At 45.3% G+C, this 144179-nt stretch overlaps 3 protein-coding genes and 1 non-coding gene across 9 annotated transcripts; 3 read left to right on the top strand and 1 right to left on the bottom strand.

Moving 5' to 3' along the window:
* The first annotated feature begins 65135 nt into the window (after window positions 1-65135).
* LOC125544446 (uncharacterized) lies at window positions 65136-68184 on the top strand. 4 transcript variants are annotated; one of them, XR_007299489.2, is made up of 4 exons: window positions 65136-65698; window positions 65808-65936; window positions 67135-67231; window positions 67828-68184. It is a non-coding gene; the product is annotated as an uncharacterized LOC125544446 (transcript). The 4 variants fall into 4 exon arrangements; XR_007299490.2 differs by having other exon boundaries at window positions 67124-67231; XR_007299492.2 differs by having other exon boundaries at window positions 67124-67266.
* Window positions 68185-71449: 3265 nt separating this feature from the next.
* On the bottom strand, window positions 71450-76957 carry PTAC7 (plastid transcriptionally active7). 3 transcript variants are annotated; one of them, XM_048708140.2, is made up of 4 exons: window positions 76741-76957; window positions 76552-76641; window positions 75260-75612; window positions 71450-71840 (listed from the first exon to the last, which is right to left on the bottom strand). In XM_048708140.2, exons 1-3 carry the CDS (start codon window positions 76870-76872, stop codon window positions 75280-75282), a joined length of 555 nt encoding a protein of 184 aa, XP_048564097.1. In that variant the 5' UTR covers window positions 76873-76957; the 3' UTR covers window positions 71450-71840; window positions 75260-75279. The 3 variants fall into 3 exon arrangements, with proteins under 3 accessions (XP_048564097.1, XP_048564098.1, XP_048564099.1); XM_048708141.2 differs by having other exon boundaries at window positions 76552-76632; XM_048708142.1 differs by lacking the exon at window positions 76552-76641.
* On the top strand, window positions 71847-75071 carry LOC147980122 (uncharacterized). Its single transcript, XM_087547384.1, has 3 exons — window positions 71847-74116; window positions 74197-74249; window positions 74667-75071. The coding sequence occupies exons 1-3, from the start codon at window positions 74053-74055 to the stop codon at window positions 74763-74765; spliced, it is 216 nt and encodes a 71-aa protein (XP_087403510.1). The 5' UTR covers window positions 71847-74052; the 3' UTR covers window positions 74766-75071.
* Window positions 76958-112702: 35745 nt separating the features above from the next.
* On the top strand, window positions 112703-114554 carry LOC147980121 (uncharacterized). The gene is made up of 6 exons (XM_087515487.1): window positions 112703-112825; window positions 112909-113097; window positions 113255-113472; window positions 113572-113878; window positions 113961-114059; window positions 114129-114554. Exons 1-6 carry the CDS (start codon window positions 112703-112705, stop codon window positions 114552-114554), a joined length of 1362 nt encoding a protein of 453 aa, XP_087371613.1.
* Window positions 114555-144179: the final 29625 nt, after the last annotated feature.

Here is a 144179-nt window from a genome sequence, read left to right as displayed (position 1 = left end):
GCTTCTTACACATTGAGCATCAAAATCTATAGAGATAGATCAAGACGCTTGATAAGATTTTTCAATAAGTATATACCTTGACAAGATTTTGAAGTAGTTCAAAATGGAACAGTCAAAGGCGTTCTTGCCTGTGTTGCAAGGTGTGAAGTTGAGTAAGACTCAAAACCCGACCACAGCAGAAAATACAAAGAGAATGAAAGTCATTCCCTATGCCTCAGTCATAGGTTTTATAAAGTATGCTATGATGTGTACCAGACCTATTGTGTACCTCACCATGAGTTTGGCAAGAGGGTACAATAGTGATCCAGGAGTGGATCACTGGACAATGGTCAAAATTATCCTTAGTGGAATAAGGATATGTTTCTCGATTATGGAGGTGACAAAGAGTTTGTCGTAAAGGGTTACGTCGATGCAAGCTTTGACACTGATCCGGATGACTCTAAATCTCAATCTGGATACATATTGAAAGTGGGCGCAATTAGCTAGAGTAGCTCCATGCATAGCATTGTAGACATAGAAAATTTGCAAAATACATACGGCTCTGAATATGGAAGACCCGTTGATTAAACTTTTCTCACAAGCAAAACATGATCACACCTTAATACTCTTTGGGTGTTAATCACATAGCGATGTGAACTAGACTATTGACTCTAGTAAACCCTTTTGGGTGTTAGTCACATGGAGATGTAAACTAATCACATAAAGATGTGAACTATTGGTGTTAAATCACACGACGATGTGAACTAGATTATTGACTCTAGTGCAAGTGGGAGACTGAAGGAAATATGCCCTAGGGGCAATAATAAAGTTGTTATTTTATATTTCCTTATATTATGATAAATGTTTATTATCCATGCTAGAATTGTATTAACCGGAAACTTAGTACATGTGTGAATACATAGACAAACAGAGTGTCCCTAGTATGCCTCTACTTGACTAGCTTGTTAATCAAAGATGGTTAAGTTTCCTGACCATAGACATGTGTTGTCATTTTGATGAACGGGATCACATCATTAGAGAATGATGTGATGGACAAGACCCATCCGTTAGCTTAGCATAATGATCGTTTAGTTCTATTGCTATTGCTTTCTTCATGACTTATACATGTTCCTCTCACTATGAGATTATGCAACTCCCGAATACCGGAGGAACACCTTGTGTGCTATCAAATGCCACAACATAACTGGGTGATTATAAAGATGCTCTATAGGTGTCTCGGATGGTGTTTGTTGAGTTGGCATACATCAAGATTAGGATTTGTCACTCCGTGTATCGAAGAGGTATCTCTGGGCCCTCTCGATAATGCACATCACTATGAGCCTTGCAAGCAATGTGTCTAATGAGTTAGTCACGAGATGATGCATTACAGAACGAGTAAAGAGACTTGCCGGTAACGAGATTGAACTAGGTATGATGATACCGATGACCGAATCTCGGGCAAGTAACATACCGATGACAAAGGGAACAACGTATGTTGTTTTGCGGTTTGACCGATAAAGATCTTCGTAGAATATGTAGGAGCCAATATGAGCATCCAGGTTCCGCTATTGGTTATTGACCGGAGATGTGTCTCGGTCATGTCTGCATAGTTCTCGAACCCGTAGGGTCCGCACGCTTAACGTTCGATGACGATTTGTATTATGTGTGATTTGATGAACCGAAGTTTGTTCGGAGTCCCGGATGAGATCACAAACATGACAAGGAGTCTCAAAATGGTCGAGACATAAATATTGATATATTGGAATGTTATGTTTGGACACCAGAATGGTTTCAGAAAGCTTCGGGCATTTTTCAGAGTACCGGGGGTTACTGGAACACCCCCCCCCCCCCCGGAGTTAATGGGCCTTCATGGGCCCTAGTGGAGAGAAGAGGCGGCGGCCAGGTGGTGGATCAAGCCCCCCAAGCCCAAACTGAATTGGACTAGGGTTGGGGGGCCGCCCCCCTTTCCTTCTCTCTTCTTCCTCCTTCCCTCCTTCTCCTAGTGGGAATAGGAAAGGGGGCGTATCCTACTTGGACCAGGAGTCCAAGTAGGACTCCCCCCATGGCGCGCCCCCTTGGGCCGGCCACCTCTCCTCCCCCTTTATATACATGGGAGGGGGCACCCCAAAGGCACACCAAGTCTTCTCTTAGCCGTGTGCGGTGCCCCCTCCACAATTACACACCTCGGTCATATCGTCGTAGTGCTTAGGCGAAGCCCTGCGCCAGTAACTTCATCATCACCGTTGCCACGCCGTCATGCTGACAGAACTCTCCATCATCCTCAACTGGATCAAGAGATCGAGGGACGTCATCAAGTTGAACGTGTGCTGAATGCGGAGGTGTCGTACGTTCGGTGCTTGGATCGGTTGGATCACGAAGATGTTCGACTACATCAACCACGTTACTAAACACTTCCGCTTTTGGTCTACGAGGTTACATGGACTCACTCTCCCCTCTTGTTGCTATGAATCTCCTAGATAGATCTTGCGTGATCGTAGGAAATTTTTTGAAATACTGCGTTCCCCAACAGCGGCCAACCTTGCCGCGAAGGACAAGGACGACGAGTGGCGGCGCATCCGCGAGAAGTAGAGGCAGAAGTTCATCGACCTCGTCAGCTTCGACAAGGAGGACTGAGCTCCTCCATTGCATCGTCCTCGGCCGATAGCTCGTCCATTTTGGTACATCGACCTCGGCCTCGCTGCCGCGAGATCCCCCACCCCCTAGTAGTAGTGGTACAATGTAGTATATGATGAACTAGTGTATGATCATGTAGTATGTGATAAACTAGTTTGCTTGCAATTTGTCCCGCAAAAGTTTTTTTTTCAAATTATACAGTTTCATATACGGGGTCTACTCTGTCATCCATGATTTCGACCCGCAAAACAGTTCGACGTCGAACTGTAAACGCCATATGCGGGTCGGCTTTTTACGGGGTCTGCTAGAGATGCTCTTAGTTGGTAGAAATCTTGTAGGAATTCATAGTATAGTATTTTTAAAGAAAAAAATTACGGATCACTTTGGTTCGAAGGAATAGATTTTTATTTCTATGTAGGATAGGAACTAATTCACATTTTAAAGAAGCCTACACTCAATTAAAATATTCATATCCTACGTATCAAATGACATGTCTTTCTTTATAGGAATTGAGATGAATGTAATTTTACTTTCTATGATTTTTCTATTCCTATGATATTTCTATACTATGAACCAAGGAGGCCTTAATGGTAATGAATATCCAATTATGTGTCCCGCTCATCTACACCGGTGAACAGTAAATCCAAAAAAATACTAGAAAAATTCAGAAAAAATAGAATTTTTTGCATGTAAGAGGATTGAGGGCGTGAGGTGCCTGCCAAATTTCAAATCATTTGTTCATCTCAGTAGTTCTTAGCAAAAAAAGGGGTCCGAACAGTGCATAAACATTAAACTTTTTCACAAACCTTAAATTTCTCTTTTTTGCTAAGAGCTGCTCAAACATCCAAATACTCTAAAATTTGGCACGGTCATCACGCACTCAATCAGCTTTCACCACAAAAAAATTCAAACTTTTTTGAATTTATTTAATATTTTTAACTTGTTTTGTTCACGCCCGAGCTCATCTGAGCATGGGAGCCAAAACGCCGCTCTCCAAAGGTAATAGCTAACCGCCTGAAGGTAGTGTTACCTGATATTATTTTTGAGGAACAATCAGCTTTCGTCCTAGGCAGATTGATCACGAATAATATAATAACTATGTATGAATGTTTGCACTTCATGAAGAGGAACAAGGCTAAGAAACATCAATCGTGTGCTTTAAAAATTGACATGATGAAGGCCTATGACAGAGTAGAGTGATTATATCTTCAGGCAATCATGATCAAGCTGGGCTTCTCTGAGAGGTGGGTGAATATTGTCATGAGATGGGCTTCTCTGAAACGGTATGTGTGCGTCCGAGGTGAACCTAGTCTTGGATCTTTATTGTCAAGCCACTGGGCAACGAATCAACCATGCAAAATCTTCCATTTATTTCAGTAAATGAGTTCCAGAGAGCATAAGGCAAGAGATCAATGGCTTATTTCATGTTCCTAATGAAACTCTCACTGAGAAATACTTGGAAATGCCATCAAATATTGAGGGTTAAAAAAATGGTGCTTTTAAATACCTAAAGGACCGCCTATGGAGTAAGATCCAGGGGTGGATTGCAGATGCCATGTCACCGGCTAGGAAAGAGGTGTTGTTAAAGCGGATGCTCAGGCAGTTCCAATTTACTCAATGTCTTGTTTCAAGCTACCTAGAGGTCTGCGTGAACCCTCAATATGCTCATAAGGAAATTTTGGTGGGGAAGTAAGAAGGTGTTGGGGAACGTAGTAATTTCAAAAAATTCCTATGCACACGCAAGATCTATCTAGGTGATGCATAGCAACGAGAGGGGAGAGTGTTGTCCACGTACCCTCGTAGACCATAAGCGGAAGCGTTATGACAACACGTTTGATGTAGTCGTATGTCTTCACGATCCGACCGATCCTAGCACCGAAGGTACGGCACCTCCGTGATCTGCACACGTTCAGCTCGGCGACGTCCCACGAACTCTAGATCTAGCTGAGTGTCAGGGAGAGCTTCTTCAGCACGATGGCGTGATGATGGTGATGATGAAGTTACCGACGCAGGGCTTCAGCTAAGCACTACAATGATATGACCGAGGTGGAAATCTGTGGAGGGGGGCACCGCACACGGCTAAGAGATCAACTTGTGTGTCTATGGGGTGCCCCCCTCCCCCGTATATAAAGGATTGGAGGAGGGGAGGGCCGGCCCTCTCTATGGCGCGCCCTAGGGGGAGTCCTACTCCCACCGGGAGTAGGATTCCCCCCCCCTTCCCTAGTAGGAGCAGGAGAGAAGGAAGGGGGACCGGCCCCCACCCGATTTGGATTGGGCTAGGGGGGGGCGCCCTCCACCTTGGCCTTCCTCTCCTCTATTCCACTAAGGCCCATATACTCCCCGGGGGGTTCCGGTAACCTCCCGGTACTCCAGTAAATGCCCGAACTTATTCGGAACCATTCCGATGTCCACACATAGGCTTCCAATATATCGATCTTTATGTCTCGACCATTCCGAGACTCCTTGTCATGTCCGTGATCATATTCGGGACTCCGAACTACCTTCGGTACATCAAAACACATAAACTCATAATACCGATCGTCACCGAACATTAAGCGTGCGGACCCTACGGGTTCGAGAACTATGTAGACATGACCGAGAATCATCTCCAGTCAATAACCAATAGCGGAACCTGGATGCTCATATTGGTTCCTACATATTCTACGAAGATCTTTATCGATCAAACCGCATAACAACATACGTTGTTCCCTTTGTCATCGGTATGTTACTTGCCCGAGATTCGATCGTCGGTATCTCAATACCTAGTTCAATCTCGTTACCGGAAAGTCTCTTTACTCGTTCCGTAATGCAACATCCCGTAAATAACCTATTAGTCACATTGCTTGCAAGGCTTATAGTGATGTGCATTACCGAGAGGGCCCAGAGATACCTCTCCGATACACGGAGTAACAAATCCTAATCTTGATCTATGCAAACTCAACAAACACCATCAGAGACACCTATAGAGGATCTTTATAGTCACCCAGTTACGTTTTGACGTTTGATACCACACTAAGTGTTCCTCCGGTATTCGGGTGTTGCATAATCTCATAGTGACAGGAACATGAATAAGTTATGGAGAAAGCAATAGCAGTAAACTAAACGATCAAAGTGCTAAGCTAACGGATGGGTCAAGTCAATCACATCATTCTCTAATGATGTGATCCCATTCATCAAATGACAACTCTTTGTCCATGGCTAGGAAACTTAACCATCTTTCATTAACGAGCTAGTCAAGCAGAGGCATACTAGTGACAGTCTGTTTCTCTATGTATTCACACATGTACTAAGTTTCCGGTTAATACAATTGTAGCATGAATAATAAACATTTATCATGATATAAGTAAATATAAATAACAACTTTATTATTGCCTCTAGGGCATATTTCCTTCAGTCTCCCACTTGCACTAGAGTCAATAATCTAGTTCACATCGTCATGTGATTTCACACCAATAGTTCACATCTTTATGTGATTAGTTCACATCTCCATGTGACTAATACCCAAAGGGTTTACTAGAGTCAATAATCTAGTTCACATCGCTATGTGATTAACACCCAAAGAGTGATCATGTTTTGCTTGTGAGAGAAGTTTAGTCAACGGGTCTGCCACATTCAGAGCCATATGTATTTTGCAAATTTTCTATGTCTACAGTACTCTGCACGGAGCTACTCTAGGTAATTGCCCCACTTTCAATATGTATCTAGATCGAGACTTAGAGTCATCTAGATCAATGCCAAAAGCTTGCATCGACATAACTCTTTACGACGAACTCTTTTATCACCTCCATAACCGAGAAATATTTCCTTAGTCCTCTAAGGATAACTTTGACCGCTGTCCAGTGATCTACTCCTAGATCACTATTGTACTCCCTTTCCAAAATCATGCTAAGGTATATAATAGGTCTAGTACAGAGCATAGCATACTTTATAGAACCTATGACTAAGGCATAGGGAATGACTTTAAAATTCTCTTTCTATTTTCTGTCATGGTCGGGTTTTGAGTCTTTACTCAACTTCACACCTTGCAACACAGGCAAGAACACCTTCTTTGACTGTTCCATTTTGAACTACTTCGGAAACTTGTCAAGGTATGTACTTATTGAAAAATTTATCAAGCGTCTTGATCTATCTCTATAGATCTTGATGCCCAATATGTAAGCAGCTTCACCGAGGTCTTTCATTGAAAAATTCTTATTCAAGTATCATTTTATGCTATCCATAAATTCAGTATCATTTCTGATCAACAATATGTCATCCACATATAATATCAGAAATGCTACAGAGCTCCCACTCACTTTCTTGTAAATACAGGCTTCTCCAAAAGTCTGCATAAAACTATATGCTTTGATCAACTCATCAAAGCGTATATTCCAACTCCGAGATGCTTGCAGCAGTCCATAGATGGATCGCTGGAGCTTCCACACTTTGTTAGAACCTTTAGGATTGACAAAACCTTCTGGTTGCATCATATACAACTCGTCTTTAATAAATCCATTAAGGAATGTAGTTTTGATATCCATTTGGCAGATTTCATAAAATGCCGCAACTGCTAACATGATTCGGACAGACTTTCAAGCATCGATACGAGTGAGAAAATCTCATCCTAGTCAACACCTTGAACTTGTCGAAAACCATTTTGCAACAATTCGAGCTTTGCAGATAATAACACTACTATCAGCGTCCGTCTTCCTCTTGAAGATCCATTTATTCTGAATGGCTCACCGATCATCGGGCAAGTCAATCAAAGTCCATACTTTGTTCTTATACATGGATCCCATCTTAGATTTCATGGCTTTAAGCCATTTCGCGGAATCTGGGCTCATCATCACTTCCTCATAGTTTGTAGGTTCATCATGGTCTAGTAACATGACTTCCAGAACAGGATTACCGTACTACTCCGGTGCGGAACATACTCCGGTTGACCTACGAGGTTCGGTAGTAACTTAATCTAAAGTTTCATGATCATCATTATGAACTTCCTCACTAATTGGTGTAGGCATCACTGGAAGAGATTCTGTGATGAACTACTTTCCAATAAGGGAGTAGGTACAATTACCTCGTCAAGTTCTACTTTCCTCCCACTCACTTCTTTCGAGAGAAACTCCTTCTCTAGAAAGGATCCATTCTTAGCAACGCATATCTTGCCTTCGGATCTATGATAGAAGGTGTACCCAACAGTCTCCTTTGGGTATCCTATGAAGACGCATTTCTCCAATTTGGGTTCAAGCTTATCAGGTTGAAATTTTTTTCACATAAGCATCATAGCCCCAAACTTTAAGAAACGACAACTTGGGTTTCTTGCCAAACCACAGTTCATAAGGCGTTGTCTCAACGGATTTTGATGGTGCCCTATTTAACGTGAATGTAGCCATCTCTAAAGCATAACCCCAAAACGATAGCGGTAAATCGGTAAGAGACTTCATAGATCACACCATATCTAATAAATGGCGGTTACGACATTAGGACACACCATTACGCTGTGGTGTTCCAGGTGGCGTGAGTTGCGAAACTATTCCGCATTGTTTCAAATGAAGACCAAACTCACAACTCAAATATTTCGTATCCACGATCAGATCATAGAAACTTTATGTTCTTTTTAAATGTTTCGGACTTGTGTTTCATTAAGTAGATATACTCATATCTGCTCAAATCATCTGTGAAGGTCAGAAAATAACGATACCCGACGCGAGCCTCAACACTCATTGGATCGCATACATCAGTATGTATTATTTCTAATAAGTCTGTTGCTCGCTCCATTGTTCTGGAGAACAGAGTCTTAGTCATCTTGCCCACGAGGCATGGTTCGCAAGCATCAAGTGATTCATAATCAAGTAATTCCAAAAGCCCATTAGCATGGAGTTTCTTCATGCGCTTTACACCAATATGACCTAAACGGTAGAGCCATAAATAAGTTGCACTATCATTATTAAACTTATATCTTTTGGCTTCAATACTATGAACATGTGTATCACTACTATCAAGATTTAGTAAAAACAGACCACTCATCAAGGGTGCATGACCATAAAAGATATTATTCATATAAATAGAACAACCATTATTCTCTGATTTAAATGAATAACCGTCTGTCATCAAACTAGATCCAGATATAATGTTCATGCTCAACACTGGCACCAAATAACAATTATTTAGGTCTAAAACTAATCCTGAAGGTAGATGTAGAGGTAGCGTGCCGGCGGCGATCACATGGAATTTGGAACCATTTCCCACGCGCATCATCACCTCATCCTTAGGCAATCTTCGCTTAATCCGTAGCCCCTATTTCGAGTTGCAAATATTAGCAACAGAACCAGTATCAAATACCCAGGCGCTACTGTGAGCATTAGTAAGGTACACATCAATAACATGTATATCAAATATACCTTTCACTTTACCATCCTTCTTCTCCGCCAAATATTTGGGGCAGTTCCGCTTCTAGTGACCATTTCCTTTCCAGTAGAAGCACTCAGTTTCAGGCTTGGGTCTAGCTTTGGGCTTCTTCATGGAAGTGGCAACTTGCTTCTCATTCTTCTTGAAGTTCCCTTTATTTCCCTTGCCCTCTTACTTGAAACTAGTGGTCTTGTTAACCATCAACATTTGATGCTTTTCTTGATTTCTACCTTCATTGATTTCAGCATCACAAAGAGCTCGGGAATCGTTTTCATCATCCCTTGCATATTATAGTTCATCGCGAAGTTCCAATAACTTGGCGATAGTGGCTAGAGAACTCTGTCAATCACTATCTTATCTGGAAGATTAACTCCCACTTGATTCAAGCGATTGTAGTACTCAGACATTCTGAGCACATGTTCACTGACAGAACTATTCTCCTACATTTTGCAGTTGTAGAACTTATTGGAGACTTGATAACCCACAAGTATAGGGGATCGCCACAGTTTTCGAGGGTAGAGTATTCAACCCAAATTTATTTATTCGATACAAGGGGAGCCAAAGAATATTCTCAAGTATTAGCAGCTGAGTTGTCAATTCAACCACACCTGAAAACTTAATATCTGCAGCAAAGTGTTTAGTAGCAAAGTAATATGATAGTGGTGATAACGATAGCAAAAGGTAACAGTAGTAAAAGCAATGTTTTTGGTATTTTGTAGTGATGATAGCAATAGCAACGGAAAAGTAAATAAGCGAAGCACAATATATGGAAAGCTCGTAGGCAATGGATCGGTGATGGAGAATTATGCCGGATGCGGTTCATCATGTAACAGTCATAACCTAGGGTGACACAGAACTAACTCCAGTTCATTGATATAATGTAGGCATGTATTCCGAACATAGTCATACGTGCTTATGGAAAAGAACTTGCATGACATCTTTTGTCCTACCCTCCCGTGGCAGCGGGGTCCTTACGGAAACTAAGGGATATTAAGGCCTCCTTTTAATAGAGAACCGAAACAAAGCATTAACACATAGTGAATACATGAACTCCTCAAACTACGGTCATCATCGGTAAGTATCCCGATTATTGTCACTTCGGGGTTAACGGATCATAACACATAATAGGTGACTATAGACTTGCAAGATAGGATCAAGAACACTCATATATTGATGAAAACATAATAGGTTCAGATCTGAAATCATGGCACTCGGGCCCTAGTGACAAGCATTAAGCATAGCAAAGTCATAGCAACATCAATATCAGAACATAGTGGACACTAGGGATCAAACCCTAACAAAACTAACTCGATTACATGATAGATCCCATCCAACCCATCACCGTCCAGCAAGCCTACGATGGAATTACTCACGCACGGCGGTGAGCATCATGAAATTGGTGATGGAGGATGGTTGATGATGATGATGGCGACGGATTCCCCTCTCCGGAGACCCGAACGGACTCCAGATCAGCCCTCCCGAGAGGTTTTAGGGCTTGGCGGCGGCTCCGTATCATAAAACGCAATGATTTCTTCTCTCTGATTTTTTTCTCATCGAAACTCAATATATGGAGGTGGAGTTGGAGTCGGAGAGGCAACAGGGGGCCCACGAGGTAGGGGGCGCGCCCCCCACCCTCGCGGCAAGGTGGTGGGCCCCCTGGCCTTCATCTTTGGCAGGTATTTTTCTTATTTTCTGAAAAGTGTCTCCGTGAAGTTTCAGGTCATTCCGAGAACGTTTGCTCCTGCACATAAATAACACCATGGTAGTTCTGCTGAAAACAACGTCAGTCCGGGTTAGTTCCATTCAAATCATGCAAGTTAGAGTCCAAAACAAGGGCAAAAGTGTTTGGAAAAGTAGATACGTTGGAGACGTATCAAGACTTCATACCTCTCAATCCGGGCATTTGCTTGAAATATTAACTTCTACTCCTGGAACATCTCATATGCTCCATGACGTTCAAAACGTCGTTGAAGTCCTGGTTCTAAGCCGTAAAGCATGTCACACTAAACTATCAAGTAGTCATCAAACCGAGCTTGCCAAACGTTCATAACGTCTGCATCTGCTCCTGCAATAGGTTCGTCACCTAGCGGTGCATCAAGGACATAATTCTTCTATGCAGCAATGAGGATAATCCTCATATCACGGAGCTAGTCCGCATCATTGCTACTGACATCTTTCAACATAATTTTCTCTAGGAACATATCATAAATAAAACGGAGAAGCTATACGCGAGCAATTGATTTACAACATAGATATGCAAATACTATCAGGACTAAGTTCATGATAAATTTAAGTTCAATTAATCATATTACTTAAGAACTCCCACTTAGATAGACATCCCTCTAATCATCTAAGTGATCACGTGATCCATATCGACTAAACCATGTCCAATCATCACATGAGATGGAGTAGTTTTCAATGGCGAACATCACTATGTTGATCATAACTACTATATGATTCACGCTTGACCTTTCGGTCTCAGTGTTCCGAGGCCATATCTGCATATGCTAGGCTCGTCAAGTTTAACCCGAATATTCTGCATATGCAAAACTGGCTTGCACCCGTTGTATGTGAATGTAGAGCTTATCACACCCGATCATCACGTGGTGTCTCAGCACGAAGAACTGTCGCAACGGTGCATACTCAGGGAGAACACTTATACCTTGAAATTTTAGTAAGGGATCATCTCATAATGCTACCATCGTACTAAGCAAAATAAGATGCATAAAAGATAAACATCACATGCAATCAAAATATGTGACATGATATGGCCATCATCATCTTGTGCCTTTGATCTCCCTCTCCAAAGTACCGTCATGATCTCCATCGTCACCGGCATGACACCATGATCTCCATCATATTGATCTTTATCAACGTGTCATCACATGGTCATCTCGTCAACTATTGCTTTTGCAACTATTGCTATCGCATAGCGATAAAGTAAAGGAATTATATGGTGCTTGCATCTTATGCAATAAAGAGACAACCATAAGGCTCATGCCAGTTGCTGATAACTTTAACAAAACATGATCATCTCATACAACAATTTATATCTCATCACGTCTTGACCATATCACATCACAACATACCCTGCAAAAACAAGTTAGACGTCCTCTACTCTGTTGTTGCAAGTTTTACGTGGCTGCTACGGGCTTAGCAAGAACGGTTCTTACCTACGGCATGAAAACCACAACGTGGTATAGTGATTGCTTTTTGATCTTCAGAAAGAACCATGTTCATTGAATCCGATTCAACTAAAGTTGGAGAAACTGACACCCACTAGCCACATGTGTGCGAAGCACGTCGGTAGAATGAGTCTCATGAATGCGGTCATGTAATGTCGGTTCGTGCTGCTTCATCCAACAATACCGCTGAATCAAGAAACAACTAGTGACGGCAACCAATATGTATATACCCACGCCCACAACTTCTTTGTGTTCTACTCGTGCATATAACATCTACGCATAGACCTGGCTCGGATGCCACTGTTGGGGAACGCAGTAATTTCAAAAATTTCCTACGCACACGCAAGATCTATCTAGGTGATGCATAGCAACGAGAGGGGAGAGTTGTCCACGTACCCTCGTAGACCGTAAGCAGAAACGTTATGACAACGCGGTTGATGTAGTCGTACGTCTTCACGATCCGACTGATCCTAGCACTGAAGGTACGGCACCTCCGCGATCTGCACACATTTAGCTCGATGACGTCCCACGAACTCTAGATCCAGCTGAGTGTCGAGGGAGAGCTTTGTCAGCACGACGGTGTGATGACCGTGATGATGAAGTTACCGACGCAGGGCTTCGCCTAAGCACTACAACGATATGACAGAGGTGGAAATCTGTGGAGGGGGGCACCGCACACGGCTAAGAGATCAACTTGTGTGTCTATGGGGTGCCCCCTCCCCGTATATAAAGTATTGGAGGAGGGGAGGGCCGGTCCTCTCTGTGACGCGCCCTAGGAGGAGTCCTACTCCCACCGGGAGTAGGATTCCCCCCTTTCCCTAGTAGGAGTAGGAGAGAAGGAAGGGGGAGAGAGAAGGAAGGGGGGCCGGCCCCCCACCCAATTCAGATTGGGCTAGGGGGGCATGCCCTCCACCTTGGCCTTCCTCTCCTCTATTCCACTAAGGCCCATATACTCCCCGGGGGGTTCCGGTAACCTCCCGGTACTCCGGTAAATGCCCGAACTTATCCGGAACCATTCCGATGTCCAAACATAGGCTTCCAATATATCGATCTTTATGTCTCGACCATTCCGATACTCCTCGTCATGTCTGTGATCATATCTGGGACTCCGAACTACCTTCGGTACATCAAAACACATAAACTCATAATACCGATCGTCACCGAACGTTAAGCGTGGGGACCCTACGGGTTCGAGAACTATGCATGTAGACATGACCGAGACTCATCTCCGGTCAATAACCAATAGCGGAACCTGGATGCTCACATTAGTTCCTACATATTGTATGAAGATCTTTATCGGTTAAACCGCACAACAACATACATTGTTCCCTTTGTCATCGGTATGTTACTTGCCCGAGATTCGATCGTAGGTATCTCAATTCCTAGTTCAATCTCGTTACCGGCAAGTCTCTTTACTCGTTTCGTAATGAAACATCCCGTAAATAACTCATTAGTCACATTGCTTGCAAGGCTTATAGTGATGTGCATTACCGAGAGGGCCCAAAGATACCTCTCTGATACACGGAGTGACAAATCCTAATCTCGATCTATGCCAACTCAACAAACACCATTGGAGACACCTTAGAGCATCTTTGTAGTCACCCAGTTACATTGTGACGTTTGATAGCACACTAAGTGTTCCTCCGGTATTAGGGAGTTGCATAATCTCATAGTCATAGGAACATGTATAAGTTATGGAGAAAGCAATAGCAGTATACTAAACGATCAAAGTGCTAAGCTAATGGATGGGTCAAGTCAATCACATCATTCTCTAATTATGTGATTCCGTTCATCAAATGACAACTTTTTGTCCATGGCTAGGAAACTTAACCATCTTTCATTAACGAGCTAGTCAAGTAGAGGCATACTAGTGACACTTTGTGTGTCTATGTATTCACACATGTACTAAGTTTTTGGTTAATACAATTCTAGCATGAATAATAAGCATTTATCATGATATAAGGAAATATAAATAACAACTTTTTTATTGCCTCTAGGGCATATTTCCTTCAGAAGGGACACCACAAACCACATTGGGTCTCTTGGAAATCAATGACTTAACCAAAGAGCATGGGCAGCCTAGGCTTCAAAGACTTCAAGCTATTTAACTTGGCCGTGTTAGTGTGGTAAGCATGATGTTGCTTCAAAATCTAGAGTCGCTAAGTGCCCGAATGCAAAAATCTTGACTGCAGCCTTGGGCGGTCACCCAAGTCAAGTTTGGAGGGTTGTGATCGAAGGCAGAGACACTAAAGTTAGGCTTGATTAAAAGAATATGCAATGGCCGGTCTACTAGTATCTAGGATGACAACTAGCTACCCAGGGGGAGATGCTAAGACCATATGGGTGTGTGGCACCTAACCCACCACACCTAGTTTGGAAGCTCATAGATGTAACGACAGCAATATAGAACAAGCAGCTTGTTAACGAGGTATTCATGCTAATGGACATCAAGGTAATCATGGGGGTACCTTTATGCACCAAAAACATACCGGATTTCTGGAGCTGGTTTTTTTTTGTAAAAATGGAACATTCACAGTGCAATCAGCATATAACATGCTTGTAGCAACACATCAAAGGAGGAAGGCGTGGCTAGAAGGAAACACCGACTCCTCTAGCACCGCCCGGGAAGAGCAAGCATGGAAAACCCTTTGAAGAATGCAAGTAACAAGTAAGGTCCACATGTTCCTATGGCGCCTATCGAAACATTCAATTCCAACCAGCTACGTAAGGGCTCACATTCACATGAGCAGCTCCGATGCATGTGGATTATGCTGGTCACCAGACTCATGGAGGCATTCGTTAATTGTCTGCACCATGTCAAGGTGCACCTGGGCACTAGTTGATGAGAAGATGGCGCAAACCTTAGTTTCAGCTATAGAACCAAACGCCAAGCAGTGGTGAAAGATCGTGGATGTCGCCTAGAGGGGGGGTGAATAGGCGTTTTAAAATAATTACGGTTTAGGCTTGAACAAATGCGGAATAAACCTAGCGGTTAATTTGCCAAGCACAAAGCCTAAAAAAACTAGGCTCACCTATGTGCACCAACAACTTATGCTAAGAAAGATAAGCAACTATGTGATAGCAAGATATATATGACAAGAAACAATATGGCTATCACAAAGTAAAGTGCATAAGTAAAGGGCTCGGGTAAGAGATAACCGAGGCACGAGGAGACGACGATGTATCCCGAAGTTCACACCCTTGCGGATGCTAATCTCCGTTTGGAGCGGTGTGGAGGCACAATGCTCCCCAAGAAGCCACTAGGGCCACCGTAATCTCCTCACGCTCTCACACAATGCAAGATGCCGTGATTCCACTAAGGGACCCTTGAGGGCGGTCACCGAACCCGTACAAATGGCAACCCTTGGGGGCGGTCACCGAACCCGTACACTTTGGCAACCCTTGGGGGCGGTCACCGGTACCCGTCAAATTGCTCGGGGCGATCTCCACAACCTAATTGGAGACCCCGACGCTTGCCCGGAGCTTTGCACCACAATGATTGAGCTCCGAACACCAACAACCGTCTAGGGAGCCCAAGCACCCAAGAGGAACAAGCTCAAGGGTACCAAGCACCCAAGAGTAATAAGCTTCTCAACTTGTAACTTCCACGAATCACGTGGAGAACTCAAACCGATGCACCAAATGCAATGGCAAGGGCACACAGAGTGCCCAAGTCCTTCTCTCTCAAATCCCACCGAAGCAACTAATGCTAGGGAGGAAAATGAGAGGAAGAACAAGAAAGAGAACACCAAGAACTCCAAGATCTAGATCCAAGGGGTTCCCCTCACATAGAGGAGAAAGTGATTGGTGGAAATGTGGATCTAGATCTCCTCTCTCTTTTCCCTCAAAAACTAGCAAGAATCCATGGAGGGATTGAGAGTTTAGCAAGCTCGAAGAAGGTCAACAATGGGGGAAGAACACGAGCCCAAAGGATAAGGTTCAAAGGGGAAGAAGACCCCCTTTTATAGGAGGGGGAAAATCCAACCGTTATCCCCCACTCAGCCCCGCAGAGAGCGGTACTACCGCGGAGGCAGGGCGGTACTACCGCTCATAAGCGGTACTACCGCTCCCCTTCAGCGGTACTGCCGCGCCAGAAGAAAAGGGGCTGGGCCTGGGACCCAGAGCGATACTACCATGGAGGCAGGGCGGTACTACCACTAATAAGCGGTACTACCGCCACTACTACCGCAGCAAGTGCCGCAAAACCCGACATGAGAAAAAGCACACTCGAGTCGAGGCGGTAGGAGCATGGAGCCGCAACGGTACTACTGCTGAGACCATCAAGCGGTACTACCGCTCCGAGGAGCGGTACTACCGCTTAGTGAGCTTAAGCGGTACTACCGCTGTGGCCCGTGGTACTACCGCTGCGGAGCGGTACTGCCGCTTGTGACTCCTCAGCGGTACTACCGCTGGGTACCACGGTACTACCGCTGGGACCCTGACAAAAACCACACTCAAGAAAATCAGAACTGCCATAACTTCTGCATATGAGCTCCGAATTGAGCAAACTCAAGCTTGTTGAAAACAAGACGACGAGTAGCATCAAAACAGCGACTGGTTATAGTAAGAAGAGGCAGGGGAGGAATGCCAACAAATAGAGGAGTGAAACCTCCAACCAAGAAGAACTGGCAAAACCTCCAACATCGAAAACATCATAGAAGAAGCATGCGAACTCTGTTTTCGATGAACTCAAGCTTGTCATCAAGATGACCATAAGCTCTAAGACTCACAAAGAGAACCAAACAAGAACCAAGAAAGATGATGCAAGGATGCAATGGTTTGAGCTCTCTACGAACGATACGATCAAGCTACTCATCGAGAGCCCCCCTTGATAGTACGGCAATCGATCCTATAACCCGGTCTCCCAACTACCATCATGAGACCGGTAAAATAGAAAACCTATCAAGGGCAAACCTTTGCCTTGCACATGGTCCACTTGAGCTAGATGATGACGATCTTGACTTCCTCAAGTTGGACCACCTTTCTTGATTGTGTTGGCACGATGAAGACTAGATGATTGCTCCCCCATAGACCACTATGGGTGAGCCACTCTTCGGCACATCTTCACAAGTCCATTGTCACCACAATGGCCGGCAAGCTTCAAGCACTTGATCTCTTCACGATGATCCACTTGAACTTGCACACGGCAATCTTGATGACGATCACCACTTGATGTCATCCTCTCCATGGGTTGAGAGATATCTTCCTCTTGACACAAGCCCATGAACATGTACCTAACCCCACGTAGAACTCTCACATAGACCATGGGTTAGTACACAAAGCACAATGGACAATGCTTACCAAACCATGGGATCACTTGATCCCTCTCGGTACATCTTCTATGCTTTGTGAGTTGATCAACTTGATTCACTCTTGACTTAGTCTTGATCAACCTTGAATCTTTCCAACTCTCTTCGTTTGGATGATGTCTTGAAGGTAAACATGAATGATCACACAATCTTCTTCTTCAAGACATGCTTGCAATAAGCTCAACTCTCAAATGACCAATCTTTGGATAATTCCTTGAATAGCACCTTGGTCGACACAAACTTTTCTTGACACCAACACATGTACTCCAAGAAAAGCCTATGGACAAAACCTTCAAATATAACTCAAGGCAACCATTAGTCCATAGAGATTGTCATCAATTTCCAAAACCAAACATGGGGGCACCGCATGTTCTTTCAAGTGGCTATTCACACACATGGAATCATTATCACATGAGCTCTTCATGAAGTTATCAGTGACACTATGGGCGACCTGGGTAGAAAGAAGGAAGGCTATCCATGAAGTAATATTTCAAAGCCCCTAGTTGATACACCATTTTGTCAAACAATTCATTAAAGAACTTGATATGATCAAAGAAGTCAAGCCGGTGTCAGTTGGGGCTATGGCCGCACCACCAGGGAATCCCCACACGCAAAGGCTCCACCTGCAGGATAAAGCAAAATACATGTTGATGTTGGCGTCCACTCAGGCGGGAGGGGATCGACTGTAGCTATGTGTAGGGATAGGCGGGGCAATGTCGGCATATGTAAACCTGGGGTGTTACTAGCCCAGTAAGAAGAGCCTTGACCACGAAGGCAAAGATATCTCCTTCATCTGGAAGATGTACCAGGAGACCCTGATGGACCCGCTGGGCTATAACGAGGGTTATCAGGAGACGCCACAAGGGTCAGGCACAGGTCGCCACGGGGAGGCTCCTCGTTGAGCCTCCCCGGGAAGGTACTTTGACAAGCCTTCAACCCGCTGGAAGGGATGGTTCGTGACTCAAAGACTACACATGGACTTGTACTCGAAAAACATTACTGCAAGCATAAGGAAGCCTACTGGGGTAGAATGACAAGTCCTCGTGTGTCAGGTCTCCGCAAGGACCCTTGCGGCTCAATCCATCCAGGATGACTACAGTAAGATTCACCTACAACCTACAACCTCTACAGTGGCAGTACTTCGCCACCGCCCAACAAATGCTGAAGCGGGCAGGTAAGTGTCCAGGGGGTAACTCGCCGCCCCAGAAGGACGTCATCATCATTCGTGCAAGCATGCCATGGGAGACCATGCCTTTGCTGTACAGGCTACACAAGTCTACTCTAAATGTATATTTGGCCAATCGGTGCCTCCGGCAAGGCCTCCCTGGACACTATAAATAGGCGAGGTCAAAACCTCACAAGGAGTCGATCTTTTGGACAGCAGAAGCAGTAGAGACCTACCTCTTTCACCTTGTAAGAGATACATTGTATCTCAATACCATTGCAATACAAAAGAAAGCAAGAGTAGGGTATTACACCAAGAAGGTGGCCCGAACCTGGGTAGTTCTCTGTGTTCATTTGTGGTTCACCCACCATATTTGCTCACGACTTAGGTTTGTTGGACGTGTTCAGTCCCTGGCCTAACTCTCAAAGAGTTGTTGCTCACAACTCATATGTAGGTTCTCAAAAATAGATATTTGTCGTGCCAGATAGGGGACTGAGACATTTCCAGTAGCCTAGGTCCACTTTCTCTCTAAGCGTGTGGATCTTCAAACATTTCATCGAAGATGGTGTGAGGCAGGATCCCTCGTCGATGGCATGCGCCCAGGTGCATCAACCTGGTCAGGGTCTCTTCCCACTATGTCGCGGTAGCGTGCAGTCATAGAGGCGTTGTGGGGGGAGTCCTGCGCATGAGGAACCAAGGGCCCTCGAGGCCCACGCAAACGTCTCTCTTGCACATCCGGCAGAAGGTCAGAGAACAACTAAGGAGCTATGTCACCCACTTCTGTTGACTCCACGTGCAGACCCATGGCATTCCTGAGGCTGTCATCGTTGCGGCTTTCTTTGAGAATGTCCCCGGCCTGGGAGTGCGTGCAGAGCTTGCGGCGCAGGCAGTGACGGCTGTGGCGAGCCTCTATCGTGTCGCACACTAGTGTGTTCGGTCCCTTGAGGTCGGCATCCTTCCTGGGTCCCACCGCTTTCGCCGCATCGAGCCAGTTCTCCTGAGAGCAGTTGTTCCTGTGAACGGGATCGAGCAGGCCCAGTCGGCTTCAGGGGAGGGACCCGCTACCTCGAGCACTTCTGCTCAGGTCGCCCTAGTGGCCACGCCAGCCTCCTAGGCAGGACCAACCATGGCGACCCTCGCCTACGAGGTCACCTTCGATGATGGGGACGCCTCCCGCAGCATCTCTGTCGGTGTCAAAACCGGCGGATCTCGGGTAGGGGGTCCCGAACTGTGCGTCTAAGGCGTATGGTAACAGGCGGCAAGGGACAAGATGTTTACCCAGGTTCAGGCCCTCTTGATGGAGGTAATACCCTACGTCCTGCTTGATTGTTCTTGATGATATGAGTATTACAAGAGTTGATCTACCACGAGATCGTAGAGGCTAACCCTAGAAGCTAGCCTATGGTATGATTGTATGTTGTCCTATGGACTAAACCCTCCGGTTTATATAGACACCGGAGGGGGCTAGGGTTACACAAGGGAGGTTACAAGGGAGGATATTTACATATCCGTATTGCCTAGCTTGCCTTCCACGCCAAGGAGAGTCCCATCCGGACACGGGACGAAGTCTTCAATCTTGTATCTTCATAGTCCAATAGTCCGGCTGTCCGGAGACCCCCTAATCCAGGACTCCCTCAGTAGCCCCCGAACCAGGCTTCAATGACGATGAGTCCGGCACGCAGTATTGTCTTCGGCATTGCAAGGCGGGTTCTTCTCCAAATCCTGAATATCTGCTAAGTAGTGTCTGGCTCCCATAAATGTTGGACTTCTTGGCTTCTGCACCCAATAAGGGCCATCTTCCACGCGTCGAGCGAATGCGAGGAGCTAGGGCGTTTTTACATTCACCCCCCTAACCAGGTAAATAAATCGCCTATTAAAGGGATGGGGATTCTTAGATCCAATCCACACCATCCTCCACAGCGAGAATCCATCAGAGCGCGCTCGGAAAAATCCATTCCATCATGGCCGGCCACTGCGGCTCCTCCTCTCGCTCCCGTAGCCCTAAGCCCGGCGATTGGGAGAAGTGTTCCGTCCCGCACGGCCGATTAGTAGAGTTGCAGACCCAGGGATTTCTCCCTCCAGCATATATGGTCCCCGTCCGAGCCGGGCTCGCCACTTATAATGGCGGGGAGCAAGCGGAGAGCTTTCCCAATCCCTCCAAGGGGGAGCGGGTATCCCTTGTCCCTTACTTACTAAGGGGACTCAGATTTCCAATTCATCCGTTCCTTCGCGGGCTCCCGGAGTTTTACGGTCTCCAGTTGCATAATTTCACCCCCGCTTCCATATTACACATCGCCGGTTATGTTGCCATTTGTGAGATGTTTTTGGGCTGCGAGGCTCATTTCGAGTTGTGGAAAAGGCTATTCTGCCTTGTGCCCCGCACACAGAAGGGGTCACTTTATCAATTGGGCGGAGCCGAAATATGGCGCATCGCTGAGACCGAATACCCGTCCGGTACTCCGAGGAAGACGTCCGAAGACTGGCCTTCAGAGTGGTTTTACATGGAGGACGTCCCCCTTCCAGACCCTGTTCGGCGGGGTCTTCCCAAGTTCAACAACGCTCCTCTGAAGAAACGTCGAAGTTGGCGCCCACGGAGCCCCCAGGAGGAAGATAACGGACAAGTCCTTTATCTGATGAACCGGATTAAAGCGCTGGCTCAATCAGGAATGACAATAATCAAGGTTATGTCAATATGCATAATGCGGGGGGTGCAACCACTTCAATATCGAGGGAACCCCCTGTGGTGTTTTAACGGGGAAGACGATGCCACCCGTTGCGGGCGCAAGGGACCTGACTCATTTGCTGCTTTAGCGAAAGTTCTGTCTGAGTTGTTCAAGGGAGAGGAAGAGGAGTTCATCCATATTAAACCAAGGGACGGATTCTCCATGTACAACCCTCCAAGCTGGGTGAGTTGTACCTTTTTACTCTCAACCTTCCCGCATTCTTCGTCGAGGGTACTCACCTTGCCATTTGACGGCAGGAACTGCGAAAGGCGGTAAGGGAGGTCAACAGCCCACCTCCACAACCGGAGGACCCTGGCCGGGCCCTCGATCCCGGACTTGAAGAGGATCCGGACATATTCGTGGAGCTGATAGACAGGCAATTCTATCAATTGAGCTGCGATGACGCTATGGTGGCCATAACGGCCGACTATCCTAGACTACTCCCTGCGTCGCACGTAAGAAAAACCAAAGTCCCAACTCCCAAAAAAGGATCCCCTTTTATGCACTTCACCTACCGTACACGTATGGTGTCTTACAGGGAAGGCCTTCAGGACGCCATGCCGAACCTGCAGCAACTCGCCAACAAGAGGCACCGAAGCCGGGTAGGCAAAAAAGGAAGGCGGTCAGGACGGAGACGCCAGCACTGAGGTATGACACAAAACCTCACTCTGTGGTTGTCGTCTTGCTTAAAATATAATGACATCCGTGTTTCCTAGAAAAAACGCCCGCTAGACTATATTCGGAGAGGCTGCCGATCACGCCTCGCCAGCTGGGCTCCAGGGGCGGACATAGAGGCGGAAGCTAACGTGAGGCAGATGCCGAATGTTCCTCCTACAAAGGATGCGGACAGACTATCCGCTACAAATTTCAAAGTGGAGAGCGCCATGAATCACAAGCGTCGCCGGGCCGTACTCTGTGACGCTTGTTTCTCACCCGAGGCATTTGATGCCTTCAATTCCGGAGATGCGTACACCCGTGCTGCTCAAAATGGTCTAGCCAGAGCCACGGACCAGTATGTATGGGATATACGGGTAAGTAAATCTGACGATTATATGTATTAGTAGCCCCTGAGACTTGAAACAGTTGACACAACTGATTTAAGGATCATTATTTGAGCAGGTTCTTACAGAGAAGAATTCCCAATTGTCTCAAGAGCTGGAAGAGTGCAAGGCCCAGCTAGGGGCCGCTGTTGCCGCGTTGAGGGAGTCCGAGAAGGGTCCCTCTGGTAACACATGTTTCCCTTGCAAAGAATACAGGTACCAGGTAGTATGTGGCATATATGCAAATCTAACAATAGATGTTGCAGGTGACCCCGGAGTGAATCCGGACGCCATAGCGGTGAATGCGACACGTGCTGATCGGCAGCTAAATGCTAGTGAGCACGTGTTTACGCGAGTCAGGCAGGAGAAAAATAATCTCCAAGACGCCAATACCCGGCTGGGCGAGGAACTGAAAGATGTCCGGGCCCAGCTTGCAGACTCCGTAAAGGAGAATAAGCGGCTTCGGCGCGGCATTTTTAGTAAGTGTTTAAACGAACTTTTAAAGGAGTTCGGCGAAGAAGCCGACTAACAGAGTTGTGTCTGCAGGTATGCTGACGGGTCGTCTCGCAGAAGAGATGCCCGGGTCTTCGGGTGATCTTCTACCAGAGCTCTCACAACTGCACGAGCAAGTTGGGCAGGTGATGTAGGGTATTGTCCAAGCCTTGTGGCCATCCGCGTACCCGCCAGGAGGCATGGGAGAGCTTGTAGAGAAGCTCAAGGGGGCACGGCGGCGCTTCCGATTATGGAAGATATCAGCTTGCCGACAAGGTGCAAGGGAATCCTGGGCTATGGTGAAGACGTGATATACCAAAGCGGACCCAAACCACATGGCCGAGGTCGGACCTGTGGGGCCTGATGGGAAGGAGATCCCCGTCAATTTAGTGTATGATCAAGTAGAATTAGCCGCAAAGTATTCACAACAGGATTGTAGGCTAGACAGCCTGTTGGATGGTATAGAAGAAGAATTTAATCAGTCTTAGTGACTGTGTACTTCAAGTGACATATGTAATGTCCCTAGCCGGATTGTAAATCATTTGTCATGGTGGACCTTTTCGCTTCGACCTCTGGACCCGATAGTCCGGAGTGTATCCGAATACCCGCTCGATTATGTAAAACCGGGGTATGCATGGAAACCAGGCGTAGGGGTCATAAGTGCTTGAACAGACAAGTACCCAACTAGCTATGTTATATTACATGGGTAGTAAGAAACATCTTCCAGGGAGAATAGTTCCGTTAAGGGTTCCTTTCCCTGGGTACGCATGCCCTAATGTGCATGTCCGAACTGCGAAAAGGAACGCAGGCTATAAACATCTGGGGGCATTTTTCAAATTAAATAAAATTCATCTTTTGTTCGTCGACCGAATATTCCCTTAAGAACGCTAGCTTTCGGCTTCACCCAGTCTAAGGTACACATCCGGCTGACCCGGCAGTAACAATCGCAGAGGTGCTCCCCTTATGCCCTAGCCGAATTAACGGGAACGTAGGGCATAAATACAAGAGCCAGGCAACCCAGCTTGGCCAAAACTTAAGTCATATCGATGCATATAATGGCGAAAAAGGTACATGAGGAAGAATAACACATGTGTGGGACATAAAGCCCAGAAAAATAGTCATATTAAGCTTCTGTGTAAGAAGCCCCCAGGTATAATGAGCACGGTTAGCGCGGCACGATTGTGTAACCAAGACACAAGTTTAGCCTTTTAGGGCCTGGATGAGAAATAAAAAGAGAGGAAGAGAGAAAAGACAGATATGCAAAAATTGATGGAGGTGAGGAGACGAACATATAGTCCGGCACTAGGCGTAGAATCTTCGGAGTCTGGCTGCGTTCCATGGGTTTGGCTCGAGTTGATTATTCGATGCATCCCGCAGACGGTACGCTCCACCGGTCAGAACCTGGTCAATAATGGAGGGACATTCCCATTTGGGCTTGAGCTTGTTCTTTTTCTTCTCCGGCAGGCGTAGAACTAGTTCGCCAACGTTGTAGGTTTTCGCCCGTACTTCTCTGCTTTGATACCTTCGAGCCTGTTGCTGATAAAATGCGGAACGGGCCTTTGCCACGTCGCGCTCCTCCTCCAGGGCGTCCAAACTATCCTACCGATCAAGCTCGGCCTCTTTTTCCTCGTACATGCGCACTCGAGGTGAGTCATGAATTATGTTGCAAGGCAGAACTGCCTCTGCGCCGTACACCATAAAGAATGGTGTGTATCCGGTAGTGCGATTCGGCGTGGTCCGCAGCCCCCATAGTACGGAGTCGAGCTCCTCTACCCAGTGCGTGTTTGATTCCTTTAAGGACCGCACTAGTCTGGTTTTAATTCCGCTCATGATAAGACCATTTGCTCGCTCAACTTGACCGTTAGTTTGCAGGTGATAGACAGAAGCATTGTCGAGCTTGATGTCCATATTGCTACACCAGAGTTTCACCTCTTCGGCTGTGAAATTCATGTCATTGTCCGTGATGATGCTGTGGGGGATGCCATAACGGTGTACAACCCCAGATATGAAGTCTATCACCGGTCCGGATTCAGCCGTTTTGACGGGTTTGGCTTCTATCCATTTGGTGAATTTATCCACCATGACCAGTAAGTATTTTTTCTTATGGGTTCCCCCTTTAAGGGGTCCGACCATGTCAAGCCCCTAGACCGTGGAGGGCCAAGTAATGGGTATTGTTTGGAGGGAGCACTACAAAAAAATACACTTCCATGATGATACGTGTTTGTCACGGTAGGTCGCTTTTTTGTCATGCATGTACATCCATGACAAATTTATGACAGAATCAAGATAGTCATACCTGTGCTGTCGTAGAAGTGTTCCATGACATTACCAAAATTATCATCACAGAAGTGTCCACTTCCATGACGATAAATCGCGCGTCACAGAAGTGCTTTCGTCAAGGGTGACCGACATGTGGCATCCACCGTAACGGAACGTCGTTAAGCTATCGGGTCGGGTTTTGGATCCGATAACCCGTTAACAGCCCCGACCAATGGGGATTTTCCACGTGTAAAATCATCATTGGCTAGAAGAAACACGTGTCGGCTCATCGTTGGGACAGATGCCATCCACTCACTGGACAGAAGGCGCCTATGATATGTCGACACGTGGCACGGCCCAACAAGTTTAAATGGGCCGGCCCAACTAAAGGCCCACAAGATTTTGCTGACCATAATGGGCCGGCCCAGCTAAAGGCCCACGAGATTTTGCAGACCATAATGGGCTGGCCCAGCTAAAGGCCCACAAGATTTCACGGGCCATAATGGGCCGGCCCAGGTACAGGCCCACAAGATTTTTGTGTGCCATAATAGGCCGGCCCAGGTAAAGGCCCACAAATTCTTGCGGATCATAATGGGCCGGCCCAGTTAAAGGCCCACGAGATTTCGCCGACATTAATGGGCCGGCCCAGCTATAGGCCCACAAGATTTTGAGGACCCTAGTAGGCCGGCCCGTTAACTGGCTACCATGTTTTGGGCCAAATGCCGGCCCATATTTGATACGGTCTATTAATGGCCGGCCACGCTCCGGGCCTAATAGTGGCCCATATGAGATTCGGCCCGTTAAAAGCCTACCACGTTCTGGGCCAAATTACGGCCCAGATCAGGTCCGGCCCTTTAAGAGCTTCTGGGCCTAATTATGGCCTATATTAGATTCGGCCCGTCAACTGGACACTATGCTTTTGGGCCCACTTGCTAAAGGCCCACTTAGTAATTCGGCCTGATATTAGTTTTGGCATGTTAAGGGCCTGTTTAACATTTCGGCCCTATATTAATTTCAGCCTATTAAAAGCCCGTCATATAGTTGGGCCTAACTACGGCCCGGTTTGCATCCGGCCTGCTTGTAGCCGATATCTAATTGGGCCAAACAAGGACCGAGACAATTTTTCGGCCTGTCAAAAGCCCGTGATTTGATTCGCACAATCATGGGCCGGGGTTCATTTCGGGCTGCTGTCGGCCCGTGAGCTGATCGGCACGTTTCAGGCCCAACCTACATCGTGATTGCATGACGGCCCGATTATGTACCGTAATTTTACGGTTTGGCCGGTTTACTGCGAAGACAGGATATATATACAGTAAAGTAACTGCAGCATCGTGAATAAGAAAAAACCTATACTATACAATAAAGAAATTATGGCATATTACATCCACTGGGCATCAAAGTTCGCCAGTATGATAATAAAGCACAAGCAGACAACAGATTACATACACTGGGCATCAAAGATCGCCACCAGTGCAAATAAACACGCCGACAAAATAATATACAAAACCGACAGCACTTCAATAGAGTTCAAGAAAGGTTAGCCCTGCTGGGGAGCTGCAGTGCAAGCAGCTGAGCAAGATGATGAGACTGCGCTTGTTCAACACTTATATCTTCCTCACTCTGAAAGATAAACAAGCAGACAGATGATAGGTTCTGCACATAAAAGTATCAGTGCTGACAATTCATCACATTTCCTACTGACGAATAAAGTGACACAGTTTAAATTTTCATTAACACAATATGGTATTGTTCAGGTCAAGACATGGCAGGAAATGACATTGTGAAGGAGTTGGCAGCTTCACGACACCACTGGATTATAGATCAAGAACTCATAAGTATCAATGGTTAGTGTGTTGTCAATTTATACCATTTCAGATTGGCAAATAAAGAGACGGTTTAAATAATAGTAGAATGATATGACATTTTTCATAGTTAAGACATTGCAGAATATGACATTGTGCTGTAGTGGGTAGATTCACCACACCACTGGATTACAGATGAAGAACAGAAGCATACATGCAGTGCAAAAGAAGATCACTTGCTCTGTATAGTTTAATTTACATGGTATGAAGAAGGAACTTGGTTGTACAACTGAAAACTTAAATTGAGAAAGGACGAACTTTTGTTTATGAACTACATATAATAAACTTTAAACAAGCAATTTGATGCAAACACCAAAAATAAACAGCTGTTGCAGTCATGCCTAACCAAATATATACAACAAAGTTTGAAGGCTTGAGATGGACAAACTTACATTATTGGTGAAGACAGGCTCTATAAAGGCCTTGTCCATGCTGATGGGGGGGATTCAAGAAGTTTACCACAGAATCTTCTTCAAAAGCATTGCCTTTATTCTACATTTTGTTAAGAGTAAACATAGATGTGATAATATACGAAAAAATGGAGAATATTTAAGATAAGATGAAGAGTGGTGCTACATAACCAAGTAGCTATAAATGTAAGTGCAGCGATACAGGCAAAAGGTACAGCCAAGAGCAATGCACAGCTAAACTTCTTCAGTACCAACCTTATGGTAAGAGTAAATATAGATCTGATGTGTAGAAAATGGAGGGTAAAGGAAAATAAGCTGTAGAGTGATGGTACATGAACAACTACCTGTCATTATAAGTACACTGATAAAGGATAGCATGTACTTACAAGAACAATGCAGAGCTAAAAAAACATTGGCATTGGATATATTCTACACTAATGTAACCATTCATACAGATCAGATAATTTGGAGCGAACAATTGATAAGCAAGCTATCATGCATACTGCTGTCACATAATGAACCAGGTATGTATGCAAGTACAGTGATACAGGACAACAGGTACTAACAAGAGCAAAGCAGCGGGCAACATATTTAAGATATCCTGTCGTTCTTGTCAAACCAGAATTCTTCTTCGAGCAGATTTCCTGCAAAAAAGATCCGTAAGGCACATGCGGAAAAGTAGAAGTTCAAATTGTCATGTGATTTCATAGACAGTACCTCATCCTGGGAACGAGACCAGTGCATAACAAGGTTTTTCCATTCAATGTCTTCTAAATTTAGCACAGGAGACTTCACCAGAAATTCGTTTATAGACTTGCCATCAAAGTGTGATTTGCTCAGGTAACACCGATACTGCTGCAATGCTTCCTTGAAAAGCACAAGCAAGCTTTGCTCGTCATGACTATCCAGATTGACCCTCGCCTAGTTACAACAATGTAATGTAAATCATTGATGTGTTTAATCAGCAAAAAATAGGAAAATAATAGCCATGAATAATAGCACTTACACGTAAGTTGGACAGAAGATGTGAAAATGGTGTTTGTCTTCACAATAATCTTCCCATGGTGGGAATATATGCACGTAGTCCCTAACAATATTGAAAGCATTGTCTTTTAAACTAGGAATAAATGGAATGGGGTTCCAATCTGCAGGAATTGGCCGTCTCTGCAGTTGGGATAGGTCTTCGATCGATGGACTTGCTGTACTTTTTGCTAGAGTGGGATTTTTCTGTGGTACAACTGGTGCTATGGCAAATGAAATCGGTATACCTTTTGCTGGAGTGCAGGTCCTGTGTGGTGGGGCTAGTGGTGTGGCCAGTGAAGTATGGGTACAGTCTGCTGGAGTCGGTCCTACGTTTTGTGTCACTGGTTGTACAACCAATATAAGTGGGGTGTTGTCTGATTTCTTTGGCACCACCACATTTTTCAAGGACTTTGCTGGTGCTCCTTCAGGTTTGGCAATCACCCTCTTCCTTTTTGATGTCTGATGCACAAGAACAGCATTTGAGTGGAAAAACATGGTATGATGACAGATGGAATATGTATTGATAATGGATGGGCATGGCATCTCGACATATATGATGAGTAAACTAAGCAGATGGCGGTGCAACAAAGTAGAAGAAATGCAAGACAACATATGCAAGATACCCGCAATCAATAAAACATTGCCAAATTAGAACAAGCACCTTGATGGGTGAACAGGACAGGCCATCTGCCTTTGACTCCTCGAGGTTAGAATAGTCATTAGGATCATATTCTGAACAAGAATCAACAGGTGGGGAGCATATGAGTTTCATTGCATCCAGAATGGCACTCAATGCCTTGGTGCCAATTTTGTAAGTCATTACAGTGTTTAACTTCAAGAGTGGACTGCTGCTAGTGCGACACAAAGCAGCTACACAGATCATAGTGTAGATATAATGGGAAAACCTTAAGCATCAGAGTAAAATTAGCAAAGTGGAACTTGCTGGAATATACGTGCTAGTATTGCCGGTACGGCTAGAAAGGCTTCGGATACCAGCTCTCTTCAAGTGAAGGTGCGGTACTATTAATATCAATGTAACTCTCAAAGGCAACACAGCTCCCCGCATTTCCTTGCTATTCTTATAGGATTTAAGTGGGCAGGCCACTACAAATCCTATTCCTATGTTTACAAGATCCTACGAATCAAAGAGGCTCAAAGTGTCCATCACAACCAACCGTATAGACCTCTACGCTGCAAATGTCCCTGCTCATCTTCAGTACAAGGAACATACTGTACTACTATCATACTCCCTCCGTTCCAAAATATAAGTCTTGGTAGAGATTTCCACTATGGATCACATACAGATGTATCCAGGTACATTTTAGAGTGTAGATTCACTTATTTTGCTCCATATGTAGTCCATGGTGGAATCTATACAAAGACTTGTATTTAGGAACGGAGAGAGTACATATTAAAGAAGAACGGAAGAGGAACATGGTAAAGAAGAGCAAGCAGATTTTGGATAATAAAATGTTGGTTGCGCAGTGCCCACACATGATGAACCAGAGCGCATTAAGAATGCAACTCCTAGCTGTCTCTCGACCATTTCAGGCGGTTGGATGAAGATCCTATGTCTCCTAACCCTTCTTCTTCCTTGTCTCTGATTCTTCCCATACAGAACACCGCACGGGCCGCCGGCCGAACCACCGGCCCCCACCGCCTGTGTTCCTCCGCCACCCCCACCCCCACCCCCACCCCAACCCCCACTCGCATCGAGTTTTCTTCGTTCGGCGAGGCCCCACAACCACCCGAGCCCCTTCGATCGCACCGACGAACTCCGACGAGCTCTGAAAAATCGACTGACCCAATTTTGAAATTTAGTCTACTGTGATTTAACTAGTGTGGAATATAAAAGGGGAAAACCATAAGCATTGCGAGTATGGTGTTGAGCGTGCCATGGCGGATCTGAAGGTGCAAACTGGACAAAGGAAACTTCGCAACCAAGACAAGAAATCAGAGTAAAGCAGTGGCGATCTATTTTCTTGCTGCGATAAATAAGTTGAGCAGATACGAAAGAGTACCACCTCTAGTGCGGCGCCGTGTACGCATCTGCTGAGAATTTGACGGTGTTGCGATAGTGATGGCTGTCAGCGGCGTGGAAGCAGATCTAGGAGGGTAGATGGTGGCGGCGGGGCACGGTGGACGAGACGGTCGTAGGAGCGGCGCCGGCAAGGTGGACGACGGCGGGGATGAAGCGAGAGGACGGGATGCAAGGATCTTGGTCCGAAGTCGTGGATGAAAGAGGTCGATCTCTTGTAATGGACGGCGGCGGGGGGTATCAGCTCCGGCATGGTGGAGGAGGACGGCGGTGGATGGGGTGGCGGACAGCGGCGAACGGAGGAGGGTGGGGTGGAGAGGGTGTTTTGGCGCCCACGGAGTATGAATGGGGAAAAGGAAGGTAGAGAGGAAGGGGGAACCATGTATTTAGGGCGCGCTTGTCTCAAATGCGAGGAAATTTACAAACTTAGCCCCCGTTTCAAATTTCTACTACATCACAGCAACACTAGTCGGTTGGGGATAGGACGGTAATCTCGCATACATCGAATATTTGCCGACGAGAGTTTGTTTTTGGCGCCCACCGTGTATGAATATGAATCGGGGAGGGAGTCGATTTCGGCCGAGGACACACTGTGTTTTGGCACCCACCGTGTATGAATCCGGGTGAGAGGCGGTTACGTCACGTCTGGGTGAAATTACAAACCTACCCCTATCGAAACCTGTAGAAATCCAGCATATAGGCTTTGCGTGGCAGGGATAGGCAGTAGTGATTTCCATCTCGAGATTTTGGTTTCGGGGGGTTACTGCGACTTTCCCCGCTTCGTTCAAACTTTGCAGAGTGCACGTTTACCGTGCCAACTCAATTCGAATCCCGTTTGTATTCTATTTTTTTCGGGCGGGATCCATTTTCAATTGGAATTACATTCTATATACATCATTTTTTATATATATACTTTCAAAAGCACAACAAAGAATTCTGCTCCTTTATATGTATAATATGATTTACAAATACAACGATCTCGAAATCTTAAGGTTGAATTCGAAAAAATTTAACCAAATTATGTTCTACTAAAATGTATGGATCAGTAATATCTACATATTAAATAACATACATGTGTGTGAATTCATATGAGTATGCATGTTTGATAGATCAATTTTGGTTCGAGTATGGATTACATGTATCATCATCTCGAATTCAAATATTTGAATCCCTTTTTTGTTCACTCCTTTCACGCCCATCTCTCTCGCATGCATGCTCCTTCAGGTAGCTATCACTCTCTTTTCTCCAGCTCACCCGCACGCTCACTTCATGTTGCTCCTATCCTCGCAAACATGGTCTCTCGACGTCTCCATTGAGAAGTGTCACACTCTCCCTATCATTATAAATTACATGGTTTTCATTATCTCTCACGTCTCTACTGTTCTCAGGTATCACTCGGTACCTAAGCTTTCTTTTTCACCGCCAAACACACAGTCTTCACTCGTCTTTCACTTTGTCTTTCTCTCTATGGGATTCTCTCACACACCCTATATGTCTCTACATATGACTCATACCACTAAAATTACTCTCTCTATCTGTCCTGTAGACACAACATTTGTTGCGGTCTCCTTTTCGTCTCCATCCCAGACTGACATTATTCATTTGTTTACCGATCAGACAACCCTGACTATCGTCTCCTCTCTCTCTCACAGACACACACGCACAACTCCTACCACTAAAATGTGAATGGAAAACGAGATTTTGTTATACCCAAACAAAAAAGGACTGGAGGGAGTGATTGCTCTGACACGGACGCGACCTCTCATAGCGCAGGCATTGAACCGGCGCGTCGGCCAAGAGGGTCGCACTCGCTGCAGGCCCGGCTGAGCACGCCTCCTCGCCGCGTGCAACTAGCTTAAGACTGCCCCGCCTGCCTTCATTGAATCCTCGCGTGTGCCGGCAACACGTCCTTCCGCGAGCCGGCAGGCATTTTAGAACACAAAAAATGACTACAGTATAATTAATTTACGCATGGTCTTGACTTGTTGTGCTCGCACTGGTAGCAGGAACTAGTAGAGGATTTTCTTTATTAATAACTCTCCTCACATTTTTTTGGCTTTGAAGTGAATCATGGTTGTGGACATTATGTATGAATGTGCAGATATCTGTGAACATGAGTTTGATGTGGAAGTTGAACTTGGAATGTCAGGCTTGCGCGTGAACTATACCATGTCCAATGCTTCGTCTGTTATTGTTTGGAAAGTAATTGCTGTTATTACATGACCCCAAAAAAACATTTTGTGCCACATTAGTAAATGCACGGACATCACAACAGGCATGCTGACTGGATAAACATTTGAACCTAGCTATTATGAAGGAAATTTTGTATTGACAACAGTTTTAGATAGCAGGAGACGCCTAGCCTGCTCTGCCTCTGCTAGCTTATTTCTGGCTTCTTCCATCTCTTCTTTAGCTTGGGTGAAGAGAGCATCTGATTGCTCTTTTCGCATCTTCAAGAACTCAGCTACATTCTCAAGGGCTGCTGCATGCTTTCTTTCAGCCTTTACTAATGCCACGAGGACACGAACAGCTGACGACTCCACCTGGCTTGTGTGTAATCCAGCATCATCTGGGAATTTGCACCTTGTGTCTAATCCAGCATCATTAGGGAACTGGCACCTTGTGTGTAATCTAGCCTCATTTTGGAAACATGATCTCGAGGTTGACCATACTTCCCTCCTCGTAGGAACTGCATCCTGACATGAAGTTACTTCTTTTTTAGATCAATACTTAGAGCAACCTAGATCCATTTAGTAGAAGCCAGATAAACAGAACTCGGAGAAGTGAATTCAAAAGGAATAAATAAATAAAAACAGACTACAAGGTGAGAACACCCACTTCCTACATCAAGCTAAAAACGAAAGCATTAGGACGATTAAGACTCTTCTTATTACACATCGAAGAACACCACGCTTAAGAGAAACAGAAACTACAACATATACACATCGAAGAACACGAGGCTACACAAAAGTAATTGAAAGGGTGTTACTTACCAAAGCTCTTTTTACAGGTTCGGTGCAGCTCCTCTTTAACTTGCCACGCTCCTTGAAGATGTCCCGAATATCCCGTGTTTGATCTTCATTGCTCCTCTGCATGTTCGCACTCGTGGTTTTAAAATCTCAACATGGCAAGAAAAATATACTACTAGTAATACTCGCGGATCTTGTGGGTAACATTAAAGCACTCGTCTGCCATGTTAGAGCATGTCCAACAAGATAAACTACTCATACAAATGCATCTTGATGTGTGCAACGCAAGGGCATTTTGCTAGTTCTAAAAACCTTTCCATCATTTGCCACACTACTGGTTGCAGATGAAAAACCTACCCAAGCATAGCGCGATACAGGAGCGACGCACAATTACAAGCTAATATTATGTTCGACAATGGAGGCTATAACCAATTACTTTTACGGGAACAATAGCACCCAGGAAATTTGAAGGGTAGGTATGAACAAAATTGGAACTGCACATGTACTGCTAAGTGATTCAATACACACATTACCAACCGAGGAGGAGAACGATGGTCGCGGCGGCCTTTGTGAGTCATGGTCGGCAACGGGAGTCAGTTCATTGTCCACGACGGTGGTACTTCTGCGCTTGGTGTCGGCTTCCGAGAAGCAGATACAAGACCGTGGAAGACGATGCCGGGGAAGAGGCTCCGTGTACGACGACGGCGGTGGACCGGCTCTAGTGCGGCATACGAGGTCGTCGATTAGGCAGATGCGCTGCGGTGGACGAGTGCGCCGATGTAAAGGGGAGGAGCACGAAGGCTGCGGTGCCGTGGAGAAGTCTATTTTGCGGTGGGGATAGAAATTGGGGAGTATTCAGGTGTACTACTCTGGGTGCCGGGGTGAGGTTGGCTGGGTAGGGTGAACCTGAAGGTATGAAAACAGCCCCCTACCAAGCGTCATCCGTAGGCCTGCTCCGAAGGCTATGATGGTAACTTCCCACTGCTCGAATCAGGGTCGCGGGAGATTTTCCCGCCGACCTCAAAATTTTGTGACACTGGACTCCCCGTGTGGCGTGTTGAGTGATTCGGCTAAGCAACTAGCGAGTAGTAGTAGTAAACTCTGCATATTAGGTTTGATCGAAGTCAAACTTCCTAAAGTTTGACCAAGTTTATAGAAAAATATAAACATTTACCATAACAAATATGTATGATGTGAAAGTACATTCAATAATGAATCTAATGGTATTTATTTGTTATTGTATATGTTAATATTTTTTGTTATAAGCTTTCCGAGAGTTTACAAAACTTGACTTTGACCAATGCTAATACGCGGACTTAAATAAAAACGGAGGGAGTGCACATTTGTTTTCTTAGTTTGTAGTGAACTAATCATTTGTTGAAATTGTGAAATAAATATATTAGGCTATTGACTTCGAATGTAATGGTCTATACAATTCAATAGTTACAATCATTGTCGAATCCCAAGATGCATACAAGGTCTATAGTACTTCACAACATGCTCAAACTCACATAATCCCAGTCAAATGAGAATCTAAATGCATTTCATAGTTATTACTTTGTAGGATGCAACAAGAACAACCATAACTCTACATCAGCCATTATAGAAGCAACATTTTGACATATCCCAATGTGTGAATGAAACATGTAGAGAGAGCTTTTGAAGATGGAGCAGATAGGGCGGGAAATATTGTATGTATGTGGACGAGAGAGTAGGAGACAAACCTAACGAGACAGAGAGAGAGAGAGAGAGAGAGAGAGAGAGAGAGGAAGAAGTTAGGTCTGTGAGAAAGATGCATACATGTAATATACATGAGATGCGTGTGCATCTGGATTCTGTATACATGGAAGGAGAAGAGACAACATGTTTGATGAGAGAGCAGGAAAAACATGGACGAGAGGGGAAGGATCTCGTGGGTTGAGGGATTGACAATTTTGTGCGGGGGAGAGAGGGATTGGTAATTTTGTGCAAGAGAGAGAGGGTGGGGGAGGAGTCAGTCAGCCGTCGTCACATCACCCTGCTTCCAAATGACCCCGCATTCTCTAGCGCGGTGTGGTCGCCGTCTTCGATCTGCTCGTTGACCTCTTTGAAGATTGAGGTGTTGTGCATGTTGGGGTGCAAAGAAGCACAAGCGACAGTGGTCGCCGTATAACCTTGGATGGGGATGAATTGTGTGCTCAGGGAGTGTGTGTGTGTGTGTGTGTGTGTGTTGTGTTGCGTGTGTCTCTGTGTGTGTGTGTGCGCGCGCGCGCGCGCGCGTGTGTGTGTGTGTGTGTCAGATATTGAGAGAAAACAAACCTAAGGAGAGAAATGGGTATTCACGAAGAGATTGTGCGGGCCTTGAGGTGGGCACGGGCCGGGTGAGGGTGTCAAAATGTGCGCGTTGATGCATGTGTTGCATGCGACCGTGCGAGGGATGGACGAATCGAGAGAGATGGTTGTTGTGTTATGGATGCTCCTCTCTCTCTCTCCCTCTCTCTCTCTCACACACACAAGTAAACTAGAAGACCGTTCTCTCATGTATACACAACATATCGACATCTGTCTATGTCTCACTCATGCACGATCATTTGCACATTCACACCTCTCTATGTCTGTATCACACGCACACCGTCTCCACATTGCCCTTCCGCCACAACACACATATGGACACATACACACGTTCTCTCTCAGTCACACACACAAAATCAGTATTAAAAAACCAAGGCGCACCTAAAACGTCCAAATCCAAATAAACACGAACTGGAGCTAAATGCAAATATATGGAAATATTGCAGCGTCAAGAACTTTCACAGGAAAAAAAGTTGAGTAATATTCAAGGATTGTTTTCACACACACAAAAAGGTTCGGTGGATGTCCTTCGAGAGCGACACGGTGACGCACCGTTCGATCGACCGCGCGGCCGCGGTTCACGCGCTTGCACAGGATTCCGTATCATGGCCGTGGTACTAAGGCTGGTCACAATGGGCAAGAACATAAGCTAGTAACTAATAAAAGCGCTGCCTAAGTCTAATGTTTACGTGTACTATTACGGTTTTCTTTTAAGTTTGACCAACCTTATATATAAAACTAAAGTAAGCTCCCACACGCGCACTCATCAATATGCCGCCTCCGCTGTTGCGCATGCCGGCGCCCGCCTGCTCCGGCCAACAATTTCTCGCCCATCACAGCCGTGTCGCCGCCATCCCTGTGCCATGAAGCCGAAGGCTCGCCCACTCACGTTGTCTGCAGTCCCTCCTCGCGATGCCGCCGCGCTGCCAAGCACGCGAGCAGCTGGTGGAGCCGTGTCTATGCACGCAGCGTACGAAGAGGAGGACGAGCGCGTGCTCCAGCACGCCGGTGAGGAGGAACTAGCGTGTCATTGTCGTCTCCGCCCGCGCGGAGGAGGCGCGCATGGTGGCTGTCGCGGCGGAAGCCGGTAGCGCGTGCGTCGTGCCCGCAAACCGGGTGCGGACGTGGAATCTACCTTTGAGACCTTGCATGCCACGTGGATCCTGCAATCTGAAGGAGCAATTTGGGTCAGTCGACTCATGTGAGCCGTTTGATGCAACATGGATGGCTAGAAGGGCTTCTTCCACCTCTTCTGTCGTCTTCTTCCTTCGCTCCGTCGAACTTCTTTCACAAATCGACTGACCCAAATTATACTACCAGTACGAACGTATTAAGTATAGTAGGAACACGAAGATACGAGCAGTAGTACCAACTGCAAGAAGAACAGTAGTAAGACATAGTACTAGTACTACTGTACGTACTAAAGAGTTCAAATAACGAGAAAGAACATAAACATAGGGGCTGTTTGGTTCCTGGCCACACATTGCCACACTTTGCCACACCTAACCTTAGGCAAGTTTGACCAAGTTAGGTAGGTGTTTGGTTCTAGCCACATTTGAGACAAGGAAATTTTTTATGAGAAGTGAACCCCACATGTCATAGACACAAAAAGTGTGGCAAGATTCCCTTAGGCAAGCCAAAGTATGGCTAACAATTTGAGCAACTCAAGTAAAGCAAGTGTGACAAATGTGGCAAAAATCATGTGGCAACATATGGAAAAGATAGTCACAATCCAAACAGCCCCATAGTTCTGCTGGGGCCTCAGCACAACACACCCTTGAAAATAAACTAATAAGCAACTAGTCCGCTTGACACTGCAGTAGAACCAGCATGAGCGACGGCACTGCCACCTACTTGGAGTCCGAGTCCACGTCCTCGACTTCGTCCTCGTCCCTCTTCCTCTTCGCCGACGCTTCTTTGCTTGAACCGGACACTGGGCTCTGCTTCTTCATCCAACCCTTGTAGATATTTAAACAAAGGTAGGCATCCATTGCTGCGTACAGGATGTGATCTTCATCTAATGTCTTCGACTCCTATGCATGATAAAACTCGTGATGAGGTTTCTTCAGTTTAGCGCACGAAGGATCAATCATGGCTGCTGCCAGGGTCAGCATTGAAGGTTGAGAGGAGGACACCAGGCTTGCCTTCTGGAGATCGAAGGGCTGGCCTACAACAAGACCTATCCGACGCAGGACGTCACTGTCGTTCTTAAAGCCTACAGTAACGAATTTCACTCTTTTGTCCTTGAGGAAGTTCTTAAAATCCTGGCACTCAACGTCGGCATGGCATATGTGGTAGACCAAGCAAACATTATGTACGCAAACCTGGATCATGGCGTGCTTCTTCCTCTCTTCGTCCTTTAGATCCTTCTCTCGTCCCAGGACTGTGGTGTACTCAACATCTAGCCCAGAGATCCACTCATCCATTGAACTGTTGAACATGCGTAGGAAGCGAGCAAGCCATGCTTTCACCGTCTCGGATCCACGTGTGTAGATGACGATGAACTGATCACCGGTGATGGCTCTAACCTGGTACTCAGCGGCGACCATGGATATTTGGGAGGCCATGGATTTTGGAGGAGGGTTAGGAGAAGTTGAACTGCTGTACCCCGTAAAAAAACTGGGAGCGAACTAATGTGAAAGGACGGGGCGACTGGGAGCGAACTGTTGTAAGGTAGAAGACGGGGACGAGTAGGGCGTGCGAACGGTGTGGGGTTGCTAGCTTGCCCGGTGGATAAACGGCTGCAAGCCCCCAAAGAGTTCTCGAGAACTATGTGGGACCCACTAGATGTCATGTCTACTAGACCCATATCGTAGGCCTGATGATATAGCTTCTGCCTGTTCGCACGCCATGCCGGCGTGTGGATGTAACTTCACTTAATTCCGTCAAACGTCGCGCCTCCCACGACCTTCGCCTCCCTCGCGCGGTCGCGCCCTTTGAGACTTCGACCGGCTATAAATGAGCAATTTTTTGCCTTTTTTTAGACAAGCAATTTTTTTGCCTACTCCGCATGCATGATACTCCCTCTGGTCCTTTTTACTCCCATCAACCGTTTGCAAAGTGTTTGACCAAATTTATACTTTTTTGAACACCACCTTATATTAATTAACCAGCTACACCAGTACACTCATTCGATACAATATTCACCACACAGGGTATGTTATTTACAAGAATACCATCTAATCTATTGTCAAAGCTATACTTAGCGATTAAGTGTGCCACCTTATTGGCCGAATGGCTAATCTTTGACAATTGAAGATTGTTGATCAACTTCGAGATGCTCAACACTTTCATCTTCAGGTCACGCATAGCAGACCTGTCAACGCTTTGACAGGCATCAATGAAATCCCATGACCAAATTTATACTAAAAATATCAATATCTACAATACTCCCAAAACACTTAGGCGCGGTGCATTAACTTCTACCTCATTTCTTATTTCTTGACATATCAACCAATAGGAGATGTGGGTGTGCATGCTTTTAATGACTTGAGACTACCAAACACGACATGCAGTGGTTAGTTCATTGCATGCAATGCTATTAATTAGCAAATAAACATTAAGATCTCTCGTTTTCCCCTCCTCCTTGGTCACAGTGCACAATCTAAGATGACTTGCTCACCTAGACGGAGGGAGTACTAATTATAATGAGTACTCCCTCCTTCCATCTATATAGGGCCTAATGCGTTTTTCAAGACCGCCTTTGACTATTGATAAAATTAATACTACATGACATGCATAATGTGAAAATTATATCATTGAAAGCTCCTTTCACATACGAATTTGATGATGTGCTTTGTGTAAGTTGCATGTCATATATTATTGCTCTAACATTTGGTCAAAGTTAGCCTCGAAAAATGCATTAGGCCCTATATAGATGGAAGGAGGGAGTATAAGAACTACGTTTTATAATGAGTGTAAAAATATTGATTTGACATTGTGAATGTTGACACATTGTGGAATAGTTTTTGAAGTATGCAAAAGTACTCAACTAGTGTTGTCGTTCTCCACAAAAAAATGTGTTTACCAATGCATGCATGAACTCTAGTTACTCTAACCCCCCTCTCTTCTTTAATTCTTTGCCACATCAGCATGTTTGCTATTATCGTGTGCATGATACCAGCTAAGATACCACCATTATGGCCGGCCTTAATCATCGCATGCAATAATTTAGTGCACCTTGAAATATGAACATGTGTGGGGCATGTTTGTTTTTAATGACTTGAGACTATACCTAGCCCGGCATGCAAGATGACTTATTATGCACCGTTCCCCATACCTGCAGGAAGCCTGTTCGTCTCCAAATTTTTTCCTCTCCATGTGTGGAAACAATATGCCTGCCAAACTATCCTTCTCCCTCTGGCGATCCCACCACTCCACCCCGTGTGAAAAAATCTGCATGCATGACTCTCCTCCCCCCACGCTCGTCCAATCCGTTGTGACCAGCAATATTTCCACCCCTTCGCTCCCCCGTAATTTACTCCAACAAATATGCCCACATAGCTATTACTTAACTGCAGGTGCATTCGATCACTGACATATGGGTCCAACAGGGGTCTGGCCCACATGTTAGTGACGCAACTGGACCGGCAGTTAAGTCAGTGCAGCTCAGTCCATATCTCACGTAGGTGTGCCATTGCTCGCTATAAATACTACGCCTCCCACGACATCGCTATCTCCTCCCCCTCACGTTCACGTTCATCGCTATCTCCTCCCCCTCCCTCTCACGTCGACCACCATGGCATCGCCCCTCCCAAGCCCTAGGAGCCCCTCGCTGCACCGCGCGGACGGTCACGCGTCGCCATTCCGTTCCTCGCCGCCACTAGTCGAGGAGGACGCGTCGGTGTTCCGCTCCTCGCCGCTACGCGACGCGTCACCGTTCCATTCCTCACCGCCACTAATCGAGGAGGACGCGTCAGCGTTCCGCTCCTCGCCGGAACGCGTCGAGGTGGACGCGTTGGCGTTCCCAATCTCGCCAGCACGCGTGCCGGAGGACGCGTCGGCTCCCTGCTACGAGGAGAACGCCGCGCCGCCCGCCGATCCCCCCAGCCTTGAGGAGCTTTGGAAAGAAATGGATGTCGCCTTGTGGGAGGCTTTGCCTCCAGCAGAGCGCGCCAAAATAGAGGCGGAGAAGAAGGCCGAGGAAGAGAAGCGCACCGCGGAACAAGCTGCCTGGGAGGCCTATGTCGCGTCCGAGAGAGTCAGGCAATTGGCTCTTTGGCAGAAGGCTCGTGCGGGAGCCGTGAGGGTGGCGGAGGACGCCCGTGCCGACGCCCTGAGTGCAGTCGGGCCCAAGCGCGTCATCTACGCTTGGCGATACGTGGACCGGGTGCACGCTTCCAGCGAGGAGGAGTACCTGTTGGCGCCGGATCACCACACCGGTGAGATCGCGCTCGCCCGCCGGCAAGCCGCCAATCAGCACCTCACGAGTTGCGAGGCTGAGGAAGAGGCGTTGTGTCGGCGCGCTGGGAAACGGCCGCGCACCAGGGCACTCGTGGCGCGCCGCAAGCGCTTCTGCGAGCGTCGTGGCTTTTAGGAGGAGTATAATTTTTGTTTCGTAAGGCGATCTCATTAGTTTTGGGACGCAAATGATAAATCCCAAACGTTCAGGAATTTTTAGCGTCCTTAATTAAGTATGTAAAAGGGAAAGTTTGGAAACCTTGTGTATTCGTACGCATTTTGCAAATACGTGCATATAGCACAAACTTTACTATATACTATCGCAGGAAAAGAATTCTATGAGACCAGGTCTCACGCGAGACCCATCCTGATGGATGACACGTGGCATTCACAAATCACAAAGCATCCCCCACCCCCCACTTAAAAGCCACGTGTCATCCATCAGGACGGGTCTCGCCTGCTAACCGTGAGACCTGGTCTCATATACGAGTAATTTTTTCCACTATCGCACTACACGTCTCTCTCGATATATGCTTGCAGACTGTGCTACTCCCTCCGTCCAGGTCAATAAGTCATCTTTGGTTGTGCACCGTGACCAAGAAGGATGGAAGACTTATACACCTAGACGGAGGGAGTACTACTATTACTTATGTATGTGCAAATGCACGTTTTAACATTACGATGCGGTTTTTGTAAAAGTAGAAAAACATCACTAGTCAAGCTTGTGAAACGATTCAATGCAAAACAAATGCAAAAATGCTCATTTGATTGTTTACTTTTAGCTTCCTTCTCTGTGGTTATTTCTCTGTCGTACTTTGTACGGAGTATCTCACTGGTTGGAAAGGCATGCAAATTCCCAAACCGCTTCCTACACCCTGTATCTCACTGGTTGCCGGCGTTGACGTTGTCGCCCATGTCGTCGAGGATGAGGTTGCCGAGGTCGGGGAAGAATTCGCCGTTCGCAACTAATCATGTGGACTAGCATAGTAGTAGGATACAGAGTAGAAACATGAATTTAACCATGATTTCGAACATGAAGGACAGAAACACATACAGTGCAACGGGAGCTGCACCGTTGGCGTTGAGGTTGTCGCCCATGTCCAAACACCATGTAGACACGGTCTTTGAGCATGGTTCGTAGTCGTTCCATGCTCGGGCATTGAAGTTTGTAACTATTTTAGATTAGAATATACTACTCCTCCGGTGCTAGTAGTAGAGCAGAGTCCTACTCTACTACTCTACTCAAGCAAGTTAGGGCATAACATTGTAGGGAGTACCAGTACTGTGATCACTCAAGCAAGTTGTCTGGCATCGACATGACCCTACGCTGCTGGTATGTGTCTCGTAAGTCAAGCGGCATGCTATAGTCATCATCACATGTCCACTTCCCGCAGCACATATTCGCTTCTCCATCTTTGTCCGCACATAATCTCGTCCAATCTTCCATCCCCGCTAAGGCGCCTCCCCCCCTCGTCCGAAACCCAAGCACTAACAATGGCAGAACCGAGCAGCGTCCACCGAAAGAGTGGCTGGAATTCGCTCCCCACAGAGGTAATCAAGCTCATTTTTTCGCGTGTGGACAATCTCAGTACCATGCCGCTCGCCGCGTGCTCGTCGGGGCTGTACCGTTTACTCAAAGCCCTCAGGCCGGAGCTTTTTAAGCCAGCTCCTTACTTGCTGATGCCGCCTGATCTTCAGAAACGGCGTGTCACGCAGCATAACGATCATAGGGTGGCGAGCATCAACCCCCTTGACTGCGACCCGATCCCCGTCAGCCTCAACTACATTAACGGTATGTACTGGGTCGGCATGAACACGTCTTGGATGGTGCTCGTCGACGGTCGCGGCAGCTGGATGCTCGTGGAGGTCTACACCCGGCGATTGATCCCCCTTCCTTCGATTAACACTGCACTGCTTTGGCATCGCGGCCCAGAATACTCGGAATCTTACAGTAGCCAACATGATACCAAGTTAGATTTGCTCAAGGTTGTAATCTGCCAAGTTCCCACAAGATTTGCGAATTATAAAGACTTCAGGCTAATTGCGTTCTTCAACCGCAGTCTCACCTATCTGACAGGTCACTGCGGTAAGTGGATAAATCTGCACGTCCATCACAGGATCATACATCCTCCATGGTTCTCTGATGCCATTGAACACAAGGGCTTCATTTACGCTGTCGACTCCTTCTATGGCTGGACGTATTGCTGGCCTACTCCAGTCATCGCTACAAACGGCTGTTACAATAGTATGTTACTTTCCTATGATATCATGATGCCTTGCTTATATTACTGTCAAAATTTGCTGAAAAAATATTCATGCTCATAACATGTTGTTCTTAAGATTGACTAAACCAAGAGCCCTTTTTATTTGACTCCAACTTGATATGATGTTGTAGGCCGCCTGGTGTCCCTACCCTTCCTAATCCCAGAACCTTTTAAAGAAAAGCGGCATGGCAGTTGCAGGTGGTTCCTGGCTCGATCAAACGACGGCGAAAGATTGATGATCGTTCGCACGTACCGGACATGTTGTTTCGCGGAATACAATCACAGTCACTGCAAGGTCTTTGAGCAGGATCCCAGCTTCTCTGGGCCTTCAGGAATTTTTGACTGGAGGCTGGTAAGTAGCCTTGGTACACGCTCTCTGTTTGTTGGACTGAATTATCCGATTAACCAGGAGATAACCGACGGCAAGGATCATGATGGCAGCGCGGTTTCGTTCATCAGGCAAAACTGTGTGTACACAGCGTACCATGCGTCTCTGCATGCACCATACCCTGATATGTGCCGCCACGCTCTGCAGTCCAAAGTAGGAGAGAGGGTCGCAAGTATCAGACTTCGACCTGCTGGCTGGAGTTTCCCCTGTCAGACACCCATCTGGTTCAAGCCGTCAGCCAATCTCCACAGCTTAATAAATAGTAACGTCTAACTGAGCCAGTTAGTTAGATGCGTACACTTGGTGTAGTAGGATCTTTATTTAGTTTGATGTATACACTTGTTCTTTTTTGGTAGCCCTTTTGTAATGATGGCTGATGTTTGGTTTGGAAGAGAGAGCTGTGTCTTCACTCTTCTGGCCTGCTTACTGCTTCTGTTGCACCCCCAGCCCTGGTTGCTGCTGCTGCTGTTTTCAATGTACAATCAGTAGTATATTTCGTCTGTTGGTTGAATAAATATGTTGTTAGAACGACAAACACAATGTTTTGGACGTCGTTGCATGGTTTGATCCTTTAGTGCCCCGTACAGTACGTAGCGCATACTATTTATCGTACGGAACACATTTTTTTTAAACTCAAAACACATTTTCCACTTGTTGATAACATGCAGCCCACTGATGAAGGCCCAATAGAGAAGCCCATAATTAACTGGAAGGGAGGCTCTCACATGAATCCGGCCCAGGTACATGCTCATGGTCCCCTAAACATAAATAAGTAAATAAATAAAGCTAAATGCTCATGCACCAGTTCTTTGGGAAAATAGGTAGCCAGTATTTCTTTTTGAAGAATACCCAAGCTAGGCCTATTTGTTTTCTCCGAATTACTGGGCTGCAAATCTTTCAAGACGAGGAGGGATGCATTCCGGCCTGGCTTAAGAGTATGGTCAATGTCTATTAAAAGTAATATCAAAAGGGGTTGAAAATTCAAAAAAAATTATAGCAAATGGGATATAAGTTTCTTTTTTGTTTTTGTTCTTCACTGATATCTTATACGTATTTCATTGGATTTAACATGACATAGTACTAATTTATTTTTAAATTTGTTTTAGTATGGCTATTAATTTTTGGATTAAGAATATTTCGTTCCCCAGCAAAAATTTGTGAATTTTCAAAATTTTCCACATATTTAGTTAATTTTTTGACCCTGGTACTGACCAGAAAATGGCCAACAATTCTAAAAATGGAAAACGGGCTGCAATAAATTCCATATGAATTAGAAAATGAGTAAAAATTATAAAAATAATAGCAAATGGGTTGTACACGCCACAGATTTTGAGGCTGACTTGTTTACGCAAGGCTTTGTCAGTGAACACACGATTCTAGCAGCAGTTAGTGTTAGATGTCCATCCAACGGCCGACGTGCTTCTTCAATATCTGATCTTCCTGCTCCAGCTGCCTAAACTAGCGCCGGCGGGACTGCCTGCTCCCTCCTCTTGTGGCCCGTTGTGATGCCGCACAGGCTTCCCCGGCCCACCCTACTCCCTCCGTTGGCCTGGCCGCACGCAATCAACTGCATCCTTATTACGCGAAAAAAATGATTCCTCCCACTGACATCTGGGGCGCACCGGTTGGGAGGCTGACCTGTGGACCTACTAAGTTGACGCGTACGCAGGGCTTGTCAACTTAGTCAACAAACGATTCTAGCAGCAGTAACCGTTGGATTTGAATCGAACGGTCATGCTGCTTCTTCAATCGCTGCTCTTCTTGCATGAGCCGCCCAAACCAGCGTCGGGGAGACCGCCTGCTCCTGCCTCTAGTGGCCGGCTGTGCTGCCGATGAGGCCTCATCACCCCCTACTACTCTCACCGCTAGCCAGGCCCTGCGGCTACGGCAGCCTCACACCGTAGCCGAACCAGTGAACCCTCATACTCCTCTCCGTGTGGGCATCCACTGCCATGTCTTCCCCGGCTCCGCGTCGTCCCCTTCCTAGGCCTCGTCGTCGTCCACTGCCTTAGTGCTCTCGGCGCGGCGTGGTCAACGTGGTCAACAAAATTCCATCGGAAGAGTACTGTACGTGGAGAGGCTGACAGCTGGGTCCACGGCCACAACCCAGTTTTTTGTGATTTGCCAAGTAAGTCGCTTTGTCAGGCCTGTTGGGCTGCAAATCTTTCAAGACGAGGAGAGCTTTCATTCGGCTGGCCGAGAAAATGGCCCATCAGTAATGAGAAATGGGTTGTACATTTTTAAAACACATCAAACCGGCAATTAGTTTCAAATATCTTTTCTTCATTTCGATATTTGAAATTACATTAATTTTTATGCATGGAGAATTTGTTGGATTTTATATTGATATACATTTATTTTTAAAATCAGTTTGAATGTGAGTCGAAATTTCGGGATTAAAAACAGTTCAGACCGCACCGAAATATGCAAAATTTCGTATAATTTTTTAACCGTGGCCACAATATGGGCTGTAATGCTAACAAAAATAATATGGGCTCCAAAAAAACCTTAATAATTAGCAAATGGGCTGTAAATTATTAGAAATAATGGCAGATGGGCTGTATGCTGTTTTCCACAGATTTGAGGCTTTCCTAAAAAAGGTTGACTCACAAGCAGTGACTGTTGGATGGCCATCCAACGGCCGTCGTGCTTCTTCAATCTCTGCTCTTCCTGCTCCAGCCGCTCAAACAGGCGCCGGCGGGACTGCCTGCTCCCTCCTCCCCGCGGCCGGCTCTGCTGTCGCGCAGGCCTCACCGCCCCACCGTACTCCCATCGCTGGCCTAGCCATCCCACTACTCACCCACACCTGATGTTATTCTGCGGCGACGGCAGCCTCACACCGCAGTGAACCAATGAACCCTCGTACTCCTCTACGCGTGGAAATCTACTGCCGCGTCTTCCCTGGCTCCGTGTCGTCCCCTTCCTAGGCCTCACCGTCGTCCACCGCCCTGGTGCTCTCGGCGCGGCGTGGTCAATGTGGTCATGGAACGGCTTCCATCGGACGTGGACTGTACGTGGAGAGGCTGACAGCTGGGTCCACGGCCGCAGCAAGGAAGTGCCTCCTTATTACGTGCAAAATAATTATTCTCCACCTGACAGTGGGACCCACTGGACGGACCATCGTATTTCGTGAAAAAACGTTTTCCCCTGACTGCTGGGACCCACCAGCTACATCTTCGCACGCAAGGAAGTGCGTCCGGGTAAAAAAACGATTCGCCCCCTGACTGCTGGGACCGACCAGCTACATCTTCGCAGGCAAGGAAGTGCCTGGCAATCGGGACCCACCTAGTCGAAGCGTACGTAGCGTTGTCATTCTGGTCGCGAACGTGTACGTACATACTGGTCGATGTAGAGGCGCGCACGTGTCCTAGTAGAGGCGCGCACGTGTCATAGTAGAGGCGCGCACGTAGCATTTACACGTACGTACAGCGGCCAGGGTGCGAGAAAGAAAATACGGCCACGTATGTGTACCTATGGGCGGGGTCTCGAACGCCTACTCGCGCATACGTACGGCGAGGGCTCGTGTACATGGCTAGGTCGAAACGGAGAAACAACGTCGTCGTCGTGTTCATGGGGAGGCAACGGAATGCGTCGTGTTCATGGGGAGGCAACGGAATGCGTCGTGTTCATCGGGAGGGCTTGGACGGAACAGGCGATGGAAACGAGGCATGGCATACCGCAGAACGGAGGAAACGACCTTGTGTTCGACCGGACATGTTCGAAACGGGATCCTGTTCATCGGGAGGGGTCTGGCGTACCGCAAAACGGAGGAAATGGACCTCCTACGGTCGAAACGTGGGTCCTGTTGATCGGGAGGGGTGTGGCGTACCGCAAAACGGACGAAACGGACTTGTGTTGGAGCGCTACGGTCGAAAGGGGGTCCTGTTCATCGGGAGGGGTGTGGCGTACTGCAAAACGGGACTCCAGGGGATACTGTTCATCTCCACCGTCGACCTCCTCCAGCCTCCACGGGCTCCTGTTCATCCAGCCTCCACGGGTTCCTGTTCATCCAGCCTCCACCGCGCGCTACTCCACCGGCTACTGTTCAACCACCCCTCCACCGTCTACTGTTCATCCAGCCCTCCACACCATGGGGTCCTGTTCAACCACCCCTCCACGGGCACCCCTCCATCATCTACTGTTCATCCAGCCATCCACACCACGGGGTCCTGTTCAACAACCCCTCCACCGTCTACTGTTCATCCAGCCCTCCACACCACGGGGTCCTGTTCATACACCCCTCCACGGGCACCCCTCCACCGTCTACTGTTCATCCAGCCCTCCACCACACCACGGGGTCATGTTCATCCAGAGGCAACGCCATCGCTCACTGTTCATCCACCCCCCCGGCAACGCTCACTGTTCATCCCATCGATTGGCTTCAGTTAGCAGCAATAGCGAAGGAATCGCTCGATCGGGTTCAGTTAACAGCCATCGATCGATCGCTCGGGTTCAGTAACGCCTAGCCTGCAGTGCAATCGCTCGGGTTCAGTTAGAGCCCAACGCCTCACTCGGGTTCAGTTAGAGCCAACGCCTCGCACACACGCGCGTACATGTACGAGAGAAATGCGCATCGCTCGGCCCCCGACCTCCCACCATAATCGGGAACTCCCTGAAATTTTCCTCCCCCTTGCTTCTACCACATTTTTCCATCATGGACGGCCCAAAGAATGTCATGCAGCTGCGTCCCCGGCCCGCCCAGGACGAAAAGCCCATTTTCTGTCATGATTTTTTGTCATAGAAGTAGGAGCCCACCACATCTATGATGATACCGGGTTTTTTCACAATTATCGTCATAGAAGTGTCATATGTATGACAGAAAAAAATTCGTTCGGCCCAAAATGTCACGGGTGTGTCTTTTTTTGTAGTGGAGGTAGGCAGCATATGGCTTTGGTTTGCAAAAAGCTGGCAACCGACGCAATGTTGGACCAGATGCTGCGCATTTGCCCAGGCCGTCAGCCAATAAAAACCTGTACGGAAGTCCTTGCTTACAAGGGCCCGGGCTGCGGCGTGGTGGCCGCCGAGTCCGGCATGGATTTCTGCCAAAATCTTCCGCCCTTCCTCTTCGGAGATGCACCTTTGAAGGACTCAGGTAGTGCTTTTATTATAAAGCTCTCCCTTGTGGACCTTGTAGGATTTAGATCGCCACACTATGCAGCGTGCCTCATTTTGGTCCTCGGGTAGTTCCTGCCTGGTTAGGTAGGCTAGGAATGGCTCTGTCCAGGGGGCAATGACGGCCATTATTACATGGGCTAAAGGTGTTATTTCAATGGCAGAGCCTCCGATTGTGTCAGAGTGTTCGGTATCTGGTGTTGTGACCGGGTCCGGACTATTATTGCCGGTGTCCCCTTCCCATACCACAGATGGCTTAAACAGTTTTTCCAGGAAGATGTTAGGTGGGACAGGGTCGCGCTTAGCGCCCAGACGGGCGAGGATATCTGCCGCCTGATTATTTTCCCGAGCCACATGGTGGAATTCAAGCCCCTCGAACCGAGCTGACATTTTGAGAACGGCGTTGCGATATGCCGCCATTTTCGGATCCTTGGCATCGAAGTCTCCATTTATTTGAGATATTGCAAGGTTTGAATCCCCATGCACCTCCAGGCGTTGAATGCCCATGGAAACTGCCATCTGGAGACCGTGTAATAGGGCCTCGTATTCGGCTGCGTTATTGGAGTCTGTGTATAGTATTTGGAGTACGTATTGGACTGTATCTCCGCCGGGGGACGTCGGGACGACGCCAGCCCCCAGACCAGCCAGCATTTTAGAGCTATCGAAGTGCATGATCTAGTTGGAGTACGCGCCATACTCTTTAGGGAGTTCGGCTTCTGTCCATTCGGCGATGAAATCAGCCGGCACTTGCGACTTCATGGCTCGCCGTGGTTTATATGTTATGTCGTTGAGTGGTACTTCGGAGGACACCGTAATTGAACACTCTTGAAAGTAGTGTCGTAATTTCCGGGATGCCATGAATACCGCGTATGCTATCTTTTGGTAATGTGGGTACTGTGATTTGCATGGAATGAGGACGGTAGATACATAATATACCGGCTTTTGAAGTGGGAATTTATGTACGTCTGTCTCTCGTTCGACGACGAGCACTGCACTTACAACTTGGTGAGTTGCCGCTATATATAATAGCATTGTTTCGCCGACATTTGGCACGGCCAAGATTGGGTTGGTAGCCAGGATGGCTTTTATTTCTTCCAATCCGGCCGTGGCTGCGTCTGTCCACTCGAAGTGTTCGGTGCGCCGAAGAAGGCGATAAAGGGGGAGTGCCTTTTCTCCTGATCGGGAGATGAAGCGACTTAAGGCTGCCACACATCCAGTTAACTTCTGGATTTGCTTGAGTCCAGTTGGTATAGCGAACTGCGACAGAGCCCGGATCTTAGCTGGATTTGCTTCAATTCCTCTGCTGGAGACGATAAAGCCCAGGAGCTTTCCAGCGGGTACGCCGAAAACACATTCTGGATTGAGCTTAATGTCGTATGTTTGGAGATTGTCGAACGTGAGCCTCAAGTCGTCTATTAAGGAGTCGATGTGTCTGGTTTTAACGACCACATCATCGACGTATGCCTCCACTGTTTTGCCAATCTGCTTTTCCAGACATGTCTGGATCATGCGCTGATATGTTGCACCAGCGTTTTTGAGCCTGAAGGGCATTGTGTTAAAATAGAAGGGGCCGTATGGAGTGATGAATGTCGTTTCGGCTTGATCGGACTCCACCATCTTAATTTGGTGGTAACCGGGGTACGCGTCGAGGAAGCACAATGAGTCGTGTCCTGCGGTAGCGTCGATAATTTGATCGATGCGAGGGAGGGGGAAGGGATCCTTTGGGCATGCCTTATTGAGGTCCTTGAAGTCGACGCATAGGCGCCAGGATTTGTCCTTCTTTGGCACCATCACCAGGTTTGCTAGCCAGTCTGGATGCTTTATTTCCCTAATGAATCCGACCTCCAGTAACTTGGCCAGCTCCTCTCCCATGGCTTGTCGCTTAGGTTTAGAGAAACACCGAAGAGTCTGCTTGACCGGCTTGAATCCTTTTAAAATGTTAAGGCTATGCTCGGCCAGCCTTCGTGGGATTCCTGCATGTCTGAAGGATGCCAAGCGAATATGTCCCAGTTCTCGCGCAGGAACTCCCGTAGTGCGGCGTCTACAACGGGGTTTAACTGTGCCCCGATGGATGCTGTTTTTGAGGGGTCCGTTGGATGGACTTGGAATTTGACTATTTCATCCGCTAGTTTAAAGGAGGTGGACTTGGATCTTTTGTCTAGTATCACGTCGTCCCTGTCCACTGTGGAGTGCAGCGCGGTTAACTCCTCCGCCACAAGGGCTTCGGATAATGCCTCGAGGGCTAGTGCGGCTGTTTTGTTCTCGACGCGGCGTGCTATGTCCGGATCACTAGCTAGAGTGATGATTCCATTGGGTCCAGGCATTTTGAGCTTCATGTATCCATAATGGGGTATGGCTTGGAAAATCGTGAATGCCTCCCGCCCTAGAAGGGCGTGGTATCCGCTACTGAACGGGGCCACTTGGAATGTGATTTCTTCGGACCTGTAATTCTCCGGAGTGCGGAATGCCACATCTAGTGTGATTTTCCCAGCGCAACGTGCCTCCCGACTAGGGATAATTCCTCGGAAGGTCGTGCTGCTTTGCTCTATACGGTTGCTGTCTATTTCCATTTTTTGAAGGGTCTCCTCATAAATGAGGTTTAATCCGTTGCCGCCATCCATGAGCACTTTAGTGAGCCGAAAGCCGTCCACAATTGGACTGAGGACCAAAGTGGCTGGTGCTCGGGTTGTTCAGAATTTAGGTTCGTCACTGGCATTGAAGGTGATAGCCGTGTCGCTCCATGGATTTGTTGCTGCCACGTGGCAGACTTCGGCAAGGCTGCGGAGTACTCGCTTACGCCTATTATTTGAGGCGAAGGTCTCGAAGACTGTCAGTATTGTATTGTTATCCCCGGGAAGGTGTTCTAGGGTGTTTTGGATGAGGAGATCCTCACCGCTCTTGGCCACCTGCCGGAGTACCCAACATGCTCTAAGGTTATGTGTTGGTATGGCATCCGCTGTACTATGAATTTTGCAAGGCCCGTTAAGCCATCCCTCCAATACGGTTCCACACCCTATAGTGGGCTTTTGTTTCTTTATAATTGAGTCGGGTGACTTATGAGAGTGCACCCTTTTAGTTCGGACTGGGGGTTTTGTCAGGGTCGATTATGCCAGAATTGTGTTTGGGTTTTCCAGGCGCTTTCCATCGCACAGTATTTCCGTACTATGGCCGCCAAGTCGGCGAAGTGTGCAATGTCGCGGCGACTTATGGCGTTGAGGATCCCCTTATCTGTGCAATTGTTGCAAAAGAACGAAATTGCGTCTTCCTCGCGAGAGTCCTTAACCTTGTTCATTACAAGGAGGAATCTGGCCCAATAGTGATGTACTGTTTCTTGGGGCGCTTGCCTAATGTGGGAAAGATCGTTTGTATCTGGGTGGGTGGGTGGATTTAAGTCCAGACCTTGACCCAATCTGAGATCCCGGGGCGGGGGAGTTTCCGATCTTGGAAGTTCGGACTCCGGGATGTTGCTCCGCGGGTTCGGTATGCAGCCTGATTCCAGGTTCAGGGTTATGGCGATGTCCTCCCGTGAGTGGGTATCCGGCTCAGAGAGCTCGGGAATCCGGACAAAGTTCGTCCTCGGGATAGAGGGAGAACCGCTGCATTGTTCCTCCACCACCGCTATTTGATGGATGACCGGCGAAGAGTTAATCTCCCTTTGGTCAGGTGTAAGCCCGATCCGATCGTAGTCCGTAGCGACTCCCAGAGCGGCGATGTGATCCAAGAGCTCGTTCAAAGAGGAGAGCTCCATTGGATCCATCTGCTCGGTGAATTTTGAGCCGACGTGGAGGCTATTTTCGATGACCCGAGAAGTCATCGTCGGTGCAGCGGCCGAGCGGGCGGTCATGACGAAGCCGCCTAGTGATAACCCACAAGTATAGGGGATCGCAACAGTTTTCGAGGGTAGAGTATTCAACCCAAATTTATTGATTCGACACAAGGGGAGCCAAAGAAAATTCTCAAGTATTAGCAGTTGAGTTGTCAATTCAACCACACCTGGAAACTTAATATCTGCAGCAAAGTGTTTAGTAGCAAGGTAATATGATAGTAGTGATAACGGTAGCAAAAGGTAACAATAGTAAAAGTAATGTTTTTGGTATTTTGTAGTGATGATAGCAATAGCAACGGAAAAGTAAATAAGCGAAGAACAATATATGGAAAGCTCGTAGGCAATGGATCGGTGATAGAGAATTATGCTGGATGCGGTTCATCATGTAACAGTCATAACCTAGGGTGACACAGAACTAGCTCCAGATCATTGATATAATGTAGGCATGTATTCCGAATATAGTCATACGTGCTTATGGAAAAGAACTTGCATGACATCTTTTGTCCTACCCTCCCGTGGTAGCGGGGTCCTTACGGAAACTAATGGATATTAAGGCCTCCTTTTAATAGAGAACCGGAACAAAGCATTAACACATAGTGAATACATGAACTCCTCAAACTACGGTCATCACCGGTAAGTATCCCGATTATTGTCACTTCGGGGTTAACGGATCATAACACATAATAGGTGACTATAGACTTGCAAGATAGGATCAAGAACTCTCATATATTGATGAAAACATAATAGGTTCAGATCTGAAATCATGGCACTCGGGCCCTAGTGACAAGCATTAAGCATAGCAAAGTCATAGCAACATCAATCTCAGAACATAGTGGATACTAGGGATCAAACCCTAACAAAACTAACTCGATTACATGATAGATCCCATCCAACCCATCACCGTCCAGCAAGCCTACGATGGAATTACTCATGCACGACAGTGAGCATCATGAAATTGGTGATGGAGGATGGTTGATGATGACGATGGCGACGGATTCCCCTTCCTGGAGCCCCGAACGGACTCCAGATCAGCCCTCCCGAGAGGTTTTAGGGCTTGGCGGTGGCTCTGTATCGTAAAACGCGATGATTTCTTCTCCCTGATTTTTTTCTCCCCGAAACTCAATATATGGAGGTGGAGTTGGAGTGGAGAGGCAATAGGGGGCCCATGAGGTAGGGGGCGCGCCCCCCACCCTCATGGAGAGATGGTGGGCCCCCTGGCCTTCATCTTTGGCAGGTATTTTTCTTATTTTCTGAAAAGTGGCTCCGTGAAGTTTCAGGTCATTCCGAGAACGTTTGCTCCTGCACATAAATAACACCATGATAATTCTGCTGAAAACAACGTCAGTCCGGGTTAGTTCCATTCAAATCATGCAAGTTAGAGTCCAAAACAAGGGCAAAAGTGTTTGGAAAAGTAGATACGTTGGAGACGTATCAACTCCCCCAAGCTTAAACCTTTGCTTGTCCTCAAGCAATTCAGTTGACAAACTGAAAGTGATAAAGAAAAACTTTTACAAACTCTGTTTGCTCTTGTTGTTGTAAATATGTAAAGCCAGCATTCAAGTTTTCAGCAAAGATTATAACTAACCACATTCACAATAACACATAGGTCTCAAGTTTACTCATATCAATGGCATAATCAACTAGCGAACCATAATAACAAATCTCGGATGACAACACTTTCTCAAAACAATCATAATATGATATAACAAGGTGGTATCTCGCTAGCCCTTTCTGAGACCACAAAACATAAATGTAGAGCACTTTTGAAGACCAACGACTGACTAGACATTGTAATTCATGGTAAAAGAGATCCAGTCAAGTCATACTCAATGTAAACTAACGGTAATGAATGCAAATGACAGCAGTGCTCTCCAACTGGTGCTTTTTAATAAGAGGGTGATGACTCAGCATAAAAGTAAATAGATAGGCCCTTCGCAGAGGGAAGCAGGGATTAGTAGAGGTGCCAGAGCTCGGTTTTGAAACATAGGTGAATAATATTTTGAGCGGTATACTTTCATTGTCAACATAACAACCAAGAGATGGCGATATCTTCCATGCTACACACATTATAGGCGGTTTCCAAACAGAATGGTAAAGTTTATACTCCCCCTTTCACCAACAAGCATCAATCCAGGGCTTGCTCGAAACAACGAGTGCCTCCAACTAACAAGAGTCCCAGGGGGAGTTTTGTTTGCAATTATTTTGATTTAGTTTGCATAAAGCATGGGACTGGGCATCCGGTGACCAGCCATTTATCTCGTGAGTGAGGAGCGGAGTCCACTCCTCTTGAGAATAACCCGCCTAACATGGAAGATACAGACAGCCCTAGTTGATACATGAGCTATTCAAGCATACAAAACAGGATATTTATTTGAAGGTTTAGAGTTTGGCACATACAAATTTACTTGGAACGGCAGGTAGATACCGTATATAGGTAGGTATAGTGGACTCATGTGGGATAACTTTGGGGTTTAAGGGATTTGGATGCACAAGCAGTATTCCGCTTAGTACAAGTGAAGGCTATCAAAAGACTGGGAAGCGACCAGCTAGAGAGCGGCAACAGTCATGAACATGCATTAAAATTAATCAACACTGAATGCAAGCATGAGTAGGATATAATCCACCATGAACATAAATATCGTGAAGGCTATGTTGATTTTGTTTCAACTACATGCGTGAACATGCGCCAAGTCAAGTCACTTAAATCATTCGGAGGAGGATACCACCCTATCATACCACATCATAACCATTTTAATAGCATGTTGGCACACAAGGTAAACCATTATAACTCATAGCTAATCAAGTATGGCACAAGAAACTACGATCTCTAGTTGTCATTGCAAACATGCTTATTTATAATAGGTTGAATCGGGAACGATGAACTAATCATATTTACAAAAACAAAAGAGGTCGAGTTCATACCAGCTTTTCTCATCTCAGCCAGTCCATCATATAACATCATAATTGCCTTTCACTTGCACGACCGAACGATGTGAATAATAATAATAGTGCACATGCATTGGACTAAGCTGGAATCTGCAAGCATTCAATAAACAGGAGAAGACAAGGCAATATGGGCTCTTTTGTCAGATCAACAATAATGCATATAAGAGCCACTTCAACAATTTAATTATGGTCTTCTCCTATCGACCCCCAAAGAAAAGAAAAGAAATAAAACTATTTACACGGGAAAGCTCCCAACAAGCAAAAGAAGAACAGGAAATATTTTTGGGTTTTCTTTTTAATTACTACTACAAGCATGGAAAGTAGATTAATTAAAAGTTACAACTAATTTTTTTTGTTTTTCTTAAGGTTTATTAAACACACAAGAAGAAAGCATAAAAAGGAAAATAAACTAGCATGGATGATACAATGAAAAAGTATGAGCACCGACATCTAGCAATGAGTGTGTGAACATAAATGTAATGTCGGTGGGAAATACGTACTCCCCCAAGCTTAGGCTTTTGGCCTAAGTTGGTCTATGGCCATGGCTAGCCTGGTGGATATCCATAATAGTAGTTGGGGTCGTACTGAGAAGAAGAAGAGGAAGACTCCGATTGCCACTGGCTGACAATCATCTCCGGATCCCACTGGTAATTAGAATGTCGTGAAGGATCAATTTGTGGTTCCGGCTCTGGCTCCTCAGCTGGTGCAGGGTTCCAGTAGGCGTGAATAGCCTTCAACGGAATGAGGCATGTGCCTACAGATAAATCAAACAAAGAAGGAGCAGGCAGGGTAATAGTGTCAGGATGATGTTTATTAAAGAACAATTGATATTTAAGCTCTCCTTCCCTATCCTTAACAATAAAATCATGTGCCACCATACTTTTATAATCTAAATAAACACGACGCAGTACTTTTTCTTCCTTCTCATAATGCCTAATGGGTATGTTAAAATGTGCAGCTAGGCGTGAGGCATAGATGCCTCTAAAGATGGGGCCCTTTGTACGGTTCAGACTTAACCGTTTGGCAATAATGCCGCCCATACTAAAAGTGTTATCACTGTATAAACCTTGGAGCAAAATAATAATATCAGGGATACTAAGGTTTCCATAGTTTCCGCGACCAATTAAACAACGACTAGCAAATAATGCATAATAGAGTAAAACAGGAAAATGTATGCTAGTGATTCGTGCATCGGAAATCTTCCTTGTTTCTCCTACAGTGATAGTATCAATAAACCCCTCCACATCATCACGATGTGGTTCTTCTGTCTTGCCCTCAGAAGGGACTAAACAAATCCGACAAAAATCATAAAGTGACATCTCCTTATGCTCATCATATAAATGAAACTCCACCGTAGGTGGTGAGTTCCTAGAATGAAAATGAAAGTTTTGCACAAAGGTATTTGTGAGTAAGAGATACTGATCGCACTGGTTGTGGAGGAAAGCGGTGAGGCCTGCATTATGAGCCAACTCATGAAAATCTTCATAAATCCCGGCTGCTCTCAAGAAATCCTCATAAGGCCATTCACACGCCCGAACCTCCGCGGTGCGAGGCAGATTATACTTAGGCTTTGGTGCCTTTTCCTTTGAGCTTTGGCTCGATGAGCCCCTCAAAAGTCTCCTCATCATTTTCTAAAAAATTCTGAAATTTTTAGTAACTTCAAAATAAAAGTACGCCAAACTCAATAATATTGATAGCAACTACTCCTACAAGTGCCTAGAGCCTATATCATGTATCAAAACTACTTTTGACCATATAAATTTGACATGCAAGCTCAAGAACAGGGTCACCTAAGCAACACAATTTTGCAATGAATAAAGCACTAGAACAAAAACTAATTGGACCAATGGAGGAGTCACATACCAAGGAACAATCTCCCCAAGCAGTTTTGTGAGAGGTGCTTTGAGCAAGGAGATCGAAAATGGCAGCAAAACGAGCTTGGACTCGGGTTTGAGATGGTTATTCATGTTTGGGGGAGGAAGATGAAGTGTGTGGGTGCAGGAATAAGTGGAGGAGGGCCACCGTGGGCCCACGAGGCAGGGGGCGCGCCCTAGAGGGGTGGGCGCGCCCTCCACCCTCGTGGGCAGGTGGTTGACCCCCCCTGGTGTGTTCTCAGTTCCATAAATCCTCAAATATTCTAGAAAAACATATTTAAATTTCAGGGCATTTGGAGAACTTTTATTTTCGAGGTATTTTTATATTGCACGGATAATCAGATAACGGACAGAAAAATATTTATTTTATTTTATTTAATATAAATAACAGAAAGTAAAAGGAGGGTATAGAAGGTTGTGCCTTCTAGTTTCATCCATCTCATGATCATCGAAAGGAATCCACTAACAAGGTTGATCAAGTCTTGTTAACGAACTCATTCCGAATAACATGGAACCGGAGAAATTTCGAATAACACTATGTTACCTCAACGGGGATATGCACATCCCCAATAATAAGAATATCATATTTCTTCTTGACAGTAGGAAGAGGAAATTCAAAATCTCCAAATATAATTGATGGAATTTTCCCAATAGAATTGATACTATGAACTTGAGGTTGTTTCCTCGAAAAGTGTACCGTATTCTCATTACCGTTAACATGAAAAGTGACATTGCCTTTAGTGCAATCAATAACAGCCCCTGCAGTATTCAAAAAGGGTCTTCCAAGAATAATAGACATACTATCGTCCTCGGGAATATCAAGAATAACAAAGTCCGTTAAAATAGTAACGTTTGCAACTACAACAGGCACATCCTCACAAATACCGACATGTATAGCAGTTGATTTATCATCCATTTGCAAAGATATTTCAGTGGGTGTCAACTTATTCAAATCAAGTCTACGATATAAAGAGAGAGGCATAACACTAACACCGGCTCCAAGATCACATAAAGCAGTTTTAACATAGTTTCTTTTAATGGAGCATGGTATAGTTGGTACTCCTGGATCTCCAAGTTTCTTTGGTATTCCACCCTTAAAAGTATAATTAGCAAGCATGGTGGAAATTCAGCTTCCGGTATCTTTCTTTTATTTGTAATAATATCTTTCATGTACTTAGCATAAGGATTGGTTTTAAGCATATCAGTTAATCGCATACGCAAAAAGATAGGCCTAATCATTTCAGCAAAGCGCTCAAAATCCTCATCATCATTTTTCTTGGATGGTTTGGGAGGAAAAGGCATGGGTTTCTGAACCCAAGGCTCTCTTTCTTTACCATGTTTCCTAGCAACAAAGTCTTTTTTTTATCATAACGTTGATTCTTTGATTGTGGGTTATCAAGATCAACATCAGGTTCAATTTCTATATCATTATCATTACTAGGTTGAGCATCATCATGAACATTATTATTAGCATTATCACTAGTTTCAAGTTCATTACCAGATTGAGTTTCAGCATCAGAAATAGAAATATCATTTGGATTCTCACGTGTTTCAACAATAGGATCACTAGAAGCATGCAAAGTCCTATCATTTTTCTTTTTCTTCTTTTTAGAAGAACTAGGTACATCTATGTTATTTCTCTGAGAATCTTGCTCAATTCTCTTAGGGTGGACTTCAGGATACAAAGGTTCCTGAGTCATTTTACCACCTCTAGTCATAACTCCAACAACATTATCATTATCTTTACTATTCAATTCATTGAGCAAATCATTTTGAGCTTTAAGTACTTGTTCTACTTGAGTGGTAACCATAGAAGCATGTTTACTAATAAGTTTAAGTTCACCTTTAACATTAGCCATATAATCACCCAAGTGTTCAAGCATATTTGAATTGTATTTCAATTGTCTACCAAAATAATCATTAAAGTCTTCTTGCTTAGCCATAAATTTATCAAACTCATCTAAGCATGGGCTAGCAAATTTAGTAAATGGGATTTCAGCTTTATCATATCTGTAGAGAGAATTTACCTTTACTACCTGTGTTGGGTTATCAAGACCATGAGTTTCTTCAATAGGTAAAGGATTAAGATTATATGTTTCTTCAACAGGCGGTAAATTAAGACCATGTATTTCTTCAATAGGAGGTAAATTCTTAACATCTTCATCTTTAACACCCTTTTCTTTCATAGATTTCTTTGCCTCTTACATATCTTTAGGACTGAGAAATAGAATACGCCTCTTCTTCGGAGTTGGTTTAGGAATAGGCTCAGGAATTGCCTCCGGAGGTGTCCAATTATTTTCATTTGCCAACATATTATTTAATAGAATTTTAGCTTCATCCGGTGTTCTTTCCCTGAAAACAGAACCAGCACAACTATCCAGGTAATGGAGGCATCGGTTAGTCCATTATAAAAGATATCAAGTATTTCATTTTTCTTAAGAGGATGATCATGCAAAGCATTAAGTAATTGGAGAAGCCTCCCCCAAGCTTGTGGGAGACTCTCTTCTTCAATTTGCATAAAATTATATATATCCCTTAAAGCAGCTTGTTTCTTATGAGCATGGAAATATTTAGCAGAGAAGTAATAAATCATATCCTGGGGACTACGCACACAACCAGGATCAAGAGAATTAAACCATATCTTAGCATCACCCTTTAATGAGAACGGAAATATTTTAAGGATATAAAAGTAACGAGTTCTCTCATCTTTAGTGAACAGGGTGGCTATATCATTCAATTTAGTAAGATGTGCCACAACAGTTCCAGATTCATAACCATGAAAAGGATCAGATTCAACCAAAGTAATTATATCAGGATCAACAGAGAATTCATAATCCTTATCAGTAACAAAGATAGGTGAAGTAGCAAAAGCAGGGTCAGGTTTCATTCTAGCATTTAAAGATTGCTTACTCCATTTAGCTAATAATCTTTTGAGTTCAGTTCTATTTTGGCACGCTAAAATAGCTAAGGAAGCTTCTTGATCAAAGACATAACCTTTAGGAATAACAAGTGATTCTTCATCATCACTTTCATCAGTATCATCAGATTCAATATTTTCAATCTCTCTAGCCCTAGAAAGTTGTTTATCAAGAAAATCACTAAGTGGCATAGTAGTATTAGGCATAGAGGTAGTTTCATCGTAAGTATCGTGCATAGCAGAAATGGCATCATCAATAACATGCGACATATCAGAACGAATAGCAGAAGCAGGTGTAGGTGCCGCAAACTTACTCATAACAGCAGGTGAATCAAGTGCAGAGCTAGATGGCAGTTCCTTACCTCCCCTCGTAGTTGAGGGATAAATCTTGGTTTTTGGATCTCTCAAGTTCTTCATAATGATAAGCAGATATATATCCCAAGTGACTCAAAGAATAGAGCTATGCTCCCCGGCAATGGCGCCAGAAAATAGTCTTGATAACCCACAAGTATAGCGGATCACAGCAGTTTTTGAGGGTAGAGTATTCAACCCAAATTTATTGATTCGACACAAGGGGAGCCAAAGAATATTCTCAAGTATTAGCAGCTGAGTTATCAATTCAACCACACCTGAAAACTTAATATCTGCAGTAAAGTGTTTAGTAGCAAGGTAATATGATAGTAGTGATAACGGTAGCAAAAGGTAACAGTAGTAGAAGTAATGTTTTGGTATTTTGTTGTGATGATAGCAATAGCAACGGAAAAGTAAATAAGTAAAGAACAATATATGGAAAGCTCGTAGGCAATGGATCGGTGATAGAGAATTACGCCAGATGCGGTTCATCATGTAACAGTCATAACCTAGGGTGACACAGAACTAGCTCCAGTTCATTGATATAATGTAGGCATGCATTCCGAATATAGTCATACGTGCTTATGGAAAAGAACTTGCATGACATCTTTTGTCCTACCCTCCCGTGGTAGCGGGGTCCTTACGGAAACTAATGGATATTAAGGCCTCCTTTTAATAGAGAACCGGAACAAAGCATTAACACATAGTGAATACATGAACTCCTCAAACTATGGTCATCACCGGTAAGTATCCCGATTATTGTCACTTCGGGGTTGACGGATCATAACACATAATAGGTGACTATAGACTTGCAAGATAGGATCAAGAACTCTCATATATTGATGAAAACATAATAGGTTCAGATCTGAAATCATGGCACTCGGGCCCTAGTGACAAGCATTAAGCATAGCAAAGTCATAGCAACATCAATCTCAGAACATAGTGGATACTAGGGATCAAACTCTAACAAAACTAACTCGATTACATGATAGATCCCATCCAACCCATCACCGTCCAGCAAGCCTACGATGGAATTACTCATGCACGGCAGTGAGCATCATGAAATTGGTGATGGAGGATGGTTGATGATGACGATGGCGACGGATTCCCCTCCCTGGAGCCCCGAACGGACTCCAGATCAGCCCTCCCGAGAGGTTTTAGGGCTTGGCGGTGGCTCTGTATCGTAAAACGCGATGATTTCTTCTCCCTGATTTTTTTCTCCCCGAAACTCAATATATGGAGGTGGAGTTGGAGTCGGAGACGCAACAGGGGGCCCACGAGGTAGGGGCGCGCCCCCACCCTCGTGGAGAGACGGTGGCCCCCTGGCCTTCATCTTTGGCAGGTATTTTTCTTATTTTCTGAAAAGTGGCTCCGTGAAGTTTCAGCTCATTCCGAGAACGTTTGCTCCTGCACATAAATAACACCATGGTAATTCTGCTGAAAACAGTGCCAGTCCGGGTTAGTTCCATTCAAATCATGCAAGTTAGAGTCCAGAACAAGGGCAAACGTGTTTGGAAAAGTAGATATGTTGGAGACGTATCACCTAGTCGAAGAGTTTGGCCTACAGCCAGGGCTCCCCCAGAAGTGATGTTGTCTTTGACAATGAGACGAGGCATCCCCCCTTTATGACGGCGACGCAGTGGAACTCTCAAGGAAAGCACCAATGTCGGTGTCAAAACCGGCGGATTTCGGGTAGGGGGTCCCGAACTGTGCGTCTAAGACGGATGGTAACAGGAGGCAGGGGACAAGATGTTTACCCAGGTTCGGGCCCTCTTGATGGAGGTAATACCCTACATCCTGCTTGATTGTTCTTGATGATATGAGTATTACAAGAGTTGATCTACCACGAGATCGTAGAGGCTAACCCTAGAAGCTAGCCTATGGTATGATTGTATGTTGTCCTACGGACTAAACCCTCCGGTTTACATAGACACCGGAGGGGGCTAGGGTTACACAAGTTCGGTTACAAGGGAGGAGATTTACATATCCGTATTGCCTATCTTGCCTTCCACGCCAAGAAGAGTCCCATCCAGACACGAGATGAAGTCTTCAATCTTGTATCTTCATAGTCCAATAGTCCGGCCAAAGGATATAGTTCGGCTATCCGGAGACCCCCTAATCCAGGACTTCCTCAATCTCCGTTAAGGCGGACTTCTCCGTTGCATAGGCCAGGGGCTACGCCAGATCTCCTAGAGAGTGGCGAGTGGCGACACACCGCTTCCCTATATGACATGCTTCTAGGAGATCACTAACGACGGGGTACCCAATTACCCATGCCAAGATCATATCAGAACCCGACACCGGCGCGTTCACCCAGCCTCTTCTCCGACACGACTGCCCTGCGCGATGTGGCGGCCCATACCGGCTGACGTTCGCACATCTGCCCACCCGTCGCTTTGCATCGGCCGTCATCGCTCTACTTCGATCAGGATTTCTCCATCACCTCCCGAGACCGCCACGTACGGCCACCTCACGCACGGTGCTGGCTGCGTTGGCCGCTCGGGCGCCGACGCTGGACACGCTCGTCCGCACGTTGTTCCCCGTCGGTTGTCGTCACCTTGGTTTGCTTGGACTCCTCGACAACCCCGCCTTCACTGTCTGCGACTTCATCCTCATCACCGAGCAGCATCCCTGACCTCGCAAGCGGTCAGATTGATCACCCGCCTGCCCGCGATCCATCCCGTCCACGTCGCGCGAATGACCTGATCAGTCGCTTGTGCGTGCTTCCGCGGGTCCTGTGAAGATTGTCCCCGAGTATAGCGCCCCCTCCACTGATCGAGCAATGGGTTGCCACTGCGTCGCCCCGTCGGACCGCGTCGCCACCCTGCGGTTCTCCTCGCGACTACACCTACCAAGGCGCTCCGCTGCGTCGCCCCTTCAGGCCATAGTGTCGTATCACACGGTCTGCACCGCCGCCCCAAGGTCTTCCCCCGGCATTGCTCCGACACACACCGCCATTGCGTCGCCCCTTCGGGCCATAGGGCCGCGACAAGCGGTCCACTCTGCCTTCCCCATGTGTCGACTTCTATGTGGGATGCACCACGCAGCCTCCCTAGGCGCGGGAACGCCACCATATGCGCACAATCTTCGTCACGTTGTCGGGTTCTTCCTCGCCTATTTCCATTTTTTGTTTAGACTTTTGAAAACTGAAACTAACAAATAACTTAATTGTAGAAACCGAATTTTCAGTTAATACCAAACGCCCATGTCTTCGTCCACAGCTACACCATCCTACGCTATCGACCACATCGACATCGGCACAAAAGGCTACCACCTTGCTTGAGCAACCTCGTTGGCTTCCACTCCAGCCACAACATCCGCGATGCATCGACCGTTACGACCGTCGGGGATGACCGTCGACTTACAACCTTTGGATTCTTCTCTAATCTCATCGTCTGTGTCGCTACCATTGTGACTGTGAGGGAAGTTGAGCATCGTGATGTTTAGAAAGCATAAGATAGACTAGGATTTGTTCTAACTTGTCTTGTACTCCTATATACACTACTAGGAAAAAGCTTATACACAGACGCTTACTAGTAGCGCGGGTTTATACCCCTCGCTACTGCTACTTACTAGTAGCGCGTGTTTTTACCCCTCGCTACTACTAAGTGATCTCTGCCGTGCCCCCGAGGACATGCCATACTAGTAGCGAGGGTTATAAACCTGCGCTACTACTTTGTGAATGGCTGTAGCGCAGGTCAGATGTCCACGCTACTAGTATATTCTCACACCACCCACCCCCGATCACCCCACCAATTAGGGGTGGGCATAAAAACCGACAAACCGAAGATCGAACCGAAGCCGAAACTGAAAAAACCGAATTTTCGGTTTTTAATACATGTAACGGAAATTTCGGTTTTTACTTCTGTTAACCGAACTGTTTTTTATCGGTTCGGTTTCTGATGGGTAACCGAACAAAAACACCGAACATATAAACAATAGAGAGTCACGAGAGCTGCTCCCGTCGTAAAAAGATGCGCCACGCAGCGACCAGCCTGCGCGCAGCAGGGGGAAATGATTCCCAATCTCCCACGAGCCCAGCCAGCAACTTTTTTTTAGGGATGGGCCCAGCCAGCAACTTGGCAAGGCACGTACCATTTTTGGGCCTTTTACTGCGTGGCCCATGTAGTTTGCATGTACGTGAGCAAACCATCCGGACGTGTTGTGGTCGTGGGATTAGTCCCACCTCGGCTGGCGACGTGAAGGAGCGCAGGTAGCTCAGCTATATAAGAGGGTAAGCTGCAGGAAGTACGAGGCGCACACGCTGCTGAACTAGCGTTCAGTATAAACGGTATAAACTGAATACCGAACCGAAATACCGGTTAACCGAACTCTCGGTTTTCTAATTTTTTTAGTCATCTTCGTTTAGCATTTTCTCTAACCGAAATGTATAAACCGAACTTTCGGTTTATACCGAATGCCCAGGCCTACTGCACCAACCGTCTCACTCCACCCACCACTGTTTGTCTCAAAAAAACACCCAACCCTCGATCCAGATCCCTTCCACTTCTCCCGATTCACCCCTCGTCTCCCTCCCATCCCATGCCGCCGCCGCCGCCCACCACCTCCGCGACCTCCCCGACCCCACCGGCGATCCCCAGCCTCTCCCTCTCCTTCTCCCCTGCATCCGTCGCCCGCACCTTCCCTCCCAGTCCCAGATCAACCCGTGGGTGAGCCGGCGGCCAGGACACACGCGAAGCGACGGAGGTCGCCTGTGTCTCCCCAATCGCCCTGCCACTGCTTCCTTCCTTTTCTCTGCGGCAGGAGAAGAAAACCTTGTCGGGGTGCCCAAGCCATGGAGCACCATCGTCAAGGTGCTCGGATTCATTTCGATTTTGGGTTGCTTCTGCTCATGTTGTTGGTTGCTCTCTTCTCTTGTGTTGGTGATGATGTGAGGGTGGCCCTTCCTTTTCTTTGCTGCAGTGCAGGAGAAGAAAACCCTAGACCGACCCGAGGATTCGTCCGACAACCACCTGAGGAGGAAGCAAGCCATGGACGGACCTTCCTTTCCTTGAATGTTGCGCCCTCCCACCCATCTTCCTGCAGCTGCAGGTAACCCCGGCCCCTCCCTCCCTGCGTGCACATGCTGGTCTGGTCATTACCCTGGCTGCGTACAGTAGCAGTAAACATTGTTAGCTTAATCCAAACTTATTAGTCTACAAATCTACATCGGTGTAGTAGTCTAGGAAAACTAGCTTGAGTCGATTTGCTTTTCTTGTGTTACTAGTGTCCAGCCAGAATTAGTAAGGTGTGATCAACGTGGCCGTATAATTAGATTAGGAAAAATACTAACTTGAGTCCGACTAGGACTTGTCCTAGCTATCTAGCTGCGTTGGTAGGAGTATAATACCAGGATTAGGAATTTGTTGTCCAAGTCGGTTAATAGGTGAGTCTGATTTGACTAGAACTTATATCCACTGGTGGTGGCTGCGTCCATATATATACACCAGCTGGGTTCATTCAATGAAGTAACCTACACTAGCTCATTCACTACTAGTTAGATCAATGGAGTAACCTGCTATTTCCTTTGCATTTTTTACTGTAAAAAGTCATGGCTCACCTATTAACCGGCGGCCCTAGAAGGACTAGTCACCTAACTGAAACACTAATAATCAGAAGATAGATTGAACTTTGTTTAACGGATATACAACATATTGAATTATGTTCTATTTGGTCTAATTGATATAATCATGTCTAATAGAGTTCACAATCTTTAGTTTGAAGATCTGTAGCTAGAGGTTAGAACTGTTGACATGCAAATAATTAACTAACTGCATGTCGTACTATGCTATGGAGTTTGTTCATGATTTTAATATGCTATGGAGTTTTACATCTGCATGGTGGGATGAATCGTTGTATCTAGCAATTGTTTGAATCTGACAAATTCAGTTTGGTGTGGTTACTAGAAAAATGTCGGAATTCTCTCTGACTTACAGTAAATTCTTTGCTCTGTTCTTTGTCTGTTCATGATTTTGCAATGCTGTGTAGTTTTAGATCTTTTTGGTGGGATGAATCCCTGTATTTTATTTACTGCTCATTTGAATCTGAAAAATTCACTTGGTCTGGTTACTAGAAGCTCTTAAAAGCCAAGAAGTATCCGTGACCTATATTTTACGTGTAGTGTAGTACTCCATATGAGGTTAGGTTCAGACATTTGTGCAAGTCAAGTTCCACCAAACCAAAATTCCAGCTTATGCAGGAATAAATGATCAGCTAAAGAAGCATATTCCTATGTTCAGCAACATCACAGGTTCAGCAACATCAGGCTGCATGCTACGCTGCACAGCGCAAAGAGACGGCACAAATTCTCGCAGAGAGAAGAAAAAGAGACTGCACAGTGCAACAAGGTCCTTTGGTCTTTGGTCTCTCAATTTTTATACATGTACATCCCCTCCTATGATGCTAGCTGAAGCAGCTTGTTGAGTTATTTTGAAATCTTTTATGCACTTTTCTGTTGAGTGCCTTTATTTTAAACTATGAGATATGCATATGTTTAATTCGGAAATCTAAATGCAATCTTATGTTGTTCCACCGAGGTTGATTTTCAAAATGTGTATATCTAATATTTCTTACTGCAACTTTAAGCTTCACTGTCATCTAACTTTGTCTAGTTAATTTTTGTTATCTGTCTTTGAATCTATAAGATGGGTGATATGTACTTGTCGTTAACTACATGTGTTTCCTGAACATGTCTAAAGTTTTTATAAGAAATACAGTTTATGTTTATTGCCTTTTTTAGTGTGTTGATATTTCAAAGGGAACATGGCAACGTGTTGCACTCTTGCTTTTGTTAGAGCACTATATTTTATTGTTAACCATGCTATGGTCCAAACTCCTTTTTATTCTGCTCATATGATATTGCTCATCTTTTGTTTTCTGTCCTGGTGCCTCCTGTATTTAGAGTAGAAATATTCTTAATTTAGTGTTTCTTGAACATGGCCAGGGCAATGGATAAAATCTACTCTGGAGAGTTGACAGAGGGAGCACATGCTAAGTTGACTTTTTCCTAGGGACTTGCTTATCGTGAAGATGCTTGCAAGGATGTAGAGGGAGCGGATCATTTGGAGAGATGCCGTTGTTTGGTGTTTTTATGCATTTTGGTTTGCTTGTAACTGTGTTTGCACTAGCTGGGAGTAAGTGACTTGGCAAGAAGTGTAGGTGTTTTAATTGAAGGCCTGAAAACCATGACAATTCTGTATGCTCTTACAGGATGTGCTCTAATGCCGCTGGTTTATTATAAATCTTGGATTAGTAATGATGTGTAATGCTGCTGGTTTATAGCAAATATGTGTTTGTTTTAGTTGTTGGAATTGTATGCATAGAATGGAATTGGTGGCTTTTATTTTTTTTTAATTCCTAATTAGTTAGTAGTAGTGTCGGAAAAACCAAACGCGCTACTACTAATGGCGTGGGTTTGAAACCGGGCTACTACCAACTTTTTAGTAGTAGCGTGGGGAAAAACCTGCCGTGCTACTACTATTTCATTACTAGTAGCGTGGGTTTGCATCTGCGCAACTACTAACTATTAGTTGTAGTGCGATACTAGTAGCGTGGGTACCCGCGTTGCTAGTAGCCTTTTTACTCGCGCTTCTAGTAGCCTTTTTTCTAGTAGTGATATACGCCTACGAGGCTCAAGCAATACATCAACAATTCCACCATCTCATATATATTCCTCTTACATGAGGAAAAGCGTACTACTAGATTCCTTCTGAAGAATCCCTTTGAGCGCTTCTTAGAAAAGAGGAGCTCAAATGGGCACTATGTGCCAAAGTGCTTAAGGTTGTTCAAGGGGATGCAATACACAATTTTTTCATATGATTGCGAATGGCAAATATAGGAAGAAGAAAATTATTCAGATTAAACAAGATAAAGGGACAATTATGGGGCATGAGAACCTGAAAGCTTATATCTCTGATTACTACAAACAAACAACTGTTTGGCCATCCGGAAGCAAGTATGGTGGCACTAGACAAATCTGTAATTGGAGATATTTCTCGGCTCTAGAGAGAAGAGAACGATATTTTAGCTGCACCTCTTACTGAGAAAGAGATTTTGGATGCAATGTCACAAATGAAATCGAATAAAGCACTAGGACCAGATGGGTTTTCAGCTGAATTCTATAAGAAATGTTGGCATATTATTAAGGATGATCTTATGCCTATGTTTCATGATTTCTTTAACGGTCATCTAGAGTTGTTTCATCTTAACTTTGGCATGATTACGCTATTGCCAAAGAAAGAATAGGCAGTTCGAATTGAACAATTCAGGCCAATTTGTCTTCTTAACGTGAGTTTCAAAATCTTCACAAAAGTGGGTACCAATAGATTGACACAAATCGTGCATTCAGTGGTACAGCCGAGCCAAACAGTGTTCATGCCAGGGCGACATATACTTGAAGGGGTGGTCGTTTTGCATGAAACCCTACATGAAATTCATTCGAAGAAGCTAGATAGGGTTATCTTCAAAGTGGATTTTGAGAAGGCGTATGATAAAGTTAAGTGGCCTTTCCTACAGCAGGCAATGCGCATGAAAGGATTTAGCGAGGTCTGGCGGAACCAAGTGGGTTCTCAAGTCCAGAAGGGTAGTGTCGGCATCAAGGTTAACGACAATATCAGTCATTATTTTTAGACACACAAGGGTTTGAGACAAGGACATTCCATGTCTCCTCTCTTGTTTAATATAGTGACCGATATGTTGGCCATTCTTATTGGCAGGGCCAAGCAGCATGGGCAAGTGGAGGGGTTAGCTCCTGATCTGGTTGATGAAGGAGTATCCATCCTACAGTATGCTGACGACACCATCCTATTCATGTAACATGACATTGCTAAGGCGCGTAGTATGAAACTTATATTATGTCTCTTCGAACAATTGTATGGTTTAAAGATAAACTTTCACAAAAGTGAGTTGTTCTGGTTAGGGAAGGCCAAAGACGAACAAGACACATATAGACAATTGTTTGGATGTGAATTGGGTTTTTACCATTTGGTTATTTAGGTATACCGATTCACCACCGTAAGTTATCCAATAAAGAATGGAAATGTATCGAAGATCGAATAGAAAAAAAGCTTAGCTGCTGGAAGGGTAAGCTAATATCTTATGGAGGTCGGTTAGTGCTGATTAACTCAGTACTGACTAGTATGCCGATGTTTCTACTATCGTTCTTCAAAATTCCGAAAGGGGTATGGAAACGACTTGATTTTTTCAGATCTCGGTTCTTCTGGCAGTCAGATGAGGCCAAGAGGAAATACCATCTCGCGTGATGGGACATTCTTTGCCGACCAAAAGACCAGCGCAGTCTCGATATTGAGAACTTAGAAATCAAGAATAAGTGCCTTATGAGCAAATGCCTCTACAGGTTAGAGACAGAGACGGAGGGCATGTGGGCACAGATTTTGCGTAATAAATATCTTCAGTCCAAAACACTCGCTCAGGTTACCATGAGACCAACGGACTCGCCATTCTGGAAAGGGGTTATGCGAGTGAAGGACCTGTTCTTTCGGAGGGTCAAATTCCTGGTTAGCAATGGGATGTCAACAAGGTTTTGGGAGGACATGTGGTTAGGAGAGACGCTCCTGGCCGTACAATATCCCACCCTGTATAACATTGTGCAACGTAAGGAAGATTACGTAGGCACAGTTTTACATATGATCCCTTTAAATATTCAATTCAGACAAGCACTAGTTGGTGAGCGATGGAATGCATGGATGCATATGGTTCGGAGATTGATAGACATTCAACTCTCCGACCAACCGGACTCCACGCAATGGAAACTAGCTAAGAATGGGATTTTTACGATAAAATCTTTTTATATGGATTTGATTAATTCTGGCCCAGTGTCGAGATCATTGCATATTTGGAAGATTAAGGTTCCTTTGCGCATTAAAATCTTTATGTGGTTTGTCCACAAACAAGTAATTCTTATAAAGGACAACTTAATTAAGAGGCGATGGGTAGGTAGTCCACGATGTTGCTTTTGTGATCATGATGAAACAATACAACATTTATTTCTTGAATGCCCACTAGCCAAATTGCTTTGGAGAACGATTCATATAGCCTTCAACATTACTCCTCCAGTTGACATTGCATTGTTGTTTGGAATATGGTTAACTGGGGTCGAACATACTATGGTGGCTCGTATTCGGATTGAAATATGTGCGCTCTTGTGGGCTATATGGAATTGTAGGAATGATTTAATATTTAACAGACAACACAATTTAACTTTCTTGCAGGTCGGATGACGGTCGCATAACAGGATAGGAGTCTAGGAAGCTTATCCTTCTTATTGCCATTCCGGTTGTGATTGTCAGCATGAACTTTGATTTTTTTTTTATTCGCTCCGCTTGCGAGCTGTAATACTTTGACGACTTTAATACTCTGCAAACTTTTAATAAGATGGTTGCATGCATCATTATGATGCAGAGGCCGAGGGTACGCCTCCATTTCCAAAAAAAAAACTCCTGAAAATTGCATCTCTGTCCGGTGGCTGGGGGCCTTTCTCTTTGGTTATGTAATGATCCTTGTCTCGTTTGGTTTCAATGAAATGGAGCCCGGGGCTGACGCCCATGTTAATCGAAAGAAGACGTAAATTATCGTAAATATCCCAATATCTATACAATATTTCAAGACAACAATAAAATGGGCCAGGAGATCTTGTTCAGCAAACCTCAGCATTCCGATCCCGTGACAGCACTGAAGCAACACAGACGACGTCAAGAAACAACAGGCTACCTTCGCTTCACGTTATATACTAACATGGAGGTCTGGGTGCAAATCTTCAGAGCTCCCGGGACAAAACGTATCTTGATTTTGATTTATCTGAGCATTTTGATTTTGTAAGTTGTTCCAGAGCTTTCAAATTCCTTCTCAACTGCGTAGTGTATACAAGAAAAACTAGGAGCCCTGCAGACCAGACCGCTCCATTCTGTTAGGAACCCCCCAAACTTGTGTTCCTTGGTCCTGCAAAATGAAATGATGAAAGGTTAGAACTTAAGCATGCATTGTGCCTTAATGATGTTGCTTGCTAAACTTCACCCAGTGATTTCTTGATAACGAAAAGATTGCCTCAAATAAGAAAAACATAAAGAAAGAATTAAGTGGGCCATACTGAACTCCTGGTATTTCGCTATCAGAATTACGGACACAGAGAAAGTAGCACCGACCAGTAGAAGCTATGGACCGACTTTTTGCAGCCTGCGCTAAACTACAAGGTTGTATCCGAAATGGATGATAGAAAAAAAAATGTTTGCATCAAAAGGTGTTATGTCACAACCACGTATAAATCTTTGCTTTGAAACCAATCCTTGCATATATAACCTGTGATTCTTGATTAACAGAGATTACACAAGACAAACCAGCGAACAACTAATCAAGAAAAAGTTGCTTCGTTGATCAGAAATACACCTCTATAACATAAATGTTATGAAACAAAAGTGACAAGAAAATAAAGCTGCTTTCATAGCTCCAAAATATCATGTAGAAAGGATGCTTCTGGAAGTGCCAACGAATCACTGATAATGCTCCTCACTATTTAGGACCTTCGGCATATTTTAGAATACATTTCGCTGCCTCATGTTTATGAAACTATTGTGCAACAGTAAGCATATGAAATATCGCCATGCTTTTTCCTGGAGTTAAAAATAACGTGAATCAATTTGCTCTAGCACCGTATTCCCTCCTATGTTTCAGAGTTTCTTGTTTCCTGACTAAAAGGCTGTGCTAAGGTACAAGGATTTTGGCTAAGGCTTCTAGTTCAAATTGGACCTTGTGCTGACTACTAAATCATCTCCGTGCAATCACAATGTGACCCTTGCACGGCCACACGTGCACTCTGGTGGGATGTCGACATTTCAGGCAGGTCATGCCGTAGCTTCTTTACATGTGTAGTTATGTTGTTTCAAGAAAGACTTTAGTATGTGCTGTCATACATGATAGTAGCAAAGTAGTGGGGTTGTCAATTTCTAAAATCCTACTGCACTTGGGACAGTAACGAAGTAGTGGCTGGTCTATGGTAGGATAAAAAAGCAGTGACTCTGCAATTGCTCTCCTGTTGCATGCATTTGGCCCTCACAGGTCACAACAATGCAAACCAACAAACACATGGTCAACTTCACAGAGGTGCTCGCTGCCTAGGATGACATAATGAGCGGCCAGCAACACACCTGCATGTTGGCCGTGATCCTGTCAATTTACAAAGCTAGTCGCACAGTGGATATGTGAGTGGTTAGGTCACAGAACCAACCATAAAAGGAGCGGGTAAATGGGCATATGTAGCAGAAGGACATGGTCGATGCATAGCAAGGCAAATCAACAAAAAATGTATGCGCATACGCCAATCTTATGAACATTGCCAGCTAGTGAAGGTCTCAAATGTGATCCCCACAAGACAGGGGGCAAGTTCTTTTTTTCCTTTTGACCGATGGATCCGTTAGTGGGAGCACTGTTGCGCTTGCACTTGCAGTTCCCTGCATTTCCATTGTATTTTTCTCACTCCACTCTCCTCTAGCACACTGTGACAGCTGTCGGTATGCACTCACCCCACTTACTGTTGCCTGCCCCATTCGCTCAGCAGTTCCCAGTTGATAGTGGGTGGTGCACTGTATCAATTTTTAGCTAAATGATTTTCACTCCTTCAACATTAAAGGTTTTATATTTCACCAAACAGGCACCATTATAACATACAGAGATAGAACCTTGTCATCACTATGCCATTGGCATTTTGTGGAATACTCAGCTCATGAAATGGCTAGGACATAATCTAATTATGACAATCTTTTTGCAGAGTAAAGCCATCATTCCATGTATAGCTGACCAAGACGAAGACTACGAACAATTTGAAGTCTAGTTAGTGCTATCTACCATTCAAAGCTATATGTGACATTTCATTACGGATATGGTGCAGTTAACACAAATATATTTTAAAAGAAGAACCCACAGCTTAGGTTTTAAAGTAGCTTGAGCCAAATGCAGTTGACCTTGTGTTGTGGGATATCAAGTTTCAGCATAATACTGTTGAACAATCATTACTGGTAGACCATATCCAAAGTTAAAACCTTTTTTCTCTTTCCTACAGCTTGACCCATCATCCATCTATAAAAGGCGCAGAGACAATAGTTTCTCGCCAACAATCCTCCAGGGAATAACACTCCTTTAGCAACTAGCGGAGAACAACATGCCTAAGCCCACTTTCATACTCACCATCATCCTTCTAATTGCTCTCTTCAATGCATCTGCAGGTGTGGTGTTTGCTATTTGTTCTTCCCCAGTATTTTACCCCGTCATAAATATAAATACAACAAGTTATTTTTTCATGCAGGCCAAACCATAGTGGTAGAAATTGATAATGCTCTTCCCCCGAAGTTCATAAAGGTCTGCCTATGTTGTTCTCAAAGTTTTTGACATAGCCATCTAAGGCAATGCTCATTGTATTTCGTTATTTCCATTCCATAGACATATATGTGAGTGCTAGCTAATACTTTCTACTCCCTCCGTTCCAAATTACTCGACCCATATTTATCTAGACACGGATGTATCTAGACACTAAACAAGTATAGATACATCCGTATTTAGACAAATTCAAGTCAACTAATTTGGAACGGAGGGAGTAGCTCTTTATGTTTTCCTCTAACAATTGGTCACTTTTGCTAGATAACTTATGCTTCACTAAAAGAAACGTATCTACAGTTTATGCTTCAAATCTACAAATGCCAGACAAACAGAATAACACTTCTATTTTCATTCTATGCTTAATTCCATGTATTCTTGTTCTTTGTGTTCTAAATGCAGGGACACAGCAGGAAGATTCTCACAGAGATTCAGGACTATGACTATGGAGGTGCAAACTCTAGGCATGATCCACGCAGAAGGCCCGGGAGGAATGGCTAGAGAACTAAGACCCTTCGTACATATCCCTGCATATGACCGTGTGGAGGTATTACTACATGAAAGCGGGTCATATGAGGGACCAGTCAATCGCGGTAGCAAGCCTATATGATTTTCAAATTCCCTGCAGTATGGTTTATATATCCAAATAGATCAGAGAGCGGGATAGATATTACTCTTATCCCTAATAGTCTAGCCGTGTGAAGTCGAGACTTGTTCATTTTAAAGGGCACTAAGTGCTACAGATGCATACATGATGCAGAGGGTTATATATGATGCCATTTGGTGCAGTTATAATAATTTCTTGTGAGCTCAAGCTGTTCTGTTCTCTTCTGGTTTGTTCTCAATTCTGACTAGAACCAGAATCTCCCACACTAGGGCATGCTTGTGTACAAGCACACTCATCGCACTCATCACATATACAACCGAGGATAATAATTCAAGCATAGAGAAGGCAGTAAAGAGTAATTGGAGAGTGAGTTGTGAGATGTACTTACTATAGAGCATGTGATTCTATTCAATTCCCTTCTTCTTTTATGAAATAAGGCCCAGGCTTGATAGGATAAGGATAAAGGTAACCCTCTGGCCGAGAAAATCCAGCTTCATTCATACGATCGCTAAGCACATGCAGTATAGGTTTTTTCAATCCATACTCATGCCTGTGCTTCTCAAGATAGGCGTTAGCTTCTTCTGCCACCTCCATTGTGAATGCGAATCTGTTCTCTTGAGATAACATGAGCTGGTTGATATCCAAGCACACAAGCTTCCCATTTTCCCTTACTTTTCTCACTTTCTCTTCTAAGAAAGGGATACGATCCAACTTGTAACGCAACATGTCATCCTCTTTGGTCTGCCAAAAACGAAAGGGGATTTTTAAGCATGATGCCACTATGACGCTAGCGAATAACATGGAAATAAGGAAACAATGTGAAATTTCTAAAGCATGTCAACAATGCTCACTATTCCATTTCATCTGATTTTATCCCATGGCAATTTTATGTCTATGTAAACAACAAATGTGTGATATACAGCTGCTTGCATACCTGCATAACTGCTCGGAAATGGCCAAGCAGTGCTGAACATGTGACACAGTTTACCTAAAAGGAAAAGAAGGCAGCTCGTTCCTACTTCCTATAACAATGAACCAACTGTCTAGAAGAAGCATAGTGTAAGTCAGCGGCGTAAATCGGTTGGGAAAGAAGTCTGCAGTATAACAGTCGCTAACTTCTTATTTGACAGTTCTAAGCAACCTGCAATTCAATGCAAGGTCATGAGCCAGCATGACCAAAGGGCCTGCGCGAAACCGATAATACATCACATAACTTATCATAACGGAACAACCAAAGGGCCTAATGTGTGCAAGCGATTAAACCTGTTAAGTGTACACCTTGATTCAGTGTTGTACTGTTACATTAGCTTGTCACACGTTCAGTTATTCTGTGACTTGTCTTAGCCTGTAGGGCTGTAACTAGCCTACGATGCACGATTCAGTGGGCGTCTGGCTCTGTGACTGCTACAAGCAGAGCTATATGTATCCGTATCCCTGTACTGAACTTCGATGAACACAAGCCAACCATTTATCCTATGTTTTACTACATGGTAATGGACGCCGAATGATGGTTCTCGGGCCTCCTGAACATCACTATGCCCAACCTACGACGCAAAAGTTCTAGGCCCAATCGTATTTTATTCGGCAGCAAGCTCGTCCTTCGATTATTCACCGTCCTAGTTCCAACAGAAACAACCACGCAGAGATGAGGAGACCGCCTTGTTCGGCTGTTGCGTATACCAGTTTCCGGCGACGCCACACTCGCCGCCCACCGCTTACTCGCCCGTCCCCGCCCCCCTTCCCACTTCCAGGATCACTGCTCTGCTTTTTCTACGAGATAATGGAAACAGCATGATAAGGATTGCATCAGTTGGGCGAGGAGGAGAAGAAAAGGGGAAGGGAAGTAGGTTGCCTGGGTCGGGCTTCCACCTGAGCCTTCATGGAGATGGTGGCAGCGCTGCGGCTAGTCCTTCCGCCCGATTGAGGGGTGGAGGGGAGGCCGGCGGCGAGGTGCCCGTGGTGGTGGCGGGCGGCGAAGGAAGCGGCCATCGCCATGGCCATTTTTTGGACCAGGATGTTCGCGAGGCTGTTTCTTACCTCATCCAGTTATCGAGCCGTTTGGGCACGACAAGCGCTGCTTTTTTTTTTTTTGAGGGATGGCACCCATATGTGTGCTTCCAGGATAGCCCAAATAAACCCTAAGGGCCCAGCGACAGACCATTGGAGGAGAGCCCCCAACGCTCCGTGCGTTAAAATGCTGGGGAAACGCACAGAGCGTCAGAAACTGGGCTCATATCACACACTTTTTTTTGAAAGTTTCATACATTTTCTAAAACGTGTTCAGTCATTGAGGCATTTTTATTTAATTTTAAAAAATTCCTCGTACAAGATGAAAAAATTTCAAAGTTCGTGAATTTTTTTTGAAAAAAATTATTGTCCACCCCCAACTATTCGAATTCGCCCCAAACTCGGCAGTTGCCCCATTACTTGATCATTGTAACTCTTTGGTGATATAATTTCAAACAAAATAGGAGTAGGCTTGTTACTTGCAAAACAAGAGCCTAAACGTGTGTAAAATATGTCGCCATTTTTTATTTTGTAATCTGAGGTTAGTTGCAACTATCATATAAATAAAGTGTGGTGCATGCATTGTTGTTAGGTACTTTGAAAAAAAACTAAAAATAAACCAATTTTCAAAGGACACTCTTTTTTAAAATTTGTGAACATTTTTGGGATACACCAATATTTTACAATTAAAAACATTTAATTCGTGAGTTTCTTTCCTTTTGCCTTTTAAATTTTACTTTATTTTAGCACAGGTTTTTCCAACAAAATGATTTTTTATAAATATCTTGAATTTTTGATTGAAAAATTTCTACAAAAATTATTTAAAAAATATTCACAACTTGTTTTTCAATTTTATGAATTATTTGAATTTCAAGATCATTTATTAAAATGTGAACATATTGTTTAGAAATTCATGAAGTTTTAAAATTTATACACATTTTTTAATATTCAGAGAGAAATGCAAACTCAAAATTGTGAATATTTCTAAAATTTGCATTCATGAACCTTTTCAAATCTATCAAAAAAACTACTAGCTGATTTTTTTGGTCATTAACGACGACTATTTTTTATAGACGAACAATAAGACAAAAAAAAGAGGCAAGAGAACACAATTGGGCTCGGCCCAACGCATAATCTAGCGACATTCCGCCGCAACAGGTGCATAATAGGAGTTCTGACGAAGTTCGAGGGTGATAACATTGCCATAAGTCCAAAATAAACCTTAAATTTGTAGGTGAAAGCTAAATCAAACCCTAAACTTTGAATCCCGAAAATTGGCACTCTGAACTTGTAATCCCGGTCTATTTTGGACCCTAGACCTGTTTGCCACATTAGGAATAAGATAATCCCGTCCGGGATAACCTTTACACTAAGGGACAAGAATCTGGGCCGGCCCACTATAACACAACAAGAAATCGTGAACTTCTCAGAAGTTAAAAATATTCCTGTTTCTAATTTTCGCACAAATACAATTCATTTTTTGTTTTTCTATTTTTCTGGAATTTCAAAATTCTATTTGTGTTTTTAAAACTGTTTGTGATTTCAAAAAAGAGTTCTAAAAAAATGTTCAGAATTTCAACAGCTTTCACATGCTATGAAAATGTTTCGGATTTCAAAAATTGTGTCACATTTTATAAATAATGTTTTTGGAATTTTGTAAATAATGTTTTCAGAAAATGTTTCGGATTATTGGCTAAGGACTCGACTGGGCCGGCCCACCAGACATGAAAAATTAAAAAAACAGGAACAAATTTCGAAATCTGAACAAATTAAAATAAAATATTTTGTGACATCTAAAAAATATCACTAGTTTTTTAAAAAATGTATGGACCAATTCAAACAAATTTTTATACAATGTATAATATTTGTGTGATTCAAAAAATGTTTCGTATATTCGAAAAAATGTAACATTTTAAAAATGTTCACGAGTTTCAAAAAATGTGTTTGTGACATTTTCAAAAAAAATGTGTGTACAATGTAAAAAAATATGTTTGCGTGTTGTAAAAAAATGTGCCTTACACTTAACAGAATATATACGTGGCATGTGTTTGAAAAAAGTGTATACAAATTTAAAAATTCTGAACCATGCAAAAGAGTGTTCATGTAGTTTTATGAAATAGTTATTGTCATTAAGAAAATGTAAACATGTATTTGGAAAAATATTACCATGTATTTAAAAAAATTGAAACATGTAATTAAAAAATTACATAATGTATTTGAAAATATCAAATAATATTTTATGTGTGCGTTAAAAATGTACATTGGGTACGAAGAAAAAATTAGACACTAAGTCCTCTCAAGGTTTGTAAAAAATATAAAGAAATGAAATGAAAAAGAAAAAAACAAAGAAAAACCAGAGCAGTGTGCGCGCGCGAGCGACTGCGCTAATGGGCCGGCCCAATTCAGCAAATACCGGCTAAGTCCTCTCAAGGTTTGAAATAGATCGGGATAAGAGAGTTTGGTGTGTTGATTTCAGGGATTGAGAGTTCAGGGTTTAATTTAGCTTTCACCTACAAATTCAAGATTTGTTTTGGACCTTTTCCAATAACATTTGCATAGTGCGTTGATATGTGGGAGGGATTCTACAACAAGTGTGGAGGTTGGCTTTGGTGCCTATTTGATGTAATATTGGTTTTAACATATTTTTATGTAATTATTAATCAAGCAAAACTCTTCTAAATTAATGATATGAGGCAAAAAAAAGTTGCTTCATATTTTAGGTGAAAAATACAGTCCAATTCCTTGTTAGTGAAGCAGTGAGTTAACGGTGCTCAAATCATTAATTGGATGCTTAAATTGAATTGTCATGTCTAGCTTTGAAACCTCGATTTATAATACTATGTTGTTCCATCTAACATAAAATTATGGGTGTGCGTCTTCTGTTGTTTGGAAGCAAATATCTTACTGTGGCTGGCCTTTGCCTAATGAGTGCATCCAGCCAACCAGAACTGGCACATTGCAAGGCCTAAGCAAAGATATTAATAAGTCAAGTATGGCCAACTCAAGGGTGTCCAATTCATTACAATGTGTCATGTACCAATAGCAACCAAATTTTAAATTATTGCCTCTAGATGTTTGCTCCCTAGCACTATATTCTTTTGGAACTCCGACCTCTCAAAGTGGTGCCCGAGATTAAATAAGTTGCACGCCTTCGAATGAGATATGGAATTTTTTATTATGAAAAATAGCATCGTTAGGGCATAACTAAATTACCAACATGTAATGACACTTTTGAAATATAAATGCAAGCTTACCGTTTCCCATCAGTTTGAGCTTTCGAAAGAATTGATTGATGCATCCAATTTTACATGGTACCAAAGACTAAAGGTCTTGACTTCAAGACTTGACTAATGCAATTTAAATATAATTACAGTCCACTTCCAGTTCATGCTTAGCCTCGGAAGAGCCACACATGAGAGGGAGTATTGAAGTATAAATGCATAGCCCATATTTCATCATCAGTTTAAGCTTTTCGAAGAACTAGCTGGCGCATGCAATACAGACATTTTAACTGAAATTTCTAAGTGCATGCCTCAATTATTGTCTTCTAACCAAAGGTTCCAGAATATGAGTAATATTAGTGGGGGGTTTAATATTCAAAGTGATATGCACAATCCCTAAACAGAGCATGCCACATCACACTCAAAATGCAAGTGTTGAATGATTTCTCTTGCCATTCGAACTATGAGAATTGCTCCTTTGCCAGTTACTTCAGGGTTTAGGTGTTGAAGTATAACTTAACAAGTTGTCCTTAGTTAGCGTTGCGAATCACATCCTTGCCTAGGACACGGCGTTTCAGCTCCCGAGCTCAAATGTACCATTGTGAACAGTAAAATCGACACAAATAGTAAATAAATAAATACTGAATTTTCTTGGCGACGAACATTGTTGAATGTTGTACATACCTGGAAGATTTCATGAAGAAAAAACATTCTTAATGTTGGGGAGAAAATACTGATGATCCAAAAAGAATATTTTTGAAAGCATTTTGGAGAGGTGATTTTGTTACTTTTGCTCAGACCTCCACTGGTGTGATTTCATCGCCAAAATACACGTAGGCAGGAAAGTAAGCAACGTTTGCTGTTTAAAAAATCAGAATATTTTGATTCTTTTTTACTTTTTTTATTTTACTGCTTATAAGGGTGCATTTGAGATCGGGAGTAGAAGGGCACTTTGGGCCTAAATACCACTATTACTGGTACAAGGCATGTCTAGACTATGATGATCTAGACAGATCACAAAGCTTAATTGTCACAACAGTAATTATTTGCCTTTTATCACTGTCCATGTTCGTTCTGATCTTGATCTCTTCTTGTTCCGTTGTTACTTGGTCTGGTACCAATATGAGAAGGCGATAACACATATATCACATGCATTTGATGCTTTTCATATGTTTCGCCACCATCCTAGCGAGTCTGTCCAAATAATGACTCTAGCCCAAGTTACTTTTCAACAATACCAATAGGTGGCCAAATTAACCAGTGAAAATGATATTGTTGGCTTGAAGCTAGAATCATTGAGAACTTTGTATTTTCTACTAGTGTGTTGCAAACAAATAATAGTCGACATGCTTTGCAATACAAGGTATCAATGTGCCTTTCTGAAATCTAAAATTTTGAACAACTTTCTAGATCTTGCAATATTTGAAAATGTTGATAGTTGGGATTAAACGGTAACATATGTCAACAAAATACACAGCTCAGAATTAGGGCTTTGGAGAGGGTTAGCAAAAGAGAACTTAAGGCATCTCCAACATTGATCCTCAAAATGGACACCGTAATTGACCAGTCCGCAGACACGCCATCCAAGCCTATCCCTAAATGTCCGCCCCAGTTTTTTTTACTTTATGCCTGCAACACCCAAAATAAATATAGAAAATAGCACAATTTTGTTGGAGATGTGCCCTAAAGGCAATTATGTATGATGATATTTTCTATGTGTTTATGAATAAAAATAGTCCTTGGACATTATTAATGATGTATATGTGACGCCCCGAGTCTGATGCGCCAGGTGTCTTCCAGTTATTCGCTGTCGTTGCCATGTCATTTGCTTGCGTGTTGCATCTTATCATATCATCTTGTGCATTGCATCATCATGTTTTAAAAACTTGCATCTGTCCCGGTCTCCTCGTTCCTTCCGTTGTCCGTTCTGAGCCCAAACACACTTGCACGCGCCCGTGGCATGTCCGAAATATTATTTTATAAGTGGCCTGAAAATGTTCTCGGATTGGGCTGAAAGTTGGCGTGGTCTTATTATAGTGTAGATAGACCGCCTGTCAAGTTTCATCGCATTCGGAGTTCGTTTGATAGCTCAACCGTTAAACTATAGCGGCATTATAGCCGGTCTAACGTCGGACGTTTTCGGTCTCCGGAAATCGTGCCAGGCTGCATCTCTCCCCTCTTCTCTCAGACCAACCCGCTCTCCACAGTCCACTACCTACCGCCAGGCCCAACCTAACCTCTCTCGTCAGCCCGCGACCCTCCTCCCGCGCGCGTCCGAAATCGGTCCCGGACCCGACCCGGACAGTCGTCACCGTTGGATCCGGAACATCCCCAAACCTCTACAAAATATCACCGTTTCCTTATTTGGGCTACCTAAGCTATTTTTCCCGTCCGTCCGATTATGATCAGAGGGACCTTATACCCCCTAAACCTATCCGGCTTGCTATATATAGTGGCAACCCTAGACTAATCCCTAGATTTTAGTTCGTATGTCCCATCCATCCCATCATGCGCCGCCACCCACTCAAATCTCTCGGGATCCATTCCCCAACCCAAGCAGCCTCCGACCCCCTCCTGGTTTTCAGCGCAGCCGCACCTGATCCCCTCTCCTCCCTCCATGGAGTCGTCACAGCCGGCGAACCCAGCCACTAGGATCGGCCTCCTCCATGTCCTTCCTCCTCCTTCCCGAGGTTTCTTCTCCTCTAACCTCTCTCTCCCTCCCGTTCCTCTCGCAGGAGCTCGCCGCCGCTGCCGTGGATTTGGAGCAGCGCCGCCATCGAGCTTAGTCCGCGGCCGCCGTTGCCCGGATCCAACGATGGCCGACCTGTTTCACACGTTTCGCCGCCCGCCGGACCTCCCTCCGTGCTGCTCCCGTCCCAGGCCGCCAAGCCACGCCATGGATGCCACCACTAGGACCTTCGCCTGCGCTGCTGCCATGGATTGGATCCGGCCGGAGTGGCTCATCCGCCTCACCTCCCGTCCTCTGCTACCTTCCTCTCCCGGATCCGCTGCCGCGCCGTCTCGGAGTCCCCTCGCCGGAGTCCTTCTCCATGCCGCTGGGCTGCACTGCCTCCGCCTCGGTGCACCTTGCCCCTGCCGCTTCCTGCTCATGGCCGCCTCCAACCTCTCCAACGGCGCCTCGACCTCGCCACCACGTCGTTGCTCCGGCCAACTCCGGCAAGCCGCCGGCCATCTGGCCACCCAGGACGCCCCTGCCTCCTTCCTCGTTGTCGCCGAGTTCCCCTGCTTCGTGCCTCTGCTCGCGCCGCTGCCAGATCGAGCGAGCGAGGAGAGCGCTCGCGTTGACCCTTCCCCGATTGGACCAATGCAGACCGGCCCAGCACGCCTCCTCCCGTGCCAGATCGCAGCCCAACCGGTCCACCTCACCATCGACTGGGCCTTGGCCTTGGTGAGCGCCCCAGTGCCTAGCAGATTCGGCCCTTCCATTGTTTTTTTCCTACCTGCGAATTTAGCTATTTATCCAGAGTTTGCTGTTTTACAGAAAAGACCCTCATGTTCATGCATTTAATATCTCACAAACCGTGCATCAGATTAAAATAAGTTATATATGAAACTTGCTTAGAATTTTGTGTAGATTAATAATTTGCCACTTTCATCCATGTCTAAAATGTTTAAAATGTTGTTTGTTTAAATTTGCTTAAATAACTTGCTAAAATGCTTTAATTCATAACTAATTAACCGTAGCTCGGTTTTAAATAATCTTTATATGTAATTGGGGTAGAAAAATGCATAGTTTAACATGGTGGCATCACTTTGCATGTTTAACAACTATAAAATAAGGTTTAGGGCAGAACAGTACCAAAACTAATATATGCATATGAGGATTTTCCGGAATTGTTGTTCGTTGTTTCCGGCCTCATTTAAACTTTCCTAGATTAGATAGTTTCATCATGCTTCACCTCTTGCCATGCTAACAACATTTAACCTTGTTGGGTACATAAACGAGAGAGAACTAAATAAGTCATGTGGTGTTTTCTTCAATATGCAACTTCGTTGCATAATGAGCTCCACTTAATTTGTAGGATTGGTTGTGCACTTTCCCATGCCATGCATATTAAAACCGGACATGCATCATACTTGATTGTGCATCCTGCCATGTTATGTGGTGGTTGTTTACTATGTTGTGTGCTCCTTTCCGGTGTTGCTTCTTCGGGTTGGATCCGGTAACGTCGCGTTTGTGAGGACCTGTTCGACTACGTCCGTTTGTCTTCTTCATGGACTCGTTCTTCTTCCTTGCGGGATTTCAGGCTAGATGACCATACCCTCGAAATCACTTCTATCTTTGCTTGCTAGTTGCTCGCTCTTTTGCTATGCCTATGCCGCGATACCTACCACTTGCTTATCATGCCTCCCATATTGTTGAGCCAAGCCTCTAACCCACCTTGTCCTAGCAAACCATTGTTTGGCCATGTTACCGCTTTGCTCAACCCCTCTTATAGCGTTGTTAGTTGCAGGTGAAGTTTGGAGCTTGTTCCATGTTTGGAACATGGATATTTTCTTGGGATATCACAATATCTCTTATTTAATTAATGCATCTATATACTTGGTAAAGGGTGGAAGGCTCAGCCTTATGCCTGGTGTTTTGTTCCACTCTTGCCGCCCTAGTTTCCGTCATATCGGTGTTATGTTCCCGGATTTTGCGTTCCTTACACGGTTGGGTTATAATGGGAACCCCTTGACAGTTCGCCTTGAATATAACTCCTCCAGCAATGCCCAACATTGGTTTTACCATTCGCCACCTAGCCTCTTTTTCCCTTGGGTTCCGCGGACTCAAGGGTCATCTTTATTTAAACCCCCCTGGGCCAGTGCTCCTCTGAGTGTTGGTTCGACCGAGTAGACTGCGGGGCCACCTCGGGGCAACTTGAGGGTTGGTTTTACTCGTAGGATGTCTCATCTGAGTGTGCCCTGAGAACGAGATATGTGCAGCTCCTATCGGGATTTGTCGGCACATTCGGGCGGTGTTGCTGGACTTGTTTTACCATTGTCGAGGATGTCTTGTAACCGGGATGCCGAGTCTGATCGGATTGTCAGGGGAGAAGGAATATCCTTCGTTGACCGTGAGAGCTTGTGATGGGCTAAGTTGGGACACCCCTGCAGGGATTTGAACTTTTGAAAACCGTGCCCGCGGTTATGGGCAGATGGGAATTTGTTAATGTCCGGTTGTAGAAAACCTAAAGTTGATCTTAATTAAAATACACCAACCGCGTGTGTTACCATGACGGTCTCTTCTCGGCGGAGTCCGGGAAGCGAACACGGTGTTGGAGTTATGCTTGACGTAGGTTGTTCTAGGATCACTTCTTGATCATAGTTGTTCGACGTGCTTTTGCCTTCTCTTCTCGCTCTCATTTGCGTATGTTAGCCACCATATATGCTAGTCGCTTGCTGCAGCTCCACCTCATACCTTTTACCCTTCCTATAAGCTTAAATAGTCTTGATCGCGAGGGTGTGAGATTGCTGAGTCCCCGTGACTCACAGATACTTCCAAAACCATCTTGCAGGTGCCGACGATACCGTGCAAGTGACGCAACCAAGCTCAAGGAGGAGCTCTTTGAAGATCTTGTCCTTTGTGTTGTTTCGTTCTAGTCTATCAGTAGTGGAGCCCAGTTGGGGTCGATCGGGGATCTGTGTAGCATTTGGGGTAGTCTTCTTTTATTTTGGCTCCATAGTCGGGCCTTGATTGTAACTGGTTGATGTAATGCTTTATTCATGTATTGTGTGAAGTGGCGATTGTAAGCCAACTATGTATCTCTTTCCCTTATGTATTACATGGGTTGTGTGAAGATTACCTCACTTGCGACATTGCTTTCAATGCGGTTATGCCTCTAAGTCGTGCTTCGACACGTGGGAGATATAGCCGCATCGAGGGTGTTACAAGTTGGTATCAGAGCCTTCCCCGACTTTAGGAGCCCCCCTGCTTGATCGAATCGCTGGCGTTGTTGAGTCTATTAAAATGTTTTGAGTCTTATAGGATTATATATATCGGAGAGTAGGATTCTTTTTACTCCTCAGTCCCTTCGTCGCTCTGGTGAGGCATCCTGACGTAGAGTTTTGACTCTTCTCTTCTCAAATTTCACAAAAAAAATTAGGATCACGCGGGTATCTTGGAATCGTTCCGATGGTTTTGTGACAAGAACATTGTTCTTGGTGCCTCCTGACATTTAGGGGTTGTGGCAGTGTCCCGGGGAGTTGAGCTCCGAGGTGTTGTCGTCACAATTTTATCGTTGAGATTCTGGAATACTTGAGTTTCGCCGACATCGAAAATCTCTTTTATGCAGTTGTTGGTGAGATAACCTCGACGCCACCCAGTACTGGGGCGGGAGTTCGGGAGTATCGCCATAACTCGTATAACGGATGCTTTTCGAAGGTTGAGGTAAATGATTTCCGAAGGTTTCTTGGTTATGTGTTGAAGGGTGGATACAGCTGGATGTAGGATTTGCTAGTTTTGGTGAGGTATTATGCTTCCCCTGTATCCCCAACACCTGATTGCATAACCGAAAAATTTCAGGAGTTTATAAGTGGGAATTCAAGTAGCTCTTAGGATATCTTTCCGACATATGTATGATATGAAATTGGGGTTCGACGTCTAGTGGTCCGCGTATCCATGATTGGTTTTACAGTGGTCTCGTTGTGTCTTAAAGAGTCCTTGGCTATGCCGACTCGGGGACGCTTCGTATGTCATGTGCACTGCCTTGTACATGATGGTGTTGTATGATCGAGCCCGTGTAGGCCCCACCATGAAAACTTCGGACGAAATCTCTATCATATGTTTGTTCCGGCTTATTCTGCAAGCCAATCCTTTGTTTTTTTTGTTTTTCAGTTGTGGTATTCGAGTTGCTTCGAAGTCAAGTGTTGATTCCATACCTTCCCTAAATGGTGTTCTCATATTTCTATGTGAATACCAATCCTTCATGATAATCGAGATTGTCATGTCAATCATTTTCAACCGGCGTGTTTTCTCTTCAAATGGATCCGATCACTTCAACATCCGCAAGATTCAATCTCAGCTTTCTCAACGGTGTTCGTTTCATCCATCCCAAGCTGCCTTTGTTTTCCCACCCGCCCACCCTTGTTTCTTCAAGGACTCGGAATTCTTTATCAAGTATCCATCTTATGTGTGTGAAGCCTCTTTACTCCTCTCTTTCAATGTTCTTATCCAGTGATTCTCAGGAATATGCTAACGGAGATTCAAGTTCGTCATTCTTCATTCCTTTCATCTCCGGTGGTTTCAAATCTAGCTTTTGGTGTTGATCATATCCCTTTTCCCTCGTTTCTAATGCTTTCTCATGCCGGTGCACCTCTTAATCATCCACTTCTCACTATTCAATTGTTCCGGAGTGCTCAAGATATCTCGAAGATTCGTGTTTCCACTCTACATTCGTTCAAGCTCTTTCGAGGATGTTATCTCATTCAAGTCATTTAATTCAACCGGTGCAACCTCTCTTTTAAATCATTTCAACGGTGTTTCTTTTGAGTGGGCCCTAACCCACAGGTCTTTTCCCAGGATCTTACCTGACTCTTCTAATTTTACCAGAGCTATTTTCAAATTCATCTCAAAGTTTGACGTAAGAATGAATTATCATCAGTCAAATGCCTTCTCCAAGATCTTTCAAATTCTTTTCATCGTTGGCTCAACCTTTCCATTCTTCATTCTGGAGTGCCTCAATAATTCTTGGTGATGTTTCCATATCATATCCGTTCTCTTGAAGATTCATGATCCTAGCTTGTCGCCATCCTCTCATAATTGTTTTCAATTGTCAGAACTCTTTTCACCCATCCGAAGCAATTCAAGAGTCTTCTCAGTTTGTTATCCGGAGTCCATCAATTCAGGTTTATTCATTCTCAGCTGTCAGTTATCATTCTCCAATCTTACCGGTCCATCATTCAAGTTTTCTCTAATCAGCTCGTGATCTCTTCGTTCTCATCCCCTTAAGAATCTTCGTTCATTTGCTAATTCTTACCGGTGATTCATCCCTTTACTTCATTCATTTTCAATTTTTACGGTGGTTCGTCCAAGAGTTCTCGTCATTCGTTATCATATCAATTTATTCGTTGTTTCAATCCTTCCGGTGGATCATTGAAGACCTTCTCAAGTTTGTGCTATATCTACCTTAATCCTTTCTACGAGAATAAGTAGTATGCCAAATCCGCTGCTTGCCATCAATTTAAATTGGTGAAGGATAAGCATAACAGAATTCTTATTTTTTGTTGTTGTTCATCCAAGTGATTAATTCCTTATTCCGGAGATTCTTCAAATTCTCGGTTTCAATTGTTCCATCTTTCTTTTCCGGAGTTCTGAAGTTTTCCATTTTATCTCGTCGCGAAGCTCCATCTAAATAATCGCAAGGCTTCACCTTATGTTTTCAACTTCTTTTCCCTTTTTTGATCATCCTTTTGTTACCGGAGTTCTTCATGGAGGCTTTACATGGTGGTTCATCAAGGATTTAATTCCTTCTCGAAGTGTTCATCGAGATTCTTTTTAGAGGATCTCAAGTATTCTTTATCTTGCATTTCAAAGTGCAATTCTTTCAACCTTATCATTTGAGGTGGTGTTATGCCATTCTTCATAATTTGAGTTCATGTTTCATGATTCACATGTTGTTAAGAATGAGGTATTTTAAATCCATCAACCTCTTCATTGGAGTTATCTTGTGTCATGTTTCACCTAAAGCCTTCCCTAAGGTTTGTTGCTATTTATGGTGCTTATAAATGACCCAAGTTCTTCATCTATCCTCCCGGCGAAATAAGTTTATCGTCTTCTTGTTCATATCAATCCAATCTATTGTTTTCGTTAGTGGCAAAATTTCACCTTAAGTTTTGAGATGTTTTCATAAGCCCACTACAAGCTTATTCTTTTCGTTGTTGATTTCCCAACAACCCTGTGCAATCCTCCCTTTCAAGGATGTTTTCCAAGCCCATTTGTGCTAGAAGTTTTCTTTTTCTTCTCCGTTCTTTTGTTCCGACGATCTACCTTTTATTCCTTGATCCGGAGGCATTGTGATGTTGCTCAATTCAACCCATCTTATTGTTTTGTCAGAATCGTGTTTCATGCTTATCTATTTAACCGGAGTATTGTGTTATCTACTCAAGTTCCTTCATGTTATCAAGTCTTGCATCTCTTCTCAACCGGAGTGCTATACGAATTGTTCTTCCTTGTTTTCTTTTTTTTTTCTAACGGAGTGTTTTCTACTTTGTGCATCTTCGTTGTTTTCTTTTCTCAAATGGCTAAACCTTTTCAAGGTTCTTTGGTCTCACTCGTTTGTCAAAGAAGCAACTTAGTTTTACCGCTGCTCTTCCTCTTCTTTTTCCCTCCGATGCCATTCTAGATCTCGGGACGAGATCCTCTCGTAGTGGTGGAGTGTTGTGACGCCCCGAGTCCGATGCGCCAGGTGTCTTCCAGTTATTCGCTGTCGTTGCCATGTCATTTGCTTGCGTGTTGCATCTTATCATATCATCTTGTGCATTGCATCATCATGTTTTAAAAACTTGCATCTGTCCCGGTCTCCTCGTTCCTTCCGTTGTCCGTTCTGAGCCCAGACACACTTGCATGCGCCCGTGGCATGTCCGAAATATTATTTTATAAGTGGCCGGAAAATGTTCTCGGATTGGGTTGAAAGTTGGCGTGTGGTCTTATTATAGTGTAGATAGACCGCCTGTCAAGTTTCATCGCATTCGGAGTTCGTTTGATAGCTCAACCGTTAAACTATAGCGGCATTATAGCCGGTCTAACGTCGGACGTTTTTGGTCTCCGGAAATCGTGCCGGGCTGCATCTCTCCCCTCTCCTCTCAGACCAACCCGCTCTCCACAGTCCACTATCTACCGCCAGGCCCAACCTAACCTCTCTCGTCAGCCCGCGGCCCTCCTCCCGCGCGCGTCCGAAATCGGTCCCGGACCCGACCCGGACAGTCGTCACCGTTGGATCCGTAACATCCCCAAACATCTACAAAATATCACCGTTTCCTTATTTGGGCTACCTAAGCTACTTTTCCCGTCCGTTCCATTATGATCGGAGGGACCTTATACCCCCTAAACCTATCCGGCTTGCTATATATAGTGGCAACCCTAGACTAATCCCTAGATTTTAGCCCGTATGTCCCATCCATCCCATCATGCGCCGCCACCCACTCAAATCTCTCGGGATCCATTCCCCAACCCAAGCAGCCTCCGACCCCCTCCTGGTTTTCAGCGCAGCCGCACCTGATCCCCTCTCCTCCCTCCATGGAGTCGTCATAGCCGGCGAACCCAGCCACCAGGATCGGCCTCCTCCCTGTCCTTCCTCCTCCTTCCCGATGTTTCTTCCCCTCTAACCTCTCTCTCCCTCCCGTTCCTCTCGCAGGAGCTCGCCGCCGCTGCCGTGGATTTGGAGCAGCGCCGCCATCGAGCTTAGTCCGCGGCCGCCGTTGCCCGGATCCAGCGATGGCCGACCTGTTTCACACGTTTCTCTGCCCGCCGGACCTCCCTGCGTGCTGCTCCCGTCCCAGGCCGCCAAGCCACGCCATGGATGCCACCACCAGGACCTTCGCCTGCGCTGCCGCCATGGATTGGATTTGGCCGGAGCGGCTCATCTGCCTCACCTCCCGTCCTCTGCTACCTTCCTCGCCCGGATCCGCGCCGTCCCGGAGTCCCCTCGCCGGAGTCCTTCTCCATGACGCTGGGCTGCACTGCCTCCGCCTTGGTGCACGTTTCCCCTGCCGCTTCCTGCTCATGGCCGCCTCCAACCTCTCCAACGGCGCCTCGACCTCGCCACCACGTCGTTGCTCCGGCCAACTCCGGCAAGCCGCCGGCCATCTGGCCACCCAGGACGCCCCTGCCTCCTTCCTCGTTGTCGCCGAGTTCCCCTGCTTCGTGCCTCTGCTCGCACCGCTGCCAGATCGAGCGAGCGAGGAGAGCGCTCGCGTTGACCCTTCCCCGATTGGACCAATGCAGACCGACCCAGCGCGCCTCCTCCCGTGCCAGATCGCAGCCCAACCGGTCCACCTCACCATCGACTGGGCCTTGGCCTTGGTGAGCGCCCCAGTGCCTAGCAGATTAGGCCCGTTCATTGTTTTTTTCCTGCCTGCGAATTTAGCTATTTATCCAGAGTTTGCTGTTTTACAGAAAAGACCCTCATGTTCATGCATTTAATATCTCACAAACCGTGCATCGGATTAAAATAAGTTATATATGAAACTTGTTTAGAATTTTGTGTAGATTAATAATTTGCCACTTTCATCCATGTCTAAAATGTTTAAAATGTTGTTTGTTTAAATTTGCTTAAATAACTTGCTAAAATGCTTTAATTCATAACTAATTAACCGTAGCTCGGTTTTAAATAATCTTTATATGTAATTTGGGTAGAAAAATGCATAGTTTAACATGGTGGCATCACTTTGCATGTTTAACAACTATAAAATAAGGTTTAGGGCAGAACAGTACCAAACCTAATATATGCATATGAGGATTTTCCGGAATTGTTGTTCGTTGTTTCCGGCCTCATTTAAACTTTCCTAGATTAGATAGTTTCATCATGCTTCACCTCTTGCCATGCTAACAACATTTAACCTTGTTGGGTACATAAAAGAGAGAGAACTAAATAAGTCATGTGGTGTTTTCTTCAATATGCAACTCCGTTGCATAATGAGCTCCACTTAATTTGTAGGATTGGTTGTGCACTTTCCCATGCCATGCATATTAAAACCGGACATGCATCATACTTGATTGTGCATCATGCCATGTTATGTGGTGGTTGTTTACTATGTTGTGTGCTCCTTTCCGGTGTTGCTTCTTCGGGTTGGATCCGGTAATGTCGCGTTTGTGAGGACCCGTTCTACTACGTCCGTTTGTCTTCTTCATGAACTCGTTCTTCTTCCTTGCGGGATTTCAGGCTAGATGACCATACTCTCGAAATCACTCTATCTTTGCTTGCTAGTTGCTCGCTCTTTTGCTATGCCTATGCCGCGATACCTACCACTTGCTTATCATGCCTCCCATATTGTTGAGCCAAGCCTCTAACCCACCTTGTCCTAGCAAACCATTGTTTGGCCATGTTACCGCTTTGCTCAGCCCCTCTTATAGTGTTGTTAGTTGCAGGTGAAGTTTGGAGCTTGTTCCATGTTTGGAACATGGATATTTTGTTGGGATATCACAATATCTATTATTTAATTAATGCATCTATATACTTGGTAAAGGGTGGAAGGCTCGGCCTTATGCCTGGTGTTTTGTTCCACTCTTGCCGCCCTAGTTTCCGTCATATCGGTGTTATGTCCCGGATTTTGCGTTCCTTACACGGTTGGGTTATAATGAGAACCCCTTGACAGTTCACCTTGAATAAAACTCCTCCAGCAATGCCCAACATTGGTTTTACCATTCGCCACCTAGCCTCTTTTTCCGTTGGGTTCCGCGGACTCAAGGGTCATCTTTATTTAACCCCCCCCTGGGCTAGTGCTCCTCTGAGTGTTGGTCCGACCGAGTAGACTGCGGGGCCACCTCGGGGCAACTTGAGGGTTGGTTTTACTCGTAGGATGTCTCATCTGAGTGTGCCCTGAGAACGGGATATGTGCAGCTCCTATCGGGATTTGTCAGCACATTCGGGCGGTGTTGCTGGACTTGTTTTACCATTGTCGAGGATGTCTTGTAACCGGGATGCTGAGTCTGATCGGATTGTCTTGGGAGAAGGAATTTCCTTCGTTGACCGTGAGAGCTTGTGATGGGCTAAGTTGGGACACCCCTGCAGGGATTTGAACTTTCGAAAGCCGTGCCCGCGGTTATGGGTAGATGGGAATTTGTTAATGTCCGGTTGTAGAAAACCTAAAGTTGATCTTAATTAAAATACACCAACCGCGTGTGTTACCGTGACGGTCTCTTCTCGGCGGAGTCTGGGAAGCGAATATGGTGTTGGAGTTATGCTTGACATAGGTTGTTCTAGGATCACTTCTTGATCATAGTTGTTCGACCGTGCTTTTGCCTTCTCTTCTCGCTCTCATTTGCGTATGTTAGCCACCATATATGCTAGTCGCTTGCTGCAGCTCCACCTCATACCTTTTACCCTTCCTATAAGCTTAAATAGTCTTGATCGCGAGGGTGTGAGATTGCTGAGTCCCCGTGACTCACAGATGCTTTCCAAACCAGCTTGCAGGTGCCGACGATACCGTGCAGGTGACGCAACCAAGCTCAAGGAGGAGCTCTTTGAAGATCTTGTCCTTTGTGTTGTTTCGTTCTAGTCGATCAGTAGTGGAGCCCAGTTGGGGTCGATCGGGGATCTGTGTAGCATTTGGGGTAGTCTTCTTTTATTTTGGCTCCGTAGTCGGGCCTTGATTGTAACTGGTTGATGTAATACTTTATTCATGTATTGTGTGAAGTGGCGATTGTAAGCCAACTATGTATCTCTTTCCCTTATGTATTACATGGGTTGTGTGAAGATTACCTCACTTGTGACATTGCTTTCAATGCGGTTATGCCTCTAAGTCGTGCTTCGACATGTGGGAGATATAGCCGCATCGAGGGCGTTACAGTATATCAACAAGTACATGACTTGTTTGTGGGACTATGCATTGTATGATGACTGTCCTAAAAGGTCCCTAGTCGCAAGGGCTGTGTGGACACGCAGCTGACTAGACTAGCATATGACACGGTAGATGGCTCGGTCTCACTAGCCGTTGAGCATTGGATGTTAACCGGATAATATTGACTTGGAAAGGTCTGGTCGGATCCAACATAGTCGGATCCGAGTCGAGATAAGGTCCTTTTTAGTCGGACAGACCCAACTGTGAGACGCAGTGATATGTCATCTGTGAGTCTCTAGTGGAACATATGTTCTATGTCGTAAGACCTGAGCTGACGCATGTACTTGGGATGGTGAAAGACTTGGTTTGGGCCGACCAAACACTACTCCGTGACTGGGTAGTTACAAAGGTAGGTTTTCGGGCTTGTCCAGACCCATGCTGCGAGACATGGTCGAGCAAGATGGGATTTGCCCCACCGATCAGGAGAGATATACTCTGGGCCCCTCGTGTGATCCGACCAGGATAAGCATGGCCATGCGACAGGGATTATGAGATAATCCGGTTTGGTTTGGCATCATTGGAACGAGAAAGAGGTCGGGTTAGCACAAGGATTACAGACTTGCCTTGAGCCTGACAATATATATCGTGTGGCAAAGGGAATGAAAGTGTGATGTACAGGTTCGCCAACCGGCTTCATAGTCTGCTTGGTGGTCGGCACGCCTTGCTAGAGGCCACTACCAACCAATCAGGTGGAGGTGATCCGACCTGCGACCAAGCCAACTTGAACCTAAGGGGTCGCGCGCTTAAGAGAAGGAACCTGTGAGGCCTGATCTGACTCCACTAGTTAGATGTGATCCTACTCAGCCTCGGACCCCGGTCGAACAGCTTTTGGGCTTTTATGATCCGTGCGAGGCCCAGGTGTTGAGCCCGCGACGGATGCCTATATGTAGTGGAGGTGCGGCACACTTATTGAGTTGATCGCTTCGGTGCCGTTGTTAGGGCTTTTGCATGTGTTGTAACTAGCCACCTCCACTCGTCATCGGTTGTGTGATCGGACCTAGCAGTCCGCCGCACGACGTTCCTCCTGCACGCGCGGATACCGTTAGAGGTGGTGCACTTGCGCCGCTCTGGCGAACCTGTTCGCGGGATTCGATCAGCTACGTGGGAGATCGACGAGGAGGAGACGACTCCGGAGACGCGCTGCCCCAAATCTACTTCCACTGCATGGTAACGATCCATGATCCATCTCTGTAGCATGTTCCTAGATGTTCTTTGGGTAGAAAATTTTTAATTTGCAGTCGACACACCGTACCGTAGAACCCAACAAATTTAACCATAAATAACATGCAAGTATCACTATTAGATCAGTAGTTTAAATGTAAATATTACATCCGAGATAATCGAATGTTCAACCTTAGTGGTTGTAGAAACCTTAGTAGCACCCTAGGTCATGAGTTCGACTCCTAGTAGAAGCGGGTTTAAATAGGTCTCGGAAAAAATTATGGAATAAAGGATTGTAGGTGGTTGCTCTATAGTAGATAGTAAAAAATGGATGTTCAACAAGTTTTTCAAATTCAACGATCGAGTCAGAATCGACACAAGTCATCCCACACACTGTTGCCCTTGGGCTTCATCCAATAATGTACTCCCTCCGGTCAGTTTTAGTCTGCATATAAGTTGTGCCCGAAGTCAAAGTATCTATACTTTGACCAAATTTATATAAAAAAGTATCAACATTCACGATGCCAAATCAATATTGTTAGATTCCTTATGAAATATAGTTTCATAGTATATATATTTAGTATTGTAGATGTTCATATTTTTATATATTGTCAAAGTTTGCAAAAAAAAAAAAAAACTGACTTACACAAATCTATACGCGAAGTAAAAAAGACCGGAGGAAATATGAGTGTAGGACAAATATGAGTGTTTCGAGGGTCTGTGTTGAAGATGACCTTACTGACTGCCTTTGTTCTAGTTCTCGTGAGGTGCTAGATTTGTGGCATGGATGTTTAGGCAGGCACCCAGTTTCTGCAAAACAACGACGGCTGATTAATTGATGTAGTACGATCTAAGCGCCAATGTGTTTGCCGACGGGGACGACTCTTGAATAGCTGCCAAATTAAGGTGCTTAACGTATCTATGCTATGACAGTCATCAATAGTATGAACCATCCGGACTGTGTGCTACCAATATCACGTGAAGAAAAGGACAGGGGTGATTAACATTGTAGGGGCCTGGGAGCCTCGAATTGGCCGGGAACAGTGAATGAACCTGGACTTTGGTCCAGTGACACACCTTTGTTTTGGTTCGGACAGTGACTAGGATGGTTATTTTCATCGTCCTGCCCTTGCCGGAATTAGGGATGGCAATGGATACCCACGTACCCTGCGGGTAAAAACCCATCGGGTAGAATGTGTACGGGTATGGGATCATGTAACCCATACCCACATACCCATGTACCCATATAAAATCTATATGAACTCAAAATTATCTCTACACTTTATCATGAATTTGTGAACTCAAAATATACGATTGTGTGATGATGTTTTGATGTGTTGTTGTTTACGAGAAAGTGATGTTGTTTATTAAATATGATGTTGTTTAAAAGTGTGTTGTTGTTGTTGTTGGTGTTGTTGTTATAATCTATTCTTGTTTATAAATTATAATTATATGTTGTTTTTATGACTATGAGTAGTTCAAACTGATGCTTTGCAAACATGGGTAATTTTACCTATGGGTACCCATATACACTGTCGGGTAACGGGTATGGGAAAAAATATTATACCCATTGATGGGTATGGGTAAGGGTGATAGGTAAGCTCAGAGGGGATGGGTAAGGGTATGGGGTGGCTCCACCCGTACCCAAACCCTGCGGGTGCCATCCCTAGCCGGAATTGTCAAAATATACTGATTTTTTTGTCTCGACATGCATTTATTAAAAAGAAAAGAATTGCTCAGTTAATAACCAACCGAGAATCAAATTGTCCAGTTAATTATGAAGAGACGGTCCAGTCTTTGTTTCTGTGTCTATAGGTTGGATCCTTTCGATCTACGGGTCTCTTCATCCGTGACGGTTGCTGTTCTGGCACGCTAGTCATATGAGGCCTTAGCACAATTTCTTCCCGACTGTTTACTACAATAAAGTTTATCCGGCTCCGATGAGGGTGGGGCGTTGACGGTGGCGCGCCTTCTGCTCGCTCCAGTGCTTGTAGTCATCGCTAGGTGATCTACGGATCTGAATGCGTTCTTTACTTTTGGTTTTCTTTGTACTATCTTAACAACTACTGAATACATCGGAAGTTTTCTTCGTAATTCTTTTTATGAAGAACCAGGCGAAAACCATCACAACGCTGAGCGGTATACATAAGAAACCACACACACACCACTCCAAAGAGGGCATCGTCGTCATCACTTCTCCCCTGAAGGCGGCATTGTCATCCCTAAAATCTGAGAAAACGACGCCGACTTCGCCATTGGCAATCGTCGACTCAACCCACACTATAGCAGACGTGTGAGGCTGCATGGAGATCTGCACAAAAGCTCAGCCACCTGCGGCCAGACAACACATCTCTGACTCTGGCTGAGAACTCTGAGGACAAATCCAGGCATAGCAGGTGCCAAGGAAGATTACTATATGGGCCACCTGCAATTAGTCATCGTACACCATAGGGCCCGCTGCCGCAACTTCGACCCCATAGCAACAAACAAACGAGGCAGTACTGTGGACACGCCAGAGAAAAGTCGACTACCACAACCTTTGCCGCGTCACCGACATCGCTCCCACCATCATCGTTGCCACAGAAGTCCGGACGCCACAACCGTCGCAAACCACGGTCAATATACCGGGTTTGGAATGTGACGTAGTCCATCGCAGATTGGATGACCTAGAGTTACTGGCATGTGGGGCCTTAAGTCATCTAACATTACGTCGGCCAATCTAAGCTCATCGTAGTCGATCTCTTTTGATTTACATCACTTTTATAGGAATTCTATGTGATAGTATTTTATAGATTTTTTAACCCTTTAATTTGCAATTTATACAAGATTAAATTCTATCCTTTAAGGGGAAAAGAAACATTAGCTCACTCTAAAAGAAAATTCTAATATGTAAACCGATTGATATATCCTTTTCTATTTATATTCATAGAATTTGAGATGCATACTGTCGGTGTCAAAACCGGAGGATCTCGGGTAGGGGGTCCCGAACTGTGCGTCTAGGCGGATGGTAACAGGAGGCAGGGGACACGAAGTTTTACCCAGGTTCGGGCCCTCTTGATGGAGGTAAAACCCTACGTCCTGCTTGATTAGTATTGATGATATGGGTAGTACAAGAGTAGATCTACCACGAGATCAGAGAGGCTAAACCCTATAAGCTAGCCTATGGTATGATTGTATGTTGTCCTACGGACTAAAACCCTCCGGTTTATATAGACACCGGAGGGGACTAGGGTTACACATGGTCGGTTACAAAGGAGGAGATATACATATCCGTATTGCCTAGCTTGCCTTCCACGCTAAGTAGAGTCCCATCCGGACACGAGATGAAGTCTTCAATCTTGTATCTTCATAGTCCAACAGTCCGGCCAAAGGGTATAGTCCGGCTATCTGGAGACCCCCTAATCCAGGACTCCCTTAGTAGCCCCCGAACCAGGGTTCAATGCCGATGAGTCCGGCGCGCAGTGTTGTCTTCGGCATTGCAAGACGGGTTCTTCTCCAACTTTCAAGTGTTCGTAAGCAGTGTTCGGCTCCATAAATGTTGAACCTCTTGGCTTCTGTGCCCAATAAGGGCTTTCTCCCATGCGTCGAACGAATACGAGGCGCCAGGGCGTTTTTATCTTCACCCCCTAGCCAGATAAATAAATTGTCTATTAAAGGAATGGGGATTCTTAGATCCGATCCACACCATCCTCCCCCAGTGAGAATTCATCAGAGCGTGCTTCGAAAAGATCCATTCCAGCATGGCCGACCTCCGCAGCTCCTCCTCCCGCCCCCGTAGCCCTAAGCCCGGTGATTGGGAGAGGTGTTCAGTCCCGCACAGTCGATTAGTCGAGCTGTACACTAAGGGATTTCTCCCTCCGGCGTATATGGTGCCCGTTCGAGCCGGGCTCGCCACCTACAATAGCGGAGCGCAAGCGGAGAGCCTTCCTTGTCCCTCCATGGGAGAACGGGTCTGCCTTCTTCCTTATTTACTAAGGGGACTCGGATTTCCAATTCATCCGTTCCTCCGCGGGCTCCTGGAGTTCTACGACCTCCAATTACACAATCTCACCCCTGCCTCCATTCTACATATCGCCGGCTATGTTGCTCTCTGCGAGTTGTTCCTGGGCTGCGAGGCTCACTTCGAGCTGTGGAAAAGGTTATTCTGCCTTGTCCCTCGCACATAGAGGGAATCACTTTATCAAGTGGGCGGAGCTGAAATATGGCGCATCGCCGATACCGGACACCTGTCCGGTACCCCGAAGAAGCCGTCCGAAGACTGGCCTTCAGAATGGTTCTACATGGAGGACGTCCCCCTTCCGGACCCTGTTCGGCGGGGTCTTCCTGAGTTCAACAATGCTCCTCTGAAGAAGCGCCGAAGTTGGCACCCACGGAGCCCCCAGGCGGAAGACAACGGAGAATTCCTTTATATGATGAACCGGATCAAAGCACTGGCTCAATTAAGATTGACAATAATCGAAGTTATGTCGATTTGCATAATGCGGGGAGTGCAGCCACTTCAATATCATGGGCACCCCTTGTGGTGTTATAATGGGGCGGATGACGCCACCCGCTGCGGGCGTAAGGGTCCGGACAATGCTGCCGCTCTAGCGAAGATTCTGTCCGAACTGTTCAAGGGTGAGGAGGAGGAGTTCACCCGTATCAAGCCACGGGATGGATTCTCCATGTACAATCCTCCAAGCTGGGTAAGTTATATCCCCCTGCTCTCATTTTTCCCGCATTCTTTGTCGTAAGTATTCACCTTGACACTTTGCGGCAGGAACTGCGAAAAGCCATAAAGGAGGTCAGCAGCCCTTCTCCACAACCGAAGGACCCTAACCGGGCCCTCGACTCCGGACTCGAAGAAGATTCGGTTATATCCGTGGAGCTGATAGACCGGCAGTTCTATCAGTTAAGCTGCGACGATGCCATGGTGGCCATTACGGTCGACTATCCCGGACTACTCCCTGCATCACACGTAAGAAAAACCAAAAATCCCAACTCCAAAACTAGGATCCCCTTTTAGACACTTCACCCACCATATACACATGGCATTTTACAGGGAAGGCATCCGGGACGCCCTGCCGAACCCGCGGCAACGCGCCAACAGGAGGCACCGAGGCCGGGTAGGCCAAAAAGGAAGGCGGTCAGGACGGAGACACCGGCGCAAAGGTATAACAAATTCCGCTCCGTGGTTATCGTCTTTTTTGAAATATAATGACGCCCTCGTTTCTTTAACAGAAAAAACACTCGCCGGAATATGTCCGGCGATGTTACTAATCATGCTTCCACCAGCCAGGCGCCAAGACCGGACATAGAGGCGGAAGCCGATATGGGGCAGGCGTCGGATAATCCCCCTACAGAGGATGCGGATAGATTATCCGCTACAAACTCAGAAGTGGAAAGCGCCATGAATCATAGGCGCCGCCGGGCCGTACTCCGCGATGCTTGTTTCTCACCAGAGGCGTTCGACGCCTTCAATTCTGGAGAGGCGTACCTCCGTGCTGCTCAAGATGGTCTAGCCAGAGCCACGGATCAGTATGTAAAGGATGTACAAGTGAGTAAATCTGATGATTTATATGTATCAGTAGCCCCTGAGACTTGAAGCAGTTAGCAGAACTGATTTAAGGATCATCTTTAATGTGCAGGTTCTTACAGAGAAGAATACTAGGCTGTCCCAAGAGCTGGAGGAATGCAAGACCCAACTGGGGGCCGCTCTTGCCGCATTGCAGGAACAGAAAAAGCCTCCCGCTGGTAACATTTACTTTAAAGAATGGTGGTTACCATATAGTGTGTGGCGTGTCTGCAGATCTAACAATTGATTTTGCAGATGAGTCCGGAGAAAGTCCGGGGGACCAGCATGTTATGCGACAGCTAGAGGCTAGCAAACGCTTGCTGACTAAGATTATGCTGGAGAAAAACAATCTTCAATACGCCAACATTAAGCTGAACGTGGAACTAAAAGACGTTCGGGGCCAGCTTGCGGACTCCGAGAAGGAGAATAAGAGGCTTCGTCGTGGCATTTTTAGTAAGTGTTTGAACGAATCCTTTTTATAGGAATTCGGCGAAGAAGCTGTCTAACAGCGTTATGTCTGTAGGTATGCTGACGGGTCGTCCCGCGGAGGAAATTCCCGGGTCTGTGGGTGATCTTCTGTCTGAGCTGTCACATCTGCACGAACAAGTTCGGCAGGTGATGCAGGGCGTTGCCCAGGCCTTGTGGCCGTTCATCTCCCTGCTAGAAGGCGTTGCAGAGCTTGCGGAGAAGCTGAAGGGAGCACGGCGGCGCTTCCGTTTATGGAAGATATCAGCCTGCCAACAGGGTGCCAGAGAAGCCTGGGCCATGGTGAAGACGCGGTATACCAAGGCAGACCCAAATCACATGGCCGAGGTCGGACCTGTGGGGCCCGACAGAAAAGAGATCCCCGTTAGCTTAGTTTATGGGCAAGTAGAATTAGCCGCAAAGTATTCTCAACAGGATTGTAAGCTGGACCGCCTGTTGGATGGTATAGAGGAGGAATTTAGTCAGTCCGCATGACTATGTAATTAAAGTGACATGTATAATGCCTTCTAGTCGGATTGTAGATCATTTTTCATTGCGGACCTTTTCGCTTCAACTTCCGGGCCCGATAGTCTGGAGTGAAACCGAATACCCGCTCAGTTATATAAAACCGGGGTATGCGTGGAGACCAGGCGTAGGGGTCATTAGTGCTTTATCAGACAAGTGCCCAACTAGTTATGTTATATTACATGGGTAGTAAGAAACATCTTCCAGGGAGAATAGTTCCGTTAAGGGTTCCTTTCCCTGGGTAAGCATGCCCTAAAGTGCATGTCCGGACTGCGATAAGAAACGCAGAAAAAGCATCTGGGGGCAGATATGGACAATAAATAAAAATCATCTTTTGTTCACCGACCGAATATTCCCTTAAGAACGCTAGCTTTCGGCTTCACCCAGTCTGAGGTACACATCCGGCTGACCCGGCAGTAACAGTCGCAGAGGTGCTCCCCTTATGCCCTAGCTGAATTAATGGGAACGTAGGGCATAAATACAAGAGCCAGGCAACCTAGCTTGGCCAAAACTTAAGTCATATCGATGCATATAATGGTGAAAAAAGGTACATGCGGAAGTATAACACATGTGTTGGGTGTGAGGCCCAGATTAATAATTTAAGCTTCTGTGAAAGAAGCCCCCAGGTATGAAGAGTGCGGCTAGCGCATCTATAATGTACAAGTGAGGCACAAGGTGACCCTTGAAGGCCTAGAGGAATAATAAGAGAAAGAAAGAAAGGGAAATAAGACAGATGATGTATATGCAAAAAATGGACAAAGGGAGGGGACTGACATAGAGTCCGGTGCTAGGCGTAGAATCTTCAGAGCCTGGTTGCATTCCATGGGTTCGGCTCGAGTCGACTAGTCGATGCATCTCGCAGTCGGTACGCTCCATCGGTCAGAACTTGGTCAATAATGAAGGGACCTTCCCATTTGGGCTCGAACTTGTTCTTTTTCTTATCCGGCAGGCGTAGAACTAGTTCACCAACGTTATAAGTTTTGGCCCGTACTTCTCTGCTTTGGTATCTGCGAGCCTGTTGCTGATAAAATGCGGAACGGGCTTTGGCTATGTCGCGCTCCTCCTCCAAGGTGCCCAGACTGTCCTGCCAATCGAGCTCGACTTCTCTTTCTTCATACATGCGCACTCGAGGTGAGTCATGAATTATGTTGCAGGGCAAGACTGCCTCTGCGCCGTACACCATAAAGAACGGTGTATGTCCGGTACTACGATTCGGCGTGGTCCGCAGCCCCCAGAGTACGGAGTCGAGCTCCTCTACCCAGTGCGTGTCAGACTCCATTAAGGAACGCACTAATCTGGGTTTAATGCTGCTCATTATAAGACCGTTTGCTCGCTCGACTTGACCGTTGGTTTGTGGGTGATAGACTGAAGCACAATCGAGCTTGATGCCCATTTTGCTGCACCAGAGTTTTACCTCGTCGGCTGTGAAGTTCGTGCTATTGTCAGTGATGATGCTTTGGGGGACGCCATAATGGTGTACAACCCCGAATATGAAGTCTATCACCGGTCCGGATTCGGCTGTTTTAACAGGTTTGGCCTCTATCCATTTGGTGAATTTATCCACCATGACCAGTAAGTATTTTTTCTTGTGGGTTCCCCCTTTAAGGGGTCCAACCATGTCAAGCCCCCAGACTGCAAAGGGCCATGTAATGGGGATTTTTTGGAGGGCGGTGGGTGGCATGTGGCTTTGATTTGCAAAGAGATGGCAACCGGCGCAACGTTGGACCAAGTCTTGTGCGTCTGCCCGGGCTGTTGGCCAATAGAATCCTGTGCGGAAGGCCTTGCTTGCAAGGGGCCGGGCTGCGGCGTGATGACCGCCGAGTCCGGCGTGAATATCTGCCAAAAGATTCCGCCCTTCCTCTTCAGAGATGCACCTTTGAAGGACTCCGATAGTGCTTTTTTGTACAATTCTCCCTCACGGACCCTGTAGGCCTTGGATCGCCGCACTATGCAGCGTGCCTCATTTTGGTCCTCCGGAAGTTCTTGTCTAGTTAGGTTGGCCAGGAATGGTTCTGTCCATGGGGTAATAATGGCCATTATTACGTGGGCTGAAGGTGTTATTTCGGTGGCAGAGACTCCAATTGTGTCAGAGTATTCGGTATCGGGCATTTTGGCCGGGTCCGGACTATTGTTACCGGTGTCTCCTTCCCATACTACGGATGGCTTGAACAACCTTTCCAGAAATATGTTGGGGGGAACCGTATCGCGTTTTGCGCCGATGCGGGCGAGGACATCCGCCGCCTGATTGTTCTCTCGAGCCACATGGTGAAACTCGAGCCCCTCGAACCGAGCTGACATTTTTAGGACGGCGTTTTGATAGGCCGCCATTTTCGGATCCTTGGCGTCAAAGTCTCCATTTATTTGGGATATTGCAAGGTTTGAATCCCCACGCACCTCCAGGCGTTGAATGCCCATGGAGACTGCCATCCGAAGACCATGCAACAGAGCTTCGTATTCGGCTGCATTGTTGGAGTTTGTATACAATATTTGTAGTACGTACTGAACGGTATCCCCGGTTGGGGATGTCAGGACGACGCCAGCCCCTAGACCGGCCAGCATTTTAGAACCGTCGAAGTGCATGATCCAGTTGGAGTATGCGCCGTACTCTTTAGGGAGTTCGACCTCCGTCCATTCGGCGACGAAGTTGGCCAATACTTGCGATTTAATGGCTCATCGGGGTTTGTATGTTATGTCGAACGGGAGGAGCTCAATGGCCCATTTGGCAATCCGGCCCGTAGCGTCGTGGTTGTTTATAATATCAGTAAGTGGCACTTCCGAGGCTACCATAATCGAACACTCTTGAAAGTAGTGTCGTAACTTCCGGGACGCCATGAATACCGCATAGGCTATCTTTTGATAATGTGGGTACCATGATTTGCATGGAGTGAGGACAGTGGATACATAGTATACCGGCTTTTGAAGAGGGAATTTATGTCCGGCAGCTTCTCGTTCGACGACGAGCACTGCGCTTACAACTTGATGAGTTGCCGCAATGTACAATAGCATTGGTTCGCCAATGTTTGGCGCGGCCAGGATTGGGTTGGTTGCCAAAATGGCCTTTATTTCTTCCAATCCGGCTGTGGCAGCGTCCGTCCACTCGAAGTGTTCGGTGCATTGAAGAAGGAGATAAAGGGGTAAAGCTTTTTCTCCTAAGCGGGAGATAAAGCGGCTTAGAGCCGCCATGCATCCAGTTAACTTCTGGATTTGTTTGAGGTCTGTTGGTGTAGCCAATTGTGACAAAGCTCGGATTTTGGCCGGATTAGCTTCGATACCTCTACTCGAGACAATGAAACCCAGGAGCTTTCCGGCTGGTACGCCGAAAACGCATTTTTCCGGATTGAGCTTGATGTCGTATGTTCGGAGGTTGTCGAATGTGAGCCTCAAGTCGTCTATCAAAGAGTCGATGTGTTTGGTTTTAACAACCACATCGTCTACGTATGCCTCTACTGTTTTGCCGATTTGTTTCTCCAGACATGTCTGAATCATGCGCTGATATGTTGCGCCTGCGTTCTTGAGCCCAAAAGGCATTGTGTTAAAACAGAAGGGACCGTATGGTGTGATGAATGCCGTTGCGGCTTGGTCGGACTCCGCCATCTTGATTTGGTGGTAACCGGAGTATGCGTCGAGGAAACACAATGACTCGTGTCCTGCGGTAGCATCAATGATTTGATCGATGCGTGGGAGGGGGAAGGGATCCTTTGGGAAAGCTTTGTTGAGTTCTTTGAAATCGACACAAAGGCGCCAGGATTTGTCCTTCTTTGGTACCATCACCAGGTTTGCTAGCCAGTCCGGGTGTTTTATTTCTTTGATGAATCCGGCCTCCAATAACTTGGCTAGTTCCTCTCCCATGGCCTGTCTCTTAGGTTCGGAGAAATGCCGAAGAGCTTGCTTGACCGGCTTGAATCCCTTTAGGATATTGAGGCTATGCTCGGCCAGCCTGCGTGGGATTCCTGGTATGTCTGAGGGATGCCAGGCGAATATGTCCCAGTTGTCGCGCAGGAACTCTCGTAGTGTGGCATCCACAGCGGGGCTTAGCTGTGCCCCGATGGAGGCTGTTTTTGTAGGGTCCGTTGGGTGGACTTGGAATTTGACTATTTCATCCGCTGGTTTAACAGAGGTGGACTTGGATCTCTTGTCGAGTATCACGTCGTCCCTATCCACTGTGGAGCGTAGCGTGGTTAATTCCTCGGCCGAGAGGGCTTCGGATAATGCCTCGAGGGCTAATGCGGCTGTTTTGTTTTCGGCGCGGAGTGCTCTGTCCGGATCGCCGGCGATAGTGATGATTCCGTTGGGCCCGGGCATTTTGAGCTTCATGTACCCGTAATGGGGTACGGCTTGGAAGATTGTGAATGCCTCCCGTCCAAAAAGAGCGTGATAACCACTGCTGAACGGGGCCACTTGGAATGTAATTTCTTTGGACCTGTAATTATCCGCGTGCCGAATACCACATCTAGTGTGATTTTCCCAGCACAACGTGCTTCCCGACTGGGGATGATTCCTCTAAAGGTTGTGCTACTTTGCTCAATGCGGTTCAAGTCTATTTCCATCTTTTGAAGAGTTTCCTCATAGATGAGGTTTAATCCGCCGCCGCCATCCATGAGTACTTTGGTGAGTCGAAAGCTGTCCACGATTGGACTAAGGACCAGTGCGGCTGGTGCTCGGGCTGTTCGGAATTTAGGTTCGTCATTGGCATTGAAGGTAATAGCCGTGTCACTCCATGGATTTATTGACGCTACGTGGCAGATTTCGGCCATGCTGCGGAGTGTCCGCTTGCGTCTATTATTTCATGCGAAGGTCTCAAAGACTGTTAACACCGTGTTGTTATCCACGGGATGGTGCTCTGTGGTATTTGGGAGAAGTAGATCCTCACCACTTTTGGCCACCTGCCGGAGTATCCAACATGCTCTAAGGCTGTGCGTTGGTATTGTGTCCACTGTACTATGAATTTTGCAGGGTCCGTTGAGCCATCCTTCCAGTATGGTTCCATACCCTGTAGAGGGTTTTTGTTTTTTGGTAGTTGACCCGGGTGTATTGTGATAATGCACCCTTTTGTTTCGGACTGGGTTTGTATTCAGGGCCGGATTATCCCAAAAGTTGATTTTGGTTTTCCAGGCACTTTCCATCGCATAGTACTTTCATACTATGGACGCCAAGTCAGCGAAGTGTGTTATCTCACGACAATTTATGGCGTTAAGGATTCCCTTGTCCGTGCAATTATTGCAGAAAAATAGGATTGCGTCTTCCTCACGACAGTCCTTAACATTGTTCATCGCAAGGAGGAATCTGGCCCAATAGTGATGTACTGTTTCCTGGGGCTCTTGCCTGACGTGGGAAAGATCGCCTATGTTTGGGTGGGTGGGTGGAATTGAATCCGAACCCTCACCTGATCTGGGATCCAGGGGCCGAGGAATTTCCAATTTTGGAAGTTCTGGTTCCAGGGTGTGACCCGATAATCCTGGTCCGCTGCCTGACTCTAAGTTCAGGGATTGGATGTTGTCCTCCCGCGAATGGGCGTCCGTCTCAGAGAGCTCGGGAATCCGGACATAGTTGGTCCTCAAGATGGAGGAAAGGTCGCTGCATTGTTCCTCCACCACTGCAATATGATGGGTGACCGATGGAGAGTTAATCTCCCTTTGATCGGGTTTAAGCCCGATCCGATCATAGTCTGTAGCGACTCCCAAGGCGACGATGCGATCTAAGAGCTCGTTTAAGGAGGCGAGCTCCATTGGATCCATCTGTTCAGCGAGTGCCGATTTGACGCGGAGGCTGTTTTCGATGACCCGAGAAGTCATCGTCGGCGCGGCGGCCGAACAGGCGGTCATGATGAAACCGCCTAGCCGGAGAGTTTGGCCGACAACCAAAGCTCCCCTGACAGTAGTACCATCTTTAAAGACGAGACGAGACATCCTTCCTTTTGGCGACGACACAGAGGAACTCTCAATGAAAGCACCAATGTCGGTGTCAAAACCGGCGGATCTCGGGTAGGGGGTCCCGAACTGTGCGTCTAGGCGGATGGTAATAGGAGGCAGGGGACACGAAGTTTTACCCAGGTTCGGGCCCTCTTGATGGAGGTAAAACCCTACGTCCTGCTTGATTAATATTGATGATATGGGTAGTACATGAGTAGACCTACCACGAGATCAGAGAGGCTAAACCCTAGAAGCTAGCCTATGGTATGATTGTATGTTGTCCTACGGACTAAAACCCTCCAGTTTATATAGACACCGGAGGGGGCTAGGGTTACACAAGGTCGGTTACAAAGGAGGAGATATACATAGCCGTATTGCCTAGCTTGCCTTCCACGCTAAGTAGAGTCCCATCCGGACACAAGACGAAGTCTTCAATCTTGTATCTTCATAGTCCAACAGTCTGGCCAAAGGATATAGTCCGGCTGTCCGGAGACCCCCCTAATCCAGGACTCCCTCACATACCATATCACTTTCTATAAATTTCATTTTCTATGATACTCATTTCATATGAACGGAAGGAGATCTTAGCCTATTATTTCTAGTTTTAAGAAATGGAAACACGGAAAATTGGCAACAATATGTAGGCCGAATGATGAAAGGGTAGAGAAAATATGGCAATACTGCTAAGGGAAACTCTAATGGGATTCACCAAAACGAATGTCCTCAAATGTTCACAGACACGTCAAAAAGTGTCTACAGACAGCGGAGCAGGAGGCTGCCGTCCAACCATATCCATCAAATGTTCATCCCTTATGACCCCCCGCTCCCCACACATCCCCTGCTGCCCCCACACAAAAGATTTTCAAGGGGTGGGTTCATCCTCCCCTTATCCCCAATCATATTTACCCACCTGACTCATTATGTTACATAGAACTATTTGCGTAGGTTGAGCATTGCTCACAGAAAAAACAGGTTTGTGGTGGAGTCCGAGGCGGAATCAATGTTTTTGAGTCGATGAGTCGACGGGTCGCTCGGGGGGGGGGGGGGGGCGACTCTAGACTAGTCGTGACTAGTCTAGACTCATGTTCGACGAGTCGACATGGCGACAAGTGGACATGAGTTAAGCAGCAGGCAGTCAGGGGAGGAGCACAAGTGCACAGCAGCAGCAACAACCAGGGGAGGAGGGGAGGAGCACACCACCAGCAGCAATAACCAGGGCCAACTAAGAGATGGGCCACTAGTTAGGCACTTCCATGTGGCCCAAAAGCCCATCTAGTAGCTATATACTCCTCCCGTGACCTAATCCACCATCCACACTCCCTCCTCCCTCACCATAGTCGCCACACATTCTGCTGCCACTCTCTTGCCACCAGTCCACCACTCCTCCTCCCAGTGATGGATCTCTCAACTCCTCGGCAGCAGCTCTCTTGCCACCGCTCCTCCTCCCAGCCCGCTCCTCTTGCCGCTTCAGCTTCAGCAGCAGCAATAGCGCGGCGGAGAGGGCGTAGCAGCAGCGAGGCAGCACAGCAGCATCACGGCGACGGGAGAGTGCTCTAGATCCAGCGCTGCCTCGAGTCGTTCGACCCAAAAACCGCGACTAGTTGTGAGTCGCTCGACTCATCCCAGGAGTAGAGTCGAGAGGCTGAGTCGGCCCTGGAACTGCGACTCGTCGACTAGTCATCGACTAGTCGAGCGACTCGAAATCCATGGGCTGAATTGGCGTGTCCGGTGGCTGCTCGAACCTTCCCAAGTTTGAGGATGACTAGTGGTTGGGGCGCCACCCTGTGGCGCCGCTTGAGATGAAGTTGTGCGTACATTTTCATTTGAAAAGAATACATAGGGTCCTCGCCTCCGGTACAAAAACATCTCAAAAGAAAAGATCTCACTTTCATCTAAAAAGTAAAAAAAATACCACCGCAGCCTACTAGCGAGTGCCACTTTGCATAACCCTCCATTTAAAAAATAACAAAGGTCCTCACCTCCATCTAAAAAGAAAAAAACACATTTATAAAATAATCCATACCTTCATCTAAAAAATTTCCAAAATATTTCTCAATGCGGCCAACCAGCTTGCGCCACATGGCATAGTTGGTTGGCTGCCCTTCATGCGTAGCTTAATGTGTTCCATTTGTGGGAACTTGAACGCCCGAACTAGTTCATGTAAATTTTCCCCGTTGGATGGCAACAAGTGACGGGGCACACTAGTCACATTTGCAGACAATTTGATGACTTTGTGTTTTTTTAGAAAATGAGGATGACCCCCGGCCTCTGCATCAGAAAGATGCATGCGGCAATTTTATTGATTATTCTCGAGGACCTTACAAAGTAGAATAGCAATATCCTGAATCCGCCATTTTGGCAACATCTGCCGCTACTTCTATCCAGATGATGAAAGGGTGCAAGCCGGGAAACATACTCAGTCCTCTTACCTAAGCCTAACATCTAAAGCCGGAGGCCCCGACCGAGCCATCTACCGGGTCAGGGGCATAAACCGGTCCAATGCACTCATATTTGCCGTCGCCGCCATCTTCCACTGGCCCATCTTCAGAGCAGATTGAGGTGTCAACCTTGGCAGGTCCTCCGCCGTCGACACCACCATGATGCCAAATGTCGACATCCACCTACACGAGCCTTGGAAGGTCCTCCGCTATGGACACCACCATGACGCCAAACGACGACCTCCACCTACGTGAGTCCATCTCCAAGCAAGGGACGTAGATCCATGCTAGGATAGGTCCACACCACCACCGTCGCCCACCACCCACAAGCGCCACCCAACCCTAAGGTTCCCAAAGCGGCACCTTCAAGAAGGGAACGACGCCGTGAGCGCCACTGTCGCCCAACAAAGTTAGGGCTTTCACCCGGAAGACCTAGGGGAAGGGGAAGTGAGGAGATCAGTCCATACCGACGCCTCCAAGGAGGGGAACGATGCCCTAGGCATCGCCGTCGGCACGGTCGACCATGGCCGGCCAGGGATTTCACATGAACTAGATCCCCGCCACTAGCAGCGCCTATACAGAACCGGCGACCAAGAAAAGCGCAGCCCGACCAGGCTGGCCCGCACGCCGAACAAGGGAGGAGGGGAGGCGCCAGATCGCGCGCACCGACTGTCGCGGAAGCTGTCGCCAGCCGCCAACAAACACCGGTCCCGCCGCCCGCGCGGCCATGACGCCAGATCGACCACCCGCACGGCTGCTCGCCGGAGCCTGCCGTGCCTCGCCAAAGGAGCCGCCGCTCCAGATCCGGGACTCCCCACGCAGGGGCAGAGCAGCCGAGACCCCACCGCCACCATCCTTAGCGCCCCGGGCTTGTCCGACGGCTGCCTCAGGCGGCGGTGAGGAGGTGGGGCGAGGTGAGGATGGGGCTGCGGAGGCGCGGCTAGGGTTCCCCCGCCGCCGCCAGGGGAAGCAACGCGGGGGTGGCGAGAGGGAAGATTGGCCAGGGGATGACTTCGTGTGGTTGCCCTGAACAAACTACAGTGCACAAGACAACACAACGCGTTCTAGAATGTATGCATGCAGTTCTCCGAAGATTTCAGAGATGCCTATCACATCACTAAACCAGTGAACCAGATGCCTTGATCATTCTTTCTTCATTTTTGTCAGTCTAAAAACAGTGAAAAACAGTGCAAACATCTATAGCGAGCATGTAGCTTTCTCATCACCTGGTGGAAAAATTTCGTGTTTTGACCCTTTTGTCAAACAAAATCGAGATCTGACCCCAGTTTGAAACTTTTTCGAGATTTGACCCTTTCCCCTACTGCCACGAGGCACGACGGTAGGATCATACAGCCTACCGTCGAGACCTGCGGTGGTAGCAAACTTGTCCACGTCAGCAACGATAACGGCCTCCGTGCCCCCTCCGTCACACCCTACCGCCGCTCCACCCGGCGATAGGATGTCTGAACCTACCGCCGGAGTCTCTGGCAGTAGGGTGTGGGCATATATAAACCGCGGGCCGGCCACCCCCACCCCTTCTCCCCCACCCAGCCGCCCCCACCACGAAGAACAGAGCAGTTGCTCCAACTCGCCCTCTCTCATCCCCTCCACTCCCCCTCTCTGATCTTCTTCATTTCTTGACGGATTTTGCGGATCGAGATGGCCCCGAAGAAAGAAAAGTAAGATCTTTCAATCCATCCAATAATTTTTAATCAAACACCTTTCGATTTGTCGCATTATTCGATTCAAATCTCTCCTATTTGAATTTTTTTAACCCCAGGATTGATTTAGGTTGATTCTAGATGTTATATTGTGTTAGATATGAACTATATTGAATAGTTGGTATGGTTGTGTTAAGATGAACCCTAGTTCATAATTGATTTGAATGGTTTATTTTGATATGATGGATGATGAATGTTCCTATGCTATGATGCAAGTATTGGATGTAGTGTATGATGAATATTGGAGATGAATATTTGATATATTTGTTATATGTAGTGTATGAATCCTCAAGATGAACCCTAGTTCATTTTTTTTGTTTTTTAACAAAAAATGAGATTATGCATGCTGGATGTTGTTGGAGAAATATGTGTTATGATGCATTTGAACCATGGTGATTGCATCTTCATAAAAGTATTTTATTTAGTTCTTGATATATGTATTGTATTTAGTTCATGTTCATAATAATCTTGATATATGATTATTCAAAGATTGAACTCATAGGTTCTGTTGGATGTGATTAATTTTTGTTCTGCATCGATATGTTTCGTAGTTAATGTTGAACCCTAGTTCATGTTGAAAAATCTTTTGATATGCTCATGCAATTCTTTTAGGAGGCCACCTCTTGCGGACGACATCGGTACGAAGTACACAATGCTTGACCCTAGGTTCGACAAGCGTCACCGTGCCCATTTCATTGAGAATGGAGTGGTAATTACCATTTTAAACCAAATCTTTCGAATTGATGAAAACAAGTTGCTAACTATTATGTCCATGCTAATTATGCTTTGGTTATTGATTTTCACAGATGCTGCCGCCACTGCGGATGAGGGCTCACAAGACGACGGTTAAGATGGAGTACGATGATCGGTATGCATTGTTCTTCAGGAGAGCCCGACTATTGGGTTTCGTCCTGCAGTTCAAGCGTAAGCCGCCAACGCTCGTTCACTCAGCTCTCACGGCTTTGATCGACCGGTGGCGGCCAGAGACGCACATCTTTCATCTTCCATGTGGGGAGATGACCGTGACCCTCGAGGATTGGGCGATGATTACGACACTACCGCTCGAGGGTCGTGCTCGCACAGGAAGAGTGGAGAGGGAGAACTGGCACGAGAGGGTTATCAGCCTCATCAGCGACTGCCCCCCCGGCTAAGAGAAATCGGACTTCCGACATACCGTTGTCATGGCTCCTCGAGCACCGGAGCAAGTGCCCGGAAGACCGAGCCCCGGGTGGTGGAGCAGTACGCCAGGGCCTACCTGTGGTACATTCTCATGGAGGTAGTGTTTCCGGACTACTCCGGGAACTCTGCCCTATGGATGTATCTCGACTTCCTAAAGGACTGGGATGCGGGGTACAACTGGGGGGCCGCCGGACTCGCCTACCTATACCGTTCAGTAAGTGAATATCACTTTCTTTCTAATATCAGACGCGTGCTGCTTTACATTTTGACATCTTATCATCTGAACATGGTTTGTAGCTTGACGATGCGACCCAGAGAGCGAAAGTCACGTCCGGTATGTGTGGATGTGTATGGGGTCTCTCCATTTGGATGTGGGAGCGAATCCCGGTGGGCCGTCCGGAGAAGCTGCGCTCGCGTGCATGGACGGACTATGGCCAAGATGACGAAGATGATCGGAACCCGACCGTCGCATACGCTTGGGACGTGGTGCGTGTCTACAGGGCGAATCGAAGGCCTTGTACAAGGTCTTTAGCAACGAGCTTGATGCTCTCACGCCTTTCCAGGTATAAGAACTACATTTTCACTTGAGCTTACCATTGTTTTGATAACACTTTCACTTGATCCTAACATTGTTTGGTTATAGGTTACTTGGCGAACGTATACTGATGATCGAGAGTGGGGGTTCAAGCTGAACAACACGTGCAAGCAGGACCGGCCTCTCTTCCGGTGCATCGTGCCCATGATTTGTGTCTATGCCGTGGAGTACCACTTGCCACAGCGTGTTGCCGCACAATTTGGTAAGGCGCAATACACACCACCAGCCGACATCGTCCGCGATACCGGTGGCTACGACCTACACCTATGAGTACCACAAGCCGTCCTCATCGATTCTAAGTTCTTGTTTTGATGCTTTAAATTCATAAAAGAAGGGTGTTTTACATTCTTTCTTATGCATTACAGGATGAGTAGGCAGAAGAATCAATCAATCACGGATTGGGAAGCCGAACATGCGAGATACGTGAAGCAATGGAACGAGTGGAAAGTACGCAAAGACACGGAGAGGAGAGTGATTGACTGGGACGCGTACGAGGATCACATGCTGTGGTACGATGATGGCATCAAGCATCGTCTGTGTCTGAGGCCCCAGTGGACAACAGCAGATGCCGAAGACCTGTTCGATGACACCTCAGAGAATGAAGCCTACAACGAGAGCATCAGACAGCTTCAAGGCGGGTTTAGGGAGTACGTACCCCTCATGAACAGAGTGGTATGTTGTTTTTACCTCTTTTGAACCGACGGTTGGATGAAATCAGCTTTTCGTGCTATTGACTCATTTTATTACTTTGCAGTCTTCGGAGCTGAACAAAAGCATATTTCATGCCTCTGATGCGCTTAGTGCTGTCCCTGGGACTCAAGCTAGTGAGAACAAGTTGGGGGAAACTGTGAAGGTAATACGGAGTTCATTTTTGTTATCATTGGACATTCGAGAAGTTCATATTGTTTCGTTATCATTGCAGAAATACGTCAACAAAGCACGCCGGCTTGTGGGCCTGCTTGGGTGCGCTACAAACACCGAGGATGTTTTTCCTCCTGCACCGATGCGTAGCCTCGCTTCATCGAGCCATGCAGCCTCGTCATCTAGGGCGGTTCAAGATGACGAGGAGGAGAGCGATGACGATGATGATGCAGAGGAAGATGAAGAAGAGGGCGCAGAAGAAGAACATGGTGAGGAAGAGGACAATGAGGAGGAGGAGTACGATGATGACGATGGACCTCCAGCAACTCAGCCAACCCAGCGTGAGAAGAGGAATGTGCCGAAGAAGGATTGGAAGAGTCCATCCCCGTTTCAGAAAGCACGTCCTACGGCCCGCAAGAAGACGGCGGCCGAGAAGCGATCCAAGGATAACGAGGACCGAAAGTCGAAGAGGGGATGGAAGGACTGAAGTTACTGCCGTGTCGTTGAACTAAAAACTTGCATATTTGCTTCGTGAACCATATGAATTTGCTCGTGAAATTGTTTCGTTAATTTGCTATGTATAACTTATTTGCTATGTATCGAACCTACCTTATTTATGGATTTTCTATGTATCGAACCTACCTTATTTATAGATTTGTGGTGTGTGCATCATATATCATACATTGTGTGCTTCATATGTCATACATATGCTGTTTAAATGTTGTCTGCCAAAAATTGAAGACAAAAGAAGTTAGAAGGTGCAAAAAATGCACACTGGGCCACCCTACCGCCACACACAAAGGCGGTAGGTCTGCACACCCTACCGCCGTCAGACCCGGCGGTAGGATGCCCCCCACGCCCCCCTTCTGTGACCAAAAAATCGAGCAGCGCAGCGATAGGGTTGCACACCCTACCACCAGGGCGCTCGGCAGTAGGATCCTACCGCCCAGGACCTCGGGGGTAGGGTGTGCAACCCTACCACTGCGCTGCTCGATTTTTTGGTCACAGAAGGGGGCGTGGGGGGGGGGGGGGGGGGGGAGGGGGAGGCATCCTACCGCCGGGTCTGATGGCGGTAGGATGTAAAGACCTACCCATGGATGAAACCTTTTATGTGGTCGATGACCGTTGAACTTGTTAAATTTCTTATGTTGGCTTCGTGAAACTATTTGGATGTGATCAAACTATGTTATTTGGTACTTGTTTCTTAGTCCGTAATGGCAAAACTAATTGGATGTGATCAAACTACGTTATGTGATCAAACTTCTTATGTCTATGAAATTGTGCTTATTGTTTCTTATGTCTATGGCAAAAAAATTGAAGACAAAATCAAAGCAGTTAACTTTATGCCACTATGATAACCTACCGCCACGGATCTCGGGGGTAGGTTTGTGCTGACTACCGCCGTGGTCTATGGTGGTAGGTCCGTAAGCAGCCGTTAACGGCTTAACGGTCGTCAGCCACACCTACCGCCAGAACCTGCGGCGGTAGACTGTGCAACCCTACCGCCTGAAGGTCTGGCGGCAGCAAAAGAGTCAGATCTCAAAAAAGTTTCAAACTGAGGTTAGATCTCGATTTTTTTGACAAAAGGTTAAAACATGAAATTTTGCCTCACCTGGTTGCCGCGCCCAGATTGACGAGAGGTCCATGCATACAGAACCCACCTCCTGGTGGGTTCCCATATACACGGATGTGAGCCACATAGTAGAAGATTTTGCTTTCGCTAGCTGCTGCCACGCACTGATCTGCTGCCTTTAGACATGCACGTACATTGATTGCAAAACGTGCGTAGATGGGGCCGGCCTCGCTCTGTCGACCGTGTCATATTTACCGTCATCCGCCCACCGCCGCCATCTTTGATTCTTCTTCCATCGGTCGCGGCTCCTCATATAATTGGATTCGAGCATGCGAACATGTTGGATCCATGCATTATCCGTCCGTTAGACAGTGCGTCGCTACTACCACTGTTGAAGCACGTTCAAAATGCCAATCTATGCTTGATGTGCGGTTGGGTAATAGATGCTGGTCCGGCGGTAGGACAGACGTGAGGTGGATACATGCATCTTGTCATGCTTTCTTGGGTAAGCACTACAATATGTGATGGCGTCACCAACACGAAAATTATGTAAGGCCATCTGACCCCAAAACGGACACGGTATTTGTGTGCAGACCGGTTTAGACCCGTCCATGGACATGGATATATAAGCCGGCTGTCGAACCATGTCTCCAAAATGTTTGTCTCAGTTTTTTCCTTAGATTCACAATAATCAAAATAATTATAGAAAATAGTACAATTCAATCGCAAGTAACATGCAAATATACTTACTAAAAAATAGTTCAAATATCAAATATTACATCCGAAATAATAGGACGTTCAACGAGTTTTTCGAATTCAACAATTCCAGATTCAACAATACTCCCGTCAGAATAGGCATATGTCGTCCCACGACCATGCCCCTTAAGTTTCATCAAACCATGTATGAGCGTAACTGGCATGCCCTCGGTCATGTGGTACAACACGACAACGCGTTCAGACTATACAACGTGATGAGTATCAAGTTCAAACATTCAGTCAATCAATGAATTGACCAACATGTGAAGAACAAGAAGCAAAACTTACAATCTCCATTGTTGACTAGCCCAATGGCCACATTGTCTCAACTCGTGCAATCACACCGCAAAACTTCGTGACTGCGTTGGATACGGTGTATCGCTGATGCGCTAGCGACTTTGCATTGTGGTGATGAATCACAGGCAAGGCGTATGCCACAAAGTTCTTTTGCTCATGAAACGAAGCGTGCATGTTTTGCCAAAAGACCGAGCCCCCTCAACTCATGCCTACAAAGTCTGCAGATACGGTCTTCCACGCATCACATAGCAACTCATTCTTCGTCACTAAGTACCCCACCATCTTTTTACTTTAGAAAACAACAAGAAGGTAAAAAAACTCAATGTTATTTGACCGAACACCTGCCGGGCATGGTGTCTTCCATGGACGACATTGGTAGGGGGCGAAGGGTACCTGGCTGCCTGAGAGCCACAAGCTGCAAGCCATCGCACATGGCCGCCATCGCTTTCCTCACATGTCACTGCTCCAATCTCCCCTTTCTGTTCGTGCACGACCACTGTCCCGGATGCAACACCAGCCGCAGCGTCGCGCATGCACCGGCTCTATCTCTCGGTCACCTTCCTCTGCGAGCTTCGGACAACACGGCTCACCTCCTCTACAGGTGTCGCCCCACCTTGCCTAACAACCTCTTGCTTCGGGGGAGCCTCAAACCACTACACGTCCGGCCCCTCACGTCGCCCCCGCCTCCCTGCTGTGGTGCAGCGTTGCGCTGCGCCGGATGATCTCCCTTGAGCCTCGATGACGTGCAATAGTGCAACGTCGCGCGGATCCATCCGCCTAGTGTCATCCTCCTGTGATGTGAAGTGCCGCTCCTATTTGGGTAAATCGGGTAAATCCGAACCCGTACCTGAATTGTCGGGTTCTTATATTTTTGGCTATATTTGGTGTGTCATTTTTCAGAACCCGAATTACTGGCCCATTTTTTTGGGTAACCCAAACTCCCAGCCTGACCATGGGAGAATATTGATGGTTAAAAACCATCGTTTTGCTTTCGCTATATCAGTTATGCTAGTCTACAAAGGTCGCATGCAAACAAAATTATGCAATTTTAGCTTCTCACTACAGTCCTCAACTATTTTTATTAGCTGAAAGAAAGGAAAAGGTTTAGTGGAACATTGAATACACTATCTCATCTTCAAATAGCAGTAGCTACTTTGCATACAAATTGATAGTGCTAAAAAAGTTCCAAAATCAAAGTCAAATATCCACAACTATTGAAATAGACTCTAACTAAATGTTCTTATCAAGTAAATAACTATCCTAAGCATGCAAGACTTTAAAGTTAGGAAGTTAACTAGTGATAATAAGCCCAAGATATAACATTAGAACATGTGCCAAACCAAGTCCCAAAACTTTCCAACAAGATATAAGTTATGCATAGAAAGTTATAACAGCTCAACGCCACTTGTGTTACTCTAGCAATTTAAGTGAAACATAGAGAACAAAATAATCACAGGCGGTGATCACATTTATTCAAAGGCAATAACTATTGGAAATATGCCTTAGAGGCAATAATAAATTGGTTATTATCATATTTCCTTATCCATGATAAAGGTTTATTATTCATGCTAGAATTGTATTGACCGGAAACTTAAATACATGTGCGGATACATAAACAAGTACTGTGTCCCTAGTGAGCCTCTACTAGACTAGCTCGTTGATCAAAGATGATTAAGGTTTCCTAACCATAGACATGAGTTGTCATTTGATAATGGGATCACATCATTAGGAGAATGATGTGATGGACAAGACCCAACTGTAAGCTTAGCATTTGATCGTATCAGTTTATTGCTATAGCTTTCTTCATGTAAAGCATCTATTCCTAAGACCATAAGATCGTGCAACTCCCTGGCACCGAAGAAATACTTAGAGTGTATCCAAACGTCACTTCGTAACTGAGTGATCATAAAGGTGCTCTACAGGTATCTCCGAAGGTGTTTGTTGAGTTGGCACGGATCGAGACTGAGATTTGTCACTCTGTATGACAGAGAGATTTCTCTAGGCCCTCTCAGTAATACACCATCATAAAGAGCTTGCAAGCAATGTGGTTAATGAGTTAGTCACGAGATCTTGTATTACGGAACGAGTAAAGATACTTGCCAAAAACGAGATTGAACTAGGTATGGAGATACCGACGATCGAATCTTGGGCAAGTAACATATCGCCAGACAAAAAGAATTGCATACGACATTAACAGAATCCTTGACATCATGGTTCAACCGATAAAAGATCTTTGTGGAATATGTAGGAACCAATATGGGCATCCAGGTCCAGCTATTGGTTATTTACCGGAGTGAGGTCTCAGTCATGACTACATGATTCCCGAACCCGCAGGGTCGCATGCCTAACATTCGTTGACGCTAGAGTAGTATTGGGATATTTGATGATTGGTAACAGAATGTTTTTCGGAGTCCCGTATGAGATCTTGGACATCACGAGGAGTCTCAAAATGCCCGAGAGGTAAAGATTTACATATGAGAAGTCTTGGGTTCCCGAAAAAGGTGTAGTTTTTTCAGTATTAACACGAGAAGCTTCCAGAAGGTTCTGGAGGATTTTGGAGGGGTCCGGAAGTCCACAAGTGGGTCCACCATGTCCCAAGGGTTGGCATGGACTGAGGGGAGGCTCCCTGGACTTATTGGGCCAGGCGCACCAAGTCCTCAAAAGCCCATGTGGTTAGGGAAGGGAAAAAAGGGGAGTCCTGGTAGGAATAAGATTGGACTTGGAGTCCAAGTCCTCTCCCCCTTGGTGCCAACTCCTATTAGGAGTAGGGCTGGACTCACAGCCCTCCCACACATCTAAATATAGAGGCGGGGCGCATCAAGGCACCCCAATACATTGGCCTTGGCTGGTGCCCCGTCTCTCCCTCCCGGCATAATTCTCATCCACGGTTTTTTGCTTAGCAAAGTCCTGCCGGTATTCCGACTCCAGCACCACCATCACCACCAACCTGTCATGTTGGTTGTGATCCCATCTACTTCTCTGCATTCTCTTACTAGATCAAGGAGGAGGAGACGTCAGCGAGCCGCACGTGTGCTAAACTCGGAGGTGTCGTCCGTTCGACACTAGATCGGTTGGATCGTGATCCGATCGCAAATAGTACAACTACATCAACCGCATTATACACGCTTACACTTTCGGTCCACGAGGGTACGTAGATACACTCTCCCCTCTCGTTTCTATGCTTCTCCTAGATAGATCTTGGGTGTTCGTAGGATTTTTTTTGATTTTCATGCTTCGTTCCCCAACAGTGGCATCATGAGCTAGGTGTATGCGTAGATGTATATGCATGAGTAGAACACAAAGAGTTGTGGGTGTTGATGCTCAAATTGCTTACCACTCTTATCTTATTTGGATTCGTCGGTATTATGGGATGAAGCGGCCCGGACCAACCTTACTTGTCCACGCACAAGAGACCGGTTCCACCGACAGACATGCAACTTGTTTTGAATAAGGTGGCCAGCGGGTTTCTGTCTCTCCTACTTTAGTTGAATCTACTTTGATGAAGGCAGTCCTTGTAGAAGGTTAAAAGGCAACTTGATTATCACCGTTGTGGCTTTGCGTAGGTAAGAATGGTTCTTGTTAGTTCTCATAGCAACCATGTGAAATTTGCAACAACAAATTAGAGGACATCTAACTTGTTTTTGCAAGGCATGTTGTGATGTGGTATGGCCAAAATGTGATGTGATATATGTTGATGCATGAGATGATCATGTTTTGTAATAGGTTCACAACTTTCATGTCGATGAGTACGGCAACCGCCAGGAGCCATAGGGTTGTCTTTAATTTATTATTCGTCATGTAATTGCTTTACTTTATCGCTATGCGTTAGCAATAGTTGTAGAGGCAATAGTTGGCGACACGACCACGTGATGACACGATGATGGAGATCATGATGATGGATATCATGGTGTTATGCCGGTGACGATGGAGATCATGCAGGTGCTTTGGAGATTGAGATCAAAGGCACGAGATGATAATGGTCATATCATGTCACATATTGATTGCATGTGATGTTTATCTTTTTATGCATCTTATTTTGCTTAGAACAACGATGGTATTATAATATGACCCCTTCACTCCATTTCAAGAAATTGTGTTCTCCCTAAGTATGCACCGTTGCAAAAGTTCATCGTTTCGAAGCACCTCGTGATGATCAGGTGTGATAGACTCTACATTCGTATACAGCGGGTGTAAGCCAGTTTTACACATGCAAAATACTTGGGTTAAACTTGATGAGCCTAGCATGTACATACATGGCCTCAGAACATAGGAGACCAAAAGTTAGAACATGAGTCATATAGTAGATATGATCAACATGGAGATGTACACCATTGATGACTACCCCATCTCATGTGATGATCGGAAGTGGGTTAGTTCATTTGGATCATGTATCACTTAACAACTTGAGGTTGTTGATTCAAGTGAGAGTTCATTAGTAATTTGATTAACTGATCTAATTATCATGAACTTATTTTTAATAGTCTTTGCAAAATTTATGTTGAGATCAATGGCCTGCGCTGTAGTTCCTCTGAATTTTAATGCGTTCATAGAGAAAGCTAAGCTGAAAGATGATGGAAGCAATTATGCGGACTGGGTCTGTAACTTAAGGGTTATCCTCATTGCTGCACATAAGGCTTATGTCCTTAATGCACCGCTTGGTGATGCACCCCCTCAAGGCTCGCCTGCAGATGCTATGAACGTATGACGGGCACCTTCTGATAACTACTCGATAGTTTAGTGGGCCATGCTTTACGACTTAGAACCAGGGCTCCAAAGACGTTTTGAGCACCATAGAGCATATGAGATGTTCGAGGAGCTGAAATTGGTATTTCGAGCTCATGCCCGGGTTGAGAGGTATGACACCTCCCACTAGTAGAAAAAGGGTCAAATGTGAGACACATTAGTCCCGGTTTGTAACAGAACTGGCACTAATGTGTCCATTAGTGCCGGTTCCGACGGCTAGGCGGGAGGAGATCTTTAGTACCGGTTCGTGGCGAACCTTCAGCACCGGTTCGTGCCACAAACCGGTACTAATGAGAGTGGTGGCAGGATGTTGTCAGAGTGGGGCCCCTCCAGCACCTTTAGTACCGGTTCGTGCCATGAACCGGTACTAAAGGTCGTCCTATATAAACCCTTCATCCACCAGCACTCTGTTCTCCCCCCTTTCCCCTCTCCCTCTCCTCTGTTCTTCCCTTCTTCCTCTCGAGTTCATCACAAAATTTGCCCCAAATTTGTCAAGATTTGCATGCCCCCATCCATTCAAATGATCACAAAGGTTAGCAACTTTGTCCTTCCATCTCTCATTGCTAGATTAGCTCTTGCATTGGTTTATATGGTGATTAATTGTGGGTTTTAGTAATGTGGGAGGAATTATGTGGTAGTATTTGATTTATATGCAAATTGAGGTCAAAATAACACTTAGTTTGCATATGTAGGTGTGGTTTACTTAGTGCCTTCTAAATCTCCGTCGTAACCACCGTCGATCGCCTGCACCGTCCCGTCGCCGGCACCACCTTGTGGTGAGCCTCTTGTTCATGAATTTTTTTTATAAAAAATTGATGTTTGTGTGATTTGGATATATAGTTACTCGTATAATTATCTTACCCGTATGTTGTTTGTTATACACAGTGCCATGGTTTTGATATCCGTCCCCGTCGGCCCTCGTCCTTGTTATGATTCAGATGTGGTATATTCTCTTTTAGAACTATTTGTTGCATTTCGTGTTTATAAAAAATTATGTCCATCAAGTTGACATAGATATTTGTATGTAGGAGGTAGTTGAACCGGAAATTCCAACCGACCCTATTGTCGAGAGGTTAAATTTATTTGAAAGAGAAAACGAGGAATTGAAAGAAAAATTGAAAAGAATTCAGGGGGAGAAGATGGAATTGTAGTTGCATGTTGCCGATGTCGTCGATGATCACAAGATTAAGATGGAGAAAATGTGCTTGAAGATTAGAAAGATTAGAAAATATGCCATTCATAGTGAGGCTTGGTATCATTATGCTCTTGGATCAATTGTTACCTTAGTTGCGATCTTGATCGCATTTGTTGTTGCATTTAAATTCTTTAGCTAGAGAGTTATTTGTTTGTTGCATTTAAGTGTTGTATGAACTTTATGTATTGTATTAATTTGGTGTTTTCGGTGCTGTGTATTGAAGATGAGCCGGCAATGGATGTATGATGACCAATGCTCTCCCGAGTTCATTAATGGCGTGCATACTTTTCTGCTTGCGGCTGAGGCAAACAAGCGGGCGGATGGTTTTATGCCTTGTCCATGTGCTGGCTGTAAGAATGGTCACAATTACTCTACGTCAAGAACCGTTCACGTCCACCTGTTTGAGTCCGGTTTCATGCCCCACTATAATGTTTGGACCAAGCACGGAGAAAGAGGGGTTATGATGGAAGACAATGAAGAAGAGGATGACGACAGCTATCCTGGCCATGGGTTCCCTGAATACGATGATACAACAATGAGGGAAGAAGCTGAGCCGGTAATGCGGGAAGAAGCTGAGCCGGCAATGCGGGAAGAAGCTGAAGAAGAGGCATCGGATGAGCCCGTTGATGATCTAGGTCGGGCCATTGCCGATGCAAAGAGAAACTGCGCAAGTGATTTGGAGAAGAACAAGTTGTAGCGCATGTTAGAGGATCACAAAAAATTGTTGTACCCGAATTGCGTAGGTGACAAGAAAAAGCTGGGCACCACACTGGAATTGCTGCAATGGAAGGCAGAGAATGGTGTATCTGACAAGGGATTTGGAAAGTTGCTGGTAATGATAAAGAATATGCTTCCAAAGGACACCGAATTGCCCGAGACTACGCACGAAGCAAAGAAGGCTATCTGCCCTCTAGGGTTAGAGGTGCAGAAGATACATGCATGCCCTAATGATTGCATCCTCTACCGCGGTGAGTATGAGGATTTGAACGCTTGCCCGGTATGCGGTGCATTGCGCTATAAGATCAGCCGCGATGACCCTGATGATGTCGAGGGCGAGCGCCCCAGGAAGAAGATTCCTGCCAAGGTGATGTGGTATGCTCCTATAATACCACAGTTGAAACGTTTGTTCCAAAACAAAGAGCATGCCAAGGCGATGCGATGGCACAGAGAAGACCGTAAGAAAGACGGAAAGTTGAGAGTACCCGCTGATGGGTCACAGTGGAGAAAAATCGAGAGAAAGTACGGGAAGGAGTTTGGAGATGACGCAAGGAACATATGGTTTGGTCTAAGCGCAGATGGTATTAATCCTTTTGGGGAGAAGAGCAGCAACCATAGCACCTGTCCTGTGACTCTATGTTTGTATAACCTTCCTCCTTGGTTGTGCATGAAGCGGAAGTTCATTATGATGCCAGTGCTCATCCAAGGCCCTAAGTAACCCGGCAACGATATTGATGTGTACCTAAGGCCATTAGTTGAAGAACTCTTACAGCTGTGGAATGGAACAGGTGTACGTGCGTGGGATGAGCACATGGGGGAAGAATTTGACCTAAAGGCGTTGCTGTTCGTGACCATCAATGATTGGCCTGCTCTCAGTAACCTTTCAGGACAGACAAACAAGGGATACCGCGCATGCACGCATTGTTTGGACGATACCAATAGTATATATTTGGCTAATTGTAAGAAGAATGTGTACCTGGGACATCATCAATTTCTTCCGAGCAGGCATGCCGTAAGAAAGAAAGGCAAGCATTTCAAAGTTGAGGCGGATCACCGTACGAAGCCTCGCCACCGTACTGGTGCTGATGTACATGATATGGTCAAGGATTTGAAGGTAGTCTTTGGAGGGGTGCTCCAAGGGGAGCACAATCCACCCCAGCGCCTGGGGTGGGTTGTGCTCCCCTTGGAGCACCCCTCTGGTACTTCTTTGGCCCAACAGGTGTCTTCTGGTCCAAAAAAATCCACAAAAAGTTTCGTTGCGTTTGGACTCCGTTTGGTATTGATTTCCTAGGGGAGTCGACGAAAATCAATTCCATCCATCACAAGTACCAGAAACACCAGATCCAATCTAGACACCATCACAGAGGGGTTCATCATGTCCATGGGTGCCTCTCTGATGATGTGTGAGTAGTTCTTTGTGACCTATGGGTCCGTAGTTAGTAGATAGATGGCTTCCTCTCTCTCTCTCTCTCTTGATTCTCAATACAATGGTCTCTTGGAGATCCATATGATATAAGTCTTTTTGCGGTGTGTTTGTTGGGATCCGATGAAATTTGAGCTTATGATCAGATCTATGTTTTTATCCATGAAAGTTATTTGAGTCTTCTTTGATCTCTTATATGCATGATTGATTATAGCCTCATATTTCTTCTCCGATATTTGGGTTTTGTTTGGCCAACTTGATCTATTTATCTTGCAATGGGAAGAGGTGCTTTGTGATTGGTTCAATCTTACGGTGCTTAATCCTAGTGACAGAAGGGGAAACGACATGTATGTATCGTTGATATTAAGGATAACAAGATGGGGTCTATTTCTACATAAATATATCTTGTCTACATCATGTCATCGTTCTTATTGCATTACTCCCTTTTTCCATGAACTTAAAACACTAGATGCATGCTGGATAGCGGTCAATGTGTGGAGTAATAGTAGTAGATGTAGGCAGGAGTCGGTCTACTAATCTTGGACGTGACGCCTATATAATGATCATTGCCTGGATATCGTCATGATTATTTGAAGTTCTATCAATTGCCCAACAGTAATTGTTTTCCCACCGTTTGCTATTTTTCTCGAGAGAAGCCACTAGTGAAACCTATGGCCCCGGGTCTCTTCTTATCATATTTGCCTTTGCGATCTATTTTCCTTTGCTTTTGTTTTCAGTTCTATTAAACCAAAAATACAAAAATACCTTGCTGCACTTTATTTTATTTGCGATCTATTTATCCAATCTATTACAACTTTATCCCGTCTCTGTGCCAATTTCTGGCGCCGTTGCCCAAAAGGGATTGACAACCCCTTTAACACGTCGGGTTGCGAGTATTTGTTATTTGTGTGCACGAGCTGTTTACGTTGTGTTGTGTGGTTCTCCTACTGGCTCCATAACCTTGGTCTCATCACTGAGGGAAATACCTACCGTTGTTGTACTGCATCATCCCTTCCTCTTTGGGGAAATACCGACATAGTTCAAGCAAACATCAGTAACCAAATGTTTTTCGGGGTCCGGGATGAGACCTGGATGTCAAGAGGAGTCTCGGAATGGCTGAGAGGTAAAGATTTATATAGGGAAGTCATATTTTGGCTTCCGGAAAAAGGGGCAGTTTTTTCGGTATTGTACGGGGAAGCTTCCAGAAGGTTCTGGAGGATTCTGGAGGGGCTGGAAGTCCACAAGTGGGCCCACCACGTCCCAAGGGCTGGCATTGGCTGAGGGGAGGCTTCCTGATCTTATTGGGCTAGGCGCACCAGGTCCTCAAAAGCCCATGTGGTTAGGGATGGGAAAAAAGGGGAGTCCTGGTAGGAATAGGATTGGACTTGGAGTCCAAGTCCTCTCCCCTGTGGCGCCAACTCCTATTAGAAGTAGGGCTGGACTCCCAGCTGTCCCACACATATAAATATAGAGAAGGGGGTGCAGAAAGGCACCCCAATACATTTCCCTTGGCTGGTGCTCCATCTATCCCTCCCGGCATAGTTCTCGTCCACTGTTTTTTTGCTTAGTGAAGTCCTGCGGGTATTCAGAATCCACCACCACCATCACCACCACACTGTCATGCTGGTTGTGATCCCATCTACTTCTCCGCCTTCTCTTGCTGGATCAAGGAGGAGGATACATCATCGGGGCGCACGTGTGCTAAACTCGGAGGTGTCGTCCGTTCGACACTAGATCGGTTGGATCGTGATCGGATCGCAAAGAGTACGACTACATCAACTGCGATATATACGTTTCTCCTTTTGGACTATGAGGGTACATAGACACACTCTCCCCTCAGTTGTTATGCTTCTCCTAGATAGATCTTGGGTGTTCGTAGGAAATATTTTAATTTTCATGCTTCGTTCCCCAATAGTGGCATAATGAGCTAGGTCTATGCATAGATGTATATGCATGAGTAGAACACAAAGAGTTGTGGGTTTTGATGCTCAAATTGCTTACTGCTACGTCTTGAGCTTGCGTTGGTTTTCCTTGAAGAGGAAAGGGTGATGCAGCAATAGTAGCGTAAGTATTTTCCTCAGTTTTTGAGAACCAAGGTATCAATCCAGTAGGAGGCTCCTCATAAGTCCGATGCACCTACACAAACAAACAAAGAACTCGCAACCAACGCAATAAAGGGGTTGTCAATCCCTTCACGGCCACTTGCGAAAGTGAGATCTGATAGAGATAGTATTATAAGATAAATATATTTTTGGTATTTTATAGTATAGATTGGAAAAGTAAAGATGCAAATAAAAGTAGATTGAAAGCTTATATGATAAAAGATAGACCCGGGGGCCATAGGTTTCACTAGTGGCTTCTCTCAAGATAGTATAAGTATTACGGTGGGTGAACAAATTACTGTCGAGCAATTGATAGAAAAGCGAATAATTATGAGATTATCTAGGCATGATCATGTATATAGGCATCACGTCCGTGACAAGTAGACTGACTCCTGCCTGCATCTACTACTATTACTCCACACATCGACCGCTATCCAGCATGCATCTAGAGTATTAAGTTCATAAGAACAGAGTAACACATTAAGAAAGATGACATGATGTAGAGGGATAAACTCATGCAATATGATATAGACCCCATCTTTTTATCCTCGATGGCAACAATACAATACGTGCCTTGCAACCCCTGCTCTCACTTGGTAAGGACACCGCAAGATTGAACCCAAAGCTAAGCACTTCTCCCATGGCAAGAAAGATCAATCTAGTAGGCCAAACCAAACTGATAATTTGAAGAGACTTGCAAAGATAACTCAATCATACATAAAAGAATTCAGAGGAGATTCAAATATTTCTCATAGATAAACTTGATCATAAACCCACAATTCATTAGATCTCGACAAACACACCGCAAAAAGAGTTACATCGAATAGATCTCCACAAGAGAGGGGGAGAACATGGTATTGAGATCCAAAAAGAGAGAAGAAGCCATCTAGCTAATAACTATGGACCCGAAGGTCTGTGGTAAACTACTCACAACTCATTGGAGGGGCTATGGTGTTGATGTAGAAGCCCTCCGTGGTCGATTCCCCCTCCGGCGGAGCACCGCCGAAGACTCCATGATGGGATCTCGCGGATACAGAAGATTACGGCGGTGGAAATTGTTTTTCGTTGGCTCCCTGGATGTTTTCGGGGTATGTGGGTATATATAGGAGGAAGAAGTAGGTCGGTGGCCTCCCGAGGGGCCCACGAGATAGGGGGCGCGCCCTCCACCCTCGTGGCTGCCTCGGCTGCTTCTTGGCTTGCACTCCAAGTCCTCTGGATCACGTTCGTTCCAAAAATCACGCTCCCAAAGGTTTCATTCCATTTGGACTCCGTTTGATATTCCTTTTCTTCGAAATACTAAAATAGGCAAAAAACTGCAATACGGGCTGGGCCTCCGGTTAGTAGGTTAGTCCCAAAAATGATATAAATGTGTAAAATAGCCCATAAACGTCCAAAAGGGGTAATATAATAGCATGGAACAATCAAAAATTATAGATACGTTGGAGACGTATCACTTACCTTGCTTATCTTATTTGGATTCGGTAGTATTGTGGGATGAAGCGTTGTCCACGCACAAGAAACCGGTTCCACCGACAAACGTGCAACTTGTTTTACATAAGGTGGCTAGCGGGTGTCTATCTCTCCTATTGTAGTTGAATCTAATTTGACGAAGGCGGTCCTTGTAGAAGGTTAAAAGGAAATTTGATTATCACTGTTGTGGCTTTACGTAGGTAAGAATGGTTCTTGCTAGTTGCCCATAGCAACCACGTAAAATTTGCAACAACAAAGTAGAGGATGTCTAACTTGTTTTTGCAAGGCATGTTGTGATGTGGTATGGCCAAAACGTGATGTATGAGATGATCATGTGCTGTAATAGGTTCATGACTTGCATGTCGATGACCACGGCAACCGGCAGGAGCGATAGGGTTGTCTTTAATTTATTATGCGTCATGTAATTGCTTTACTTTATTGCTATGCGTTAGCAATAGTTGTAGAAGCAATAGTTGGCGAGACGACCACATGATGACATGATGATGGAGATCATGGTGTTATGACGGTGACGATGGGGATCATGCCGGTGTTTTGGAGATGGAGATCAAAGGCACGAGATGATAATGGCCATATCATGTCACATATTGATTGCATGTGATGTTTATTTTTTTATGCATCTTATTTTGCTTGGAACGATGGTAGCACTATAAGATGATCCCCTCACGTAATTTCAAAAATTGTGTTCTCCTTAAGTATGCACAGTTGCAAAAGTTCATCGTTTCGAAGCACCTCGTGATGATCGGGTGTGATAACTCTATGTTCGCATACAACGGGTGTAAGCCAGTTTTACACATGTAGAATACTTGGGTTAAACTTGACGAGCCTAGCATGTATGGACATGGCCTCGGAATAGAGGAAACCGAAAGGTCAAACATGAGTCATATAGTAGATATGATCAACATGGAGATGTTCACCATTCATGACTAACCCATCTCATGTGACGATCGGACATGGGTTAGTTGATTTGGATCATGTATCACTTAGACAACTTGAGGGATATTGATTTAAGTGGGAGTTCATTAGTAATATGATCAAATGATCTAATTATAATGAACTTAGTCTTAACAGTCTTTGCAGAATTTATGTTGTAGATCAATGGCCCGCGTTCCTAGAGAAAGCTAAGTTGAAAGATGATGCAAGAAACTATGCGGACTGGGTTCGTAACTTCAGGACTATCCTCATTGCTGCATTGAAGGCTTATGTCCTTAATGCACCGCTTGGTGATGCACCCCCTCAAGGCTTGCTTGCAGATGTTATGAATGTATGGCAGCCACGTTCTGATGACTACTCGATAGTTCAGTGCGCCATGCTTTACGGCTTAGAACTGAGGATCCAAAGACATTTTGAGCACCACAAAGCATATGAGATGTTCGAGGAGCTGAAATTGGTATTTCAAACTCATGCCCTGGTTGATAAGTATAACACCTCTAACAAGATTTTTAGCCGCAAGATGGAGGAGAGCAGTTCTGTTAGTGAGCATATACTCAGAATGTGTGGGTTTCACAACGTCTTGACTTAGTTGGGAGTTAATCTTCCAGATGACACAGTCATTGATAGAGATCTCCAGTCACCGCCGTCAAGCTATAAGGTCTTTGTGATGATCTATAATATGCAAGGGATGGAGAAAACGATTCCCGAGCTCTTTGGGATGCTCAAGGCCGCGGAGGTAGAAATCAAGAAGGAGCATCAAATGTTGATCGTCAAAAAGACCACTAGTTTCAAGAAAGGCAAGGGAAAGAAAGGGAACTTCAAGAAGAACGGCAAGATAGTTGCCACTCCCATGAAGAAACCCAAGGCTGGACCCAAACCTGATACTGAGTGCTTCTACTACAAGGGGAATGGTCACTGGAGGTGGAACTGCCCCAAGTACTTGGCAGATAAGAAGGCTGACAACGTCAACAAAGGTATATTTTATATACATGTTATTGATGTGTACCTTACTAGTGCCCATAGTAGCGCCTGGGTATTTGATACTAGTTCGGTTGCTAATATTTATAACTCGAAACAAGAGCTACAGAATGAACGAAGACGGGCTATGGTCAAGGTGATGATGCACGACGACACACTACCTCTACATCTATCTTCGGGATTAGTTTTAAACCTAAATAATTGTTATTTGGTGCATGAGTTGATCATGAACATTATGTCTGGATCTTATTTATTGCGAGACAGTTATTCATTTAAGTCAGAGAATAATGGTTGTTCTATTTATATGAGTAATTATTTTATGGACATGCACCCCTTGTGAATGGTTTATTATTTTTGAATCTGGATCATAGTGATACACATATTCATAATATTGATGCCAAAAGATACAAAAATAGTAGTGATAGTATCACATATTTGTGGCATTGCCGCTTAGGTCATATTGGTGTAATGCGCATGAAGGAACTCCATGTTGTTGGACTTTTGGAATCTCTTGATTATGAATCAGTTGAGACATGTGAACCATCATGGGAAAGATGGCTAAAACTCTATTCTCCGGAACAATGGAGCGAGCTAGTGACTTATTGGAAATAATACATACCGATGTATGCGGTCCGATGAATGTTGAAGCACGCGGTGGATATCATTATTTTCTTATCTTCACAGATGATTTGAGTAGATATGGGTATATTTACTTAATGAAACAGAAGTCTGGAACATTTGAAAAGTTCAAGGAATTTTAGAGTGAAGTGGAGAATCATCGTAACAAGAAAATAAAGTTCCTATGATCTGATCGGGGAGGTGAATATTTGAGTTACGAGTTTGGTATGCATATAAGATAATGTGGAATTGTTTCACAGCTCATACCACCTGGAACACCACAACGTAATGGTGTATCTGAATGTCGTAATCGTACTCTATTGGATATGGTGCATTCTATGATGCCTCTTACCGATTTTCCACTATCGTTTTGGGGTTTTGCATTAAATACAACCGCATTCACTTTAAATAGGGCACCATCTAAATCCGGTGAGACAACACTATATGAGTTGTGGTTTGGCAAGAAACCTAAGCTGTCATTTCTTAAAATTTGGGGATGCGATGCTTATGTCAAAAGGCTTCAGCCTGATAGATCTTAGGTGTTCATAGTAAAAAAATTGATTTTCATGCTTCCTTTCCCAACAATAACAAAACAACATCCAAGAAAATTCAATGCAAAGGTAAAAGGTTTCATAGAAATCACACAATAATATGTTGATGAAGAATGGGGATGCCTTTGACATGCCCAAGCTTTGCCTTTTGGGTATTCTTAGAATTAAGCCGGAGAGGCAAATTTTCAATGAGGCGGTGCAGGTTCACTTAGGGATGGGTCTAGATGTTTCTACTATACCGATAGAAGGGTTCACGGAGCGGTCATGGAGGAGCTCACACCTACGTGTTTCAGGCTATTCTGACGGTTGTTAGAACTAGAAGAACAGGGGCCAAAGCCATGATTAATGGAGCATGGATTAAGATATTAAGGGACAAATTACTATTAGAACATTCCACCAGGTTTTGGATTTGTGGGAGATTGTTTCAGAAGTTCATTTAGTGCAAGGAATGGAGGATAAATGAACTTGGACTTGGGATTCCAAGGGTGAGTTCATGACGAAATCGGTTTACATGTCTCACTTTAGCACCTCGACCATTTGTAGCATGACTTGCACAATTTGGAAATCTTGGGCGCCTTTGAAATGCAAGCTTTTCCTCTGGTTGGTCATCAAAGGTCATGTATGGATGGCTGATATCCTGGCTAAGCGAGGACTTCCACACCATGATTTTTGTTGCTTCTGTAATGCGGTTCAGGAAACTGCACACCATTTGTTCTGGGGTTGCAGTGTAATCTATAGGAACGAAGTATGTCTACCAAGGGGGGGGGGGTGAATGAGATTTTTTAATTTTCTTCGGAAAACTCAAAACTCTCAGCAACGGAAACTAAAGGAAACCAAACTACAGCGAGTAAAAACTAAGTACCGAATGGAAACCGAACATGCATCGAAACAAATCACATGATGGAAAGCATATCAAATGGAAACATGAGTAACAGAGATAACCAAAGGTGCTCGATGGCGACAAGGAATTTGTTCGACCAAGTTGTCCTTCTGCACAAGGACTACGTGTGGTTGGAGGGGCTGTGACTTAACACGGAAGATAAACTATCTTCGCCCTATTCTCCTCGACAATCAATTCGTCAACCGATGCCGATTACTCGTGGTATATACTAGAAGGAGATCTCCGAACCTTTACATACTTCTTCTTCGAGAACCACAATCACTCTTGGTCTCTAAAGAAATTGACACCGAATCCTCTAGAGAGTTTGTAGCTCTCAAGAGTAATAGGCGGAGCGTACTAGACTTAGATTCGAGTGATGCTGGACCACTATCTAATTTTTTGGCTCTAGGGGTTTTCTCTTGGTGGATTTTAAACTCAAATCGCTCAGAGAGTGGGTTGCTCAACAATCTTCTCAGAATCAAATGGAGCAGCCACCGGACAAAGCCGGCGCGAGGTGGCTATTTATAGCCGCAACCTTCCTAGATGGGAAATGACCATTTTGGACACGTGATCCGGCCAATGGCCAACCGACACGTTCACAACAGTCGGATTTCGGAGCAGCGGTAACATTACTTGAGGAACAAGTAATGCTAACTGCTCGGTCTAAGATAAATCTCTCGCAGCGAAGAAGATCATAGTCTCTTGCTGTCAAGTATTTTCTCGGAACACAAAGAGATTTCTCTCACAACTTTCATATGATTTGGGTTTAGCATCAGAGAATCAAAGTTTCGAATGCTAGACCCCTCTTAATAGTACGGTGGTCCTATGACTCAATAAAAAGAAGAAGAACAATGAAACAAATGCTATGTCTTCACTTCGTCTTCATTCTCCTCGGACGTAGTCATTTTTCTTTAGACAGACAACCAACCAATTGCTTCACTTCAACAATTTTTAGGGGTTACTCTTGTTAGCATCATCTTCGGTGATAACCTTCACTGCAACACAGGGAGATTATCTTTATTGTTTGTATCAAACTCCTCAATATCTCAGGGACCTGTTACTCTGTGTGCACTAGCAAACACATAAGTCCCATACTGTTTATGTCAACAAACTCCAAAACATAAGGGGCCTATCATTGCACCAACAATCTCCCCCTTTTTGGATGGTTGTTGACAAAACAGATAATCATTGAAGTGAAGATAGATAAGTGAAATATAAATCGAACAAGATTGAATTTGTGTTACTTGGCTCAATGATGAAATATACTCCCTAGATGTATGCAGGGTAATAGATATGAGATAGAATTTTCTTGCAATTCATTGAATAATAAAGAGGATATTTCAATCATTCGAGTCAATGATTTGCACTGATGGTATATAATCCATCGAGAATGTAGTCCAATCATTCATAACTTCTGGTAATAATTCCACCTCAAAACAAATGCTTCAAGAGAAATAGTGCAGCAGGCGGGGTTATTAATATTACATCACAAAAGTTTTACATTAGAGCATTGATAACCCACAAGTATAGGGGATCGCAACAGTTTTCAAGGGTAGAGTATTCAATCCAAATTTATTGATTCGACACAAGGGGAGCCAAAGAATAGTCTCAAGTATTAGCAGTTGAGTTATCAATTCAACCACACCCGAAAGACTTAATATTTGCAGCAAAGTATTTAGTAGCAAAGTAGTATGGCGGTAACAGTAACGGTGGCAAAAGTAATAGTAGCAGTTTTGTAGCAATCGTAGCAGCGGCAACGGAGAGGTAACTAAGCAAAGCTCAATATGTGAAAAGCTCGTAGGCAATGGATCAATGATGGATAATTATGTCGGATGCAATTCATCATGCAACAGTTATAACATAGGGTTGAAGGAAATATGCCCTAGAGGAAATAATAAAGTTATTATTTATTTCATGATAAATGTTTATTATTCATGCTAGAATTGTATTAACCGGAAACTTAGTACATGTGTGAATACATAGACAAAACATAGTGTCCCTAGTATGCCTCTACTTGACTAGCTCATTAATCAAAGATGGTTATGTTTCGTAACCATAGACATGTGTTGTCATTTGATGAACGGGATCACATCATTAGGAGAATGATGTGATGGACATGACCCATCCGTTAGTTTAGCATTACGACCGTTACAGTTTCATTGCTACTGCTCTCTTCATGACTTATACATGTTCCTCGGACTATGAGATTATGCAACTCCCGAATACCGGAGGAACACTTTGTGTGCTACCAAACGTCACAACGTAAATGGGTGATTATAAAGGTGCTCTACAGGTGTTTTCGAAGGTGTTTGTTGGGTTGGCATAGATCGAGATTAGGATTTGTCACTCCGTGTTTCGGAGAGGTATCTCTGGGCTCTCTCGGTAATACTCATCACTATAAGCCTTGCAAGCATTGTGACTAATGAGTTAGTTGCGGGACGAAGTATTATAGAACGAGTAAAGAGACTTGCCGGTAATGAGATTGAACTAGGTATGATGATACCGATGATCGAATCTCGGGCAAGTAACATACCGATGACAAAGGAACAACATATGTTGTTATGCGGTTTGACCGATAAATATCTTCGTAGAATATGTAGAAACCAATATGAGCATCCAGGTTCTGCTATTGGTTATTGACCGGAGATGTGTCTCGGTCATGTCTACATAGTTCTCGAACCCGTAGGGTCCGCACGCTTAACGTTCGATGACAATTTGTATTATGAGTTATGTGATTTGATGACCGGAGTTTGTTCGGAGTCCCGGATGAGATCACAGACGTGACGAGGAGTCTCGAAATGTTCGATACCTAAAGATCGATATATTGGAAGGCTATATTCGGACATCAGAAAGGTTCCAAGTGATTCTGGTATTTTTCGGAGTAACCGAGAGTTACAGGAATTCGCTGGGGGAAGTAATGGGCCTTAATGGGCCATACAAGAAAGGAGAGAAAGGCCTCAAGGGGTGGTCGCGCGCCCCCCATTGGCTGGTCCGAATTGGACTAGGAGGGGGCGGCCCGCCTCCTTCCTTCTCCCCTCTTCCTCCTTCTCTCCTTCTCCTACTAGGAATAGAAAAGAGGAGGGGAATCCTACTTGGAATGGGGAGTCCTAGTAGGATTCCCCACACCTGGCGCGCACCCCTTGGACCGGCCACCTCTTCCCTCCCATCCTTTATATACATGGCCATGGGGCGCCCCATAGACACACAAGTTGATCTTTAGCCATGTGCGGTGCCCCCTCCACAGTTTTCCACCTCGGTCATATTGTCGTAATGCTTAGGCGAAGCCCTGCGCCGGTAACTTCATCATCACCGTCACCACGGCGTCATGCTAACAGAACTCTCTCTCAGCCTCAGGTTGATCTAGAGTTCGAGGGACGTCACCGAGCCGAACGTGTCCAGATCGCGGAGATGCCATGCATTCGATACTTGATCGGTTGGATCGCAAAGACGTTCGACTACATTAACCGCATTACTTAAACGCTTCCGCTTTCGGTCTACGAGGGTATGTGGACACACTCTCCCTTCTCGTTGCTATGCATCACCTATATAGATCTTGCGTGATCGTAGGATTTTTTTTTTGAAATTACTGCATTCCCCAACAGTGGCATCCGAGCCAGGTCTATGTGTAGATGTTATATGCACGAGTAGAACACAAAGAGTTGTGGGCGATAATAGTCATACTGCTGACCAGCATGCCATACTTTGATTCGGTGGTATTGTTGGATGAAGCGGCCCAGACTGACATTACATGACCGCATTCATGAGACTGGTTCTACCGACGTGCTTCGCACACAGGTGGCTAGTGGGTGTCTGTTTCTCCAACTTTAGTTGATTTGAGTTTGACTACGCTCGGTCCTTGTTGAAGGTTAAAACAACACACTTGACGAAAAATCGTTGTGTTTTTGATGCGCAGGTAAGAACGGTTCTTGCTAGAAGCCCGTAACAGCCACGTAAAACTTGCAACAACAAAGTAGAGGACATCTAACTTGTTTTTGCAGGGCTTGCTGTGATGTGATATGGTCAAGACATGATGTGATGTAATTTGTTGTATGAGATGATCATGTTTTGTAACAAAGATATCGGCAACTGGCAGGAGCCATATGGTTGTCGCTTTATTGTATGCTATGAAATCGCCATGCAATTGTTTTACTTTATCACTAAGCGGTAGTGATAGTCGTAGTAAAAATAGTTGGCGAGACGACAATGATACTACGATGGAGATCAAGGTGTCGCGCCGGTGACGATGTAGATTATGAGCACAAGATGAGGATGGCCATATCATGTCACATATTTTGATTGCATGTGATGTTTATCTTATTATGCATCTTATTTTGCTTAGTACGGCGGTAGCATTATAAGATGATCCCTCACTAAATTTCAAGGTATAAGTGTTCTCCCTGAGTATGCACCGTTGCTACAGTTCGTCGTGCTGAGACACCACGTGATGATCGGGTGTGATAGGCTCTATGTTCACATACAACAGGTGCAAGCCAGTTTTGCACACGCAGAATACTCGGGTTAAACTTGGCGAGCCTAGCATATGCAGATATGACCTCGGAACACTGGATACCGAAAGGTCGAGCGTGAATCATATAGTAGATTTGATCAACATAGTGATGTTCACCATTGAAAACTACTTCATTTCACGTGATGATCGGACATGGTTTAGTTGATTTGGATCACATGATCATTTAGATGACTAGAGGGATGTCTATCTAAGTGGGAGTTCTTAAGTAATATGATTAATTGAACTTAAATTTATCATGAACTTAGTCCTGATAGTATTTTGCAAATTATGTTGTAGATTAATAGCTCGGGTTGTTGCTTCCCTATGTTTTTATATGTGTTCCTAGAGAAAACTAAATTTAAAGATGATAGTAGCAATGATGCAGACTGTGTCCGTGCTCTGAGGTTTATCCTCATTGCTGCACAGAATAATTATGTCCTTGATGCACCGCTAGGTGACAGACCTATTGTAGGAGCAGATGCAGACGTTATGAACGTTCGGCTAGCTCAATATGATGACTACTTGATAGTTTAGCGCACCATGCTTTACGGCTTAGAACCGGGACTTAAAAAACATTTTGAACATCATGGAATATATGAGATGTTCCAGGAGTTGAAGTTAATATTTCAAGAAAATACCCGAGTTGAGAGATATGAAGTCTCTAACAAGTTCTAAAGCTAAAAGATGGAGGAGAATAGCTCAAGAAGTGAGCATGTGCTCAGATTGTCTGGGTACTACAATCGCTTGAATCAAGTGGGAGTTAATCTTCGAGATAAGATAGTGATTGAAATAGTTCTCTAGTCACCATCACCAAGTTACTGGAACTTCGTGATGAACTATAATATGGAAGGGATGACGAAAGAAATTCCCGAGCTCTTCGTGATGCTGAAAATCGACGAAGGTAGAAATCAAGTGTTGATGTTTGATAATACCACTAGTTTAAAGAAAAGGGCAAAGGGAAAGAAAGCGAACTTCAAGTAGAATGGCAAGCAAGTTGTCACTCCCGTGAAGATGCCCAAAGCTGGACCTAAGCCTGAAACTGAGTGCTTTTATTGCAAAGGAAATGGTCACTGGAAGCGGAACTACCCCAAATATTTGGCGGATAAGAAGGATGGCAAAGTGAACAAAGGTATATTTGATATACAGATTATTGATGTGTACTTTACTAGTGTTCATAGCAACCCCTGGGTATTTGATATCGGTTCAGTTGCTAAAATTACTAACTCGAAACGGGAGTTGCAGAATGAACAGAGACTAGTTAAGGGTGAAGTGATGATGTGTGTTGGAAGTGGTTCCAAGATTGATATGATCATCATTGCACACTCCCTGTACCTTCGGGATTAGTGTTCAACCTAAATAAATGTTATTTGGTGTTTGCATTGAGCATGAATATGATTTGATCATGTTTATTGCAATACGGTTATTCATTTAAAGTCAGAGAATAATTGTTGTTTTGTTTACATGAATAAAACCTTCGATGGTCATACACCCAATGAAAATAGTTTGTTGGATCTCGATCGTAGTGATACACATATTCATAATATTGATGCCAAAAGATGCAAAGTTGATAATGATAGTGCAACTTATTTGTGGCACTGCCATTTGGGTCATATCGGTGTAAAGCGCATGAAGAAACTCCATAAAGATGGACTTTTGGATCACTTGATTATGAATCATTTGATACTTGCGAACCGTGCCTTATAGGCAAGATGACTAAAACTCCATTGTTCGGAGTCCCGGATGAGATCACGGATGTGACGAGAAGTCTCAAAATGGTCGAGACATAACGATCGATGTATTGGAAGGCTATATTCGGACATCAGAAAGGTTCCGAGTGATTCGGGTATTTTTCAGAGTTCCGGAGAGTTACGGGAATTCGCCTGGGGAAGTAATGGACCTTAATGGGCCATAAGGGAAAGGAGAGAAGGGCCTCAAGGGGTGGCCGCGCCCCCCATGGGCTGGTCCGAATTAGACTAGGAGGGGGCGGCGCCCCCCTCCTTCCTTCTCCCCTCTTCCTCCTTCCCTCCTTCTCCTACTAGGAATAGGAAAGAGGAGAGGAATCCTACTTGGACTGGGGAGTCCTAGTAGGATTCCCCACACCTGGAGCGCCCCCCTTGGGCCGGCCACCTCTTCCCTCCCCTCCTTTATATACGTGGCCAGGGGGCGCCCCATAGACACACAAGTTGATCTTTAGCTGTGTGCGGTGCCCCCTCCACAGTTTTCCACCTCGGACATATCGTCATAATGCTTAGGAAAAGCCCTATGCCGGTAACTTTATCATCACCGTCACCACGCTGTCGTGCTAACGAAACTCTCCCTTGGCCTCAGCTGGATCTACAGTTCGAGGGATGTCACCGAGCTGAACGTGTGCAGATCGTGGAGGTGCCGTGCGTTCGGTACTTGATCAATTTGGATCACGAAAACGTCCGACTACATCAACCGCGTTATTTAAACGCTTCTGCTTTTGGTCTACTAGGGTACATGGACACACTCTCCCTTCTCGGTGCTATGCATCACCTAGATAGATCTTGCATGATCGTAGGAATTTTTTTAAATTACTGTGTTCCCTGATACGTCTCCTACGTATCTATAATTTTTGATTGTTCCATGCTATTATATTACGTGTTTTGGATGTTTAATGGGCTTTACTATACACTTTTATATTATTTTTGGGACTAACCTATTAAACGGAGGCCCAGTCCAAATTGCTATTTTTTTTGCCTATTTCAGTGTTTCGCAGAAAAGGAATATCAAACGGAGTCCAAACAGAATGAAACCTTCGGGAGAGTTATTTTTGGAACAAACGCAATCCAGGAGACTTGGAGTGGACGTCAAGAAAGAAACGAGGCGGCCACGAGGCAGGAGGGCGCGCCTAGGGGGTAGGCGCGCCCCTACCCTCATGGGCCCCTCGTGGCTCCCCTGACCGACTTCCTTCGCCTATATATACTCATATACCCTGAAAACATCCAGGAGCACCACGAAACCCTATTTCCACCGCCGCAACCTTCTGTACCCGTGAGATCCCATCTTGGGGCCTTTTTCGGCGCTCCGCCGGAGGGGAAATCGATCACGGAGGGCTTCTACATCAACACCATAGCTTCTCCGATGAAGTGTGAGTAGTTTACCACAGACCTTCGGGTCCATAGTTATTATCTAGATGGCATCTTCTCTATCTTTGGATCTCAATACAAAGTTCTCCTCGATCTTCTTGAAGATCTATTTGATGTAATTCTTTTTGCGGTGTGTTTGCCGAGATCCGATGAATTGTGGGTTTATGATCAAGATTATCTATGAACAATATTTGAATCTCCTCTAAATTCTTTTATGTATGATTTGTTATCTTTGCAAGTCTCTTCGAATTATCAGTTTGGTTTGGCCTACTAGATTGATCTTTCTTGCAATTGGAGAAGTGCTTAGCTTTGGGTTCAATCTTGCGGTGTCCTTTCCCAGTGACAGCAGGGGCATCAAGGCACGTATTGTATTGTTGCCATCAAGGATAAAAAGATGGGGTTTATATCATATTGCTTGAGTTTATCCCTCTACATCATGTCATCTTGCCTAATGCGTTATTCTGTTCTTATGAACTTAATACTCTAGATGCATGCTGGATAGCGGTCAATGTGTGGAGTAATAGTACTAGATGCAGAATCATTTCGATCTACTTGTCATGGACGTGATGCCTATATACATGATCATGCCTAGATATTCTCATAATTATGCACTTTCCAATCAATTTCTCGATAGTAATTTGTTCACCCACCGTAATACTTATGCTATCTTGAGAGAAGCCATTAGTGAAACCTATGGCCCCCGGGTCTATTTTCCATCATATAAGTTTCCGATCTATTTTATTTTGCAATCTTTAATTTCCAATTTATATCATAAAAACACCAAAAATATTTATCTTATTATCTCTATCAGATCTCACCTTTGCAAGTGGCCGTGAAGGGATTGACAACTCCTTAATCGCATCGGTTGCAAGGTTCTTATTTGTTTGTGTAGGTATGAGGGATTTGCGTGTAGCCTCCTACTGGAGTGATACCTTGGTTCTCAAAAACTGAGGGAAATACTTACGCTACTTTGCTGCATCACCCTTTCCTCTTCAAGGGAAAACCAACGCATGCTCAAGAGTTAGCAAGAAGGATTTCTGGCGCCGTTGTTGGGGAGTCTACGCACAAGTCAAGACATACCAAGTACTCATCACAAACTCTTATCCCTCGCATTACATTATTTGCCATTTGCCTCTCATTTTCCTCGCCCCCACTTCACCCTTGCCATTTTATTCGCCCTTCTTTTGTTCGTCTTTTCGTTTGCTTTCATGTCTTACTTGGCTCGTTTACTTGTTTGGTTGGAATAGTTGTTTATTTATTACTGAATAGAGAACCTAAGATCTATGGATCCTCATCCGCTTGCCAACCTTTTTAAGAGTTCCAATTATTATGAACCAAATTCTAGTGATTTGAGTGCACCAGATTATCTTTATGAGGTTTTGCTTGAAATTCGTGAATCTGAAAATTGTGATGAAGAAATTTATGAAGAGATTCACGATAGCTCCTTGAATAAAAAGCATGATTGCAATGATTTTATTTTAGATTCTCTTGATTTCAATTGTTATAATAATATGCAAAACCCTAAGCTTGGGGATGCTAAGATTGCTATGTCTACTACTTGTTGCAATGATCATGATTGGGGTGATTCTTTTTATGATCTTGAAAATTTATTTAAGCCCCATGATGAATATGAGATTGATAATAGTGTTTGCAATATAATTGAAAGTGGGTCTGGAAGAGTGTTAACTTTAGATCCCACATATTTGGATTTTGATCAATCTTATGGTATTTTTGATAAAAGTGGGTTTGGAGAGGTCATGACTTCAGTTAATGTTAATCCCACTATTTTGGAAGAGCGTCAACTTTGCATACATGTGGATCGTGTTAAGAATATGTTTTGTGATAGCTATATTGTTGAATTTTCTTATGATCCTACATGTAATTATTATGAGCGAGGAAAATATGGTCGTAAAAAATTTCATGTTACTAAATTACCTCTCTTCATGTTGAGATTGCTATTGTTTCTTTCCGCTTCCTTGCATATGCTAGTTATTGCTTGCTATGATAATTTCTTTGCCTATAAGATGCCTATGCATAGAAAATATGTTAGACTTAGATGCGTTTGTCACGTGTTTCATGATGCTCTCTTTGCACTTCAATTCTTGTCTTTCATGTGAGCATCATCGAAATCTCAATGCCTAGCTAAAAGGCTTTAAAGAAAAGCGCTTGTTGGTAGACAACCCAATATTTTTCCTTGCTGATATTCAATAAATAATCCATATAGCCTCTGGTTAGATGTAGTTTTATGTTTTAATTACTGTTTGTGCCAAGTAAAACCTTTAGGATAACCTACAGTGTTAGTTAATTTGATCTTGCTGAAAAAAGGAACTTTTGCGCGCACGAGAATAATTTTAATAAATCACAGTAACGTGCTTTTCAGTTGATTCTTTTTGTAGTAGATTAATAGACAAATTACCTAGAAATTCCTAATTTGGTAGAATTTTTGAGGTTCCAGAAGTATTCGAAGTTACAGATTGCTATAAACTGTTCTGTTTTTGACAGATTCTGTTTTTCGTGTGTTGTTTGCTTATTTTGATGAATCTATGGCTAGTATCGGGGGGTATGAACCATAGAGAAGTTGGAATACAGTAGGTTTAACACCAATATAAATAAAGAATGAGTTCATTACAATACCTTAAAGTGGTGGTTTATTTTCTTGTACTAACGGAGCCCATGAGATTTTCTGTTGAGTTTTGTGTTGTGAAGTTTTCAAGTTTTGAGTAAAGATTTGATGGATTATGGAATAAGGAGTGGCAAGAGCCTAAGCTTGGGGATGCCCAAGGCATCCCAAGGTAAAATTCAAGGACAAACAAAAGCCTAAGCTTGGGGATGCCCCGGAAGGCATCCCTGTCGGTGTCAAAACCGGCAGATCTCGGGTAGGGTGTCCCGAACTGTGCGTCTAAGGCTAATGGTAACAGGAGGCGGGGGACACAATGTTTACTCAGGTTCGGGCCCTCTCTATGGAGGTAATACCCTACTTCCTGCTTGATTGATCTTGATGATATGAGTATCACAAGAGTTGATCTACCAGGAGATCGTAGAGGCTAAACCCTAGAAGCTAGCCTACAATTATGATTGTTGTTGTCCTACGGACTAAACCCTATGGTTTATATAGACATCGGAGGGGGCTAGGGTTACACAGAGTCGGTTATAGAGAAGGAAATCTACATATCCGAATCGCCAAGCTTGCCTTCCACGCAAAGGAGAGTCCCACCCGGACACAGGACGAAGTCTTCAATCTTGTATCTTCATAGTCCAACAGTCCGGCATAAGCATATAGTTCGGCTGTCCGAGGACCCCCTAATCTAGGACTCCCTCAGTAGCCCCTGAACCAGGCTTCAATGATGATGAGTCTGACGCGCAGATTGTCTTCGGCATTGCAAGGCAGGTTCCTTCTCCGAATACTCCATAGAAGATCTTGAACACAAGGATCGTGTCCAGCTCTGCAAAATTTTTTCCACATACCACCGTAGAGAGCACAATATTCCACAAATCTAATCTGCTGATAACTTTTCATAGCGTGACATCACGCTGCGGCCCGGTCATTATTCGAACCGTTTTTCTCAACCTGCTGCTGCACATATTGCGGGGCGGTTTTATTGGCACGTCTTGTCGAAGCAGAGATCATGTCCCCTTATCACGGGATTCTCATCAATACGAGTGTGGGTAACCCAACCGCGCCATCAACACGGCGCTTGGGGAATAAGCGAGTTTAGAGGGCAAGTGGGGAGACGCATGGTTTCTACCGTCTTTATAAAGAGATAAGGATTCCCTTTTTTCACCCACGCCTTCTTCTTTCTCTGCTCATCCATTCTCCCTCGCTCGAGCTCCAGCGCCCAAGTTCTCACCTTCTCCGTAAAGCCATTCCAAGCATGTCCGGGGCGGGAGGCAAGTGGATGGCCTCCATCGTTAAGGAGGAGGACATCATGAAGCTTCGGGAGGCCGGATACCTGTCCGCGAACATCGCGCATCGCCTTCCGGCCAAAGGGCAAATCATCCCTACCCCGAAACCCCAGGAGAGGGTAGTGTTCCTCTCTCACTTCATCTACGGACTGGGATTCCCCCTGCACCCATTCGTCTGCGGACTTATGTTCTACTACAGACTAGACTTCCATGATCTGGCCCCCAATTTCATCCTCAACATCTTGGCGTTTATCATCGTGTGCGAGGCCTTCCTCCGCATTACGCCCCACTTCAGCCTATGGCTGAAGACCTTCAACGTGAAGCCAAAGGTGGTGGTT

Source organism: Triticum urartu, chromosome 3A (genome assembly GCF_056163025.1).
Source record: "Triticum urartu cultivar PI428250 chromosome 3A, HENAU_Tu73, whole genome shotgun sequence".
Taxonomy (NCBI): domain Eukaryota; kingdom Viridiplantae; phylum Streptophyta; class Magnoliopsida; order Poales; family Poaceae; genus Triticum; species Triticum urartu.
This window is presented reverse-complemented; position numbering and strand designations above follow the sequence as displayed.

Bases quoted from the DNA above. Each gene is read 5' to 3' on its own strand.
- LOC147980121 (XM_087515487.1), top strand. From the start codon at position 112,703: ATGGAGGTAGTGTTTCCGGACTACTCCGGGAACTCTGCCCTATGGATG. The intron at 113,473-113,571 runs ATGAGTACCACA...TATGCATTACAG, and splicing joins GGTGGCTACGACCTACACCT to GATGAGTAGGCAGAAGAATC. The intron at 114,060-114,128 runs GTAATACGGAGT...TTATCATTGCAG, and splicing joins AGTTGGGGGAAACTGTGAAG to AAATACGTCAACAAAGCACG.
- LOC147980122 (XM_087547384.1), top strand. From the start codon at position 74,053: ATGCCTAAGCCCACTTTCATACTCACCATCATCCTTCTAATTGCTCTC. The intron at 74,117-74,196 runs GTGTGGTGTTTG...TTTTTCATGCAG, and splicing joins TCTCTTCAATGCATCTGCAG to GCCAAACCATAGTGGTAGAA. The intron at 74,250-74,666 runs GTCTGCCTATGT...TTCTAAATGCAG, and splicing joins TTCCCCCGAAGTTCATAAAG to GGACACAGCAGGAAGATTCT.
- PTAC7 (XM_048708140.2), bottom strand. From the start codon at position 76,872: ATGGCCATGGCGATGGCCGCTTCCTTCGCCGCCCGCCACCACCACGGG. The intron at 76,642-76,740 runs GTGGAAGCCCGA...ATTATCTCGTAG, and splicing joins CCATCTCCATGAAGGCTCAG to AAAAAGCAGAGCAGTGATCC. The intron at 75,613-76,551 runs GTATACGCAACA...CGTTTTTGGCAG, and splicing joins TGTGGCGTCGCCGGAAACTG to ACCAAAGAGGATGACATGTT.